The 144,179-nt window shown below is 45.6% G+C and overlaps 2 protein-coding genes and 1 long non-coding RNA gene across 10 annotated transcripts in view; 1 reads left to right on the forward strand and 2 right to left on the reverse strand.

The window, feature by feature from the left end:
- Nucleotides 1–28,693, forward strand: part of Tshz2 (teashirt zinc finger homeobox 2) — a 441,921-nt gene extending 413,228 nt beyond the window's left edge. The window contains exon 3 of one of the 2 annotated variants that reach the window (XM_034494876.2): nt 27,595–28,693. In XM_034494876.2, the coding sequence (XP_034350767.1) occupies nt 27,595–27,596 (2 nt within the window). In that variant the 3' untranslated portion in view covers nt 27,597–28,693. The remainder of the gene's footprint in view (nt 1–27,594) is intronic. The other variant, XM_034494875.2, reaches the window with a different exon arrangement.
- Nucleotides 28,694–65,440: 36,747 nt separating this feature from the next.
- Znf217 (zinc finger protein 217) lies at nt 65,441–108,785 on the reverse strand. 7 transcript variants are annotated; one of them, XM_076930300.1, is made up of 10 exons: nt 108,681–108,785; nt 106,723–107,006; nt 102,693–102,842; nt 97,957–98,079; nt 88,126–88,221; nt 75,925–77,661; nt 73,015–73,131; nt 70,937–72,439; nt 69,241–69,371; nt 65,441–67,425 (listed from the first exon to the last, which is right to left on the reverse strand). In XM_076930300.1, exons 6-9 carry the CDS (start codon nt 77,309–77,311, stop codon nt 69,262–69,264), a joined length of 3,117 nt encoding a protein of 1,038 aa, XP_076786415.1. In that variant the 5' UTR covers nt 77,312–77,661; nt 88,126–88,221; nt 97,957–98,079; nt 102,693–102,842; nt 106,723–107,006; nt 108,681–108,785; the 3' UTR covers nt 65,441–67,425; nt 69,241–69,261. The 7 variants fall into 7 exon arrangements, with proteins under 7 accessions (XP_076786415.1, XP_076786413.1, XP_076786416.1 ...); XM_076930298.1 differs by having other exon boundaries at nt 102,693–102,971; XM_076930301.1 differs by lacking the exon at nt 97,957–98,079 and having other exon boundaries at nt 102,693–102,971.
- A 3,794-nt stretch (nt 108,786–112,579) lies between these two features.
- On the reverse strand, nt 112,580–115,198 carry LOC143441219 (uncharacterized). Its single transcript, XR_013108447.1, has 3 exons — nt 114,588–115,198; nt 114,195–114,298; nt 112,580–114,064 (listed from the first exon to the last, which is right to left on the reverse strand). It is a non-coding gene; the product is annotated as an uncharacterized LOC143441219 (long non-coding RNA).
- Between the last annotated feature and the right edge of the window lie 28,981 nt (nt 115,199–144,179).

Here is a 144,179-nt window from a genome sequence, read left to right on the forward strand (position 1 = left end):
ATCCAGAGAACCTCAGTCGCCAGCACACTGATGTTAATGCACTGGGCAATGAAAGCCATCAGGCCCAGGGACCTGAAGAACAACTGGCATAGCTTTGGACCTAGAGAAAGTCACGGTATGGCACATACACGAACTGCACAGTACAGTTCAGTCCTCTGAGCTCTAGGGGCAGGCATTGCCCCACACTGGCTCCCACCCCTCCTCCAGTGGAGAGGAAGACTTCACAAAAGCCCCATCTTTGTGATCTATGTCCTCTAGCTTCTCACCAAAGTCTTCCTTCTGAGGCTAGGCTTGACCACGTGAGTTGCGTTGGCCAATCAGATGTAACCAACTGTGTCAGCAAGCTTCCTCAGAAAGTGTTGGTCCTCTGTGGTTGCAGTTAGAAGGCGCTCGGGCCTGGAGAGTGGCAGTGGGGTGCCCACTTCAATTCTACTGTCTCTATTGGCTATTCATGCTAATCAAGCCTCGGATTCACTTTGTATACTTCCTAAACCTCGGCGTTTGTTCTCTTGGGCTATTTTAAGAGGCATTGGTGGCTTTTCCGTTGCTTTGATAAAATACCATGACAAAAAGCAACGTAGATGTTTAAACTAAAGAGACCATTGTGGTCAGGAGGCATGGCACCAAGCAGCAGGCACGGTGGCAGGAGCAGGTGGCTGAGAAATTCCATTTTCAACCATATGCAGAAGGCTGAGAAGGGAGAACGGAAGTGGGACAAGACCATAAACTCTCAAAGCCGACCCCCCAGTGATGTGTGTCCTCCAGCAAAGCTCCATGTCCTAAAGCAGTGCCACCAACTGGAGACGGTGTGTTCAGATGCATGTGCCTCTACCACCATGGAAGATATCTGAAGATACCAGATGTAAGAGATCAGTCCAGCCCCATGCTGGACTGATGGCTCAGCAGTCAACAGCACTTGCTCTTGCCAAGAACCGAGAACCGAGATTCAGTCCGCAGCATCCACATCAGGGAGTTCACAACTATCTATAACTTAGTTCCTAGGGATCCAACGCCCTCTTATGGCCTCCATGGGCACTGCACACATGTGCACACACATACACACAGGCACATATGCACATATATAAAATAAGAGGACATGGGGGGGGGGGGTGAAACTACACCAGAGGTTTGCAGAGGGCCTTTGTAAATGCCACACAGAGTATCTACTGGAGAGTCCTAGTCTCCCAGTGCCAGGGGGCACTGTATAGATCAGTCTGTCCCATAATCAGTGCCTGAGGGAAACTCAGAAGCCAGTCCCCCATTTTGCTGAGGCCAGTCCCCAAGGTTTCTCTAGGCTTACACCCCGCTTTGGGCTTCCTGGGTCCCCCGTGTAAATTCTTCTGCATTCTTGGCCCATTTCCTAGGTAGGCTGACAAGAAGGAAGAGTGGCCCTTGGTGGTAGCCTCTCCTGTCACTTGGTGACTCTCCAGTGTCTCTAACAACGTTTCCCTTTCTTTTTAAAGTTTACATATTGAAATATTTGACTGGAAGAGGGGACAAGCAGACGCAAGCACACATGTACACACGCACCATGGAAAGTGCAAAAGAGAGGCAGCTGCCAACACAGTAGAGCGGCTTTGTCACTGCTGAGGGAGACCATCCTACCACAGTCTGATGGCCAAAGCCAAGAAATCAATGCTGACAGTCAAGGCCTCTCACAGAACCCAGGCAGCCAGCGAGCCCTGCAATCCTCCTGACTCCGTCCCCACGACCCTGGAGTTAGCAGGCGTCTGCAGCCATGTCGGCTTTTGACGTGGGGATCCCAACCTGGTCTCATGTGTGCACAGTCCACTGAGTCATCTCTTCAGCCTGTCTTTTGTGACACTGATTCTCTGACAAGCACTGACCAGTTACTGCGTGAGCTGTCTCTCACTTTGGGTTTGCCAGATGTCTTCTGATCCCTGGGTTGATGTTAGACGGTGTACAATGGAATGCTTGCTGTGTGACTATTACTAGGGACAGGACACCAGCAGAGCAAAGCAGCATTCCATCCGGGCCCCCGCGCTGAGACATAAACATCATTTTCTCTTTTCAATGCCAAGAGCTTTTATTACTTTTGTTTTACCTGTAATCAGCACCAGCTTATCCAACAAGTGCCCTAGGCACCATTGTGGACCCTCATCTGGAATCGAACCTGGGAACAGAATTCCCCTTTTCTTAGGAAGCTTACATTCCAGTTAGTAAGGCACACAGTAAAGAAGCAAAGACAGGGACTGCCACACAACTGCCAGTCAGTTGGGGGGTAACACCATGACAGTCACTGAAGGAAGCCAAGGTAGGAACCCAAGGGGAGGGAACCTGGAGGTGGGAGCTGATGCAGAGGCCATGAAGGGGTGTGGCTTACCGGTTTGCTCAGTTTATTTTCTTATAGAACCCAGGACCACCAGCCCAGGGATGGCACCACCCACAAAGGGCTGGGCTTTCCCCACCCACCCCACCTCAATCACTCATTTATAAAATGCCCTTCAGGCTTGCCTCCATCCAGATCTTGGAGGCATTTTCCTTAATTGAGTCTCCCTCCTCTCAGAAGGCTGTAGCTTGTGTCAAGCTAACACAAAAGTAGCAAATACACACCCTATGTAATTATTCCCTAAACAAGTCAATGTCTTGTCTTGTTTTGTTTTGTTTGCATTCAGACAGAATTTTACAAAGTAGCGCACACTGGCTCAGAACTCCAACTTCCAGCGGCTGGGTACCAGGATTACAAGCATGAGCAACCACACCCCGGTTAAGCCCTCACTGTTTTACTTGAATGTTCCTTCCATGAGAATGGAACCCTGCATGCTCCACCCTTCAGAGCATCCCTTTAGTGGTTTGCTGTCTACTTTCTCAATTAGACTGATTACTTCCTTGTGGAACCTGTTTCCCACATCCGTGCATAGAGTATTTACCATTTTGTGTGCCCATAAATAACTATCCCGTAGATTCTGAGGCTTAAAAACTTCCAAAACAGCCTTTGCCTCCCCTCAGCAACATTGGTCTACTTTAAAAAAAAAATTGCATTAATGTTTTGCCTGCATGTATGTCTGTGTGAGGGTGTCGGATCCCCTGGAACTGGACTTATAGACAATTGTGAGCTGCTGTGTAGATGCTGGGACTTGAACCAGGGTCTTCTGGAAGAGCAGCCAGTGCTCCTAACAGCTGAGCCATCTCTCCAGCCCCACACTGGTCTACTTTTATTATGTGTTCTCTTTGTTGACAAGAACAGAAACCACATTTGTAAATTAGTTGCCTAGAGAGACCTTCTTGTTGAGCCCAGACTACACTAGGAGGAATGATGGGCAAGTTTAAATATCAACTTGCCACAACCTAGAAAAACCTGGGAGAACCTAAATGGAGATTTCCTAGATCAAACCAGCCTGTGGGCATGTCTACATGGTGATTGTCTTGATTGTTAAATGATGTAAAAAGATCGAGCCCACTGTGGGTGGCGCCATTCCCTAGACAGGGAGTATTGAGCAATACAAGGCAGGAGAGAACTAAATGGAAGCAAGAGGCCATGGATGCACGCATTCTCTGTGCTCTTCAGTGTTGGTCTCATGGGACATGCAGACTTGATTTCTGCTCAGTGATGAAAATTGTGATCTAGAATTGTGAGCTAAATAAACCTTGCTTCCCCTATGTTGCCTCTGGTCATGGTATTTTATCACAGTGACAGAAAGAAAACTATGGCAAAGAGGTTCTCAAATGTATTTTGGTTAGACATGTCTTAACTCTGCTTTTGCTTAACTGTGATGTTGGGAGACAGTGGCTCTGCCTTTCTCACATCATATTGGCTAAAATGAAGCAAGACACAGTGATAGTGGACATATTTGACTGAGTCATTTCATCTATGCCCTGTGTCCCTTCCTTCATGTCCCATTTCCTCTATCATAAGTTCAGCCCTCCACCCGTAAAAGAAAGAATACATGGAAGGTATGAGTTGTTACTTTGGCAACAGAGAGCTTCAAAAAAAAACCACAGGGGTGGCTTCTTCTTGCCTGCATATAGTTCCCAACTCTTCATGAACTTTGACATGGCCCATGGTAAAAGGCTTACTACCCTTGGGAGTTTTGCAGGCATCTGCTTTTACTAATTTTACTGTTTTAAAAAGAATGAATTTTTAATTTTACTGAATGGAGAATTCTTAGATCATACCAGCCTATGGGTATGTCTACGTGGTGACTGTCTTGATTGTTAAATGATGTAGAAAAACCCAGTCCACTGTGGGTGGTGCTATTCCCTAGACACATGACGGGGTGTGTCAATGTCTCTAGCATAGTTTTGGGTATGTATTCAGGTGAGCTGCCAGCAAAAGGGCACACAAAAAGCACCAAGCTCTGGCTCAGAGTTTGCTCCCTCCCAACAATGCCCTTCTCCCTCCTTTTACACCTTGCTGTGACTCATATGCTCCCAGCCAGAAGAATATATTTTGCATGGCATTGGAAATCTTTCGGGGTGGGGGTGGGTGGGACATCAAGGGAAACTCCAAACCCACATCCTGTGGTGTGGAATTGATTTGTGAGGAATGTTCTAGAAGATGAGCAGCCTCAGCAGCGTGATTTGACACGGTGCACACAGTCACAGAGGCCTCAGTGACAGGGTAACAGGGGTCTTCTTTAGGATGGAGTATGATTTTTCTTGTTCTCCATTCATAATTGTCTAGAATTAAAATGCCCGGTTAAGGGCTGGCAAGAGGGATCCATGAGTACAGAAGCTTGCTGCCAAGCCCAACAACCTGAGTTCGAGCCCTGGGATTCACACAGTGAAAGAAGAGAACTGACTCCCAAAAGGTGTCCTCTGTTCCTGTTTGCTTTCCTGTTGCTGAGACAAAACACAAAGACCAAAAGCAAGTTGGGGAGGAAAGGGTTCCTCTGGCTTAGGTTTCCAGGTTATAATCGATTACAGAGAGAAGTCAGGGCAGGAAGTCAAGCAGGAGCAGAGGCAGGAAACGCTGAGAAGGAACCCTGCTTACAAGCTTGATTTCTTATACAACTCTGGACCTGCCTGCCGAATGGAGGGACCGCGCACCATGGGCAGGGCATCCTACGTTGGTTGGCAGTAAAGAAAATGCCCATGACACACCCTCAAGACACTGTAAACAGCTGAGGTTGTGTGAAACAGGAGGGCCCTCATCCAGGGTGAGCAGCTTCAGATGCAGCTCTCCTGGGGAGACAAATGACCTAGGTGCAGACTGCGGCATGCTGTTGGAGGGCAGGCGGGTGATGGAGCAAAGTTCCAACGAGCAGGCTCCAACAAGTTTATTTTTCTCCCACAGCTTAAATATCCCAACAAAATCTCTCAAGCAGTACAGAAATCACAATATGGTTACATTCTTTTTTTTTTTTTTTTTTAAGTGAATGGTTACAATGAGTATACATAAGGGGAGAAAAAAGTGTTTCCCAATACCCTCACATGAATAAGCATTATGTAGTACAGGTAAAACACACATACACACACACATTATTCCCAGGAACCCATATACACTCATAACTAAGCAACTTGTTATAGATTTTAACAAAATATAAGCAAGAAAGATAATTTTTCTCAGCCAGTTTCTCTATTGGCAGGTTGCAATTTGCAGTTACAAAGAAGGGATCAATTGTGTTATTGTTTATCTTTAAAAGTAATCTTATAAAAAGAATCTTAAAAGAATAAAAAATCTAAACTTTTATATATATAAAAAACCAATCAGTCGTTTGTACTCTAAATCGTACTCACTCATTAACAACTTTTATTAAGTCATATCAGGAAGCTGAGGGCAAAAATGGGTACAAGAAATTAATCAGCACCTTGATCACCAGCCCAGCTTCCGCAAGGAAGAGAGCATCCGCTGTTACTAGTGGGGCTGCCATTGTTCTTGTTCCTTGACCTTAAAAACATCTTCTCTCGGTAATCAAAAGCGTGCCTTTCTGAACTCTAAATTGTTCAAGATTTTCTACATCAAAGCCACTAGCAGAAACACTTTAACCTATCTTAACTGACAATCTATGTCTCCAAATTCTTTCTAAGGGTTATGGATGCTACTTACGATCTACACCTTTAAGTCCTTTCTGAGGGTGGGGTCATTCATCTGCCCTGGCAGCAAGGCTTGGAAAAGATCAGGCACTGTTATTTTAAGTGTGGAAGACTCTGCCTGGTGAGGGGCTGGCAGCACCCGTTTAGAGCTTTCATACAGCTCATAGATTAGGAGGGTCGCAACAGGAACAGACAGACCAAAACTCCACAACAGCATGAAGTTCTCAGGATGCGTGCTCCTCCGGGCTCTGCCTCTCCGTAGGGCCTGCTTGACATGGCCCAGGGATGAAACTCAGAGTTGAAAGGGGGTTGTGTCCTTCAAGCTCCCTGAACCACAGAACGCAGAGATCAATGCCCACGTCCGCCCACGTCCACAGCTAAAGCGTGCAGCACAAAGCAGCCTGTCATGGCTACATGAAGCTGCCTGTCTTGCTTCGTCCATATTCTTAACCTACATCTTCCAAGAAGACTTGACTCAGAAGCAAGCGCCGCCTCTTGCTGTTTTTTTTCTTTGGTTTTGTTGTTGTTTGGTTGGTTTGGGTTTTTTGTTGTTGTTGTTGTTGTTGTTGTTGTTGTTCTTTGTTTTATTTTGGGGCTTTGGGGTTTTTTTTGTTGTTGTTTGGTTGGTTTGGTTTTTGTTTTTTTTTTTTCTTTGTTTTATTTTGTTTTTTGTTTGTTTGTTGTTTTTTGTTTTTTGTTTTTTGAGACAGGGTCTCTCTACACAGCCCTGACTGTCTTGGAATTCACTATGTAAACAGGCTAGTCTTAACTCAGAAATCCTCCTGCCTCTGCCTCCTGAGCACTGGGATACAAGGTGTGTGCCGGCATGCCCAGCTATTGAGTTGTCTTCTAATGTGTGTTATTTAGTGACCCTGTTGACCCTAAGCATCTTGGAGGAAAGATTCACGTCTTCCAGTGAACCCAAATTGTCACATAGATTGAGTGTGGAGTTAAAAATGTCAGTCCTTCAAGGATCTGGTGCATGAATGGGGGTCGTGGATCATACCAGCTACAATACACATGATGTCCTTCCACAGGGTCACCTGCTTTGAATGCTAGCCGGCTTTATACGCAGATATGGCACAGAGTAATGCTTAGTGCCTGGGCAATGAATGAGCGATGCATTCAATGAATGGGTGAATGAATAGATGGGTGGATGAATGGATGGATGGATAAATGAATGGACCGATGAATGAATGGATGAGTGAATGAATGGGTGGGAGAAAAAATTTGCCTTTAGTTAAGTACAGCAATAGCAAGAAAGAGATCTTACTTTGTCATCTGGCTTTCAAATGCCTCTGCCAACAACGAAAACTCCCTTCCAGGGAGGGCAGATGGCGGCCTGTACAATGAACAATTTCATCTTTAGAAAACGGAACAGCCTTGCCAGCAAACTCCATTTTTCTCCACGAACACATTGTCAATAACATGCATTCTGAAATGCGTGGGAAAATTGATGGCCGGGCCCTGATGGATGGAAACAGCAACAAATTAAATGACTCCCTTTGTCCTGACTCACCTGGGGCCCCTCAGACCAGTCCCTCCTTGTAATTAGGAGATCTGGTTAAAATGCTTCCTGGTATGATGGCTAGGGAGGGAGGGAGGGAGGGAGGGAAGAAGGAGGGAGAGAGGGAGGGAGGGAAGGAGGGAGAGAGGAAGGGAGGGAAGAAGGAGGGAGAGAGGGAGGGAGGGAAGGAGGGAGAGAGGGAGGGAGGGAAGAAGGAGGGAGAGAGGGAGAGAGGGAGGGAGGGAGGGAGGGAGGGAGGGAGGGAGGGAGGGAAAAAGGAAGGAAGGAGGGAGGGAGGGAGGGAGGGAGGGAGAAAAATATGTCCAGAGACTCTTACTTAAAATCAGGATGAGAAGTATCACTCATTGGATAATGACCAGCTTAGGAAGTCGCCGGCTCTCCTTCCTCACATAAAAGCAGATATGGGGGCTGGAGAGATGGCTTGGTGGTTAAAGTATCAGCCGCTCTTCTGGAGGATCATGTTCCTAGTACCCACACAGAGTAAATCACAACTGCCTGTAACTCTAGCCCCTGGGGACCTGACTCCCTCTTCTGGCCTCCACAGGCACTTGGGCTCCTGTATACAGACACACACATTGGCAAACACATATACACATAATTAAGAATAAAATAAATATTTTTTTAAAAGAAAGAATCACATGGTTTAAAAGTGACCAGGCCACCAAAGTTCTTTATCCTTTCAGGCTGGGTCCTTGTGGCTCTCTGATGACTCCCACGAGGCCTCTCTCAAAACTAATGTTTTGAAAGACAGGAAATGAAATAGTTATTTTTTTTTAATCATTGCAGCACACTTATCAAATATTAAAGAATGCAATTTGCGAGTGTCGTGACATATGAAGCCATTCTGTGCATTAAGTAGTATGGCCATCACCACGGTTAATCCCTGGTGTAGTTACAACATAATGAGCATAGTTAATATCACAGAGGCTGCGTGGCCACCCGAATGTGACACGGGGTGTCTGTGACATTTCGGTTTGAAATGTTGGTGATAAAGATGACAACACGTTACCATTGTGGTCTGATGCCATTAAAGAAAGCACAGACTTTATCGGTTCTCAGCCTTTGGGCTGCGACCAAGTGAATGCGGCAGTAGATATAGTTTCCTTTCCCACCCATGTTCGTGGATCTTCTGAATTGGGTGCACGGGTGATGGGTGAAGTCTCTACTGAGGTTTCCTGTGGTATGCATACAACAGGATGCAACCCTAGTGGGGTGGTACCTGCTGGTAGCCCTGGCCAGTACTCAAATCAAGGCTGATTTACTGTGTATTTATTTTTTGATTGATTTTGTGTGTATGTAGGTGTGTCAGCATGTGTGTCAGCATGTGTGTCAGCATGTGTGTCAGCATGTGCTATGGCTTGCATGTGGAGATCAGAGGACAGCTCGCTGGAGTAGGTTCTTTTTCCAGCATGTGGATCCTAGCCCCACTAGGCTGGGCAGCAAACTCCTCCATCCACTGAGTCCTTCGGTGCCTTCTTTTCTCATGACTACTTATGAAAGCAGTTCCTGAGCCTGAGGCTTTGGTGTATAGATGTATACTCCACAGACTGCTCAGATCCTGTCACTCAAACATCTCCCATGCCACAGTACAGGCAGTTAAGCATGGAAAGGTCTGTCTGCTGAAGATAGGCTTAACTAGAAGATGCAGCCACCAGAAGACAAGGACCAAAGCTATTTTGTTTCTAACTGAACATCTGACGTACATATAACACAGTGCTGGGCCTGGGGATGGGGCTATCTCAACTCATATATATTCCATTTTAAGATGTATTATTTTAAGTGTGTGTGTGTGTGTGTGTGTGTGTGTGTGTGTGTGTGTGTGTATGTGTGTGTTGAGGCATAGAAGTGCAAGTGTCCACAGAGACATCAGGTTGTGAACTTTCTGATGTGGGTGCCAGGGACAGAACTTCCATCCTCTCTGAGAACAGTAAGCACTCTTAACCAATAAGCCATCTCCCCAAGCCCAACCTATAAGCATTCAACAAAAGAATGAATATCAGCAGCCATTTCTATCTGGAGCATCTGTCTCGAAGGCCAGGATTGTCTGTCTCTCTGTCTGTCTCTGCCAAGATACCAACCATCTCAGGAAATGGAACCCACTAACATCGAAAGAGAAGTCCCTGCCATGGGCATTCCATGGGTGCTCAGAGAGCTGTTTTCCAATGAGTGCAGGGTGAGAAACTCCCTCCACAGAAAGCAAATTACCAAATGTCTTAGTTAGAGTTTCTGTGAAGAGCCACCATGGCCACGGCTACTCTTAAGAAGGAAACATTTAATTGCGGCTAGCTTACAAGTTCAGATGTTTAGTCCATTATCGGCACTGCAGGAAGCATGGCAGCATGCAGACAGACACGGTGCTGAAGGAGGAGCTGAGAGTTCTACATGTTTCTCTAAAGGCAACAGAAGGAGACTGTCTATATGACCTCAAAGCCCTGCCTCTGAACAGTGACACACTCCAACAAGGCCATACCTCCTAAAAGGCCACGCCCCCTAATAGTGCCACTCCCTGTGGGTCAAGCTTTCAAACACATGAGTTTATGAGGGCCGTTCCTATTCAGACCACCACACCAAAGCCTGTACTCCACAGACCACAGAGCCTTGACCACAACTGCACAATTCAGCTCTGAGAGCAAGGAGCCCCAGACAACAGGCAAACCAGCACGCCGCACTCCGTGCCTGTAACACCTTATCAATAGATGCTGAATCTGGAATCTCGTGTATCACGAATCCATGTATTCTTATTTCTCAGTCTCTTTTTAAGATGTGGAGAGCATTCTCTGCTCTTAGGCCATATAAAAATAAGCAGGAAGTGGGATTTGATGCAGGGCCAGAGCTTGTCAAAGGGCAAAGGGCACATTACGGCTCTAGTTACTGTAGCTGGGTTTTGCCAGACTGCCTGAGCCTCCGTCCATATTGACCTTGAATCCCCTTCCTTCTTGTTCACCTGCTTCCTCACCTTTGGGGTTTGGTACCTGCAGATGCTCTGTTGGACATATGGTCCTTCACCTCCCTTCCCCCACAGAGCTGGCTCTCCCTTACTGGTCAAGTCTCCATCTGTGATGGTTTGGATATGCTTGGCCCAAGGTATGGCACTACTGGGTGTGGCCTTGTTGGAGTAGGTGTGGCCTTGTTGGAGGAAGTGCGTCACTTTGGGGATGGGCTTGGAGACTCTCCTCCTAGCTGCCATACCAGTCTTCTCTTGTTTGCCTTCAAAAGGAGATGTTGAACTCTCAGCTTCTCCAGCACCATGCCTGTCTAGATGCTGCCATGCTACCACCTTGAGAATGGACTGAACCTCTGAACCTGTAAGCCAGCCCCAATTAAATGGTGTCCTTTGTAAGAGTTGCCTTGGTCATGGTGTCTCTTCACAGCATCGGAAACCCTAAAACACCATCCAAATGTCACCACCTCGAGGAGACCTTTTTGTCCCCCTGCTCAGTGACTTATTGCTTCTCATACTTGCAGCCCCTCGGGTTCCCAGCACCTGCCTTGCTCCCCCATGACCTGAGCACTCTCCTTCTATGACAAGAACATGAGGACTTGGTGCCTCATTGACTTCCAAACTGAGAACAATCTAACTTCTTCCCAGCCGTGTCCTGCGTCAAAGTAGACACAGTCATAAAACAAATGCTTCCCAGTATTTGTTACATTCGCAGTGATAAAACAGGAGTCAAAACATACACAGTCGGGGGCTGGAGAGATGGCTCAGGGAATAAGGGGACATGCTGTTCTCTCAGAAGGCAAGAGTCCTGTTCCCATCAGCTCACGCACCTTAACTCCAGGTTCCAGTGTTCTGATGCCCTCTTCTGGCCTCTGAAGGCACTGCATCCTCATGACAACCATACACACATGATGGCAAACATTCCTACACATGAAATAAAAATAAATAAGTCTTTAAAAAAAATTTATCACCTCACCTGGTCTCTTCAGGCATCAGACGTTATTACCTCCAATATCACTACTGTGTCGATTTGTAATAATTTTAGCAGTGGCTGAAAGCTTTTCAAATAAATCCAGTAGGGAACCCAATCTAGAAAACAGATGAAAGTAAACTTCCTATGTTTGAAGTGAGGTGGAGCTCCCCAGAGTCTCTCGGGCTTGCTGCTTCTGGAGCATTCCATATCCCTTTAAGACCCTTCTCTTGGTCTAGAACCAACATCCAAGATTTCTCCACCATTCCTCTAAGGCTCCTAGGAGCTGGTTCTGACTCCCCATGGAAGCTGACAAGTTATGGGGTCGACAGTTTCTAAGAACTGTCCAGGAACTTTCTCTTGCAAACACATTTGTAACTCTCTGCAAAACTAAGTTCTTGGAGAGTACCACAGTGCATACTGGTCAGTGTGTGCTGGCTACTGCATGTTAGTCAGAGTCAGTGCGTTCTGGCCAGAGTCAGTGTGTGCTGGTCAGAGTCAGTGCATGCTGGTCAGAGTCAGTGCATGCTGGCCAGAGTCAGTGAGTGCTGGTCAGAGTCAGTGCGTGCTGGTCAGAGTCAGTGCATGCTGGTCAGAGTCCCCACATGCTGGTCAGTGCACAATGGTCATCATTTCATTTATTTATTTCAATGCCCTTAATAATAACCACCTATAACCTTTCCACCTCAATGACCAGGCAGGACAGTTGAGTAAGAACACACCTGAGCACATTCCCAGAATGTACAAGAGCAGGCTGCCCAGAGGTCCATGTGATCATTTCTAAACATTGGGTCCTCATTTTTTTCTTCCCTGCCTGCATCAACTCAGGCTACCACTAAATGCTACAGACTGGGGGGAGGGGAGACTTACACAGCAAATGGGTCAGCCTGTGTGTGCACACACTTGGAGCATTCACAGGGTCAGCCTGTGTGTGAATGCACTTGGAATGTGCACATTTCTTCTTTTCACTAACTACCCTTTGAAGGCTGCCTCATACTCTGAGGTTCTAGGTGTTTGTGGAAACTGAGGGTTCATCAACCAGTGATGTTGGTTTGCCAATTAAGCCCTTGTAATTTCTTTCCAGTCCCTGCCTGCTTCCAAGGACCACTGCCTGTCTTCTGATCCCCCCTCAGGAGAGGACACTTGAGACTATGGGTCCCCCATACCAACCTCCCTTTATCTCCTTTCCTATTGCTTCACACACAGTTCTGTTTGGAAGGGCTGAAAGGTTTTTCATAAATTCTATGTGGTTCTTTGGATACATATCATTGCTATCTCACAGCTGGTCTAGGGGAAGAAGAAAACCTACATTATTTTATTTAAGAAGGCAGTGCCAAGATCGGAAATCAGACTGTGATCCCGAAGATGCCCTCTAGGGGGCAGTGTAGGCCTGTGGTCCTGGTGGGCGGGGCGGTTGAGTGCAGAAGACACTTAAGAGCTAGACTCCACTTCTAAGAGTCATGGTGACCTCAATCCATTCATACCCCCAGGAGCCAGTGGGTCTTTCTGGAAAATGGCACCGCTGACCATTTTCACCTCAGCCCTGCTGTGGGAAGCTCCGTACCGATAAAGCTCCTCCCAGGGTGCCTGGTGTGGGCTCATTTCTGGGTAGAGCCCAGAACTCACCGTCTTGGACAAGACCCTGTGACCTGGGGCTGACAATGTGAGGGTGGGCTGCCTTTGGAAACCGTGATGTGTGCTTTTGATTTTGCTTGGGGGTGTTTGTGTGGTTTGCTATAAAAGAATGTTATGTGTTTTGTGTCTCTTAAAAAAAAAAAAAAAAAAAGAATTGAGTAGCCAGACCCATCACAAGGGAGGCTAAGACAGAGCTGAGACGTGTTTGAGACTGGTCTGCTGGTCTGGGTTACATAGCAAGGTCCTGGCCAACCTGAGCTACATAGTATGTATGTATCAAGGAAAGGGGGTTGGGGAGGGAGGGGGAGGAGGAGGAAGAGGAAAAGGAGGAAGAAGGGGTAAGGAGAATTAACTGGTTCAGTAGAAGAGATTAACCAGATAAGGTCTCAAACACTAAAGCAATGCCCCTCAATCTCAGTGCATTACAGTCTCCTGAGAATCAGTAAGCCCCAGAGAACTGCGGCCATACCTGAGACAGTCAGTCACAGAACCTCTGGGGGTTGGCTCCAGGGCTGGTGATTCTGTAGTCTGGAACCAGAATGGAGACGTGAGTCCATGTGAGTCACAGTCAGGTCACCTGTCGGCTGTCCCTGTCTGTCTTGTCAAAATTAACCTCACTGGGGCTGGACAGAGAGTCCTCTGCAGGTGAGACTCTTCTGGGGGACTCAAATTCAGTTCCTAGCACCCACATGGCTGCTCAGAACCTCTGTAACTCTGGTTCCAGGAGATCTAACCCCTTCCCCTGGTTTCTAAAAGGACACTGCAGACATGTGGTGCATGTTCCTACATGCAAACAAAACACCCATACACATATTTAAAAGTTAGAAAAAAAAAAAAAAGCCTTTTTGACTGTTAACCTGTATGCTTCCAGCAATAGAGAACTGAGACAATTACTTTTTAAAAGGTGGGTGTTTTGTTGGGGTTTGTTTGTTTGTTTGTTTTTGTTTTATTTGTTTGTTTTGAGACAGGGTTTCTCTGCATAGCCTTGGGTGTCTTGGAACTTGCTCAGTAGACCAGTCTGACCTTGAACTCAGAGATCTTCCTGCCTCTGCCTCTCCAATGCTGGGACTAAAGGTGTGTGCTGCTCCCCCTGGCTCCACCGGTATTTCTTATTATAATTATGAACAGCATCCAATGTCCAAGATGTCTGTGCCTCCATTTCACCAACAGCAGGAAGGTCAGGGGTCAGGGGTGGAGGCTGGCCCTGAGGCCATCCACTTCCGTTTCTGTGATACAAGCAGAGGAATGGACTTAGTGTGAAGCATTTGATCTACTATTTTCAAGATATACTCTTTACAACAGCGAGGGCTGACAGGGACGTTTGGAGGAGCCAATCTGGACTCTGAAATAAGGAAAGATTCTCTAGGGATGAGCTATGGATTGGCATGACTGGAACACAAGTCAATGAACTTTCATTTATTGATTCACAAGGGAAGGGTGGTTCTTGTGACCCACAGTGGGTGGGTGCGGGCATCAAAGGACAACTTTGCAGAAGATGTTACTCCCAAGACTGGGCTCAGGTCAGTAGGCTTCTGGATAGGAGGCTTGGTTTGCTGAGTCAGCTCACTGGTCATACAGAGCTGTCTTTTTTTTTTCAAAGACAGGATTTCACCATGCATCCTTGGCTGGCCTGGATGCCCCTATGTAGACCAGGCTGGCCTGGGTCTCAGACATCTCCCTGTTTCTGCCTCCCTAATGTTGGAATTAAAGGCGTGCCACTATGCCAGGCTTTGGGGTGTTTTGTTTTGTTTTGTTTTTTGGGGGGGGGGTGTTACCTTTGTTTTGGCTTTGTTTTGGCTTTTAGCATCTAAAGGAACCTGAGCTCTTGGGAGCAGTCTTCAGGAACTGCTGTTAACTGATCTGAGACTCAGACAAATCTTGATTTTTATCTCAGTGTCACTGGGGGAAAGTGCACCGCTACCTCTGGGTCCTCCCATGTAAAAAGGAAACAAGAACTCACCTTGCTTGTTGGTGATGTCTGTCTGTAATTGAAACCCATCCAGTTTGGGACTGTGGCAGTTAACAGAGCATGCTTTGGGCTGGAGAGATGGCTCAGGGATTAAGAGCACTGACTGCTCTTCCAGAGGTCCTGAGTTCAATTCCCAGCAACCACATGGTGGCTCACAACCATCTATAATGGGATCCAATGCCCTCTTCTGGTGTGTCTGAAGACAGCTACAGTGTACTCACATACATAAAATATAGGTTAAAAAAAAAAAAAAAACAGAGCATGCCCATCAGGGAGAGCGTCATACAAGTTTGTTCTCACTTTGCCACTTCCTGGCATGTGACATCATCCTGTCTCCTACGCCTCTATCTTTCTGTCTTGAGATCTCTAAACAGAGACCAGAAGAACTTTTTGGGAGATCAGTATAAGAATTAAAGGCTGGAAAGATGGCGGGCGCAGTGTTGAAGTGATTGCTGCCGTCCAGATTCCCACTACCCACAACCCTAGTTCATACCACACTCCAGCTCAGCTCCGAGGAATCTGGTGTTCTCTTCTGCCCTCTTTAGGCACCTGAATACACATGGCACACACACACACACACACACACACACACACACACACACACCAGTCACATAATTTTTTTATTAAATATTTTAAGAAATTAAAGCAGAGCTGCGTGTGGTAGCACATACCTGTAATCCCACTCAGGAGCTTAAGGTCAGCCTTGGCTACAGAACAAGATCAAGGGCCAACCTGGGCTACATGAAACTTGTTCTAAAAAAAAAAAATCACCTGACAACAGCAGCAGTCATGCCTTGGGCCAATGGTGAGCAAGCACCCAATAAAGGGAAAGACTTGTTAAAAACGAGAGAGAGCACTAAGAGAAGCAGGCTTTACTTGAATTGGCTATGATGTGGCCCAACACACCAGCCTTTTTGCCAGTGTAGATCCTGCCACAGACTGTACCCCAGAGGCTTTAGATCCATAATCACCGCGGTAAAGAAAAGTCTCCCCGTGTCTGTTTTTCATGTTCTGAAGGCAAACAGCGTTTTCCTAAATGCCAACAGCTCCCAGTTTCGGCTCCAATGAAGTCCCCCCGGCTGTGGCTACAGTGTGAACCTCATTTGGCCATAAGTCACTTGGAATAAATAACATTTGGCTCCGCGCCCCACGTAGAGAAGATGGGCGCCACAGTGAATCATGTCGTTGGCAGCTGACTTGAAGCTGTCTGTGTTGTTTTATGGTGATGCTTGCCAGCGTGTAGCCCTCTTTCAAACAGTTTAAGGGCTGTTTGGGAGTAGAGCGGCGTGGTTCTCTAAGAATGGGTGCAGAAAATCACTTGTTTTCTCTCTTCCCTGGCCGAGCCTCAAGAGCAACCACCTAGGAGCATCGTCAAACGTGAGATCTGCAGCCTCCAGATAGAAAGTTATACTTGCCATCAAAGGCGCCAGGGACATCGTCCTTTCCGTTCTCGGGACGATGCCCTGATATTTCTTCCCTTTTAATTTACATTTGGAAAGGCTGACAGGAGCTAGACAGTTTCAGTCCTTATCGTTCTTCTTCGTTATATAGTTTTCCTCCTCCAGGAAATTCTCTTAAACCCGGGCAACAGCAGCAAACACTGGCTAAGAAAAGGCTTGAGGGCAGAAACCCCCAGACCACCAAGCTGCCCCTTCCACCCCAGAATCCCCAGTGACCTCGAGACCTCGAATAGACCCTCCCCCTCCAAGACCACGCCCCTGAGAGTAAGGAGGCGACCCTCAGCTGGCTTTATCCAGTCCAGGGCCAGTACCAGGCTCTTGGTAAGATGGTGGGTGTGTGATTGGGAGTTACGTTCTCTTGCTTATCATCTCTGTCAAAGGTTTTATCTCCCTTTTGTGTGTGTGTGTGTTTGTATAAAAGGAGAGAAACTTTTCTTAGCTTCACATCTGAATTGACAAAGGATCTCTTTTCACCCTGTGTCGAGTACGGAGCAAAAGAGTCTCTCTTTCATTTTTAAATTTCTGAAAAGACTAATCCGTTTTCTGAGGCCTAATGACCTATTTCTCAGGCATAAACGAATTTCGTGTGTCTGTTTGAAAATGTAGTCTGCATCCCATTCCGCAGCATTTCCAAAGCACATTATTACATGCTACACGATAAAACCACAAGAGAAGCGAGAATCATTAAAGGCACTTTGGTTTTATATTTTATTTTACAAATTTTTTGAGATAGGGCTTCTCTATGTACAGCCCCGCCTGTACTGGAAATCATACCATAGGCCAGGCTGGCCTTGAATTCAACAATATCTAGCTTCTTATTTAAATCTTTATTTTATATCTATATTGTTTTGCCTGCATGTTTGTCTGGGCACTGAGTGCATGCAGTACCCACAGAGGCCAGCAGAGGGCATTAGAACCCCTGGAACTGGCGTTACAAATGTTTATGAGCTACCATGTGGTTGCTGGGAACTGTTCTCAGGTCCTCTTGAAAAGCAGCCAGTGCTCTTAACCACTGGGCCATCTCTCCAGATCCAGGAATATACATCTCATGGGGCAATTATGGTACACTAGGTGACGTGCACATGAAGGTGCTATAATATTTTATGAATAGAGAAACAGGAGAGGGAAACATCTTTCCCAAAAGTCATGAAGCCAATAAACAGCACAGCCATGCTACTAACAGCTAGACCAGAGGGGCATGAGAAAGCAAGTCGTGCTCTGTGGTAGAGCGCTTACCTCGGGTGCACAGGGCCTTGTGTGTGACCCCTGCCCTCCCCAGCTCCAGAAAAAAAAACAGGAAAAATAGTTTTCACAAGCTTCCTTTGGGGATTATAAGAACTAAATAGGGACCATTGGGGTGGCTCACACAGTAAGACGCTTGTCCACCTGAACACAAAGGAGAAAATAGACTGCAAGGTCATGTGATCTTCACACTTTTGGTGGTTCATGGGTATGCGTGTGTTTGCATGCACTCCATGGAGAGAGAGAGAGAGAGAGAGAGAGAGAGAGAGAGAGAGAGAAATACTTTCAAAGCATTAAATAAAACAGGAGACCGGACTTCAGATCCCCACAACCCACATAAAAACCTGGATGAGGCAAAACACAACTGTAATCTCAGCCTTGGGGAGGCAGAGACAGGCGGATTCCTGAAACTCAGTGAGAGTTCCAAGTTCAGTGAGAGACCCTGACTCAAAAACTAAATAAGGCAGAGCTAGAAACCAGACATAGTACTCTGGCTTCCACATGTATGTACACATGTACAGACACACACACACTCAAAGAATTAATAAGATAGCAGTAGTACCGCCATACTTTCGGTCAAAGATTGATACCCAGTGAAGAGTAGAGCCAAATATTTAAAACAAAAAGAAACTACCCCTTTCTGTCTTTAATAATGATAATAATTTTAACCATTCTTTATTGCAAAAAAAAAGTTACATTTTACTTAACACTGGGTTCCATTTTTTTTTTTTTTTTTGATAATTATTCAATCCAAGCCCTGACGAAGCACCATCCTGAGAACAGATTCGTGTTTAAAAGCTTGTGGGGAGTGGAGGGGAGTGGATAGCAGGGGCCGTCTCCCTGCCTTACTAGTTTTATTTAGATTGACATACCTTTGATTATAACTAGGGATAACCATTCAGCAGCTAAGACTTCATAATCCCAGCATTAGTCATCAGGAGGGTTTCGCTGGGCAAAGCTCTTTCTTTCCGGCTTCTTAACTGCTTGGGCAGCCCAAGGATGAAGAGTGTGGGCTAAGGAAAGATCTCTGCCACCGAGATCATCTAAGCCGACACACGAGTGAGGACGCAGGCGACACTCGGTGACAGCGTTGGCCCCATTCTCAGGAGGCCCCATGTCTTCTCGCCTGACTCTCTTGGTGTCCCTTCAACAGCCATTTTGCACAAAGAGATACAGAAGATCTTAAGCCATTTTGGGGTGCTAGCTCAGGGAGACCTTAATGCTAACTGGTCTGGAATAAAGAGTGCTTAGGAAATTACTGACACCTACCTCTGGGTGTGTCTGTGGCACGTGCCACCATGAGGCCAAAGCAAACGATGAATCTCTTAGTGAGTTTTGTGATGGCTTGAATATGCTTGGGCCAGGCAGTGGAACTATTAGGAGGTGTGGCCTTGTCGGAGTGGGTGTGGCCTTGTCGGAGAGGATGTGCCTCTGTGGGCGTGTGCTTTAATATCCTAGTCCTAGCTGCCTAGAAGTCAGTCTTATCTTAGAGGCCTGCAGATGGAGATATAGAACCCTCAGCTCCTTATGCACCATGCCTGGCCTGGATGCTGCCATGTTCCTGCCTTGATGATAATGAATTGAACCTCTGAACCTTTAAGCCAGCCGCAATTTAATGTTGCTCTTTATAAGAATTGCATTGGTCATGGTGTCTGTTCACAGCAGTAAAACCCTAACAAAGACAAATTCATGACTGGCACATTATTTTGTAGGAGAGTCATAGGAGGGAACAGGTCTCAAGGGCATGTCCTTGAGGGCCATAGCTTGTCCCCTTCCTGTCTCCCTTTTTCTCAGCATCCTCTCTGCTGCCATGATGGATTGAAATCTTCAGGACACTGAAGCTAAAGAAAGCTAACAAGGGCCCTATAAAACAGGCAACAAGCGGGTGTATTAAGCTGTACTCTCTACTTGACCACTGCACAGTCTGTTGAGACCAGTGACAGGAGAGAGAGGCCCCATGGAACCTGTTTGCTCTGGTGCCAACTGGAAAAGTCTCCAGCCTCAAGCCGTGGGCAGCTGCTTGCCTGTCTCTTGTCCTGATGTCATACATTTGACACACCTGGGAGACTATCCCAATAAATAACAGTAGCTCGTGCTCCTCCTCAAGGGTGGGCTAAAAATGCCCTTGACAACGCAGCTCTGGGCTCCCAGGTGCAGATCCTACTACGGAAGCCAGAAACAGCACAACCTGTGCCTTAGAGTAGAGGCTTTGAAGCCAAGAAAACATATATTTGTATTGAATTCTGAATATTAGAATAATCCATTTACTCATGATCATGTCACCTTGGTTAAGTCACTTCAGGGACCTAGGCCTCTGGAGGGGAAGAGCGGGTTAGCATCCAATCATGATGTGGTTGGTAAAATCACACCACTATTGGTCTTGGCAGCCACACAGCCGACTGCTACTGATGAGGCCAGTGGCTATAACTGACTGAGCCTTTTCGATGTTTGAGAAAAAAAAAGAAGTTCTTCCTCCCAGGACCCAGAAACTGGTGTGTGTGTGTGTGTGTGTGTGTGTGTGTGTGTGTGTGTAGACATTTGTGTTTATGTGTGTATATGTGCATGTGTGAGTGTATGAATGTGTGTCTGAGTGTGTACATGTTTGTGCACATGTATGTATTTGTGCATGTGTGGGTGTGTATGGATGTGTGTAAATGTATATATGTTTGTGCATATATATATGTATATATGCATGTGTGGGTATGTATGGATATAAGTGTATACATATTTGTGCGCATGTATGTATATGTGCATGTGTAGGCGTGTAGGGGTGAATGTGTATGCCTGTGTGTGTACACATTTGTTTATATGTGTGTGTATGTGCATGTGTGTATATGTGCATGTGTAGGTGTGTATGGGTATGTGTGTGTGCACGTGTGTGGATATGTACGGATGTGTGTGAGTGTATACATTTGTGTATGTGTGTATGTGTGTACATGTTTGTGCACGTTTCTATATGTGAGAGATAGAGACTTCCCTTTCCTAAAGCAGTTTATCTCAGTCTATTTTCAATGGTAGAAAAACTAAGCAGAAGAAAACCATTAGCAAGGGCCACCCGGGGATGAGGATGTAACTCACCAGATAGAAGGCTCACCTAACATGCATGAAAACCTGGGTTCCATTCCCAGCACTTCAGCAAGTGGCATGGTACCACATGCCTGGCATCCTAGAATTCTGGAAGTTCAAGGTCACAGTTCTGATTCATAGTGAGTTTAAGGCCAAGCGGAGCTCCAGGGCACTCTGTTGGGAGGAGGGGTGGGTGTGTAGAGCAGGGTACAGACCTGGTGGCACATCTGGGGGGGAGTTCAAATTTAAGGCCAGACTGGGGCACATAATAAAAATGAGAGCGATTTTTAAAACATTATCCGCCTACCCGCCTGAGATCAGACTATTACATGCGTTTAAGCAATTATTTTATCCTCTGTAAGAACTGAAGTTTGTCCACCAAAGTGTAAGGGTTTCTTCACAGAGAGATGATTTCTCTTAGGGAAGACTAAATGAAGTGTTGGCAGTGAGGCCGAGTGACGAGATGAGCCAATTCAAAATTTCAAATTGTAAATCAATTTGAAAAATATTAACTGCGGACTTCTCTGAGGACGGCACCATTAAAAGTCCCCAACTTCATTTTTACTCTGTCTCTTTGTCATAGTCTTCTTGTTTTTCATGATTTTCTTTTTTTAATTTCCAAGATGTTGTGTGTTTCATCTCCAACCAAACAGCTTTGAGGAGCCCCAAAATAGGAGTCACACCCTCCTTGCCTGCTCACCACAGGAGCAAGCCACCCAAACTCATCAGCTTCAGTCCGTTGGGGGGGGGGGGGGGGAAGGTGCCTGTGTGCATAACCAAAGTATGGATGTGCTTGAAACCAGGTGTTATGGGAACCTGTGTGGAGAGGCCGGGGAGTTGCTTGACAGCCCACTAGATTGGATAGAATACAGTCTTCAGATATGAGCATTGTTGCAGGTGGGAGGCCAAATGTGCACAGAGCTCCCCCAAATCTCTAAGCTGTGAGGGGCTGCACCACCTGCTGGTGGCCTCACCTCAGAAGGCACAGGCAGAATGGAGCAAGGGTTATGTCAAGGAGCCACTCACCCAAGCAATTAACCAGAGGATTTAAAAAGTCAGTGTGGCTCTCCTAACTAGGGTCACTTGTTGTGATGAAACACTGTGACCAAAGCAACGGGGAGGAAAGGGTTTATTTGGCTTACACTTCCACAGCACTGTTCATCACTGAAGGAAGTCAGGACAGGAACTCAAACAGGGCAGGAACCTGGAGGCAGGAGCTGATGCAGAGGCCATGGAGGGGTGCTGCTTATTGGCTTGTTCTCCATGGCTTGCTCAGCCTGCTTTCTTATAGAACCCAGGACCACCAGCCCAGAGATTGCCCACCCAAAATGGGCTGGGCCCTCCCCCATCAATCACTAATTAAGAAAATAGCCTACAGGCTTGCCTACACCCAGATGTTATGGAGGCATTTTCTAATTTCGGCTCCCTCCTTTGAGATGACCCTAGCTTATGTCAACTTGACATAAAACTAGCCAGCACAATGGCCAGATTAAAGTATAAATGATTCTAAATATCCGTTAGTGGCTCTTTAATGGATATGGAAATAACGCTATCATTCTTTTTCCGAGCTCTCCCTCCAAACTCCACTTAATGAACATAGCCACTGACTTCTTAGATATACATACAATTATTTTTTTTTACTTACTTCCATTTTTATTTTTCTCACAGTAGCACAACATACTAGGGGGCAGAGAAAGGCTTTTGAAGCAAGAAAGTTAGGGCTAAAACAGAGGTCTGAGGAGTCACCAGTATGTGATTTCTTTCTAGCTTAATCCAGTTCATGTAATCCATTGCAAGCAAAGAAACAGGACCGCTCTTGATGGCCTCCCTTAATTTTCTACCTAATTCTCTCCTAGAATCTTATTTTAAAATCTCACAGAGTGGGAAGGGAACTAGAAAAACTGGGGAGTGGTGTTGTTTTAAAAAATAAAACCCCACACATTCAACTTACCAAATGAAGACTCAGGCGTCAGATGCTGTGGTGAAAGCCTGCTAGCTCAGAAAGGCAGAGGAAGCACCCAGCTGACCTTCCTGTCCACTGACATCCAAGAAGGAAACAGCCCCTGCTCTTTCTCCTTCTCCACGCTGTCTTAAATACCCTTCAACTCAGAGGTGCCCTCCGTTCTCTTTCCTGGGTTTTCTTATGTTCACTCCCTGTCAACTGGTTGCTTACTCCGCCTCTTGACCTATTGTTGACTTTATTTAACTCTTGTTTACGGAAAGCTTTTGAGTCAAAGGCATGGACTAGGGCTGAGCCGCACCACAACAAGAAACAAGTTTTTCCAATTCACAGTCTCAGGGTTTACATGTGATCAAATACCCTGCCACAGAATTGCTCTTCTCCCTTCCTAAATTAAAGGAGTAGGGGAACACCATCAATTGTCTCAAAATGGCTTAAGATTCAGGTCGCCATCCAACGTCCCTCCAGTACACTGACCTTCCACAGACACCATGTCTTCACTCTCTCCATGGTGAGATACATGGGACTTCATTTTTGTTCTGTCAGTTTTGAGGGTCGCATGTAGTCCAGACTGACCTGGAACTCCTGACCTTCCTGCCTCTGTCTCTCAAATGCTGTGATTACAATCATGCAGCACCTTGCTTGGCTACTCTGAGGGCCTTGGCCAGTGGGGTTAGCCTCAGAGCCAGGTTGAAATGCAAGACTCTCCTGTATCTGAAAGTAACTGCACCAGATGTTCCTGGAGACCTGACTCTAAGTTACCCAGATGCTGATGTTGGCGATTTGCATCGTCACTTAACAGTAACAAGTGCATTCATTACTTTTCTGTCACTGCAACAACCTGGCAGAGACAACTGAAGGCATGCAAGAGTTATTTAGCTTACAGAGGGCTTCAGTTTATCCAGAGATGGAGGTGGGGCATGCTGAAGCAGCTATGTCACACTGGGACACCTAGGCAGAGGCTGATCCAGTCCCAGCAGAGAGCAGGGCAGAAACCAGGCCCAGGCAACTTTCAAGGGCCTGAACCTCATCCCTTGCCTCTATCAGCTAGGTCCTATCTCCAGCTAGGTTCCGGTGCTCCCTAGCTGGGACACCAGCGTTCAAACTGTGAGGGACATTTCAGGTTCAAACCATAACAACGGCTGGAAGGATAGCTGGGTCTGTGGACTGCTCTCCATGCGGTATGAGAACATTTGTTGGATCCCCAGAATCCATATCAGAAGCCAGGTGTGGTAGCACATGTTTGTAATCCCAGTCTGGGGAAGCAGAGACAGGCAGGTCCTTGGGCTTTCTCTGCTCAACCAGCTTCACGTACTTGATGAGATTCAGCCTAAGGAGGGACACTGCCTCAAAAAAACACAAGATCAACACACCTGAGGTACAACGCTTGTGGTTGACCCTCAGCCTCCACATCCACAGCACATATACAATAAATAAATGAATAGTAAAAATAAATCATTCATGACAGTTACGAGCACTTGCTGCAAGCTGCGTGTGGTGCCACACACCTTCAGTCCCAACTTTGGGAGGCAGGAGGATCTCTGTGAGTTCAAGACCAGCCTGGTCTACAAAGAGAGTTCCATGACAGCCAGGACTGCACAGAGAAACCTGGTGTCAGAAAGCAAAAATAAACAAACAAACAAACAAAAGGAGTGCTTGTTGTTGCTGCAGAGGACCCAGGTCCAGTTCCCAGCATCCACATCTGGGGGTTCAGAACCATCTGTGACTTTAGTTCCAGGGGATCCCACACCCCTATCTGGGCTCTGTACACACCTATACTTGTGTGCACATACCCCCACATAGACACGCAGACACATAAACTAAAATAAATAAATAAATAAATAATCCCCCCCCCCAAGGAATTTTTTAAAGCTCCTTTAAAGGGCCGTCATCACTACAAGGGGATTCTCCAGCCCTGAGGTCCCGAAGGTCAAAAAACCTGTGAAAATATTCATAGCAAGTTACAGAAATTAGGATTCATGTCTTAGGCTCCAGGAACTTTCTTCATGTTTTACATAAGACTTGTGGCTGCTTAACAGAGAGGAAACCACTAACAAGGGGCTGGGGAGAGGATGGCTCAGTGGTTAGGAGCACATGCTGAGGAGCTGGGGAGAGAATGGCTCAGTGGTTAGGAGCACACGCTGCTCTTGCAGAGGACCTGGACTCAGTTCCCAGCACCCACATGGCAGCTCACAGCCATCTGTAACTCCTGTTCAAAGAGAGCTGACACCCTGCTCTGCCCTCTTTGGGCACTGAACTTACAGAGTGTACATACCCACACACAGCCAAGCATATACACATAAATCAAGGGCAATTTGATCTAGTAAGTTCCAGGCCAGGCTCAGCCACAAATCCTGTCTCTAATTAATTATTAACTAGGGCTGGAGAGATGACTCAGTGTTAAGACTGCTCTTCCACAGGGTACAGTTCCAAAACCCAAAGGTGGCTCACAGCCATCTGTAACTCCTGTTCGAAGAGAGCTGACACCCTGCTCTGACCTCTTTGGGCACCAGGCATGCACATGATGGATGGACATACATGCAGGCAAACATGCATACACATAAAATAAAAATAAAGTCTTTAAATAAAAATAAGGTGCAGTGGCGCACCACTTTGATCTCAGCCCTTGGAAGTCAGAGGCAGGTGGATGGCTGTGAGCCCAGCCTGGTCTACAGAGTGAGTTTCAGTACAAGAGGAAGAAGAGAGAGCCCAACTCAAAAATAAATAAATTAATAAGAAGAATAACAATAAACGCAAACATGAGCACACAAACGCACTCCTACGGCGCTGAAGCAATGACAGTTTGCCCACAGTCAATGCAACAGAGAGCAAGCAAGAGCTGCTCGTTAGTCTTTCCTCTTTTTCTTTTCTTTCTGTTTTAGAATTTTTTTTATTAATTTATTTGTGTTGGAGCGGGTGCACAAGCCACAGCACGGATGCGGAGTCAGAGGACCAGGGTGCACACGCCACAGCACGGATGCGGAGTCAGAGGACCAGGGTGCACACGCCTCAGCATGGATGCGGAGTCAGAGGACCAGGGTACACACGCCACAGCACGGATGCGGAGTCAGAGGACCAGGGTGCACACGCCACAGCACGGATGCGGAGTCAGAGGACCAGGGTGCACACGCCTCAGCATGGATGTGAAGTCAGAGGACCAGGGTACACACGCCACAGCACGGATGTGGAGTCAGAGGACCATTCAGAAGAGCCGTTGCTCTCCTTCCTTTGTATAAGCTCCTGCTCGTCAAGCTCAGCAGCAAACACCCTTTCTTGCTGAGCCATCTCACTCACTTTTAGGGTCTTGAGACAGTCTCAGTACATAACCCAGGCTAGCCTCAAGCTCACAACTCAGCCATCCCAGTGCTGAGATCCTCAGTCATCAGGCCTGGCCTTCCAATACCACCACAATAAAAAAACATTCCCTTCTTTTGATTCAAGAACTAGACTTGGGCGGTTAAGCCTCCGAGAACATTCTAGCACACTGAAAGGCTCTAGACATAAAAACAGCCACCAGGGTACTCTATGCATTTGCATAAATCTGGAACCAAAGGTCATGTCTAAGAGGACGGGAATGCTGTAGGAAGCCACACTGGGCAGCATCAGACTCAAACTCTGGCAGTGTCACCAACAACTTCTTCCACGGGAAAAGTGAGCAAGTGACAGGCTATGTAGACCTCACAAAAACACACAGAAAACAAGAAGCATGTACAAGAAGGTACAGCTGACCTTGGACCTCTCTCTGCCTGGGAGAACAGAAGTCATGTTTCTCCAGAAATTCTTATTGTGAAAAAAAATAAGTTACATATTTTTAATTATATTAAAATAAACAATATAAAATTTACCATTTTGTTGTTAAGCATATGCCTTCGTGCTGGCCCAGCTATTCACAATATTGCACAACCAATAATGTCATCTCCAGAGTTAGCCATCTTCCAAAAACTGAAATTTTGTGGCCATTAAATGTATCAGGAAGATGGCTCAGTGGTTAAGAGCACTGACTGCTTTTCCAGAGGAACTGAGTCCAGTTCCACATGGTGGCTCACAACCATCTGTAATGGGATCTGATACCCTCTTCCAGTATGTCTGAAGAGAGCAACAATGTATTCACATATGTAAAGTAAATAAATCTTGGGGGGGGGAAATGTATCAGGTAGACACAGTATCTGACTTTTTGTCCTCATTGTGCATTCATGTAGTAGGAACAGTCCGATTGACCTTCCTTTTAAAGGCTGGGTAGGATCTCATTACATGTGTCTCTATATCCTATTACCCATTCCTCCACTGATGCTTCGATAGATAAATACTTTCTCTGAGACTGGGCATGTCTCTTCTGTATAGAAATGGTTTTTCTGACAGGGGCCTGCGAGAGGGCTCAGTAGGCACTAAGTCTGATGACTCGAGTTCAAACCCTGGAACTTACATAGCTGTGCTCTGGCCTCCACTGTAGGTGGTATCACCCCTGGGGGGGTGTGGTCCTGAGTTATATAAAGAAGCAGACTGAGCAAGCCACAAGGAAGACGCCATTACTGGCAGTGTTCCTCCACAGCCTCTGCCTCAGTTCCTGCCTCTAGGTTCCTGCCTTGAGTTCCTGCCCCAACTTTGCTCAGTGATGGAGTGTAATGTGGAATCGTAAGTCAACTAAACAAACTCTTTCTTCTCTAAGTTGCTTTTGGCTGTGGTGTTTCATCACAGCAATAGAGAGCAAACCGGGGCAGCCAGCCCGCCAGCCCGCCAGCCAGCCTGCCAGCCCGCCAGCCAGCAAGATATGCCCCATGCTATTCCTCCAGAAATAAGTCTGTTTTCTCTGTTCTGATTCCCTGCAGGACAATGCCTTAGCCTGGATCTTCCCTCCCAGATTGGATCTCCCTCGCTCAGCCCTTCTTCTTTGCATCTGACTTTGGACTCACTAATGACCTCCTCCTGACCCCTGGCTCTACAAAGACTGCCAGAAAGAAAAAGGAAAACGAAAAAAAAAAAAGAAGAAGAAGAAGAAGAAAAGGGAAAAAAGGAAAAGAAAAAGTCACACCAACCATTTCTCTTCATCCTCACTAACAATTTGGTAATGAAGTATTGATTTCTACTTCTCTCTTTATGGACGATATTAGATTTTCATTGATAAACTGCAACGGGACTGTCGCATCTCTGAGGGCCTCTTTCCACTGTCGGGAAGAAACAAAGTGCCACTGAGGGAAACTAATGACTGGGAGCGTCCAAGTCCTCCTCTTCTCCGTTTGTAAGAAGAAGGGGAGGGGGCTGATCATTCTTCCTAGTTTAATGTCTGAGCGAGCAGGCTGCTCTTGGGAGCGAGCTTCTCTTGGTAACGTCCATTTCCTATTTATAACCCCCCTGGGAAGGTTTGTCTAAAGGAAATGTTTCTGTTCAGTGTAACAATTAAGGTTGCACCTGGATTGCCTAGTCCTGCCCCTGCACCAGGGAACCATTCATCACGGCAGAGTGGAGGAGTTATTAAGTTAAACCAGAGTTTGAGCCAAGAAAACCTTCCGACCATGTTCATCTTCTGGGAAAGTTGTTGGGATAGGCGGGCTTAACCATGTGGTTGCCAAAGGCTTTGTCCTGTGTATGTGCTAGAACTCGCTTGCTCGGTAAGATCATCCTGCGTGGTTGGTAAGCTTAGTTCCCAGCATGCACCACTGTCAGATGAGCCTGGCCACTGGGAGGGGTACAGAGTAGAACCTGAGAGAAAGCTAGAACGAGTCCTCAGGGATGCAAGGGGAAGCAGCCACCTTCCACTGGCAACCTCTTCTTGCAGGACCTGTTGCCTCTCAAACACAACTTCTCCTCCGAACCGGCAGCATGCATGAAAACAGGGTGTCCGTTTTAAACGCGTTCCTGCAACTTTTTTCATTAAAACTTTAAGGGCCCAATTTTAATTTGTGGAATATTCCCGTTAATAATGAGATCTAATTAAGACATCCATTAAAAGCCCGTTAAAGTTAATTTAACGTAAAAATTCCAATAGAACTGTATTAGATTTTCTCCATTAAATTAACGTTATGGATTTTTAACGGATGTCTTAATTACACGTTATTATTAACGGGAATACTGTATTACACAGATTAAAATCAGGTCCTAAGTCAACTTGGAAAAGCTAAGAGCATGTTTTAATATTAAAGTCTCGCAGACCTAGTACACAGTTTGGAAGTGCAGGGGAAGATGGGTTTCTTCCAGCTGAGCATTTTCTGTACAATGAAGAGTAACCTATAATAGATAAATTCATCATTTCATTTAAACAATGAGTCTCTTTATTCTTGTAGGACAACAAAGTCTGGATTGTATTGTAAATTGCCACTCAGCTATATGTGAAATATTTAAACTATCTCAGCACAACGTTCTGAAACAAACGACTATTTTTTGTGTTGTTGCTTTAATTACCAAGGTTATCAAAAAAAAAAAAAAAAAAAAAGCTGAAAAAAATGAAGCCGAATACATCCTTGTTACCATTTATTACAGAGACTGCCTGTTGGAAATGTCTTGGAAATTTTGACATGATCCCTAAATTCAACCCTGGGATTTAAAATAAAATTTTAAGGAAAAAAAGAAAAAGAAAAAAAAAAAAACTTATTTACCTCCTAAGGAAAGTGTTACCCTTATGCCACATATAATAGCAAATTGCTTTTTTTTTATGGTATGCATAACCTAGATGGGGAAAAATATGGTGCTTCAGGGAAGGAGGGGAAAGTAAATGAAGTTCCAGGAATGTCATTCTGAAGTAATGAGGCATGGACGGAAAATATACCCCTCACATCATCGGATTGAGATGGCAGTTGAAATAGCTTCATTGACGTGTCAGCGCCCATCCATCCATCAATCACCCACAAGGAAAAATAACAACAGTACAACGGGACGGCTTTTATGGGATTTACTCACGGGCACAGGGAACAGCGGCTCAGATGTAGTTCTGACATGAAAAGCAAGGTGCTGATATTATTTTTTATGATGGGAGGATCGTAAAGTGAATTGAGAACAGAGAGGTCTGTCTTTGCTTAACCTGTTCAACCAGAAAGGAACGGAACTCAGCTGGAAAGGCACGGTCTTCAGATGGGTTAAGATTGAAGGGTGGACTCGACTGAGCACTGTCCTTCAACAGCGAGACTCTATTAAAACAGGGGGAGGGGATAATACATTAGCATGGGGATTCTTGAAGCTGATAGAAATCGCCTGTTCCAACCCGGGGTTATTAGGAAAGCTACATAATTCAGATCCTCTGAAACCAACCAAACGCAAACTCAGACCTCCCGGTCTGCCTGGGAGAATTCAATACGCTTTTGGACTCCTGGGTAATCATTTCCCTCCTCAGACAAAAATAAGAATAAATGCGCTGCTTCGCATATAATCTATACGGTTCTGCTAGTGCAATTTCTCTGGTGGGGTGAGGTGGGAGGCGAGAGACAAAAATATTGATAAATTTGGTTAGACTCCTGAATTGTCACTTGGCAACTGTGAATGTCACTGCTGAGAGACAGCTGTTAATGTTCTCTACAAAAAACAAGATCCGAGCCGGCACCACGGCGTGCACACGGCTCTTGGTATATTTCTAGACACCGGGCCTGTCTTCATTTGGCAAGCCTGTGAAGCTTCTAGAAACTTCTTCCTGGAGAGAAAAAATGAAATGACTTGAACTCCAGGAGAGCATTTTTATCTGCTTTCTTACCACTTCCTTCTTTAGGTAAGCTGAGACCACAGACAAGGAAGGAGAATGATATGCAAATTTCATGCAAATTACCTTTGAGTACCTCAGCTCTTCAGCCACCCTTTGGGATCAGAGACAATGAGAGGTGTCCTTTCCTTACTGTGCCTCCTTCCAGCTAAGGCCATCAACCAGCTGAAATGTAAAGAGGTCATTTTAAAAAAAAAAAAAAAAACTATATGCAAATGTTTAAATTTTATGTATTTCATAAATCACGGAATATACATCCTAAGTCCTGACAACACAAGGTGCAACAAGAAAAGCAATTTATTCAACAGCCTCACTCAATCGATCCTGTTGGGCATTTACTGTACGTGTACTTCACCTTGGCATATTGGCCCTCCTGTTTCAAAGTTGCCACTGCCCAGTTATCACGGTGTCCACCAAGGCTCAAAAGCCCTAGTATTTTCACACTAGTGTTTTTCTGTGAAAAACATACAGGGGTAAAAAAAAAAAAAAAAAAAAAAACTTCCAAATACATCAAGGCCTAAAGGCAATATAAGCACAAACTAAACTGGATAGCCCAGACAGGCCTTAAGGAATTTCATTCAGACCACAAAGACTTCCCAAAAATCTCAACCCCAAAATATGTCTGCTCAGTTGTTTGACTCTTACACAACTAATATCCATGTGGGCATGTGGGCGGCATGTGTTCACACCTGCATGGCTAGCGAGTGTGTGTGATCATGTGTGAGGCGTGTGTTCACACCTGCATAGACATGCATGACTTCCACAGACAGTCCCTAGTGTCTAAACAACATGGTAGAAAGAATCCCCTAAAATTTTCAGTTAACCTGAAGACACAGGTCGGACAAGATCCCCAGATTCTGTTCCTTCACCATCTGCCACTTTACCTGACTAGCCAGGTTATCTGACTAGCCTCAGACTTTTTCTTTTTTATTGGGTTTCAATTTTTAAGTGGGTTAAGTGTTAATGAGTGGAGGAGAAGAAGGTGGAGGAGATGGTGGAGGAGGGGGAAGATGTGGAGGAGGAGGGAAGAGGGAGGAAGAAGAGGGAAGGGAGGAGGGAGAAGAAGAAAAGAAAAAGAGGAAGCAGAAGAAGAAAAAGAAGAAGAAGAGGCAGCATCTTTAGGGGTAAAGAGATGGCTCAGTAGTTAAGCGCGCCGTCTACTCTTGCAATGGGCCTAGGCTCAGCTCCCAGCACCCTCATGGCCACTCACGACCATCTCTAAGTTCAGTTCTAACCTCTGCGGTCACCAGGCACACATGATGTACATGCATACATGCAGTCACTCACACATACACATAAAATATTTTATTCCCTGAATAAGGAGCGCTAATGTGGAAATCAATATAAAATAACAACAATAAGGAACTACGTTGGCGGCTAGAAGCTGCCTGCACATATGTATTCTAAAGAAAACTCAGTGTGGTCTGTTCTGAACATGCAAGAGGTAACAAAAAAAATTCAAAACTCAGCTTTTGGGTTATTTTGTTCCCTCTGTGAGATGTGAAAATGCTAATTTCATTTTCTCCCTTCCTCTGCATGGCACTTTCTCAAAATATCTATAAAATACGTCTAGACAAAGATTGAGGAGGAGGAAGAGATGCGATCTCCATTCCCCCTAGATGGAGACCGGCATGTCTATCGCAGGAAAACCTGCAAATCATCTCTAGGATTTCCAGGGCAGAATTTTACCTCTCCAACCAGAGTAAAAGCCACTAAGTTCTTCAGTTTCCCGTGATAGACCCTAGAAGTGCACACAGATAAACAAATCCCAGAGTAGTTAAAAATCTCCTTCCAATAGTTATGAACAATGGGCTAACAGACCTAGCTGTGTCTCCAAAAATTATTCATGCACAAGGCAGCCCAAAGCATGTGAGGGGTGTGGGGGGGAAATGTTTTATGGATTAGAAATGGCCTGTTTTAAAATGCTAGTACCAAGTGGGATGATATTTCTGCAAGTGAGACTGTCCGTTTCCTTTGGAAAAACACATTCGTAGTAAAATAGCTCTTCCAAGAAGTGACACCCTGACTTGACACTCTTCAGCATACCAGTGGCTGACAAGAGCCATACGGCTGCCGTTAGGGCTTTTACAATAAGGTGTGTTTGAAGAAGACAGATCAAATACAGCCCCATGAACTGTGTTTATTTGCTTAAAACAGCTTTTGGAAATAAAAGTAATAACTTTGGTTGGAGGCCCCAGGAGACATTTAAAAAAAGAAAGAAAGAAAGAAAGAAAGAAAGAAAGAAAGAAAGAAAATACATTGCTTTAAAAAGAGTTTCAACCCTTTCAGGAAATATATTTCAGTATGCTCTCTGAATGATTTTACACCTGAAACCTACATCTGACTGTCTGTCCCCAGGCAAAGGCTAATATTTATAGAACAAAGAATCATCGGATTATGTCTGACTGTGGAGTTGTGTCCGGTCATATTTTCACTTTCTAAATGACTTCTGGAACATTCCAGAGTTATAAATGTGTGTGCAGATATTAAAGACAGAAAGTTCTGCCAGTCTGCAATGAAACAATTAAAAAAAAAAAAAAAAAAAAAAAAAAAAACAACGGCATCCGTTCTGCCTGGGGAGAAAGCTGTAGAAATGAGAGCCTCAGGATGCACTCTTCCTCACACAGCCGATGCAACCCGAGTTACAAACACAAACTGTGGAACAGCCTCCTGTGGCTCAGGGTTCTTTGTGTCCTAAAATCCTGCAACATACTTTCAGGTCTCTGATGCAAACCTCGCTCCTTCAGATTTGCTTCCTGAGAGTTGGATCCCATGGGGTGACCCATGAACTTTCAAGCCCCTTGAATATCCAAGTTGACCTGTGGAGGCTAACTGGTTCTGGTTCTGCAGCACTCTCGTGTGACAAGCTAGGAAATGTCCCCTACATTTGTTCCAAATTTTGAGTTTATTTTAATTTAAAGAAAAAGGAGGAGGAGGAGGAGAAAGGGAAGGAGAAGAAGGAGAACAACCGAGTTTGCAGGGGGTGAGGGTTGAAGGGGTTCTGTCTGATCTTCAGGAACCAGATTTATCCTTGTTCTGGAGGGACAAATTTGCTTCCAAAAAAAGAGAGGCAAACATTTTCTACTCGGAGAGCAGATCAGTCGTTTGTAAAGACAATGGCGGCAGCCATGCCTAGCGAGTGCTCTGTGCCCGGTCACTACTGTCTCCTGCATGCTGAGTGGATGATGTTCACTGATGTGTTAGGAAGAGAGAACAAACAGGCTGTTCTGCTTGGTGTGCAGCAGCCTGAGAAGCTGGAAACACGATGTTGTACATATTTGTATATACTGACTATATCACCGCGTATGGACACAGATTGTCTTATATTTGGTTCTGTTTCCTGCCAGACTAGCCCACAATTTGGGATTGTTTTGCATTGGAAAAAAAAAAAAAACAAACAATATGCTTGTCATTTTTTCCCTGATCATTCTCCTTATGGAAGGAGTGGGGCTTGGTTTCCTAAGACAACCTAAGAACCCTGTGCGTCTGCCTGCATGAGCCCCATCCGGTCGCTGGATGCAAGACAGGACCGATGCCCTGACTGTTTTCCTCCAAAGGCGTGCTTTACCCATGGGAAAAGTACAAATTCATCCATGTAGAATCAGCCTCTTTGTATGTTATCTAATGGTGCCTGGAAAAAAAAAGATTTTCTTAATGTCTTCTTTACAGGAAGAATTCATAATTGTCAAAATTTGAAACATTAGCTTAATTTTGTTTTTATGACCTTGTGCTTCCACCCTTATTTATTCTGTTACTGTTGTAATGGGGCCCCAGGCCATTCCTGACATCAGCGTGTTCCTCCTCGGCATTAAGGATGTTTTTAAAATTACACAGATTATTGAGCCAACAGGCTGTTTTAATCAAAACCATGTTTCACTTGTTTAAGAGACTTATAAATTGTCCTTGCAATGAAGAAGACAGAAGAAAAAAAAAGAGAAAAAAAGAAAAAAAAAAAGAAGGAAAAGAATAAGAAAGGACAAACATAACAAAACCAAAAGTTTTCCACTAGGGAGACTATACCACCCTGTGGCCAAACAGATCATCACAGACAGGCGTGTGTTGCCCACTTCCCTGGGAATCCAGGAACTACTTCTCTTGGCTTCCCATCATTTTGAAATTCACTCTCAAGGCCAGCACTGTTTGCAAGTCTCCAGAGGCCTTTGCCACCTCATTTCCACTCAAAGGCAAATGCTCCAATTGGGAAATGATCTTCCAGGTGGGAAGGACGAAGGATATTTCAGAAAAGATGGACCTCTTTCTTTGGTCGCTGGGCGTCTGCAGCCCTATCACGACCCCTCCTCGCTACAAACAATCTGGTGTTGATGCCCCTCAGGAGTCAGGTCCTCAGCCTGACCTGATCAGCCCCTTGATAAATAAAAATGACTTACATGTGGACCCACTTCAAGCCTGGGCCTACCTATACTGCTTTTGCCTGGCAGTTATATGCAGAAAGAGACAGTTTTTAATATTACCACTAAAATAAATTCTGATAGCGGATACGAAGAAAGCCCTTGAGTTGTATCACAAAAGTCATTATTTTTTTACATCTGAAGAGTGGGCTTTTTTTCTAAAGGAAAATCATTCTGCTTTGGGGATGTAATTAAGACCCTCAGTAAACAATAGTACGCTTGGCTGCTATGAAAACAGAACAACGTACCTGTCGAGAGGTTGTATGGAGCCCCTTATTTCCATCAACAAGTTATCTATAAGTATATTGTTTACACTTTTTAACATGATCTTTCTTTTTTAAAAAGAAAAGTCTTTTTTCCCCCATTCAGCTGTTATTGAAAATTGACTATTCCTATTTGAAACCTCATGGTAATCTGCATAGGAAGTCTTAGCTTCTGATATAAGGACCTGGGTGTGTTCGCTGTCGGGTTTGCCTGAGGCTGTTTTCCATCATAAAGCTACAGACATGGACCCATGGTCAGGGAGCCTAGCGGTCCTGGTAGTAGTGGTGGCTTGCAGAGTCGCCTCCCAACCGCTAGCTTGTCAGATGTCCCTCATTTCAGACTCCTACTTTGGCCAATTGAAAAGGGGTGGGGGGGGTAAAGGAGCAGGAGGTTAAAGGAGCAGAGAGACAGAAGAGAGAAAACCACACAGATGCACTTAAAACATGAAAAGAATTATTTATATGATAAAAAATATATTTAGATTTTCAAAGCACAAAGACTGAATGGAAACGCTCTTTCTATGCTTCCTGGAGATGGCTCTGTTAAATGTCTTTCTACGTCAGGCTTTAGTAAATCTGTAATGACATTTGATGGATTGATTTCTGCCTGCGTGTGGTTTTTAAAGATGGCAAGAGAGGAGAAAGGCAAGGGAGAGGGTAAAGGGGTGGGGTAAAGGGTCCCCCCACCCCCATCAAGGATGCCAGGGAGGCAGGGTATTGGTAGGCCTCTCCTCGTAGACCCGGTGACCCACTTCCAGTGTCTGCTCTCATTCCCATCTGTCAGGGCTATTCACTTCTTCAGATGCCCACACTCCTTGCTTGTTATCTGGGCTAGCTCTACAGGCTTTCCCATCCCACCAGCTTATACCTGAGTGATTGATAAAGACATTTTAACAGAGACACAGGTGGCTGTCTGCCATGCTGCAGATGGCCCAGCTCTCCCTACCTTAGAGAGGTAGCGCTTCCAGGCACTCAGTTTCCCTCTGTGATGGATTCCCTGCATTTCCTTTAATGTCCTAGGAGTGTGGGACCCTGTGTCACACATGCTCCCCAAGCAGACACCAGTGCCCAAGCAGAAGTGATGTGTGGTCTGTGCACAGCTGGCTTGCAGCTTTCAGTAGCTCGACTGCACCGGACCTGAGCTTGTTAAATGACGATGACTGTGGAGCCACCTGTTAGCTCTAATTCTATTGCTGGGCTCTGTGTGTGGCTGTCACACAGGAGAGGCCAGGCTAGATACAGCACACCAGGGGAGCAGCGGAGGCACAGGGTTGGGGTGAACAATCTGGCACGAGTCAAAGAGGTTTTGGGTTTCATGGGGACCTTCTTTGTGCTGGGTCTGAGGGTGACTTTGACAAATGAGGATAGCAGTGGTTTGGGGGAAGACTTAACCTTTGAAATAAACCCCACTAAAACCTAGGCTCAGTCACATGCCATCTGTGTGAGGTGCCAGGAAGGCTGCTGAAGGAAGAAGACGCCATGCCAGAAGGAATATGGGGGTGACAGACACACAAAGGTGGCCCAACCAGCCTGAAGTCACAGGATTCCAAAAGGAAATGATGTTGAAGTTAAAATCAGCCCATCTGCTAGATTGTCTCAAAAGAGCACTAAAGGGGCCAGGCTCAGGGGTTAAGAATAAAACCCGAACTCGTGGAGGCTGCCATGCAGCTTGGTGGTAAAGTACTTGCCTCTCACACAGGAAGCCATCTCTGGGTTTGACCTCCAGTGCCATAAAAAGAGGGGAGAGAGGAGCAGCCAAAGAGGAGGGGGAGAAGGTGGAAGAGGAGGTCCATTGAGAGCTACAGAGACAGATCCACTGGCTCAAGCCTACAATCCCAGTTACCCAGGAAGCTGAGGTGGGATGAAGAGGGCTGGGGGTGAAAGCCAGAGGCAGAGCTCTTGCCCAACATGTGCGGAGCCGTGGATTCAACACCCAGTGCCAAAGCATCTGACAATAGACTGATCTGTGTTGTTGTGTTCATGTGCCCACCTGTCCACATTTATAGTTGTAGATAAACTAGCCAAAAAATAATAATAATAAAAGGATGAGGAAATGTCCCAACCAGTGTGAAAATACACTATAAAGCTATTATAATTTTAAAATGCAGGGACTGGAGGAGTCGAGAGATGACTCGGAGATTAAGAGCACTTGCTGCACTTGAAGGGGACCCTGGCTTGGTTCTTGACCCCCATGGAGCATCTCACAACTCCAGTTGTGTATCTATCAACCTAGTTCTAGGGGATTCAACACCTTCTTCTGGCTTCCAAAGGCCTTGTCCTACTCCCTCCCCTCAACACGGGGCATACGTACAAACAAATAGAAATAAAATAAACCTTAAAATTCAGGAACTGGTATAAGAGCAACCAGCCAACTCCATGAGGAAGTATATATACCACTTACTGAAAATATTTTAAAATGAATGTAATATAGTATTTTTTTTTTTACTTTATGAAGAAAAGATGCAGTAATGTTCATTAGAACACCACGTGTGTGGTTGGTAAACTTATCAGGACCTGAAGTACAGTGTCTATGTCTTGCTAGATATATATTTTAAGATTCATTAATTTAATCTAAAAGCAGAATTACAAAATCACTAGAGAACAGTAAAAGCAGGAAGCAGATTTCAGGTGGGAAGTTACTCGAGCCTTAAAGCTTTGATTCTCTGCCTTAAATCCCTTCTCCATTACACACAAAACACATAATGAAAACAAAGGAGGAAAGTGCCTCAAAAAATCATCAAAAACACTAAATACAATGAAAAGTCAGAAATTATGTGAAACCATATCAGCCTAAGATTTACTGATCTAACGGTATAGCATTACATTCTCTCCAAGAAATATAAATGCATATACACCTTTGCTGTTGTGAGACAGAGTCTCTTGTAATCTAGGCTGGCCAGGAGCTAGCTGAGGCTAGCCTTGAACTCCTGAAGTGTGTGCCACCACTTCAATTTATGAGATGCTGGGAATGGAATTGAGGGATTCCTGGGTGCTAGGCAAGTAATGTGCCAACTGAGCCCATGAATGCCTGCCTATCCAAATAGACTATTTGGGGTAAAACTTCATGAGCCAATGATACACAAATAAACGTAAATGGTCAATCAACACAAAAAGAAATATCAAGCAACAGTACTGACCAGACATGGAGGAAACTAAGAAGAAATCTATTTTACTTTGCAAACAGACAAAAATAAAATTAGATGTTGCCATTATTCGAGAAGGTTCAGAGAAGATTGCCAGGCTCCACACATACAGCTACTGGCAGCAAAACTGGACAGGAATCTTCCAGAAACATATTAACGAGCATTTATCAATTTACCTAAAGACTTTTTTTTTTAACACCTTTAACACCAGTACTCGGGAAGCAAAGGCAGATGAATCTCTGTGAGTTTGAGGCCAACCTGATTTAAATAGTGAGTTCCAGGCTAGCCAGAGTTGTGTATGAGACCTGTCTCAAAAACAAAGGATGAAGATAGAAGAAAAAGAAGAAGAAGAAGAAGAAGAGGAGGAGGAGGAGGAGGAGGAGGAGGAACAGGAGGAAGAAGAGGAGGAAGAAGAAGAGGGGGGAAGAAGAAGAGAGGAAGGAGGAAGAACAAAAATTTATGAAAAGAAGCAACAAGCTTATGAAAAAAATCTTCATCCAGCGGTTCTGCTGAGTGTGGAGTAGGGGCTTACCTGGTAAGGCATGACACTACGAGATATCCAAGATCTCACCAGAACCGATGAGGTCCTCAGTCACCTCAGCCACTTCACAGCTGAGACGCCCCCCAGCAACCGGTCTGTGGGATGAGAAACTCATGCACACTCAGTGCAGGCTTGGCACATGATGGGGCCTTTAAAAACAAAGGTTTCTTCACTCTACACAGATAACAATGGTCTAACATCTGTAAAGTTGTCAGTTGGTGTCCCAGGACTTGGACAGATCAACATCAAGGCAGTAAGGTGAGTGGCAGACAACATCCAGGAAGGCCAGTGTGACACTCGTGGATCTCTGCAGTGTGGACTGGAACCTCATCCCCTTCCCACCGTCATTTGGATCCCCTCCTGGGCTACTTCCCAGGCTCTAGAACAGAGCTTTTTCTCCAAGGGAGATGGAAAGACTGTGGGGAAACACCCGGTGTTCTGTGACGTGGGAACTTTTAGTTTCTTCAGAAAGTTATTTTAAATGATGGTTTGCTGGGGCACACAGGTGAAAGACTGTTTTCCTGAAGCAGACACAAGGGAAAGGATATTTGGATACAGCAAGCACATGAAAGGACCCATGATGAAGGAGTATAGCTGTGACCCCACAGACAGTGGGAGACAAGCATTGGTTGGGTTTGCTCTGCATCACTCTTCTTCTCTAACAGCACGTGTGCATTGGTTCACCTTACATAGCGTTATTGAGCTCAACTTGTGGTAACGCTGCCATTGAGAGAAGCTCACCAAAGAACGGCTCGTGAGGTTCCTGTGGCAGCTTGCCACTTCAGCAGCCTGTCCTTAGCTCGGTTGGTGAGCCTGGTGGTTACTTCAGGATTGAACTACAGCTGCTGGTTCGTGCCTGGTGTCTGCCTGCCTAGAGGACTGGTCTGCAGCTGCTAAGTCATGTTTGGTGTTTGCTATGAGCTGAACTGCTGACAAAGAAGATCGAGCTCACTCCCAAAGAACTATTGCTGAACAGGTCCACTTCCCCATATCCTAATAATCTTTCTCTTCCACTACCTCTGCTGGGTGGTGGGCTAGAGGAGAGGTTGAATCCTTATTAAAAGTAGATTGCAAAAAAAAAAAAAATCTATGCTTACAGTTCTGAGAGGGAAGAATGTGTTCTCTACATCTTGCTATTCACATCTGCCTGCACCCTTTTAAGGGTTCCCTGGAGCCTCAGGATGGGATGGCAAAGGCCTCAGCAGGCCTGAGAGAATGGGTCTCATCTGGTTGCTGCTATTCTAGCACATTCTGCTTCAGCAGACCTGGACCCCTTTACGTTCTGGTAGCCACCAGGCAATCTGCCTCAGGACCTTTGCAAATGGTGGCATCTTGCATCTTTGCTGTCATTCACCCACTCAGGGACAACTCTGACTCGTAAAGGCATCTCCCACCAGCAGAACTTCTCTTCAGCAAAGACCACTGCGATTGAGGTTACTTATGCTGCCTGCCTCTGGCAGAAGGCAGGACACCTGTCCCTCCAACTCTCAGCACTGTCATCTTCATGACGTCCGTACACCCCTCCTCCCCACAACATGCCAGCACCGAGACCACCCAAGGCCCCAGAGTGCTAGAAGCAAGGGGCTCATGCGTTTGAGCCTCACCATTAGAAAGGACATTTCCAGGCAGTGATACGTATATTCCAACTCAGCACTTAGGAGGTACAAACCGTAGGGGAAGGAATCTAGCATATAGCAAGTTCAAGGCCAGCCCAGGCTACGAGAGATCCCGTCTCATTGCAAAAGGACCTGGACACCCTTCCTCTGTGTGTCCTTGGATGTATTCCTCGAGGAGTCGTGGAGAAAATGTGAGGTGGCCACAAAAGAGATGAGGACATAACAGCCAAGGACGGCTGAAGAATGCACTGCGGGTCACATGCCAGCCCCACGCCTGCTTTCCAGCCCTACCCTATGGCAGAGAGCAGATAACTAGCTTAGTCTTGCCAGGCAGTGGTGGCGCACGCCTTTAATCCCAGCGCTTGGGAGGCAGAGGCAGGCGGATTTCTGAGTTCGAGGCCAGCCTGGTCTACAGAGTGAGTTCCAGGACAGCCAGGGCTACACAGAGAAACCCTGTCTCGAAAAACACCAAAAAAAAAAAAAAAAAAAAAAAAACCTAGCTTAGTCTTATTCCATCCTACACATGGGCTGTCTCACCCCCCTCCCCCCGCACCCCCTCCCCCCTCCCCCCCTCCCCCCTCCCCCCCTCCCCCCTCCCCCCTCCCCCCGCACCCCCCGTCCACACCTACACACAGGCAGCAGCCTGGGCAGAAAGAGTTGGACAGTCATTGCCTGGTAAACTAGTTTTCTAATATTAACTTTTTTAAATATTTTTTTTTAATATTAACTTTTGTTTTTGTTTTTGGTTTTTCGAGACAGGGTTTCTTTGTGTAGTCCTGGCTGTCCTGGAGCTCACTCTGTAGACCAGGCTGGCCTCGAACTCAGAAATCCACCTGCTTCTGCCTCCCAAGTGCTGGGATTAAAGGCGTTCACCACCACCGCCTGGCGTAATATTAACTTTCAACATTTTACACAGTACTTGTTAAAATATCACCAAGAACCTGCCGTGTATCAGGTTCTTGAGAGGAATTATCTGACTTGATCCTTTACAGCTGCCATAAAAGTATACTATCAGCGAGGACGTTGGAGCTCCGCACCCCTCCAAAGAGGCCACACCTGTGAGAAAGTGTCATGTATTCTGGTGGTGTTAAAATATTTGAGGAGGCCCTCAGGAGGCAGAAACAGGTGGATCTCTGTGGGTTTGAGACTGGCATGGTTGACATAGTGAGTTCCAGGACAACCAGAATGACATAGTGAGACCCTGTCTGGAAAACACAAAAATAAAAAACCAAGGGAGGTGGGGTGGGACTAGGGGTTGCTGGAGAGAAGACTCAGTACTTCAGAGTGCTGGCTGCTCTTCCAGAGGACCTGAGTTCCATCTGCAGCACCTGTATATTGGCTCACAATCATTGGTAACTGCAATTCCAGGGGAATCCAATTGCCCCCTTTTGGTCTTGCAGGTCACCATGGGCATGAGGTACACAGACATACATGTAAGCTAAACACTACATGTGCATGTGCATGTGTGTGTCCCTGTGTGTCCATGTGTGTGTGTGTGTGTCCGTGTGTGTGTGTGTGTGTGTGTCTGTGTGTGTGTGTGTCTGTGTGTGTGTGTGTGAGAGAGAGAGACTCTGTGTGTGTGTGTGTGTGTGTGTGTGTGTGTGTGTGTATGAAAATCAATATTTTAAAAAGCTAAAAAAATTATATATCATGGGATCATGGGGAAGCTGAGTTTGGTGACTTAGACCTGTGATCCCAACTAAGGCAACAAGTTCGTAAGTCCAAGTTTTATGTGGCTACAGAATGAGGCGTTCCAGGCTAGCTTGAGCAACTAGGTGAGATCCCATCTCAAAATAAAACGTAGGGCTGGGGATGCAGCTCAATGGCCCAGGGCTTCCTTAGCATGACAAAGCCCTGGGTTGAACCCCCCATACTCAAAATAAAAATCATATATAGAGAGAGAACTGGAAGGAAAACCCCTTAAGTTAAAACTAATAGTCAACAAGACGGCTCAGCGGGTACAGGTGCTTGCTGTCAAGCCTACTGACCTGATGGAAAAGAGACCAACTCCTGAAATTGTCCTCTGACCTTCATTTAGTGTGGCATGTATGCCCACACACATGTACAACATAAAATAAATAAAAATATTTTTATAAAAATTTATTTAAATTAATTAAAAATACTAACACTGTTCACAGAGAGGCCAGTTACCTTGGTGTGCCTCTGGCAATCTGTAAAACAAGACTTGAAGCCTAAACCCATTGAATGACCCTCAGTGGTTTCTCAGGCATCCCTGGACATGAGGCGGGCATCAGCATCAAAAAGATCATACAACCCCTGCCCCTCACATTGGTCCCTCAGAAGCCCCAGGAGCTGGTTTGAAATGAAGAGTTGCAGGCCCCAGCCCTGCCCAAGCATCTGCAATGTCCCCAGAGGTCACTGAGAGTCCAGTGGCCACAGATGAACCACCATCATGTACCCCAAGGAGCCAGCAGAGATGTCTGTGATTGTTCATGCATGTTAAGTCCCGGGGCCCCAATCAGAAACTCCCTTGTCAGACTAATTATACTTATGGGTGTTCTGTGACTTGCTGTATTCCCAGAGAAAGAAAGAAAACTGAAGTTCTCTTTCAGGTTTTCAGGGTAGATAATGTCAAATATTTACAGCGCAAATATCATTCTAGAGGCACACCATTCTCTTCCTGCTGATTAGGGGGCTGTCAGTCAAGCTGTGATGGGAGGCCTGTCAACCCTCTCAACACAAAGAAGCCTCCTGTCATCCTGGCTAAACCATGTGTGCTGCCATGCTAGGAATGCAAGGAGCAGGCTCCCAGGGCAGGACAGGCCACCCAAGGCAGGGCTCCTGAGAAGAGAAGGTCTGTTTCTGTGCAAGGGTATGGCTTGGGTTGCCTTCCCAGTTAAGATGCTATAGGAGGGGCAGGTCCTTTGTGGGAAGATGAGAAGCTCCAACAGTAACTAAAGGTTCTCAAACCCAAAGGTCCCCAGCATCCCCAACAGTACAGTGTGTAGGGCTGCCCTGACCTCAGACACGAGAGGTTGGGAATGAGGCCTGAGATGTCCATGTTGCTTCCCCTCCCTACTGCTCCTCCCCCCCCCTCCTCCTCCTCCTCTGAAGACCAGACTTGGAGAATCTGCCTGCCATGGTGGTACGCAGCACAAGCCTGTAATCCCAAGACCCAGAAAGCAGAGGTTAAGAGATAACTGAGAGTTTGAGGTCTGTGTGGTCTTTATAGTAAGTGTCAAGTCAAGAAGGGCTACTGAGAAAGAGCCCATCTCAGCACCAACAACTAGACATGAGAAGGGGGAGCAGAAAGAACGGAAAAGGAAACTGAAATAGAAAGATGAAAAAGAAAAGGATGAAGGAGGGAGAGAGAGAAAAAGAGGCAGGAAGGGAGGGAAGGAGAGAGAGAACGAAAGGAAGGGGAAAGAACGGTTGGAGGAAACAGGAGCCAGCTCTGAGCCTTTGCTACTCTGCGTGTGGACCTCCAAGCAGGAGCTTGGGAGTTCCCTGGGAACTTGGGTAAATGCAGCAGGTCAAAGGAATCCACCCCTGCTGCTGAGCAGACTGTAATTTCAGGAGGTGGCTCAGCACACAGAACTCAAGGCCCTGGTCTGCACCTAACAGTACATCAGTGTCACCTGGGGTAGCTGATGGAAGCAAGTCTCTAGGTCCACCTTAGTTAAATAATCGCATTCTCTGAAGAGCAGGAGCCAAGAAATGATGTATTTGTCCCAGCACTCAGGAGGCTGAGGCAGGAACTCTGGAAAGCTGAGATCAGTCTGGGCGTCAAGAGCAAGACTTCATCTCAGATTAAGACCTGGAGATGAAGGTCTGTGGTGGAGCCTTCGCCTGGGAAATGGAAACGCCTGTGTGTGTGTAGGCGTAAGGATCCCCCTGGGAAGACATTAAATATGTAAATAAATAGGCCAGGCAGAGTGCCACAGGACTTGCCCTTAATCACAATCCTTGGTAGACAGACAGATCTCCACATTCAAGGCCATCCTGACCTACATAGCAAGTTTCAGGCCAGCTAAGACTACATACTGAGACCCGGTGTTGCAGGAATTAAAAAAAAAAAAAAAAAAAGACCCTGCAGACTTCCCTCGACACTGTCCCGGTGCTATCCCACCAGGCTACTCTGCACAGTAACTCTCCAGCGGGGCGCAGCTCCCATGTTCTCTTCGCTGCCACGCCAGCCCGGCCCAACGACCGACCGTCCACCCCGCAGTCAGCCGCCACAACATCCATTTATCCAGTAGAAACAAAACTCTAGAAGCTTATAATTAACAAGTCAGATTTATATATCAATAAATTCTCAATTCACAAGATGCCCACACAATAATTTCTGGTCCAATTGATAATGATACAAACTGCCCAACTAGATTAGACAAGTTATCCCAATTATTCTAACCTTATAAGATATTCATAACTACCTGTGGCTATTTAAAGCCACGCTGGTTCTGAATCATTCTGTCCTTCCGTCTCCATCTTGGCTCCTCCTCCCTCTCCTGAGATGCTTGGTCTCTGTGACTCTTAGCTCCGCCTCCCTTTTCCCTGTCCGTCACAGGACTATTGCTACACTAACACTTTAATGTAATTGGACAGAGAAATTCCAGCCACAACCCTGTTTCCAAAAAAAAAAAAACAATAATAAAAAACAAAATAAGGAAGGCTGTGCTGGCAATGGCTCAGAGGTAAAGAAGACTTTTGGCTTTTGCAGAGATCACGGATTTGGTTCCCAGGACCCACATGGCAGCTCACAAACACTGTAACCCCAGTTCCAGAGGATCCTGTCCTGTTCTGACCTCCATAGGCTTCTGTACTCACGTGGTGTGGGCAGGTTCGCGGTCACACACACGCAGACAAATAAAGTCAATCTTTGTTTTCTTTTTTTAAAAAAAAAAGAAAAATGAAGGAGAATGAGAAATATCTCCTACAGCTTCACATATTTGAACACCGGTCTTCAGCTGGTGGCACTTTGGGGAAGCTTCAGGGACAACAGCCTTGTTGGAGGAAGTACATCCCTGGGGGTAGGCTGTAAGAGTTCAGAACCCCCTCCCACTTCAAGTGCGCTGTCTGCGTTATGTTTGTGGTTGAAGATGTAATCCTTCAGCTTCCTGCTCCTAAGTCTCCTCGTTACCAGCTCACCACGATGAATTCTTATCCCTTTGGCACCTTAAGCCAAAATAAGTGTTCTCTTCCCTACGTCACTTGGTCGTGGCATTTTGTCATAACAAGAGCAAAGTAACCAATACAGGGGAGGAAAGGGTCTCCCCAAATATGACTTCAGAAGCTGACCCTCCTCTAGCACGGTTCCATGAAAACGAAACAAAGTGAAAGTCACGTGTGTGTTATATTCAATTCTATAGAATGAAATTAACAACAGATGGAATGAAATGTAAATGTCCATTTCATTAACACAAAATATTAATTCAACATTGAATCAATACGGAAAAACATTGTGATGAAGCCTAACATTCAGGAGGCCCTGGATTCTATCCCAGTATAACACATGCCCAGCTTAGTGGCACATGCCTGTATTCCCAGCACCCAGAAGGTAGAGATAGGAGCATCAAGAGTTCAAGGTTATCCTCAGCTAGACAGCAAGTTGGAGGCCAGGCTGGAATATATGAAACCCTTTCTTTAAAACAATAAAGTTACTGTATTGTTTGTTTCTCTGTTCTAAGGCTTCAAATCCCTAGCTATGTTTACACGAACAGCAAATTGAGTCTAAACCAGTCTTGTTTCAAGCACTTGGCAGCCTCACCTGGCTGGTCACTACATTGGATGGCTGCTGGGAATGCAATGTCTGTCCTTGAGGAAACCCAGGAATGATGGCACATACCTAGAATCCCAACACTTTGTGGAGTGGAGGCTGGAAGATCGGGAGTTCAAAGTCATTCTCATAGCTGAGACCCTGTCTCAAAAAACAATAACAAAGCTGGTGGTGGTTGCCATAGTAACTCCATTGATGGATGGTACCTTTAAGGCAATAGGGGTGGGGGATGTGCTGGAGTGATGGCTCCCCCAATGGTTAAGACACTGGCTTTCAGAGGACCTGCATTTGATTCCCAGCACCCACACAGTGACACACACTAGACCCCAGGAATGCACAGAGGTCTGACTGTTTTGTTTGCATGCATGTATGGGTATCAGTCATGTGTGTGCCTCATGCCCAAAGAGGACAGAGGAGAATGTGAGATTTCTGAAAACTGGACCCACAGATGGTTATAAGCCACCATGTGGGTACAGAGAATTAAACACAGGTTCTCTGCAAGAGCAACCAATACTCTAAACCATGGAGACATCTCTCCAGTCCCAATAAAAGACATCTTTTTTTAAAAAGGCAATTCGATTTCTCCTGGGAATGAACGCTGTTACCGCCAGGGCAGGTTCATCATCTAAGGAATGGGTTCGCCTGGACCTTTTGGCTTTCTCCCCTGGGATTCTGAATTTACCCAGGCCTGTTAGAAGACCTTAGTAAATATTTGGCCATTAACCATCTTCCCAGAGCTGCTTCCTACGTTAACCACACCCCATAACCCCCCTTCAGTGCAAGGTTCATCTAACTGTCAGCCAGAAAAAAATGTTTTATTGAAAAGACTCATGACGTAGTGAACAAAAGCTTAGGAAATAAACTCTAATCCCCAAAGGAACACTCACTACAACTCTACTCACACTAAAATATTCAATTTATAGCCTATATTGAATCCTCTGTCTATAATTTATTACCCTAAGTACAGAGGAGGGTTTTTTAATACAAACCAATTTCGGTGTACTTTGCTATTTTTCTTGCCTCTGTTAAAGCAGAAATAGCAAATCCTGCAGAGAGATTAGGAGACACATGCAATGGAGATTCGCAGGAGAACCTCCTCCTGTGTCCTGGTTTCCTTCAGACACAAGCTGGGCCCCCAGGATTGGGCTGGGTGTCCTGGACATTGGATTGCTCCCTGGTCCCAGGTGGTTCTGATATACGCCGAGTACCGCAGTTCTTAACAAAACAGAAATGGGGCCAGTGGGATGGCTCAGCAAAGAAAAAGAGTTTGCTCTGCAAACCTAACGACCTGAGTTCCAGCCACAGAAGCCACAGTGGAGAAGAGACCCAAGCCCCAAAAGTTGTCCTCTGACACCACACACAATAACAATAACAATAACAATAACAATAACAATAATAATAATAATAATAATAGAATGAAACCATAGCCAGGAAGGAAAATGGGGACCTAACAGCATATAGACTAGACAACAACCTTGCCTTGTTGTTTGTAGCCAGACAGTGGGGGTGCACACCTTTAACTCCAGCACTCAGGAGGCAAGAGCAGGTGGATCTCTGTGAATTCAAGGCCAGCCTGGTCTACAGGACAGCCAGAGCTACACAAAAGGAAGGAAGGAAGGAAGGAAGGAAGGAAGGAAGGAAGGAAGGAAGGAAGGAAGGGAGGAAGGAAGATTGATTGGTTTGTCTGTACTTGCAAGTTTTATGTCAACTTGACACAAGCTAGTCATCTGAAAAGAGGGAACCCCAAAAAACACATCCAAAAGACTGGGTTGCAGACAAGCCTGTAAGGCATTTTTTTTTTTAGCTAGTGACTAATGTGGGAGGATCCAGGCCATTAGGGGTGGTGTCACCCCTGGGTTGGTAGAGTGGGTTCTATAAGAAAGCTGCCTGAGCAAGCCACAGGAAGCAAGCCAGTAAGCAACACCCCTCCATGCTCCTGCCTCCAGATTCTTGTCCTGCTTGAGTTCCTGTCCTGACTTCCTTCAGTGATGAACTGTTATATAAAAGTGTAGGCCAAATAAACCCTTTCCTCCTCAAGATGTATTTGGGCATTGTGTTTCATCACAGCAATACTAACTCTACGACTCTGACGTTCTGAAAATAAAAAAGAATATGAATATGTAAATTAAATAAAAACCAGTGAATGTCTAGGGAGCATATAAGGCTTCACCAAGAAGTGGTGACACTTCTTGGTGACAAGAAGAGTCACTTGGCTTCACCAAGAAGACTCAAGAAATGGAGGGAAAGGACAGTTCATATTTCCGAAGAAAAGTATTATAATGGAGTAGACATACTCTGGTTTATGGTGTTCTCTCTCTCTCTCTCTCTCTCTCTCTCTCTCTCTCTCTGTGTGTGTGTGTGTGTGTGTGTGTGCGTGTGTATTAGTGGGTGTATAGGTTTATGCAGGTGTGTGCACATATGCATGAAGACATGCATGCACATGTATGTACTTGCATGTGAAGGCCAGAGATTTATATCAAGTGTTTTCTTCAATCTCTAGCCACCATTTAGTCTATCAGACAGGGTCTCCTACCAATCCTGGATAAATTAGCTATCCAGAGAGCCCCTGGGATATCTGGGATATTCATATTCTCATTATTCTCATTCATTCTCTCTCTCTCTCTCTCTCTCTCTCTCTCTCTCTCTCTCTCTCTCTCCCTCCCTCCCTCCCTCCCTCCCTCCCTCCCTCCCCAAGGCTAGGCTGCAAACATGTGTTACCACAGCCCACTCATACATGGGTGCTGGGAATCTGAACTCAGGTCGTCATGCTTACCTAGCAAACACTACCAATGAAGCTATCTCCCCCACCCCACTTCGGGTCAACGTGTTTCAAAGGATGCCGCTGGATGCTATACTTAAAACTGACTCTCAGGAGAACCACCAAGAAAGGAAGATTGGGTAGATACCTGATGTAACATCCTGAGTACAGGATGCTAGGATGGACCAGGATGGTGGTGGCAACTAAAAATATAGGAAGACACAATTGAATTTTAAATACATTTTAAAATTAGAACCATGGCAATTAAGTTTATGACATATTTTGTGTTGTAAAGGCAAGATGAGCTCTGAGAATGACTTCAGGGTCTTAGCCTGAGATTAAAAATATTAAAAGACTGGTACAGTTGTTTCCTGAACACGCAGGAGTTTGTTTGCAAAGGGAAGATTAGAAATTCAGCTTTGACATGCCCCATTGAAAATGCTGTATTAATTAATACTACATAATAGATTTCCCCAAAACTCAGCACATAAAATGATATATATTTATTACTTCCCTATTAATGTGAGTCAGAAAATCAGAGGCAGTTCTCCCGAGGGCCTCTCAGGATGCAGAATCTCCAGGTCATATGAGGTAGCACCGTCTGAAGACTCCACTATGGGTAAAAGAACACCTTTCAAATGGCACCCAATCCCCTTCAAAATGGAACCCAATCCCCTTCAAAATGGCACCCAATCCCCTTCAAAATGGTCCTCAGTTCACTTCAAAACAGCACGTGACTCATTTCCAAAACAGTCCCCATACAACCACTGGGCGGGAACTTCAGTTCCTAGCTGCTCCCGAGCCACCCACAGGTCGAGGCAAGAATCACAGTATCTCAGTGGCTAGTCTCTGAAATCCGGCTCTGTCCGGCTCTGTCCGGCTCTGCCCGGCCAGGTCTGCTTGTGTCACATATAAGCACCGACAACCCCATCCAGGCGTGGGAGCTCACCTCCGCTCTCCACAGAACCTGGAAACATCTCTAAAACCAGCAGTTGCTTATTAGACCTTCGAGCAGGAAGGGGTGTGGCTTGGGGTGAGAAGTCCCAGAGGTCCTTGCGTGTGAACACTCGGTCCCTAGTGTGGTGGTGTCTGGGGTGTGGCACACATCAGAGATGGGGCCTCGCTGGGCAGAGTGGATTGCTGGGGACCATGTCTGTAGCCCCGTGCCACTTCCTGTTCCGGCTCTGCTTCCTGATGCTGAGAAGCAGCAAGTGACTTCCAGCTTCTGCCACCACCACCAAAGCCATCCTTCCCACCCTGATACCCTGTTCCCTCGGGGCGCCAAAATAAAACGCTTCCTCCCGTAAGTGGTTTGAATCGGGTATTTTGTTAAAATAATCAGAAGGGGAGGCAGCGAGCATGCAAAGGCTGGGTCACACAGCGAGATCCTGCCCCAAGAGAAACTAAAGGGATGGGGGTGGCAGGCGGGGCACCAGCATTCATCTCTGCTTCTCGGGTGTCGCTCCAGTGTGGCCAGCTCCGGTCAGCTCCGACCAGCTCCGGCCAGCTCCGGCCAGCTCCGGCCAGCTCCGGCCAGCTCCGGCCAGCTCCGGCCAGCTCCGGCCAGCTCCGGCATGTGACTGTCCCACGGCGAACACGGAACTGTGAGCCGAGACAAACTCACTCTCCCTTGGGTTGCTTTGGTCAGAGTATCACATAAACAGTAAAGACACTAAAGCAGACATGAAATATATACTTATGCATGTTACATATACACATATACATACATCATACATACATACACATCATATATACATGTGCATATATACATATTTAAATACAGAGCCTCAATATGCAAGCCCTGACTACCGACTAGCTGGGACTCACAGTGTGATCAGGCTGAGCTCTAACTTGTGTCGATCCTCCTGCCTCCACTCCTGACTCTGCTGAGTATGGATGACAGGTCTGTGTCACCACACCTGGTTCAGCATTCCGGGTTCAGCGTTCCGATCTTAATCTATAAGCATTGGCCAACCCAGCTGTTTGACCTCAACTCTAGTCGTGACATACGAGGCTCTTACCATCTCACCGTCTCCTTTTTTAAAATGGTGACTGACAGGGTAACTGCACAGAGCCTTGGTCCATCCAGAAGCTTGGGAGTGAGTGAGTCGGCTTGCTAAACACACGGCAAACTGTGGAGTCATTTTGAGGGAGGAAGGGAAGGGCTGAGCTAACTCACTGAGGCAACAGAAATGGCAGTCACACCCTTTAAGCTCTGTGTGTTTGCACACCCTTTACAGTTGACAACTGTACTCTCTCATAAGAAATGGCCAGCTAAGCCTTCAGGACCTAACTGGGCATCATCACTCACGCCTGTCATCTCAGCACTTTGGGAAGCTGAGGCAGGGGGTTCGCCACCTCTAAAACCAGCCTAAGCTAGTATGAGACCTTGTCTCACAAAAACTATGTTCCAAAATGGACCTCAGTACCTGTGTGCATATGTGTGTGTGTAAGTGCATGTCTGTGTGTTTATGTGTCCCTATGTGTGTATATATATCTGGGTGTGTGTGTGTCCCTGTGTGTATATGTCTGGGTGTGTGTTCCTATGTGTATGTCTTGTGTGTATGTGTATCTGCATGTGTGTGTGTGTGTGTGTCTGTATGTGTGTTCCTGCATGTATGTCTGTGTGTGTGCCTGTGTGTCTGTATGTGTTTATGTGTGTGCATCTCTGTGTGTGCATCTCTGTGTGTGCATGTCTGTGTATGTGTTCCTATGTGTGTGTCTGTGTGTACGTGCCTGAGTGTGTGTGTGTGTGTGTGTTACCTTATCTGTTTATATTCGAACTCGTGTACTGTGCAGGTGCACGTGTAGAGGTTTAGAGGTCAGAGGTCATCATATATTTTCCTCAGTCACCCTCCACCCTACTTTTTGAGACTGGGTCTCTCATTGACCTAGGGGCTCACTGACTCAGCTAGCCTGGGTGTTCACCTCCCCCGTACTGGGATTCCTGATGCTTGCCACCCCGCCAGCTTCTACCTGGGCGCTGAGGATCTGAACTCAGGTCCTAGGGCCTGCAGTACAAGCACTTTGCCTACTGAGCCAGTCCCAGAGCCACTGAGGGGATTTCTGAATAGTTGGAAAGCCTGTTTGGGGAAAATGGAGGTAAGAAAGATGGGGAAAGAAGAGTTCTAGGGGAAGAGACATCTTAAGTTCCCTTGAGAACACACAGGTATCTCTGAGAGTTTTAAAACTCTGTAGGCTTAGACATTAAAGCTGAAAAAAAGAAAAGAAAAGAAAAGACAGGGCCTCACTGTATAGCTCTGGCCGTTCTGGAACTTTCTATTTAGACCTGGCTGGCCTTGAACTTACAGAGAACCTCCTGCTTCTGCCTCCCAGGTACTGGGATGAAAGGCGTGCGCCACCACTCCCAGCTGAAACAGTTTAAAGACAGGTTTTCATTAAAGGGTCTGAGAGTTCTCTAGCTGACATAATTATAACATCAAATGAAGTGTTTCCACCACCCCACCTAGCAGAAATCAGGCAGTGGCCCCTGGTAAGCACCTATTTGCTTTTCAGAAATAAATAATTACATGTGATTTTTTTTAATGTTTTGGATTTTTTTATTAGGTTTATTTTTACGTATGTCTTGCCTGCACGTGTGTGCCACATGTGTGTTTGGTGCCCTCACAGGACAGAAGAGGGTAAAGGAACTGCAATTGCAGATCACTGCAAGCTGCTGCATAGGTGCCTGGAACCAAACCTGCATCCTCTGTAAAAACAACAAGCGATTGGCCTCAGGCCCACCGCTCCAGCCCCCTACATGTTTATTTTATCACATGTACATTTGGGGGAAGGACTTGTACATGCCATGCCTTGTGAATGGAGGACAGAGGACTCTTGTTGGAATCCATTCTCACTCTCTAAATGTAGGTCCTCGAAATGAAGCCAAGTCAGCAGACGGTGGGAAGCACCTTAACCCACGGGGCCAGCTCACTGATCCTGCTTCTGTTTAAATTTTAAAAGCCTCTGATCTGAACATACTTCCCTCCCTCTCCCAAGATGGGCATCATCCTGAATATGCACCTTTTAAAAAAGATTTATTTATTTATCTTATGTATATGAATACACTATAGTTATCTTCAGACACACCCAGATGAGGGCATCAAATTCCCTTACAGATGGAAAATGTATCTCCCTCTGCCTCTCTGCCCCTCTGCCCCTCTGCCTCCCAAGCGCTGGGACTAAAGGTGTGCACCACCACCTCCTGGCACACAAGTACATTTTTCTCAGGGTCTATACGTGGCTTTCTAAGCTTCACACTCAGCCCATCGCTCTGGATTGGTCATTTTGAAACTTACTCTTAGGGGAGGGGTGTGAGGAAGTGTTTGTACATCTGTCTCTGACACAACGGAAACATTTGCCAGAGCCAGGCACGGGGGCAGACATCTGTAAATCCAGTACTTAACAGGTAAAAGATGAAAAGCAAGATCTAGGCCAGCCAGGAGACACAGAGCATGCAAGACCGGTCTGGACTACATAGAGAAACTCTCATTCCATAACAGCCCAGTGTGATGGCCAGTGTCTTTAATCCCAGCACTTGAGAGGCAGAGGCAGGCAGCTCTCTGTGGGCTCAAGGCTAGCCTGGTCTACATAACAAGTTCTAAGTCAGCTAATGCGATACAGTAAGACCCTGTCTCAAAATACTTAGATACATAAGTTCTGACTACAAAATGAAGGGACTGGGCGGGTTATAGTAGATTTATATTTGTTTGTGATCATTTATAATAGGTTGAGATTTGAAGTCATTCAGCCTCGGGATGGGTAAGTGGAGAAGGCCTGAACTGCAGCTGAGACAAAGGAATCACAAGTTCAAGGCTCGCCTGGGCAAATTGATGGGATACTGTCTCAAAATAAAAAGCAAATACAGGATTGAAGCTACAGCCCAGTGGTCGGGAACACTTGCCTGACGCGTGAGCAGGGAAGACCTGCATTCAAATACCAACATCTCAGAAGGAAGGAAGACATACATAGACTCTAAAATATGAGTAACGCCATTTACAAAACCGTACACTCCGATGGTTACAATAGTGAATGTTATGTTCTTTACATATTTAACGGCCACCCAAATCTAAAGAGCCTGTGGGACTGAGGGGCTGCCCTCTGTACAATGGCTGCCCTTTTACATGCCTGAGGCCTGGGTGCTCGGTGTCACATAACTTACAGGCCTCCTCAGCCTCTTTCCACTTTGTGCCATGATGTCATCCGCATGCTGGTCTGTCTGTTGCACCCACAAGGCTCCAGGTATCCACCATACCTCCTTTGCATGACGTCACCTTGTTTCCTCCTACATTCCTCCCAGGAAGGGTTAGCAGGACAGAATCAGGCTGAAGCCTCAGAGGACTGCAGACCCTCGGCCCCCAAATCCTCTCTAATCACAGTGGCTGTTATGCTGGTGATTAGCCAGAGCGGCCGTGGGCATTAAACAGTCATTTATCAAACCCTGAAACCCTTTCTTCAATAGAAAATCATGACCCTGGTCCTGCACCCCAGCAAACAGGAGCCATTTAAGTCACCCCGTCAGCGGGGAGGCCAGGGTTCCCAGTCAGTTGAGGCATACTGACAGCAGACAGCAAGGCCCGTGTCACTATGCTGAGAAGGCCTGTCACTGGTGTGTGTGTGTGTGTGTGTGTGTGTGTGCGCAAGTCTGTGTTAATGAAGCTTAGGGTACAGATAAACTGAGGCTCTGATGGGCAGCCCACACAGAGCCCCAGCTGAGTCTCAAGCCACTTGAAGGAAGGGAAGGAAAAACCCTTCAAAAGTCTTTGTCCTTGTTTATTTATTTTTTTTCCCTCTGAGACAAGGTCTCACCACATGGCAATGTCTAACCTGGACCTCACTATGTCCACTGTGATATAGTGAGGCCTCAAACTCACAGTGATCCATCTGCTGCTGGGTCTGCCTTTTTTTGTAATTTTTGGAATTAAAGGTGTGCACCACCATACCTGCCTTAATGCCTCAGAATAAGTACCTCTGTATTTTTCTATAGCTAACAGGTTGCCACAGTGGTATTCTCTCAGGGCAGGAAAAATGACTCCGTGGTTAAAACCACCGTCCGCTCTTCCAGAGGACCTACATTTGGTTGCCAGCATCCACTGAGTGGCTTACAACCCTCTGAGCTTCCAATCTCAGGGATCTAACGCCCTCTTCTGCCCTCCATTGATACTGCACATATGTGGTAGGCATGCATACATTTGGGTGAAACACTCACACATATAAATTAAAATAAATCGTTTTTAAAAGGAATCTAATCCCAGAGTTTTTTGAAAGTTTGAAGTTCCAAGGCAAGGAATGGAGTATGTGTCTCCTCATCCTTCACAGAGCTCTGCCCCTCTTGGAGCTCATAGCACAGGCCTGGGGCATAAAGTACACAGGACAGGGAAGAGACTGTCTCCAGCCAGGCAAAACTAAAGGCTGTCCAAAGTTGTCGCTGGATGCTGGACCCTTCCATAGCAGAGAAAAACAAAGGGATGTTCTCGTGTTGTAGCACTGTACAACCTCAGGACCACGTTGTCCCAGAGAGCTGTAAAGGACACAGCTGCAGAGCCAGCTACAGGGAATCTGTCAGGGTTACAGCTAAGAACAAATAAGGTAGATTTAAAACTGCACTCAGGCACTTCTTAGCTGTGCAACTTAAGTGTGGCTACTTAACCTTCTGTGTACCAGCTCCTCACCTAAAAACCTAAGGATGGAAGATGGCAAGTGTGGCTTAGTCCATAAAATGCATGCCTAGGATGTGTACCCTGGTTTCCATCTCTGGCACTGTCTCACACTAGGTGTGGTGACAGACAGGAACGAATCTTTCTGAGTTTCAGACCAGCCTGTTCTACATGGGTCAGCACGCCTAGCTTCCATTTTCCCAACTTTCTGTGGACCGCTGTTTTGCCACTAACAGCATTTCCTTTTGAAAAGCTAAGGCGCCGCATTTTTCCCCCCCACTGAGAATCTCATACGTGTGTAAGATACATCTGATCAAATCTACCTTCTTCTCCTTCCAACTCCTCCCATCCTCCCCAAGCCTCCTTCCCCACTTCCTGTGCCCTTTGCTTTTCACATTCTCTTTTAAGCTGAGGCCCCCTCGGAAGAAAACTGAGGACAGTGCCTGACTCTGGCAGTATCCCTGAATGAGGGAGTGTCTGGTTTCTTTCTCTAGAGAGAGGCAATTGGACACTTGGAAGATGGCTGGTTCATTTGCTAGAACAAGAACAGACAAGGAGCGCTGTTTTCCAGGGGCCCCTCGTTTACTTATTCTATGTATTGTGGAGAAGGGCACTGCGCATGTGTGGAAGCCAGAGGACAGTGCGGGAGCCCATTCCCTTTCCTCCGTGTGGGTCCTATGGACCAAACTCAGGTCCCCAGGCTTTGAGACAAGCATCTTTTACCTGTCGGGCCATCTAGCCAGCTCTCTTTCTTTTTGTGCTTTTTATTTGCTCGTGTGTGTGCATGCATCTGTTAGTGTATGTGCAAGAGCATGCAGATGTCTGCAGAAGCCAGAAGCAAGCATCGGATGTCCCGGAGCTGTAGTTATTATATCCGAGCGGCTATGAGCTGCCTGACAGATGCTAGGAACTTGGTCTTCCACAGAAGCAGATAGTGTTCTTAGCCAATGAGACACTTCTCCTGCCTTCTCTGATCTTTTTGTAATAGCACTTTGGGATTTCCTTTGGGACCCACTCCTCCAAGTCCCAATAGGTATTAGTTTGAGGGTGGCTCATTTCCTGAGAATGATTAAAGATGAGCAAGCTGACCCAGCAAATAAGGGTATACCATCTTCCTGGATATCATGACTAGTTCAGCCAACAGCTTTGTAACCAAGACCAGCCCATGAGCTTTTTCTCTGGGACTTATAAAAGAAAAACCAGAAAGAAGGAAGTTAAGAGGCCTCCTCTCTTCTGCAGTCCCGTCTTCCCCTATGGCAGCCATTCTCAACCTGTGGGTCTCGACCCCTTTCGGGGGTGTTGAATGACCCTTTCAAGAGAGTTGCATAATAGCTAATTCTGCTTATCAAATATTCACCTTACAATTCATAGCACTAGCAAAATTACAGTTATGAAGTAGCAATGAAAATAGTTTTATGGTTGGGGGTCACCACATGAGAAATTGTATTAAAGGGTCAGTGCATTAGGAAGGTTGAGAACCACTACACTTGCTAGACGAGCAGTCAGCTGCTCCGGGGCAGAGTTAGTAGAGTCTGAAGCTAAGGCCAGGCCCAGTTTTAGTGGGCCATAGGTAAGAATCTCAGAGCTTTGGGTCAGATGTGACTTCTTGTAAATGGAGTTATATATTTACCGGCAACCGCTGCCTGATTTATTTATTTATTTTGGATTTATTTTTATTATTTTGAATCATATGTGTGAATATGTGCATGTGCACATGAGTTCGGGTGCTTTTGGAAGCCAAAAGCGGGTGTCAGGTCGGCTGGAGCTGGAGTTATCCGCAGCTGTGGGCTTCCCAAGATGAGCGGAACTGATCTCAGGTCCTCTGCAATAGCTACGTAATTTCTCCCTTTAAACCGCCTCTCCGGTATTTTCCTTTTTTACCTTTCACTGTTTAACGACGTTTGGTGACATTTTCCAGGCTGCCTTGTTCCCCTTTTGTGAAGAGTATAGTTAGGTAGCACTAATTTAATTTTGTTGCTATATTTTTTAATAACCTTCCTCCTCTGGCAAAATCAAAATACAGTATCCTGCAATGACACTGACTGTTCAGTGCCATTGGTCGACGAATTACGGAAATCTGTGAAGAACTGCCCCGACACAAAATTAAGACTTTCATTCTCTTTGAAATAATTACACCAGAGCAAAAAGCATTCTCTGCCTATGACAGGGTTTTCAGGACATCCCGTGCAGTCTCCCCCAAAGTGAGGGTCTGCTGTGAACCCTGTCTCCATAGCTTCACAGATCAGAACCTTCCATTTGATAGTCTCAGCCGAGACCTGGTCCGGATCTGTTTCCCCACAGCCCAGGAATGCTGATTAATTTCCTGCACCTGGTCGGAATCCCAGGGACAGCTCATCCAGGCTGCTCTTCCGGCCTTTGTTTCCAACTTGCAACCAGTTGCTCTCCTTAGCAAACGCTGCCCCCGTGTGGCCAAAAGCTGCACAACCTGCACGAGGAATGGGGTTTAAGATAAAGCTCTCCCACACCAAGTCAGGAAGTTACCCTCATCTGCTTCCTTTACAACCAAAACCTGACCTTCCGGGAAGAATCCAAAGAAGCTTTATTCCTGAGGTCAAACCGTGACCCTGGGCGTCAGTTTCCCAACACAAGGAGCAGAGGACCCCACACTCTGCGAGGTTCAGATATAAAAACTGAAAGCAAGGAGACAGCCAGATTGCTCGAAGGGTAAAAAGCGCCTGCCCCATGTGCCTGAACTGAGAGTGACTCCTCAGCGCCCACATAAAAGTGAAAAAGAGAACCAACTCCAAAGGTCCCTCTGACCTCCAGTGTACCATGTCACACGCACCTACACCCGAGGCACCCTATGCACACATACAGTAATAATAAGCAAAGAAACAAATGTTAAATGCACACGAGCACCCAAGGTTACTGAGCACAAATAAAGGTCCAGGAAACGTTTGTTATATTTGGGGGATGGTTCAAGATATTGATTTCATTATTTTTATTATATATAGGTGCGTGCCTGCATGTGGATATGCGCACATAGGTGCTTGTACCCAAGAGGCCACAGGGACCAGAAGCCCTGGAGTGGAACCCCAAACTCCAGGCTTCTGTTGAGCAGGAAGCTAACTGAAGTTTTTTGTTTGTTTGTTTTGGTTTTTTGTTTTTTGGGGGGTTTTTTGGTTTTGTTGTTGTTGTTGTTGTTGTTTTGTTGTTTTGGTTTTTTTTGTTTTTGTTTTTGGTTTTTTTTTTTTTTTTTTTTTTTTTTTTTTTTTTTTGGTTTTTTGGTTTTTTGGTTTTTTTGAGACAGGGTTTCTCTGTGTAGCCCTGGCTGTCCTGGAACTCACTCTGTAGACCAGGCTGGCCTCGAACTCAGAAATCTGCCTGCCTCTGCCTCCTAACTGAAGTTTTGTAGCTGGCTTAAGAACCACCTTGAATAGCCATTCAAGGTGAAATAGCCATTCAAGGTGAATAGCAGACAAGATAGATAGTTCAGTGATTCAGAGCACTAGCTTGAGGAGAGAACTACCCACAACAAAACTATAATTTAATTTTCTTTTTTAAAGAACTGCCTTAACAGAAAACAACTTAAGCAGTTTTTATATATAAAGTTGTTTTTGTTTTATACTTACGTGTTTTGCCTGCATGTGTCTGTCTGTGCACTGCTTGCTTGCCCAGTGCACACAAAGACAGAAGAGGGCATTGGGTTCCCTGGAACTGAAGCTAGAGGTGGTTGTGAGTCACCATGTGGGTGCTGGGAATCAAACCCAAGTCCTCTACAAGAGAATAGAGCACTCTTAACCTCTGAGCCAGTCAGTCCTCCAGCTCCCTCTTGTTTATGAGACAAAGGCTCAACTCTCTGTAGCCCAAGCTGACTCTGAAGGCTGGGGGTTACAGTCATGTGCCACCACACCTAGCCAAAGGCCATCACAACTAGGCTTGTTGACTGAAGACATTTCCTCTTGGAAGGATGGAGCAGGGAGGCTCACCATGACACCCACACCTGTATATCCATGCCACCCTGTGGAGGTGATGGCTTCCGGAATGAGGCTATGTAGCCCAGTGGTAGGATTCAAGAATGGGACTCAGTCTATGCAGCCCTTGGTAACCTTCATCCCTGCTGGGTACAGACCTTCCAGCGTGGCTGTTTAAGGTCACCTACACACCTGCTGGTCAATCCCTCACTCTCGGAGTGAACTTTGGTGGAATCACACCTTGATTTGTCATTGAATCCTCAGGAGTAGTGAAGGAGGAATTTTTCCAAAAGGAAGGAATTTTATCAGCACAGTGCATGCCTGTAACCCCAGCCTCCAGGAGGTAGAGGCATGTGTAATGTCTATGCAGTGGGTTTAAGGCCTAAAAATGAGAATTTTGTTGTGCTGAGCTGAACTCTTGAACAAGGCATCAATCTGGCTCAGAGGATAACTCTGTATACCTCCAAACCCAGAGAATGTGGTGCTGAGGATGGGACCCAGGGTTGGCCTTTTACCAAGTACTCACCAACTAAGCTACAGCTTTTGTGGTTGTTTGGTTTGGTTGGTTTGGGAGTGTAAGAATGAGGGTTGGTTTATGAGACAGGTAGCATTGTAGCTCTGACTGGTCTCAAAGATGCTCTGTAGTCAACTTTGACCTTGACTTCCTGATTCTCCTGCCTCCTTCTACCTCCATGCCAAGAGCTATCGACAAGACACAAGCTGAAGTTCTGCAAAAGTCACCACCACACACAGGCACACATACACAGACTCGCACACACACAATTGCACACTTGCACATTCATTCACTCTCCCATACATTTGTGCGCGCAAATAGCACACATACCACACACCACACACCACACACCACCCTAAACCCTAAAGGATAGAAAGATGGCTTTGTGGTCAATACTGTTTGGTGATTTCAACCATTTGCAGGCTATTTGACGTGGTAGATTATTTTATTGAGAGCAGTTTCATCAGGATGGCAAGGACTATAAAAAATACTCACCATTCAAGGTCAGCATCGGTGGCCAGAGCCACTGTGCATCTTCTGGAAAACCCAAAGCCCCAACATCACTCACTACAGTCACACAGAACACTGAGCTCCAGGAAGGAGCGGCCATACTGTCTTGTGCCTGGTGCCGGCGCCACCATGTGGCAAAGATGGGAAGTTCACTTGGACTGAAAGATTTTTGGCCAATTCCTAAGCTTATGACACTCATATATATATTACCAAAAATGTCAGACACATAAGGAAACTTAAATGCACCCCTATATCACAATTGTAAGATTCGAGTGTATCTAACTTGGACAGAATAAAACAGCAACTGAGCTACAACCTGGCAATTAAGGTGGAGGCTAGCAAAGACTATCCTCAGCTACATGGTGAGTCTGAGGCCGGACTAAGTTACACTAAGACTCTGCCCCCCACCCAAAAGGAGATTAAAAAATAAAAAAATAAAAAATTGGGGGGCAAGGGGGTGGATTGAGACAAGGTTTCTCTGTATAGACCTGGCTGTACTGGAACTAGATCTGTTGACCCAGGTAGCCTTGAACTCAGAGATCCACCTGCCTCTGCCTTCTGGATGCTGGAATTAAAGGCTTAAGCCACCATGGTTGCTCTTCCGGAGGAAGAGGACCATTCCCAGCACCCATATGCGGCAGCTCACAACCATCTGCGACTCCAGTCCCAAGGGATCTGACTCTCTTCTGGCCTCGTCAAGTACTAGGCACACAGGTGCACATGAATACACACATGCAGACAAAGCACTCATGCAGGCATGGTCCCTTGGTACTGGAGTAACAGGGTGTGAGCTGCAGTGTGCTCAGAACAGAATCCTGGAATCATCTTTTTAAATGACAGACGGGAGGAGGTGTGGTAGAACCAGAGAAGAGACAGGCTCAGCTCTCACACTGTTGCATGGAGGACCAGAGGTTCCTCTCAGGGTTAGAAAGTTTTCCCCTCCAGAATGATCTACTGGGGCTTTTGTTGGTGACTGGTATGTTTCTTTTTGAGACATAAACTTCCAGTCCTCCTGCCTCCACCTCCCCCAGGCCGGGATTCCGGGGATGAGCCACCTCAGGACACCATGCCTGTTTCCACTTGCAAGCCAGAAGGTGGAGGCATCCTAACAGGTGGGGAGCAGAAAGTGCCCTGACTGCATGAGGTCCTGTTGGAATGCCTGCTGTCAGGCATCAGGTGTCAAGGACACACCATCAGAGAGGTGGCAAAGCCTTCCTCCGTCTAATGACAAAGTACGCTGGACATGCCCACTACAGCTTTCTCTTCCAGGATGCTCACGGGCTCCTCCCTACAGCACCAGTCCTCCAGAGCTGAGCTAAACCTGTCTTCTTGACTCAGCTGTGTCGCCTAAAGCCCACCTTCTTCATCAGCCTTATGCTGAAACTTTACTTCTGTCCAACTCGAGATAATGAACATGCTGACTTCCCCTTAGGACAGTGGTGTGGTTTCTCTAACCAAGCCCAGACCACCCAACCCCAACTTACTGTGTGCATGTATCTCTCTTCACTCCCTCACTGCTCCATCAGGTCCATCCCTGGAGCCAGGCTGGACACGGCAACCACAGAGAAGACCATCCCCATCCTGATCTGGGTTGGGGAAGAAACCCCAAGGCATCCCGATGGCAAGCACTCTGGCAACCTTCTTGGCCTGGTTCAGTTTTTTTGTTTGTCTGGTTTGTTTTTATTTTTTATTTTTATTTTTTTAATTAAATTGGGTTTCTAGTGCCTCTGAGGAAAATACCAAAACAAGCACACTCTTCCCTTGAAGCTGTGAAGTGTTACCAGCAATGGCTCCAGTAGGGACAAACCACCATTTCCTTGTTCCCAACTTTGCTGTTCAACTGATAACCAAAGCAAGTTTTCAAAGATGTGTATGTTTGAATTAACTGCAGGATGACAGAGTTTACATGTTTATGATCTAGAGAGCTGCTCTCTCTTGGTTTGGAGTTCAGTCACCTCCCTGGCTCGATATTACATGGCTGTCCTTGGGAGGGACCCAACCCAGTCCCTGCCTGCAAAGGACCTGGGTGCTGCCCCGGCCACATGGTGCCTGACCCAGCAGGTCTGGTGAAACCTGACAATCCACATTTCTAACAATTTTGCTATTCTGGGGCAATAACTACAGAGCCCTGCTTCAGACAAACAACTTCAAAACAAAACAGAAAGGCCTCCATTTGAGATGCAGAGACTAGCACTGGCGTTACGTACAGTAGGCTGGTCATGGTGTTAATTATCACACAGAACCCAAGTGTTCAGACCAATGGGAAAAGTCAGACTAGACTGTGAACAGGCAAGAGCTGGAGATCAGGATAACCCAGTAAGGTGTGTGTATGCGCCACACCCTAAAAGATGAAAATAACAAGGGGGGAAAAAAAGCCCTAACCCTCTCCCTGCTCAAAGTGAGTTCTAATCTCCATTTCTCATGGCAGAGAGAGCGCTCAACCCTTCAGAGTGCCTCTGTGGCACCTGCAGTCACATGCATATAATTAAGGCTCGGTAGTTAAAAGCACTTACTGCTCTTCTAGAGGGCCTGCGGTTCAATTGCCAGCAACCACGTGGGGCAGATCCCAGCTGTCTCAAAGGATCCAATGCCCACAGCCCTCATGGGTAGAGTATATTCACATACACGTGACATAACTCTAAGTAAGTCTTTAAAATCAAAAAAGAGTGAGCTGGAGAGTCGTGGTCAGGAGCACTTGCACCCAATGGGGTAGCCAATAACCTCCAATGAGCCTGAAGTTCTTTTCTGTCTGGCCCCTGTGGGTGCTCACACACAGATACAGATACTTAAAACATTTAACTTTATAATATTACAAAAGAACCCAAGATGAAATCTGATCTATTCACACCAAAAGGGTGAGGCCACAAAACTTAGAGCAAACCCTGGGCCACCAGGAGACACTGCCACAGATCAGAGTCTCAGATTTGAGACTCTGGGCTTCAGAGTGGCCAGCTGCTTACATCATCACCCACAATAGTACATTCATCCCATGGTCACTCCTGATGGCCGAGGAGCTGCTAAGTCAGGAGGCAGTCAGAAACTTAGTTCAAACAGTATTTCAGAGTCACAGTGCAAGCTTAGGGTCCAGCTTGTTACTTTCAGACTGGCCTGGGACTCACAATCCTTCCTCCAGCCTGAGCTTCCAAGCCCCATTCACATGTTCTTTATAGTTTCAATAAATCAACAATGGACTCTTTGAAATGTTCTATTACATTTTATTAATTGTATTTATTTTATGTGAGTCTGTATGTATGAGTACCAGGAATTGAACTCAAGTCATCAGGTTTGGAGGGCAAATGTGTCATATCACCGGTCCTAACAAAGCTTTTTGAAAAATATTTGTGTGTGTGTGTGTGTGTGTGTAAGCCAGAGGAGTTGGTTCTCTCCACCACATGAGTACCACAGACCCAACTCAAGTTATATCAGCTTGGTAGGAACCGCCCGCCTTTATCCACTGACCCGTCTCACCATCCCATGAAACGTTTAAAATCTCTTTTCCATGTGCCTAGCTAGCTTTCACTTCCGGCCACTGAAAGCTTAAGCAGAAAGGTGGGGTAACTTTATATAATGTATCTTCCTGACTTGCCTTAACCCACTGTTAAGCTTGATACCCTCACAGCCACAGGCAGAGGAGGAACTCATTCAGCTCAATGGTATGGCTTAGAGATGAGGGCAATAAAACCCCAAACTGACAAGCTCAAACCTCATCCAGAACAAGGGCTCAGTGTCTACAATACTGTCTCAGTGTAGGGGAAGCTTAGGGGGAAAATGGCTCGGGAAACCCACCAGTTGATCTACTAGTGTCCCCGCTCCTTTGGCTCAAAAGCAATGGGCTTTATGTAAGAAGGTATTTTGAGGAAGCCACAAAATACATGGACTGGCAGAGATCAGTATGTAAGAAAGGCTGGCGCCAGCAGGGGCTGCAGAGGTAGATGGCCCTGCAGGAGGACCCAGGTTTGGTTCCCACATGCTAGCTCACAATGATTCACAACCCTAGTTCTGGGTATCCCTTGCCCTCTTCTGGCACACATGGGTACATACACATACATGCAGGCAACACACTCACATCAGACTTTATCTCTAAAGATTCACACTCACGTAGTTCAGAGATAAAATTAAATTCTTCCTGAGGTTTGCTTTTCAACAACCCAGGAAAAAAACAGGCATGCAACCCCAAGACCTGGGAAACAGATCCAAGATAGCAGAAGCCACATGCTGAGACTGATGGGAGCCTGGGCTATACAGTGTGCTACAGAACAGTCTCCAAATAAATCCTGGAAGGGAGCTGGAAAGCACTGAGTGCTTCCCAACTGCCATGAGAGTCAGAGGGAAGGGGGGAAGGGGGGAGGGGGGAAGGGGGGGGAGGGAGGGAGGGAGGGAGGGAGGGAGGGAGGGAGGGAGGGATGGATTCTATGCGTGATGTCTTCTATCCTCCACACTCATACCATGTTGCTTGTACCTAAACACAAAGTTCTTTAAAAGCTGAGGGGGGTGGAGGCGGGGGTGGGGCTGGCTCTGAGAGCTAAGAGCTCTTATGGAGGACAGGGTTCTGTACTCAGCACCACATAGTGGCTCACAACCACCTCCATGGGCACATACAAAAAATATTTTTAAAATAAACAAGCAAAAATAGAATTTACAACAGGAACCAGGGCCCAGGCAAGATACCTCAGTGGGTTAAGGATTTCTGCAGGCAAACCTAACAACCCGAGCTTGATTACCAGGACCCCCACGGAAGGAGAAAACTAACCCCTGAATGTTTTCACTCACACATACACACACACACTCACTCTTTTCTCTCTCTCTCTCTCTCTCTCTCTCTCTCTCTCTCTCTCTCTCACACACACACACACACACACACACACACACACACACATCAGGAACACAAAGAAAACCAGAACACCAGAACTGTAAAACACCAAATCTATATATTTACATCCACATATAATAACATAACTTTAAGCTGAAATATATCATAAATAAAGCGTGTCTACTGACAACTTAAGTATCAACAATTAAAATAAATCAAACTGGAATGAAATAAATACATTAACAAAAATCCAATGACTGTACCTCTTCTCACATGTACTGCTGCCTCACAGGGAAGGACACACAGAGCCAGTAGTATCCCAGAGTTAATACTGATGACAAAAAACACACTGAAGCACAAAGGGCTGCTTAAAGAAGAAAAAAAACCTGGAATTTTCATGCAGAGAATGTAGCTAGAGAAATCTGTAAGTCCCCAAAATTTCAGCATTACACACGTTGACTTGTTTTCTAATAGATTTGGTGATTTTTTTTTTAATATAGGTTTAATTTTAGGCCCCTATCCTATAATAATCCCCTCCAGATTTACATGTACTGCCTCCAAGAGCGAGCTTCCTATACACTCACTGCATTTAGACAACAATGGAGTCAATCACCTTCCAAATGTGTTAATCTTCAAAACCAGGCTATAAAAGTGCAGACCTAAGACAACAGTCTAGATTATGTGCATATGGCTCAGCCTGTGGACAGGAGCAGGACCTAGTGTACCTGTTCCTGACACAAAAGCACTTTCTACAAGAGCAAACACATCTCAGTCCAGGTCTCCATTCCACACAGGAGGTAAGACACCTTCCAAGGACCCCTCATGGTGCACAATGAGAGCAGGGGAGTCTCTGAGCTCTGCACCCTTTTGTCCAATCAAGAGGGGTGGGGCAAGAAAAATGAGCAGTGCAAATTTATTTTTGAAACAGTTTCTTAATAAAATATTTTGGGTTTACTAAACCCATGAACTGTTGAATAAACTCAGACATCAAAGAACTCAAGTTTAAAATGCTGAGTGAGCTAGCTGCTGGCTATCCTCCTTCCATCCCAAGCTGCCTGTGCACTGAGGAAATCACCTGTGAAACAATGGGGAGACACGGTTCTTCTCTCCCTACATCCCAAGAGGCTCAGCCAGCAGGTCCTCACCCTGACTCAAGGTGTCCACACCTCAAACACCAGACACATCAAGACCAAATACAAACTAAAATATTTCCCCAAACTTTCCACTCCCTTTAAAATTGCTTCCCAGCATGCAATTCACACAAGGAGATGTGGCATACCTATCTAGACTTAACTCAGGCAACTCTCCAAGAAACTGAAATCTTTCAAAAGAAAAGAAGAACTTAGATAGCTCCCCACGGAGCCTGGCTTGTCCGTGACATCAGCCACCCTACAGAGGCAGTTTCTCTGTAGGCAACACCTGCTCCAAAGCACCACACCATCCCCAGGGCAGCATGCTGGGGTTCCAGGACAACCTGTCCACACAGCTCTAACAACAGCTGTAGTAAAAGGTGCCAGGTTAGTGCCTGCTGACCTCAAGATGCACAGCCCAATTCCGAGCATCAATTCCTCCATCAACAACGTGAAGAAGACAAACAATAGACTCAGTGAGAATATGCTTTAAAACATGTTTTAAATGAAAAAGCATGAAGAAGCAGAAAATGCTCAAATCACTGAGCTCCATGAGACACACACAGTACTTAAGCAAGTTTATGACATCGTATTTACAGTTACCTGAGGTGCGAGCTTTACAACATTTCCCACCCCACCCCACCCCACCCCAAATGATTTCTTTTCAGCAGCGCTCAAGTATGGAAAAAAACTTATTTGGTCAATTCTTTAAAAAAATATTTAGGGACAAACTAGATTTCAGTCCCCTGGCGCACAGCCCAACTGCTCCCACTAGTTTTTATTGCTATTTGGTACAAAGGTTAACAGAACTTTAGAGAATGTAGTGTTCCTTCTCTGCTCCTCTCGGGTCTGTGTACAATTCAGTCACAGCTTGTTCAGTAGCTAATCATCATGTGCTCTCAGAAGATGAACCACCATGTGATCCGTGGAAAGTGTGTACTTGCATCCAGGGACCTAATGGGAAAGCATTGCAGGTGATTAGAAAAGCACACAGTCACTAAAGGATCAGAAGGAATAAGCTGGAGACAGACCCCCAGCAGCTACCACCCCATTCTCACAGAAAACCCAAGGTTGGATCCCAGCACCCATGTTGGACAGGGAGCCAACACCCTTTCTTTTGGTCTTCAAAGGCACCTTCACTCACAGATGCAGATGAACAGAATCATAGGATCTTACAGCATACATGAGTACAACCAGGGGGAGAAAGTGCAAAGGACTCCACCTACTCCAACCCACACAGCTACACCGAATCATGTGTTGATGACTACTCAGGAGAACGGGAGAATTACACCAGGAGCCAGAACCCAGTACTTGGTACATCCCATCTGGCAACTCCAGCTGCCACCAACTCAGAAGGGGACACAGGTATGCTGGCTCATTTCTGTAATACCAGTACTGAGGAAACTGAAGCAGGACTACCAGGTTCAAAACCAACCTTAGGCTTCAAAGCAAGACCCTGTCCCCTACTTCCTCCCTCCCAAAATTGCTGGAGACATAGGTCAGTGTTAAAAGCTCTTGGTTAGTGAGGATGAGGTACTTGGTCAGACGCTCACACAAGAATGCCAACATCCTTGTGACCCTTCTGTGACATGTAAAAGGACAGGCAGTGCCAGGCAGTGGTGGCACACGCCTTTAATCCCAGCACTTGGGAGGCAGAGGCAGGTGGATTTCTGAGTTCGAGGCCAGCCTGGTCTACAGAGTGAGTTCCAGGACAGCCAGGGCCACACAGAGAAACCCAGTCTTGAAAAACCAAAAAAAAAAAAAAAAAAAAAAAAAAAAAAAGGACAGGCAGACAGTGCTGACAGCGTCTTCCTGAGCTCAGGAAGCTCCTGTCCATCAAACCTGTAAGCCCTGAGTGAAAACACACCTCTGCCTGGACAGGCCAGGGCTTCACAGAGCTTTCAATCACCTCTGAACTAAGACAGAAGGCCCAGCCTCACCTCTGTAGACCCAGGCAGGCCTATGTCCTCACACTGGCTCCGAGTTTGTGCCTCCAGCCTAGGCTCAGCAGACCAATAATCCAATTTCACTACTGTGGCAGGAAAGCAGCTATGGACTCTATGTAAACAAATCTCTAGGAGAACAGTCAGTGCCCTTAGCCACTGAGCCACATCTCCAGCTCTTGTTTTGTTTTTAAAGACAGGGTTTCTCTGTGTAGTCCTTGCTATCCTGAAACTGGCACTGTAGACCAGGCTAGCCTCTAACTCAAGAGACTGGCCTGCCTCTGCCTCAAATGCTGGGATTAAAGGCATATGCCCACACCACCTAGCAAGTATTATAAATTTTCAAACATCTTTTTAAAAAACAAAAATGGGGGAAGGAGGGCTTTGAGAGATGGCCCAGTAGTTAAGAGCACTGGCTGCTCTTCCAGAGGACAGGGGTCATATTCCCAGCGCCCACATGGCAGCTCATAGCTGCTTGTTATTCCAGGTCTGGGGAAGCAGACACCCTCACATAGATATACATGTAAGTTAAAACACCAATGTACATCAAATAAAAAAATACATCATTAATGAATTTAAAAAACATGGGGCCAGTTAGATGGCACTTGCTGCTGAGCCTGAATATTGGAGGAATCTCACACTGTGGAAGAAGAAAAACAACTCTCTGAAAACACTGTACCCACCCACACTGAGCACAAGTCAATCAGTCCACAAGCAAATATAATTTTAAAACAATAATAATCACTTTTAGAAGTTCAAAAAGAAAATTAATTTGGTATTCTTCAAGTAAAGCCAATACAATGTATTCAAGGACAACAATGCTCACCTTTCCCCTAAGAATCAGAACTCAAGATTTTTTGTCATTTGGTCGATAATGTGTATTTCCAATAAAATTCTCATAGCTTCTCTTTTGCAGCATGCTGTTAGACAGGTGCTGATATGACACAGGCCTCTTTCCTAGTTGAAGAAAGAGAGAGAGAAAGAGAGAGGTGACTCAGAGTCCACTGCCAGGGTCTTCCATGCCTTGATGACGACACTCCCCAGCACAGCATCTGAGACTAAGAAAGGCCAACAGCACTGAGCACACCTCTAACCCCAGAGCTGAGGTGGAGGCAGGCAGGCAGCTATCTGCTGAGCTGAAGCCAGCCAAGGCTACACATCAGACCTTGTCTTTTATTTTAAATAAATAAATAAATAAATAAATGAATAAAAAGCAAACATATGCCAGGCCTGGTGACACTTGCCCTCAATCCCAGCACTTAAAGGGGATATCTAGAAATCTGAGGCTATCCTGGTTTACACAGTGAGTTCCTATCTTGAAATAAACAAACAAACAAACTTGGTGGCACACACACATGCACATACACTTAAACTGAGCACCAACAATGGCCCAGGCACTGGTCAGTAAGAGCCAAGTCCTGGGTGTGGAAGGGAACTGTGGCAGGTGTTCATCCACACACATCAGTCACAGGCACGTAAGTCTACACATGCATGCCCAACACTGGAAGAGGAAAGGGGGTAAAAGACTTACGCTGAAACAACCTATCCACTTAACCTGTGGGATATCGTGCACCTAAACCCACTGGCAGCAAACGCTCCACGGGGCTGATGTAGCTTAGTTGGCAGAGTACTTGCCAAAGACCCTTGGTTTGACACCAGCACCCATAAAGCCTAAGTTACTACTTCACGACAGCTGTGAGACAATTTACTGCAGTAGATGAACACATTTGTTTTTGTCCCTAGCAGGATGTACCCAGAATGCACTACACTGATAGCTCTTGGGGCTTTACAAGTGGTGTACTAACTTAGTGCTCTTTGGAGCACTCACTCAAGACAAATCTCCAAGAGAGCACCCTGGTCTACCTTCCTCTGTGCATAGGAAAGCAACAGAAACCTCCATGAAACACTGGAAAAGAAATGTTTCCCTATCAGAACTCCAAGTCATCCACAAGGTGACCACTACCTACAAGACAACCTGTCAGGAACACGCCAACAGCAACACCCAGTGTACCCGTGCCACTCACACACAGCTGGTGCAGTCTCTTCAGTCAGGAGATCCTACTCTCCCTCCACCCACCCATGTGTAGAAACGGGCACAGAAGAATCCCAAATTCCACCACAGTCTTAAGTGTTGGCCCTGAATGTGGGAAAGGAAGGGGGTGTGACGACCCTAAGTAAGGTGTCAGTGGCACTCATGTTTTCTTTTCCTGGAATGACCCATGTAGCCCAGGCTAATCTCAGACCCTATCCTACCAGTCCACCTGCCTCAGCTACCCAGTGCTGAGAAGACAGGTGTGCCCCACCATGACAGCTAGCACCTGGACAAGGAAAGGAACTACTTTTAGCTCATTTTCATTTTTGTTTTATTCTACATTTCCTCAAGACTTAATCTGTCAAGTTAAGCTCTGATGGCCCACAATCCATTGCTTCATACTAGATATGGAAGAATGGTTGCCTACACCTGAGAACTCAGTGTTCCTGTGGAATGTGTAGAAAAGCCAACCTAGTGCCTACAATAATACCTTCAAGGGCTGGGCTGGCTCCTGTATGTCCCACAGGTCCACAGGTATACAGCGGTCCAGAGGCACTGTAGGGTTTCTGCACAGTCAACACACTGGGCGACTCCACCTCCCCAGGGCTCAGGAAACGGGCTTTGGGGGGCAGCACAGGAGGTGGGCGCACACATTCTGGTGGTAACAGGGAAGTGATACTCCTGACCACATGGTACTTGGGGAGCTCAAAGCCCCTTCTGCCATTGGGCCCAGGATGCTCTGTGTCCAGGGACACCACGCTGGACTTGGGTCTTTTGGGATGTGGTTCACTGTACTCTGCTGGGGCACTGGCAGCATTCCGATGGCAGTAGTAGTCTCTCCCTTGCTGTGCCCATGGGCTATCAACTTTCATGGGATACTCAATAGAACCGTTGCTATTACTACTGCTGAGGGGGGACTGAGATGGAGGAGCTGGCAGGGTCTTCAGTTTTGGCTCAGGTCTTTTCGCCTTATCCATAGCAGTGGGGATGCCACCTTTGGGGACCAACTCTGACTGCTGCTGCCTGGTGGCACTGGGCTGTGACTTGTGTGACTTCAGGTTGCTTGGGGCTAAAGTGCTGCTGTCCGGTCCTGGAGTCTGGGGAGCTTTGCTTGGCCCTGAAGTCCCCTGCCGAACCTTCTCTGGGTGCAGAGACTTAGCCTGTGGTGAGAAGGCAGTCTTGGCCTTGGGCTTGTGCAGGCCGGACAAGGGAGGTACGTCCTTCCCCAGCAAAGCAGGAGGGCACCCTGTCCGCCTGCTCCTCAGCACAGACTTGCTGCTGTTCTTGTGTGTGTCAGGGTTGTACCTGTGCTCAAGTCTCTGGTGCATCATAAGGACTTCTGGATAAAAGGTCTTAAAAGTACAGAAGGGGCAGGCAATGCTGGGGATGAGACACTTGCTCAAAGAGATTGCAGGACAGGCATGGAGTGCCCCAAGGGATAGATTCAAAGGCCTGTCCTGGCAGTCAGCACCGGGCTTATGTTTGTAGTCAGACTCCCGATCCATCTTCTCCCTATGGCCAGCGTCCCGGGCTAAGGGTCCAACGCCCTCTAGTTTGCAGGCAGGGCTGCTGGCCTGAGGCTCCCCTGCTTTCTTTTTCGGCATGTCCAGATAAGCAAGGGCAGGACTCTTTCGCACTTTCTCAGCACCATCAGCTACATTTTTATGGAAATCCTGAGTATCGCTGTGTGCTGGTGAGAGGACAGTGCTGCCCAGAACACTCTGAAAGACAGAAGGCATCTCCTTAAGCTGCTTGGCAGGTGGGCTGCCCTTAACGTCTTTGGCACCATCAAGAAATCTCTTTATATTTTTGGTCTGCGCACTGTCAGCCGTTAGTAGGACATCCTGCGGCTCCTGGCTCCGGCATTCACTTTTGGACTCAGCAGCAGCATCCGCCAGCTGCTTGTCTTTGTGGTGTCTCTCCAAGTGGTACCTCAGAGATGTCTTCTGGGCTGCGGCATACTCACAGAATTCACATTTGTATGGTTTTTCACCTAAAACGAGATATGCCACTGTATCATGATGCTTAGGAAAGGTGCCAATACAACTCTGCAAGCTAAAGATGCTATGACACCAAACACTGGCTGTTCCCTCTCTACTAATCCTCATAGTTAGGCCACCAATGCCCCAGTGCAATGTAAACCTGATTCTTTAAAATGTAAACCTGATTCCTAGGAAGAGCACGCTTTAACTGACACTGTAACTTCATGGCTGCCCTCCCTCTGGCAGCATCTGCACACTTTTCCCGCACAGTGGACTAACCAGTGTGCCCAAGCCACAGAAGCCTTGCAACCTTCTCACCCGAGCTATCACTGCCCCTATATCCAAACACACCCTTGCTTTACTCCAAAATCATAAAGGGTTTTAAATGTGGCACTTAAAAATATTACAAGTGTGCCTTAAGATAGGGTAGCCATAAGCCAGCCTCAAAACAGGACCCAGTATTCAAGCTGCAGTGGGGTTGTTAGACACACAACAGCTGCAAACACCACACACTAAAGCCATCTGAACCACAGAACAGCACACAAGTGTTTTAGCTAACACATGCTTTAAAAACCCAGCCCTTTACCTGTATGCGTTCTGAGATGAATATTGAGGTAATAGTTTGAACGGAAAACCTTCCCACAGTAACCGCACTCTCTCGAAGACGGAAGGGGCTTTGCTTTTCCTCCGTCATCATTTTTATCTTAAAGCAGAAACAAAAATAATGGTGTCAGTCAGACCAAGTGCAGGACTTGGGAATTCGGACTCCAGGATTCCCAACACAAAACATTTGAGGGAAACCATTAAAGAAGTTTTTATTTCAGTTCTGGGTAGAAGTTTCAAAGGCTAAAATAACATACCAAATGCTATCAGGCAGTATTTCATGTCTTAGACTATCTGCTTTTGTTTTGTTTTGCAGATAAGGTATGTAGCCCTGAATGACTTGGAACACAGACAGACACACACACCCTACCCTGCCTCCATAGTGATGGGATTAAAGATGTGTCCCACCAGGCCCGGCACTACCCTGTGCATTCTGAATGCAGCGTAGTGCCCTATAGTAAAGATGAGGTTCATACTTTCATCAGAAGAATGACCATTTAATAGATGAAACTTGACAGGTACTTTTTGTTCTCGACAGTTGGCATACGCTACCCCTAGTTCATGCTTTAAGGTAGATGTGAGCCCACTGGCTAGAAAAACTGCCGGAACTCAGAACCAGTATTCGGAGGTGATATAAAACCTCCCAACCACCAGCAGAAAACAGCCTGAGATTACGGAAGCTACCACTAGAGGGCAGCAAGCACAAAAGAACCTCAGAAGCAACCCAGACTTGGCTTTGGGAAAGCACCTAGGAAAGCTGATCAAAATTTAGCCAAGTTTGGAAAGGTGGAGTCTATGGCTTCCAAGCAGTCTCCTACTCACTAGGCCTGGCTCGCTAGAATCTATTTCAAAGACAAGGCTGAAGTGCCTGATGAGGACTCAGTGAGGGCAGACTCTTAACTGGCTGGGGCTTTCCACTCTCAGCAGCCCATCAACTTGCAAGTGATATGCAACCATGAAGATGTCCCCACTAGTCTCCCTCCATCAGTTCTATCTGAGAGGCCTATCTCTCAACGTCTAGATCAGGGCCATGGTGCAACAGGGCAGTCAATCACAACTACACAAATATCCCATCTGGGGTCCAAAATGCACTCATTAAACTAAATCTTGCCTTACAAAACTTTATTTCCAATTACAGGCCTCTCCCCTTCTCTGCCAAATGGTGCATTCTTACTCCCACAAGGCAGTCGATCCACATAGCTGGGCAAAAGCAGGTGTAATGGATGGACTAGACCCCCTCCATCACACCAAACCCTCTTAGGGAAGGGGATCCATAAATCACAACTCCCTAAAATGGTATCCGAGACTTTGAAAATTTATCACAACCTCTCTTTTTGAATTTCTTGAAAGTAAGTCTAAAGCAGACTGGCGGACAGCACGGCAGGGACACCCTCAGTCCCACTGCGCACACAGCTATCTACGCTCACAGCTTACCCACAGCTCGCCCTGCCTCGAGCTGTCAGGGTAGAAACTTTGTTACATCACCTGCAAATGGCTACCTCTATAACCCAGGCCAGAGCCTTCTCAACATCTGGCACCTGCCTTCTAGCCTGTAACTTGGACTATGCTCTCTTCTGTACAGGGTTGTAATTAATGCTGAGCTCATTCTAGGAGTGCCAGAGGTGGATGATCCTAGTTTGCAAATAAGGAAATCTCAAGGAAAGATTGGACAATGTATAATGGGTCACAGGGAACAACAGTAGACCCCAGCTCTCCCACCTGTGACAAGCCAGTCCAAAAAGCCTACCGCAGGACCCACCAAGTGTCCACCATGTACAGCGGCTGGGAGATGCCTTTAGGGATCTGCAGTGCTGATGCTGCAGAAGTGCCCAGGTGCATGAGCTTCTCATGACACCATGGATACCATAGATCTTTACATTTCTGAGGATTAAGGAGTGAGATATGCTAAACTCTGAGTTTCCACTGTCCAGGAAAAAAAAAAAATCAACTGATTGAATTTGTCATGAAAGCAAAGTTCCTTAAGTGCATTCACAGAAAAAGAACTGGGTGCCGTTTCACATGCACACTGGCTGACAGATTTGACTGTTCAGACTCTCTCTGGTCTCATAGAGGACTTGCAACATACTACCCAGTGGCCACACATCTGAAAGTGTTAAAAGTAACACATCAGGGGTGTTAGTTACTTTAAGCACCAGAGCTTCCCATTCAGTGATATGAAATAATGGTTCAAGTGGGGGTGGTCAGCAAGGTGAGAAACAGGTAAATCTACTCCCAAGGCTCTAGGTTCATATCAATCAGGAGACTGTGGGCAGCAGCTCATTTCTATAAATACCATTAGAACACAACAAATTCGTGAAGCAGGCCTGAAGTGGGCCCTCACCCCTGGATTTCACCAAAAGACCATTTCATAAGCTCCCTCGTGAACACTGGTCTCATAAACATCAAGGTGATCAGAGTGCACCAGGCAAGTCCCACAGCACGACTAGTGGACTCTGAGGAAGCTTCCCCCAGGCTCTGGGAGCATTAGAACCCCAGGTAGGTGAAGGCATAAACACAGGCCCGTATAAGCAGTCCTGTCTAACAAGAATGGGAATGCCTGAGAACTGGTCAAGTCCATGGTCTCAGACCCATAATTCCTAGCATTCTGCACCAGGTCACAGCCTCCGTCCACTGCCTGAAGAAGCCAGCAGCATCCTTGGTCTCTACCCACTGGTACACTAGCTATAAAAACTAAACCCCTTAGGAGCAAAAGATACAGAGCCCTTTCATAATGAGGTTTGGATTGGCCTTTGAACTCACCTTAATAAGAAATGAGAAGGGCCTGAGATGTCTCTATAAGACTACACAGCGATACCACAAAGCACTGGGATGAGGACCTGACTCTCAGAGCCCCCTGAAGCAAACGCTACCTGGGAGGCAGCAGAGTACTCACCCAAATGGAGCCCTTCAGGGAGCCCATCCTCAGAGCCATCCTCAGAACCCCCTTCTCGGTCCCCGGCCCCACTGTCTTCCAGAGTGGTGCTGATGTCTGGGGAGCAGGTCCCAGGCTGCCTTGCATCCACAGCCATGGTGGGTGATGGGGCGTCAGCCCTCCTGTCCTTCCTGTGTACCCTGGAGTGCAGGACGAGCTGGTGGTATGTCCTGAAGGCTTTACTGCACTCAGAACAGTGTGTGGGCTTCTCCTTGCTGCTGGGCAACTTGGGATCACCATCCCCAGAAGGCACTTCACTATTAGCATGTCTAGGCTTCTCCTTGTCTTGTGAGAGACCTGGACAACTGCTTCTACTTGTTTTGGACTTTCCAGAACCTTCCGCCTTACCCCCAACCCATATTTCTCCTAGTTCCTCTTTCTCTGAACATGAATCATCATTGTCCGTGCTTCCTTCCTGGCCTGACTCTTTCACCTCTTCTTGGGCAATGGCCACTTTTCCTTTGGTAGCCAACTGCCATGCCTGGTAGGTGGTGAACGGGTCAAGCTGAGGTATAGAGGTCGTGGGCTTCACTGTACTATCTGCAGTTGATCTGGGTCTCAAGTTCAAAAACTGCAGCAGCTCTTCCCTCGGGGATGTGGGTTCCTCTTGGTGAGCATCTGGGGCTGTGTTGCTGGCACTGGGAACAGTTTCTTTGGCATGAACCTTGCTGTGCTCAATGAGGCTCTGTTTATTTGGGAAGAGGAAGCCACAGACCATGCAGATCTTGTAGGGAGTGGAGATGTTCCCAGGTGCATGTGCCTGGACCACATCATTGATGGTGACTGGACTCTCCATGCCTTGCTGTAGCTTGCTCCTGGGGCCAGACTTGCCATTGTGTGTCCGCATGTGGTTTTTCAGGAACCACGGCTCCTTGAATCTTCTCCCGCACAAGCTGCACCCATAAGTGAAAGAATCCTTATGCTTCTTCATGTGGCTCTCAACATCAAAAGCCACAGGGAATGCCTGCCCACACACATCGCAGCTCAGCTCTTCTGGTTCTTTGATAGTCTTCTCCTTCAATGGTTCTGTTGGTACCTGACCTTTCTCAAGGGGACTTAGGTACTCAGCCTCCACACGCAGAACAGCCGGCTCGCAGAGGGTGGGCCGGTGCTGCAGGAGCACATGCTGACTGAGATCCTCTGCATGAGAGAAGACCTGGCTGCAGAACATGCAATCCAGGGGCATGTGCCCCTCTGCTATGGCCATGCTCTTCTCTTGAGAAACTCGGAAGGGGGCTGCAGGCGGCCCTTTCACAGGCACAGCATCACCCACCTCCATCTGGGTACCTAGAGAGCTGCCAAGGACTTCTGGCCCATCCATGTACACGAGGAGAGATTGTGTCGGCATGCTGCCAGCCACTTCAGGGTCTGACAGGATGGACGATCCAGCTGTCTGCTGAGGATCTCTGGAGTTAGAATAAGGCCACTTGTGAGATATCACCACTCAAACCTCCAGGAGCTCTGGGCGTCAAAATTAGAGCAACTCTAAGTTCAGAGGGACGTGTATATTCCAGAGCTTGGGGGAAGCTCAGTGATAGAGATGGGTCTTTGCACAAACAAGGCATCCAGGCTGCACCGGGCTGTGATTCAGACGTGAGTCAGCTTGAGGGCAACAGTTCTGTCCATCTCCACTGGATGAGTGGCTCAGTTGAGCAAGACGCTGATCCCGGCAATGTGAAGACAAGGGACTTCCAAAATCTGAAAGGAGAAAAACAAGCCTCAGTGAGGAAAGCTCAGAAACAGGGTTTGGTCTGTGAGTCACATGATCTTTTCCACAAAAAGGGACTAGACTCAACTGCCTCACCTTTAACTAATCCATAATACATCCTGCTAAACATGTTTGTTAATTAAATCATTAGCATACTTCCCAGGGGATACACTTACTAAGTGAGTAAAATTTCAACCAGTCAGGAGACTTTTAAGTCATAGCTCTGCTCACTGAAATATAAATGCCAAGTTTAAACAGGGAGGGGCAATGATAGGCTGGCCAGCCTGGGCTACACAATGAGTTCAAAGCAAGCCTTGTCAACATAAAACAGTCCCAAAAACAAATAAGCCAAACTTTTAGGATAAATTGTTACAATTCTGCTGTCTAAGATGCCACTGAGGCCCACACGTGTGTCTCCTACAGTGACTGCAGGAATTACAGAAGCACAGCATGGCAGAGCACGCCTTCAATCCCAGCACTCAGGAAGAAGAGGCAGGTGGGTCTGAGATTTCAAAGCTAGCCTGGTCTACAGAGCCAGAGCTACACAGGGAGGTGTCCCTGTCTCAAAAGAAAGAAGTTATGAAAATGAGCTGACAAAATGAGACTGGTCCAAAGCCTCAGTAGACGATACAGAAACCTTTCCTTGCATTAAGCATAGCCTTGGCCCAGGACCCTGGTGTTTCGGGTACTGGGTGCTGCCAGGCAGGGTTGGGCTTCAAAGGGTCAATGACCTACCAGATGCAGAGGCCACTTACTTTCCAGTGTCCACATTTCTAACAGGCCTCCTCAAACCTGGTTCTGTGTGGTCATTCTTCCTTTAGAAAATACACTTCCTACCTGTCTCCGCCTTCCACTGAGCCACAGGCCAGAGAGAGGGGAGTGGCTTGAGTTAACACTCCATGAACTCTGATTTTCACTCTTGAAGATTTAATCCCTAAAAGTCACTGTCCTTCACAGCACAGAGAGGGTTTGTTTTTTAAAAGCCCTGCTCTTCTCCTAAGAAGTTTGTGAATTCGGCCCAAGAAAACAAAAAGGCCCAAGACCACCTGCCACAGCACTCTGCCTCCTCTCTGCGTCCCAGCCCACAGCAGTCATGAAGCTGGCTCTTCCCTTCTACCCAGGAAGCAGCTGTGAGACTCCAGAACACAGACTGTCAAGGAACAAACTGCTGGCAGAGCTTTATCTGAGTTTCTGCCTTTGTTGTTAGCACAATGCTCTATCACAATGGAGGACAAGTACCTGGAGTAGTTACCATCCTATGACATCACAAGAGACCAGAGAAGTGAGTTCCAGCCTAAGTCAGGACATTCAAGGTGTCATGGCAAAGTGAACTCAGCCCAGGGTGCACTTTCTGTGGTTACAACTACAGCACGGTACAACTACAGCACTACACCCTGTCTATGGCTCAGGACAGTTCCATACAACCAAAGCACTGGCAGCATTCTCAGCTCAGGCCAAGGGATTCAGATTTCTACACGTTCACTAAACAGACGCCCACAACCCAGGCAGATGTTCACTGAAGAATTAGGCACATAAGTCTGGAAAGGCGGGACCACACCCTGCTGACGGATCCTGTTCCATTCGTGCCAGAGGGTTTACTGCACCTGGAACACAAGTCAGTGACCAGGTGTCCTTTCTTCTTTGAAGCTCTACAATAACTATTTCAAAATGGCAGAAGAAAAACAGTAGCAATATCCAATACTGAGTTCCAGGCCAGCCAGGAACTAACGTGAAACCCTATCTCACCCTATCTCAAAAAAACTAAAAGCAAACTTACTTGAGTTAGGGCAAAGGAGACAGGAGGGGAGGACACCACTGATCCAATCCATTAAGCCTCAGCTTTTAAAAGAACACCACTCCTCTACAAGGTCCCTTTCCAAAAGGTTACCAAGCCCTGGCTCAAACCATGACCAACCTGGGGGAAGGATAACTTATAGCAGCAGGAAGTATCTGTCTGTCCCCCGAAGTCAGATGGAGAAGAGCAAAGCTGGAAGCACTTCCTCCTCCTGAGGTTTCCATAACAGTTTGATAATCTAACTGTGCTCAACTGAAGTCCTACCCGGTTTCAGTCCCAGCATCTGAAGACTCAAATACAAGCCTTTCCCCACACATGCCCTGCTCACCGTCTACCATGGTTCTGCTGTGACATGCTCAAGACTACAATCCATATCTAAAACCAACCTATAAGGAAATACAAACTTAAAGATAAGACAAAATTTAAATTCCCATTTGCTTCAAATTATCTTTTTCTACCATGATTTTAAAGATCTTAAAAAGGTTTACAAATATATATATATATATATATATATATATATATATATATATATATATATATATATATATATATATAAATATAAATAAATAAAAACATCTTCAAGATCCAAAGGACAGAGTTGCTGGCTGCCCACTGCTTTCTCTGGGACCTGGCACCAGACTAAAAGACACCCAGAACTTTGACAGAAACCAGGAACTGAAGCAGAACACATCTCCCAGGCTGTAGTCCCTGCCGCCTCTGTTGATACTAAAATGAACCCTAAGTCAGAGGTTACACCCCATGACAGACCAGTCTCTGCAACCAAGCTCTAACAGTATTTTAAGATACATTTTTATTCTTTTATTTATAAGTGTGTGTGCAAAAATCTCAACAGATGAAGTTCCAGAACCTACCAACAGCTGTGCCACTTACTGTGATCACTACCTAACAAGTGGTCCCTCCGCCTCAAGTGTGCAAGCACATGCAGCTTTCCCAAACTGTTCTAGCCTTCCTCCTGAAGTGCAGGAGGCACCAGGACTGCCAGGGTGTGCTTCAAGGACTGCTTCTTAACAGAACTGAAGAACAACACTGCAATCTAAGTTTGTTTGGATGCCAGGAAGTCAAGGATTCTAACCACAAAAGCTTGTTAAAAAGTACTTTTGGGGAAGGGACCTGAGACTGGAGAGATGGCTCAGTGGTTAAGAGTACTGGCTGCTCTTCCAGAAGGTACTGAATTCAATTCCCAACAACCACATGGTGGCTCATAACCACCTGTAATGGGATCCAATGCCTCTTCTGGTGTGTCTGAAGAAAGCTACAGTATACTCGATATATATATAAAATAAATAAAATCTTTTTTTTTTTTTTTTAAGTTTTTTTTTTTGGGGGGGGGTCGGGCGGTGGCAGCACACACCTTTAATCCCAGCACTTGGGAGGCAGAAGCAGGTGGATTTCTGAGTTCGAGGCCAGCCTGGTCTACAGAGTGAGCTCCAGGACAGCCAGGGCTACACAGAGAAAACCCTGTCTCGAAAAACCAAAATAAAAGTTTTTTTTTTTTTTTTCAACCTTTGTTCCTGAAAAGGAAGCACTGAGCCTTCAGTCCCACAGCTCTGAAGCTGGCCAGCGCCTCACTCAGAATACCTTTACATTCTGAGAGCATGCTGGGGCTTAATGCCCATGAAGACTACTCAGTTACTCTTTTATATACAACAACCTTTGAAACTCAGTAAGTAGCATATGGCTTTAACTGCTCAAGTATGTCTGATATTCTCAAAGTCACTAACTAGACACTGATGTGTGACTAAAGTAACACTGAATTCTACCAGAACCTGACTGAAAATTTATCATTTATACAAGATACTGCAAAGCCCAATAAACTGCTCAAAACAGCTAACCGGGGGAACCGGCACTTGTGACAACTGTACTTGGACTGAGAAACACCACTGTATACAAATATGCTCACAGCTAGCTAACCACAGCCTTCAGACAGCATATCTGTGCTCTTCCCAGGAGTATGCTGGCTCATTCTCGGTAAAGGCTATCCCACCCAAAGTGAAGAGAGTGCAGTAACTGTCTGCTGCAACAACATTTAGGACTCTAACAGGCAGCAATCTGCCATGGCCTCCAACCCCTTCACTCAGGTAAGAGGTATTCTTATAAACAAACGCCTTAAAGCACTCAAATCACAGAACTCTACCCTAGCCAATTTCTTTCTTTCTTTTGTTGTTGTTTTGGTTTGATTTTTCAAGACACGGTTTCTCCATGTAGCCTGGGCTATCCTGAAACAGGCTCTGTAGACCAGTTTGTCCTGAAAATCATAGAGATCCACCTCTGCCCCCACCCAACTCCCCAGTGCTGAGATTAAAAGCATGTGCCGCCACAACCACCCCCAATCCCCAGTTATTTTTATCTTTAAAACTACAAAATTAGGGCTGGAGACATGGCTCAATGGTTAAAAGCACTACTGATTACTCTTCTAGAGAACTGAGGTTCAATTCCCAGCATTCATATAGCAGCTCACAAGCATCTGTAACTCCAGGTACAGGGGACACACCACCCTCTTCTGGCCTCTAAAGGCACACACACAGTGCTCCGAAGTCCACACAGGCCAAACACCTACACAAATAAAGCTGTGATAGATGGGAGGGGTGCTTAAGATGTAACTTAAGAGTTCTGCCTGAGTGCACGTTTGCAACACCTGCATGCAGTGCAGGATCCCCTGCAACTTGGGTAAGAATGGCTATGAGCCACAGATGTGGGTGCTGGGAACCAAACTCTGGGCCTCTGCAAAGCAGCAAGGGTTGGGTTTTTTTTGTTTTGTTTTGTTGGTTGGTTGGTTGGTTTTTCAAGATAGAGCTTCTCTGTATAGCCCTGGCTGTCCTGGAACTCACTCTGTAGACCAGGCTGGCCTCGAACTCAGAAATCCGCCTGCCTCTGCCTCCCAAGTACTAGGATAGGCATGCACCACCACTGCCCAACGCAGCAAGGGTTCTTAACCTACTCTTTTTTCTGAACCCTATAAAAGGACTAACTTCTACGCCAGTTTGTAACAATCAAAACCTACCACTTTTTTTTTTTTAAAAAAAACCTTTATTAATTTGTGTGTGTGTGGGAGAATGCATGTGGAGATCACAGGGCAGAGAATTTTAGGAAGTCAGTTCTCTCCTTCCAACATGTTCTATCCCAAAAATCAAAACGCAGGTCCATCAGGCTTGGTGGCAAGTGCCCTGGCCTTTTGGGCCATCTCCATGGTCCCTAAACCTTGAACTTTTTTGATCTTTCCACAATATGCCAAGGAAAAAGTAGCCAGGCCAACTTTCCTGGGGGGGGGGGGGCAGGGGGGAGGGATAGTTACAATTCTCAGCATCATAACCTGATCAATCACAGGCCAAAGACCACTTTAAGGCAAGGTGAGAAGATCCTGGGCAAAGCAGCCCAATTTCTTCAAAGTCCTACAGAAACACCCAACTCTAACAGAGTGAGGCCAGGACTGCCAGACATAAACTCCAACCCTTTCTTATAAACTGCAAACTACCTGACTCACCCCACTCAGTTCAGGTGTGCTCAAGGACCCAGTTTTACTTTCAGTATTATCAACCTAAAGATTCTATCTTTAAACCGCCTTTCAAATGCCCTGTGTTCGTCTGCTTTAAAACAGCTTATGGGGCAAATGACATTCTTGACCATTTTCAATTAGGCAAAATAGAACATTGGTGTCCCAAGTTTCTCACAATAACTTCTGCCTGTTTGGGGCAACCTTACATGTCATGTGCTTTGAGATCTGACAGAACCAACTGCACAAAGGAAAGGGGTTCCAGGAAACTAAAGCAGCAAACCCCAAATTTACCTGGGCTCATCAACTCTAGAGACTACAATGACTCAGTGGCTGTGTTCATGGCACATCTGTACACAAAAATAAATGCACACACACACCAGCAACAAATTGTATGCCCATTATGTGGCATCAAGAATTACACACTATGCCACTTTTTTCCAGAAGGTTAAATGGGCAGAGTCTAAATTAGAGCTAATTTAACTGACTTCAAGTAGGATACTAGCTCAGGAATCTCCTTAAAGCCCGGGCGCTGTCCTCAATCTCATAGACCACCCCTTCCTACATTTACTAAAGTTGAATAAATGCTATAGTTACCTGTTTGCATCTCGAATTAAATAAAAATAAAACCTCTTTTCAATAAATAAGACCATTCATTGCTGGAAAGATTTTTATATTAAGTTAAATCATCAGCTACTAGGAAATAAAAACTGCCACCAAAACTGACTTGTGTCCTGTTGAGTACTGGACCATCCAGTGTCAAACCACTTCTTTACATGAGAAACTGTTTTACAGCCAACCGGCCATTCAGCACTCTTAAATCTGAACCATCATCCCAATCACCCAGGAAGACCCAGCCTGACTTGGGGGTAGGGTAGGCCAGAGTCAACTGGTCAAGCTGAAGAACAAAACCCAGAAGGACTCACTCCTGCACACACCTTTGCTCAGCTACCTCTCCAGGCTCACTGAATTTATTTCTCACCTTTATCATAAATATTACCAAACTGGCCCCAAATTTCTAGTAGCTCGGTAATGTTGCTAGCCTGGGCAGGAAGCAATGGACTGTTTAGAAAGCTGCAGTCAACAAATGTTCAAATGGAAGTTCTCTAGGCAGTTCAGCATAAAGGGGTAATTTTTGGTAGCAGCTGGCTAACAGGGACTTCCCCCACACACACAAAACCCCCCATTTCTTTGGAAGCTAGACATTTCCAAGAGCTGAGGCTGCTCATGAGGAGAGGAAGGCTTTAGGAGAAGATGGCGATGTATCCCCCTCCACCCCCCACCAACTTCCTTCAAGGCAAGATTTCTATCTGCCCTCGTGATCTGAATTCAAAACCCTTTGGCCCACATACCATTGCAAATTTGCCTGGCTATATTACTGGCTAGCCAAGAACCTTAATCCAGATCACCTAACTTAAAGGCAGCTTCTCAGCTCCTTCTATAGAACCCCCACAAGAAGGTCATTAAGTGATACTCCACCAGACTTGCCCTACACTGCAAGGTAAAAGGCATTTCCCCAAGTCTTTGTGTAATACTATGTCTTCTTCCATGAGCATTTAAACTAGTTAACACCATCCCATGAAACCCAGAGGTGTGTGAGCAGAGGCTCCTCTATGACAGCTCCCTTACGTGCCTGTTGCTAAGCCTTTCCTGGTTCAGAATATATATTAGGACAAGGATCGTTTAATTCAATTTTGGTAGCTGTTCTACACATGTCTTCCAGGTTTTTACTTTTTAATAAGTTCTTTATTTAAAGAATTATCCCATGTGCTCAGCTGTGATCAGTTAACTACATTTCGATACTAAAATACTCAACAGTTTACCCAAACTGCCTCAAGTTGTTCCTTCTACTTCTTGATGTCTCAGCTTCCACTTCCAGATTATTAATTATACACATAGCCACGAGATTAAACTTCAATGAGGAATCAGGAACCAGCCATTTAAAACACATTATAGCTAGTGACCTCAAAAATCCAAAATGCAAGCCACACAGTATATATGAGACAGGACATTCTCAGAATAACTATTTTCTAGCCGACTGGAAACCTAGCTTCCTATGCAGTACTGTAAGGCCGTCATCTGTATTCACAGCAGTCAGAAAGCAGATCTTTTATGGCGTCCTGTGTTTTTTATACAGTCAAGGGTCATTAAAACTACTCCAAAGTTCTTGTCAACCAATATCATGTTTGATACTGGTGAGAAAAAGAATGTCATCTGATAAAGTGACAAGGGAGCTCCTCTTCTGGAACCCCCAAGGCTCTAATCAGGCAGCTCAGAATGAAGAGGGCTCCTGGCTGGGGATGGCAGCCCTGCTGTGGCAAAACAGCATTTCGTACTTTAGTGATGTTAAGGGAGAAAAGTGATTAGCACTTATCTGCCAGAAGACAGAGCCTGAGTCACCGAGGACCACTGTAGGCCTCCATTATTTCATCAGTTTATAAGAGACTTGATGATTAAGTCTTATCTTCAGATTTCCTCCAAAACAAGCACACTGGAAAAGAATTAGGGGCTCCTATCCACCCCAAGTTTTTCTGCCAAAAAATGGAAGCTAACAAAGAGAATGCAAATCTCACTCACACACCCCACCTTTAAGAAGCCAGAGTCAGAACTTTCTCTCCCCCTCTTCCTCCCCTACCACCTGGGGGGAGAAGAAAGAGAGAGAGCTATTATTAAAATAGATTCTTCAGCATAAAGGGGAAAAATTTTCTAAGCGGTATCTTAGTTCCTTTTTTAAAGTAAGAAGTGAAAGGGAATAATATGAAGCCAAGACAATCAGAGCACCAATTTCCTCAGCCTCACCAGTTAGTCCACTAAAAGAGATCAGACTGCAATGTGTGGAGGTGTTATGAGGATCAAAGGAGCTGGAGACTAAAGAAACGTGTCCTTCCCCAGTTAGGTCTTCCCTTGCTTCCTTCTCCTGCATACAGAGCAAAGGAGAGTCTGAAGAGCCAAAATACGTAAATTCCCAGGGATGACTAACGCTAACTATTCACAACTTAGTCTTCAGAGGTCACTGCCTCTTGGATTTTATACTTACATAACTGGAAAGCTGGCAGCATGGTGGAGGGACACATAGGGGTGACTCAAATCACCAGGATTCAAAATTAAAATCAAAATAACCAAAAAGCCTAAATATACCGCCAGACTCCAGAAGTTTGAAAAAACAGTATCTAAAATAAATACGACTTTTCTGGCAGGAGGGGGAAAAAGTCATCTACCATTAAGGACACACCTTAAAAGTTCTCAGCACATTAACTGAGCACAAACTAGTGGTTTGATAGATATATTCTCTAGACAGAAAGCAATTAGGTTAGTTCTCTGCACTTGTCACTACAGAGAATTTTTTTTTTTAACTAAACCTTCTCGAAGCAAAAACTTAGCATCTGAAATCTAATTTGGTACCAATGAAGGTGGTCGTCGATTCACTTTGGGAAAAGTAGTCAAGAAGGCTCTGAACGTCCTTCACTTACAAAGAAAGGTGAAAAGCCCCCTGAGGCCCCTACCTAGTTGCCAGTCATGGCCAGCAGCTGTGGCTACCCTGCCTCTTCTTTTGTTGGCCTTAATCTCATGTCAAGTTATTCAACCAACTCAAAAGCGATGAAGACATAATTGAATCAACCTGAACTAAATCAGACCTAGGCCTCTTAAAACATACAACTTAATGGCTCCAACCCATCCAAACCAGGAAACTGGCCACAGGATCCTGTGGTACACATGGTGCCCTACAGCCCGGACCCCAGGCTGGCGCCCCCTTATCAACGCGTGCTCAGAAATGCCTGTTTCTCAGAAAGAGAAACTAAGGTTCACAGGACAAAATCCTTGAGGCTGGGAAGGACCACCACCCCCGCGCCCCCGACCCAAACAATAAAAAGTTTAAGTTTCTACTTCAGCGTGAGTGCGGACTTGGCCCCCACTGGGGGTCCCAGAAGTGGGCCCCCGGGACTTCGGCTCACTTCAGGAAGCAAACCTTTCGGGAAAAATCCCCGCCCGCTGTCCCCACCCCCCACCCTCCCCGCCCAAGAATGCGCTTCCCGTGCGCCGAGGGTCTGAGGCGGGGGGCGCCCTTCACTGTGCGCCCGCTCGCCCGCTCGCGTCGAGGCTAAACTGAGGCGCACGGGGCGGCGCCCTCGGATGTGCGGTTCCGCCTCCCGCCGCCCCGCACGAACTTCCCACGGGAGTTTGCGGGACCTTCTAAGTTTGGGAGTGAAACCGAACACCTTCCCCGCTGGCAGGACGCAGCTCCGACGAGAGCCCGGACCCCCGACGGCCACGCCGCGCTGGGTGGACCATTGTCTCGGCCGTCCCTCCCAGCCCCACGCGCGGCCACGGCCGTGGGGACGCGGCCCCGGCGCCCCTTTACCTGCGGCCGTCCGGCTGCACCGCCCAGCCGCGGGCTGAAGGAGCGGCAGAGGCGGTGCGGCCTTTGTGCGTCTGCCGCTAGCCCCGACGGCGCGGGGACCCGGACGGGGCCGCGCCATGCCCGCCTCCCACGGCCGCGGGCGCCGGGACCCCCACCCCCACAGTGGCTCCGGGGGGCCGGGCTCACCTCCGGCGCGGGGCGAGGGAGCGGCGCGGGCGCCCCCTACTCGTCCGCGCGGGGACAGTGCAGGCGCGGGGTCCCTGCGCGGGCGGCCGGCGTCCGGCGGGGGGACTGTTGGGGCAGAAAGTGCTCGCAGCAGCTGTTGCGCCCTCCCCCCCGGCCTCCTGACGCCCCGCCCCCAGCCGCGCCGGCCACGCCCCCTCGGTGCCCGCGCGTGTGCGCAAGCGCATCCCTAACCCGCCCACCGCTGCGGCCACGCCCCCCACGGACCCCCGAGGCGCGAGCCCCGCGGAGCGGCGCGCGCACCCCACTCCCACCCCGTGGGCTCCCGCGCACGCGCGCCCCGCGCCGCGTCCCGCCATCCGGCCTAACGTGGCGCGCTCGCGCCCGGGCGGTTCCAGTGACAGGTATCCTGGGGGGTGGGGGGGCTGCAAACACAGCGCGCAGGCGCACAGCCAGTCCTCCCTCGCCGCCTCCCCCTCCCTTGCAAGGTGCGCCCGGGGAGGGGAGGGGAGGGGAGGGAAGGGGAGGGGAGGGGCCGGTTGCCCAACTCCCGGGTCGCCCAGAATCACGAACAAAAAAATAATAAAAATAAAAAATAAACCAACCTTGCCACTGGCTTCGGGAGCTCTCACGATAGCGGTGTTCTGAGGTGTTCTGAAGGTAAATACTTTGAAAGAGTCAATGTGAGGAAGGTCCGGGACCTAAAAGGAATAAATTTCCCTAAATTAGTATCTTCTAAAAGCTTTTTTTTTTCCCCTTAACACCCTGGGCTTGTGTTTCTATTATAGTTTCGTATCTGAATTTGGACTTGGTACCTAATAAATCTTAGTTTGCAGAGAAATTCACTTGGGTGAAACTAGGCTTAAAAAGTGTGGTCAAAACAAAAACAAAAAAACACACACACTCCGCAACTCAAAGCGTTTCCCCACTGTTTTGTTCCTGACTCAAATTAAAGACGAAAGAAGACAAGACAGGAAAAGGTTTGACTCCAGAGGCCTGGGACTGATGCCCCGTTTTAAGCAAGCCCCAGGGAGGAACTATGGCGGCCACAATCACATCCAATAATTTTTCTGCTCCAAAATGCAAATGAATTCAACTGTAAAATAGATTTATTGCTTAACACCAAACGGCCAACTTGTTTGTTTCTTTTTCAAGCTGGCCCTCGGTTTATCAAAAAGTGGGAAAACATCAAGAAGAGCATTCATACCCATTTCCTAAATCAAAAGAAGGGTGGGGGTTGGGGGGGAACGGGACAAAAAAGAACCGACCGGAACTGGTAAGCAACGCAATCCTTAATAAATAGGAAGAAGAATTCAAGAAGACAGCTTAGCAAGGGGCAAAAATATGCCTTGTAGAATGTTTTTGCTGTCATTTTACATATAACTACCAACCCACATATGGTCTCGTTAGTCTTTTTTTTTTTAAGGAAGTGAATCAATTACTTACAATTAATTAGCATCGCTGGAAGTAGATCCTTAAGCCAGCCCTGATTCTCATTCAAGCACAGAAGATATTGATCATTTTTACTACTAGGGTTCCTTTTCTCACCACAGATTAATATCTTTCTCTAAAGTACTGGTTTAAGACTTATTAATATTCACGATCAGAACGCAACAGCTCAGCAAACATTCATAAGCAGGAGACTTGATTTAACTTGGTTTCCCCCTACCCCCCCCCCAAAAAAAAACGATGGGGGGGGAAGCTTTGATACAAAACAAAGAAAACTATGACCAAGTAAAGTGGATGGAGGTTGAGGCTCAGTCTACATGTTAATGGATAACCTTTGCACTCTGAAGCCTTGAATACTGTAAACACAATAGCGCTGATAGTTAAATATCCTAGTATAGAGATGGAACATAAAGGAAAGTCAGCCTTCTCAGCAGCAATAGGGAAACAATCAAATGTTTTGACAAACAATCATTTGGCTAAGTAAGAACAATGAGACTCAGGCTCTCAGACCTTGTAGCTACTGAGTTATTTTCAGAGCAAAGGAAGAAGGGGGGCGGGGGGGGGGTCCTCCATGCCCTCACAAAGCCATACTCTGTTAAGCCATTTTGGCATCAGATGGTCTGTTACTGTTTCTCATCCCTCTCCTCCCACCACCACAAATAAAGGGGAGGGGGGACTTACTATGATGTAGCTTTTAAAATTGAAAGAGATTTGCCTTCCCCTGGTCTATCTGCTAAGAGATTTGTATGAGATCCTGATGTCTGAGCAAAGAATTACAAAGAACCTTCCCTCCTGGAGATGTGCCAACAAAACTGGGAAATCGTTGCAAAATTCTGCCAGTGACGGCTGAGCTTGCAAACACACCGTGTTTTCCAAGGGCCATGGAGGCATCGGAATTCCTGCCTTAGAATACGGAGGCTCGTGCCTCCGGTTGGTTTGGGAAGCGTGGGTCCTTAGACACAATTAAAAGTCGGAAAGTCACAGAAGAACCCGAGGGACGTTTGGTTTCGTAATAAGCAGCTAAGAACTCCCCACTCCTGAGTGAAGTGGAAACTGAAAAATCGAACGTTGGTCTCCACGGCCTTGGCCCCGCCCTCGCGGAGCCCAGCTTCGCCATCACTCACTTCCCGGGCTGCGCTTCCTCTAAAGGAATCAGGTGCTGGAGGACGCAGCCACGCAGAGTGGGACCCGGCTTTTCCGTCCCTGCTGCTGGAATCTGCACGTGTAGCCAAACTCAGGTCCCAATCCACCTCCTGAACCCGACAAACCTCAGCCACCTCTCCTCTTTTTCACAGTTCCTAAACAGCACCCACACACACACACACACACACACACAAACACACAAGACACATTTCCCAAAGTGCGCTTATAAACTCACTCGCCATTATCTCTGATTTCATCTAGTGCTAGCAGGCCGCTTCCTTAAACTAACATCTGATTTTTCTATCCAGCTCATTGCTTGTATTCGAAAATCTAACAAAAACAAGAGCAAGCCTGGTTTTCTACATATACAAGAATTATCTTTTTGAGACTAAGTCCTAATTGGAAGTGCAGATGAAATATGTAGTCTTTCCCAAGTATTTCTTTCACTGTGGAACAGATTACAGAGAAACAGCTTGGAAACGAAATCCCCGAAGCTGCAGCAGAAACAGCGTAGATGCTCAAAGAATTCAGTGTAGAGGGCAGGAAAACCAGAAAAACTGCAGCAGCAGGAAACAGAAAAAGTTAGTCGGAACCTGCATTTACAAACTACAAAGGACATCTGAGAGGGAGGCAGGGGCAGCACTCTTCCCGAGACTGAAAGCACTAAGTTAAGGAGAGATAACAAACAAAGCCGAGGGAGGGCACTCCACTTTCTCTTCCTAAATTTCAACCCCATGGAAGTCATCCGTTTGCAAAGTACCCAGTAAGGTGGAGAGAAAAGTAGATGGCAGAAATTACCTTTGAGAAGGGAAGGCAGTGCTGGGACCTGGAAATCCTAGGAGCCAGCTAGTCCACCTGGCCCGGAACAATACAGGAGGAGATGTGATTGCTGGTTTTTACAAGCAAACCAAGAAGGGAGGGGCTAAGCGCAAAGCTCAATTTAAATAGAGGTTGAGATATAATCCGACTTGATTGACTAAATCAAGCTTGATTAGGTTGAGAAGACCATTTGATTCTAAGCACATCTGCCCTTCTACAAGTTTGTTTACCCCTTACAGACACATCTGCCTCTTCCTCTAACTGCTGGTTCCCAAGGTTGCCTTCTCTCAGAATGTTCGTGGAAAATGCCTTAAAGATTTATACATGGAACATTCCCAGGGACGCCCCTCTCAAAACTTCCTTGACCCAACAGGTTTTCCCAATGGGACAAAGGAAGACAGAGAAAAGTAACAATCACTGAAACCATCTCAATGAAGAAAACCATTTTCTGTTCACACTCTCAAACCAAAACATTTTGGAGGCAGGAAGACATTCAAGACTAGTCTGACTGCATGAGATCCTGCCTCAGAAGAGACAAAAACAGGAGGGAACAGTTCAGGCTCTGATTGCCTGTATGCAGGAGCCCTGGGTTCCATCTCCAGCTCTGCATGGCAGCCATGCTGGAATGTCAGCACTAGGGAGGTGGAGGCAGAAAGATCAAAGTTCAAAGTCACACTTAGCCAAACAGTGAGTCTGAGCCCAGCCTGGGCTAATTCATAATATAGCCTCAGAATAATAACAACTGCAACAGGCCATGGCAGTGCATGCCTTCAATCCCAGCACCCTGCAGGCAATCACAGAAGCAAGCAGACCTGAGACTTTGAGGCCAGCCTAGCCTACATAGTGAGTTCTAGGACTTCCAAAGCTATAGAGACCCTGTCTCAAAGAACCGATTAATGATGAAGATGATTTATTTAGTCAGTTAGTTTAATTATGTATTATATAAATAATTGTTATTAATATAATAAATTTATTGTTGTTATCATTTAAAGCTATAGGAGTACTCTAGTTACTGCCAAGTATATACGGTGCCACCTTGTATTATAATCAATAAGCTTTTCTTTCCCACAAATTATTCTATTAAATTATATACACACATGTATCTATCAGCAAATTCTGTATTTTCAGCTTTGGAGCTGGGGATGTAGCTATGTGATAAAGCACTCACCTACCAGGCCCAGGGCCCCAGAATCAATCCCAAGCACCTCAAAAACATTTCTTTTTTTGTTGTTGTTGTTGTTGTTTGTTTTTTTGGTTTTTTTACAGGGTTTCTCTGTGTAGTCCTGGCTGTCCTGGAACTCACTTTATAGACCAGGCTGGCCTTGAACTCAGAAATCCGCCTGCCTCTGCCTCCCAAGTGCTGGGATTAAAGGCGTGCACCACCACCGCCCGGCCTCAAAAACATTTCAAACCTCAACTCGACTTCTGTCTCTAGCCCTAGCCAGGCATAGGGAGCCCTATCCCTTGCTCCAGTCACACACAATGACCCTGGACCTTCCTCAGCTTCTATGTAGCTTGGCCTTCATGCTTTCTCCTTCCATAACAAAAGACACAGTTCACAGTAGAGAGCAGAGTCTATCACTGCCTGCTCAGTGGCTTCCCACTGCCTGGAGGAGAGAGAACAGCTTCCAGAGCTGGCCTGGCTAGGCTCTGGGTCTGGCCATTACCTAGCTCTGGTAGCCTCATGTCTCGGCAGGATCCTCACTTGAAATCCTGCATATATCAGCCAGCAATCTTCTTAGACCAGGCTTCCCACCAGTCCTGCCTCAGCCACCATTGTTTCTCACACTCACAAAAAACCTACCTACCTTCCCTTCTCTCCCACGGCATCTGACATGGCAGCCTGGACAGGCATACCCCCTACCTCCCACACACACACCCCACACCTCCCACCCCCGGGGGCATTTGACATGACTATGACATGACAGCCCAAACAGGCATACCCACCTTCACTGTAGCTCAAATCCTCAGGCTTCACCACTTAAGAGCAAATCGTAAATATTATCCTAAATAATCCTAAACTATTATTTAATCTCTCTCCTGGCTCAATTTCCTCACCTAGAAAAGGGTATAGTTAAGCTTCACCTGGTGGCTCAGGGCAGTAACTCTGGCTGCTCAGAAGGCTGAGGCAGGAAGATTACAAGTTCAAGACCAGACTGGCCAACCTGAGACTCTGTCTCCAGATAATAAAGGCTAAATAAAGGATGTGAAGGAACAAGCCTTTAAGGACCAGAGGTGGGTGAATCTAAACAAGTGTGAGGCCACTCTGGTTTATAGTGAGACTGTCCCAATCAATTAATTAATAATTATTATATAAATTAATAATTAAAAGTGTGACAGTGCATTGAAGAGATAGAAGCAGAGGGATCAAGAGTTCTAAGCTAGCCTGGTCTCCATAAGATGCTGTCTCAAAAATAGTGACAAAATTAATTATGATGCTGCATGTGAGAAATCCTAAACAGGAGGCTGAAGCAGTTTGTTGTCTCAAAGCAAAACAGGGCTGGGGATGTAGCTCAATGGTATCGAACTTCCCTAGCGTGTAAGAGGCCCTCGCTTCCATTCCCAGAGCTGCAAAAAGAAAAGTAAAGATGTTAAGGGAGATAAGCATGCTAAGAAATAACAGTAATGCAATTATCCAGATTATCTGCAGAAATGATATGTATTTCCATAACTCTAGAGGCTTCATGGCCCACCTCCTGGCCCAGGCATCTGGGTACCCTAAGCTGGCTGTAAGCACAGGAGACAGAGTGGTAGGTAAAACAATGAGTTCTTGTCCCTTCTGGGCTTATCTCCCTGAGACAGACAGATGGGAACTGGAGAGCAGAAGTAAAGATTCCCTTCTCAGAAATCAGGCCTTAGGTGTTACAGGCAGGTATGGTGGTATACCTCTGTAATCATGGAATAGGGATCGATAAACCAGAATAAGGAATTCCCCACCAGCCTATGCTACCCACACCAAGAGATGCTGCCTCATTAGACATATTAAAAATAAAAACAGCTTCTGGAGCTGTCACTAAGTTGGGAAGGTGCTTGCCTAGCATGCACAGGCCCAGGGTCTGGTCTTTGGCATGGAACTGACTATAATCCTAGCTCTTGAGATCAAGTATTTAAAGGCAAGTTATACTACTACTCCCAAATACCTGGGGGTGGGGGGATACGGGAGTAGACAACAAAGAATCAAAAATAAATATATTAATGAGTTAACAAGACCATGGGGGGGGGTAAGCCTGGTTGCAGTAGGATATCAAAGGTCAATCTCTTCATCTGTGGTTTGGTCCCCACACCCTTCTGACTCCCCTCAAGCTTTCATACCAGTGTCCACATGTCCCTGGTGCCCCTTTTCTGTCAGGTCATCTCCCCATTCAAACAGCTCATAAAAGAAGGCACTGTGTAGAAGATCAGCGAGTGCTGACTGTCTGGAGGTCCAGTCTAAGGTCTCCAAGTTTCCTATGCCACCTCGCTGACCGCACACACCACCTCCAATTGGTTCAATAGTCAAGCCTCTCACTATAACAGCCCTGCCTCATATCCCCAGTGTCTCTTAGAATAAAAGTAAAATCTACAACAGAAATCCACCTGCCTCTGCCTCCCAAGTGCTGGGATTAAAGGTGTGTGCCACCACTGCCCGGCTATCCTATCATTCTTGATCCCTCTGTGTCACCTCCTGACCCTTTCTCCTCCCAACCACACAATAACCATAGGCCTTCTGTCCTATATGAAAAGCTCCTTTTTCACCAGAACATGACTCAGTTCACTCTCTGGACACCAGGATGCAAAACTATACTGTGGCCACAGCCAACCTTCCAGCCTGATTCACTTAGTAAATATTTACAGTCCATTTCTTTCTCTGAAGCAACTAGAGTGGAGAGTAATTACAGAGCAAGGCTAAGAGCAACTGAGAACACTGCCCTCCTGAAGCTTCTATTTTAACAGAAGCAGATGTTCATCACATTTAAACACAAGTAAGCAGAATGCTATATAATCGTGGTATCTCCCCGGCAGAGTTCATCACTTCAGTGTAAGAGAGGTAAACACAAAGTTGTCCAAAGCTTCACTGTAACAGGGAAAATCTTAAAACTTTGAACAACCAAACTGCAGAGTATAAATAGCATTAACAACGTAAGAGTCTAGAGATCCCATGCAGCTGGATCATCTAGACAAGAATTAACACAATAATCTAAGTCTGCCAAGTTTGCTTACAGAAAGTTCTATGTACGTATGGATGTAAAACAGGTACCCCTTCTAAAGTAAGAAAACCACAAGACCATAGACATACCCTTGTGAATACAGAAAATCTGGAAAGACCCCCACAAAAGTCACTAAGTCTTGAACGAGAAAGAGAAAGAAAAAAATCAGAACACTTTTAGTGGTAAATGTTTTCAACTTTTTTATATAATTAAGGTAAGTAAGATAGCTATGTAATTAAAAATTAGTGGCCTGTAAACATATAATTAAGCAAAATACTCTTTCCTGGAAATGTAGCAGCTGAAAAATTAAACTCAGAACAGAATACAAGTTTAAAAAAAATCACGTGAGCTGGGGCACACCCATAATGCCTGAATTTGAGGCCGAGGCCAGAGGACCAGAAGTCCAAGGTCATCCTAGGCTATAGAAAGGGTCTCATTATGCAGCCATTGACTAGCTTGAAACTCAAAGAGATCCACCTGCCTCTGCCTCTCTAGTGCTGCAAATAAAGATGTGTGCCACCACACCTGGCCTTAAATATTTATATTAAATAGAGAGTTTGCATACGTGGAGGAAAATCCAGGGGTATACTTACATAATTAAATAAAAGATCTAAAAGTTGAGACCCTTCTCCCCACAACATGGAGAAAAAGATCCACCTCCCCTTCAAGGACCTGGCTCCTATTCAGGGACAAGATGCCATTCCAGACTTTGGGACCAAATGATCAAGGAACAAGAAGACCAACCTGGCATGGAAACCAGTTGAAAATTGACCTAAGGCAATGTCTATCATCTGCCTGGAGCCTTCTGGAACCTTTTGGCAATGGTTACAGCAGAGTAACAAACTGGCTCAGTTATTAAGTGAACCATTCCCTCAGACAGTGACATAGATCATCTCTGTCTGCCGCAACTACTCAGATATGTAAGCATGTCCAATTCTCAGGTTCCATTTACAACAACTACCAGGATAACTAGTACTAAACAAAATGGCCGGCTGTGTTCCAATACACCTTCAATCTCAGCAGCAGAGGCAGGCAGCTTCTCTGAGTTCTAGGGGAAAAAAAAAAACCTAAAAAAAAAACTAAAAAGGAAAAAACAAGAAAACATGCACTGGGGCCATGGTCTATGCCAGTGTGAACTCCACACGGTGACTTGGGGACACTTGAAATCCCAGATGCCCAAGAGACTGTGATGGGGGGGATGGAAAGTTTCTCACTTGCCTGGGCTACACAATTAGTTCTCTGATTAACTCATGTATGTAAATCCTCTTACATCCAAGCAAGGTGACACACACCTGTAATTTCAGCACTTGGGAGGTAGAGACAGGAGGTATTAGGAGTTCTTGGTCACCCTAGGCTACACAGCAAGTGAACACCATGAAATTTTGTCTTTTTTGTTTTTGTTTTTGTTTTGTTTTGAGACAGGGTTTCTCTGTGTAGCCCTGGCTGTCCTGGAACTCACTCTGTAGACCAGTCTGGCCTCGAACTCAGAAATCCACCTGCCTCTGCCTCCCAAGTGCTGGGATTAAAGGCGTGTGCCACTATTGCCCGTCAAAACTTTGTCTTAAAAAAATAAGTATTCACCTTCAGAACCTCTCCCACTCTAGGAGTCCCTTCTCTGTTTTCCTTAGTAAAGTCTATGTTCTCTCTCAAAAAAAAAAAAAAAAAAAAAAAAAGCCAAGTATCCCATTAATGCCTATAATTCTAACAGGACTAGGAATGCAGAGGCAGGAGGATAGAGTTCAAGGCAAGTCTAGGTAAGATGAGATGAGACCTGGTCTCAAATATAGATAACAAAATAAATAACCAGCCTTGTAAAGAAAAGAAAATAGGCGATAAAAATCACCACACTTTCTGGTTGACTAACTTCTCTTATTTGGGGCTCTCTGGCAGGAATGAAGCCCTGTGACATTTCACTTCACCAACAGTACTTATTATGAAGGGCTTGGGCCTCAAGACCATAGAAAATAACAATCAGCAACCAATCACTTCCTGAATAGGTCCCAGGTCAAATCATATACTCTTCGAAGTGAACTAAGTATGGGGTCACTCCTATTAGAACAGCTATTTGCCCTTGACACTGAGTTAAATTTCTGGGTTCTAAACCGAGGTCTCACTGTCTTCTTGCCAACCTTCACCATTAGATATAAATCCCCCTTCCTGTTTTCTCCCATTTCACAGATGAAGAAGGAAAGGGTACCTGGAGACAAAGTCTATACTAGGGGGGTTTTGGCGCCATAAAGACCACTGGTTCTAGCCTGGTGGTGGAGGTATGTAATCCTAGTCACTCGGAACAGAGGCAGGGAGGTTACAAATTCAGGGCCTGCCTGGACTACAGAACGAGTTCAAGCCTGTCTTAAAATAAAATAAAAATAAAAATTAAAAAAAAAAAAAAAAAAAGCACAGGGTTGGGGAGGCCTTGGGTTTAATGCCCCAATACTCAAAATGACACAAAATACCAGTGACCACGGTCACAGACTCCCACCAAGATATATCAAACCCAGTAAAGCCCATCCGCAGGTTCTTACTGGGGGCAGGAGGGAGACGAGGACGACAACTCGGTGTCACATCTAAGTCTTGATTTGCCTAATCTAGACATTCGCCCCTCGGCTAGCGGTCCTGGTATGAACGACGCAGGTGGAATTATCCGAAGCCTGTACCTTAATGTGGGTAATCCTCGGGGAGCAATCCTCCCGCGCGCTCGCAGACACCTCCTCAGCGCCTCGGGCTCACAAGGGAGCCAGCACAGCCTTAAATACCAACAGGTGGGCGGGCCAGCAAAGATCCTACCAATGGGCTTGCAAGGAAGCGAGATTAGGGCGGGGCCCCGCACACACGCACCTGCTATGGCCCGGCAACCGGAAATGGGCACAACAGTTCTGTGTGGACTTCCGGAACTCGGTCTTGCCTTTGCTGCTCGGCCTTGGCCTTTGCTCTGGTTAGACTAGAGTGAAGGCGGCAACCCTGAGGAGAAAAACTCAGTCACTGAACCCTTGGTGGTTGGTTGGTTGGTTGGTTGAGACAGCATCTTATGTAGCCCAGGCTGGCCTCCAAGGCACTGTACAATTGATACTGGCTTTAAACTCCTGATATTCCTTCCCCCCCCCCCCCCCAACAAGGTTTTTCTGTGTGGCCCGGGCTGTCCTGGAACTCACTCTGTAGACCAGGCTGGCCTTGAACTCAGAAATCCGCCTGCCTCTGCCTCCCAAGTGCTGGGATTAAAGGCGTGCGCCACCACCGCCCGGCTCTTTTTCTTTTCTTTTCTTTTCTTTTCTTTTCTTTTCTTTTCTTTTCTTTTCTTTCTTTCTTTCTTTTTTTCTCCTGATATTCCTGGCTCCATTCTTGAGGTGCCAAGGTGGCAGGCTTGTGCCAATACCTCAGCTTCTCTAATACTGGGCAGGAGAGGGGGTTGAATTCAGGACCTTAGGAATGCTAGGCAAGTGCTCTTACCACTGAGCCACACTCCCAGCAGAACTTGCAAGCTTAAGGTAAGGCCTGCAATGGCGACGGGCAAAATAATAGCAGCCAAGAATCTCTCCGTTTTCCGGTATCCAAAAAGCCTTCCGGTTTAATCTCTCTGCCCCTCTGACAATTTTTTTTTTTTTTTTTAAATTGTTGACACACTTTTACAAAGACCTAGGCAGGGCGTCCTCTTGAGAAACATTTTTAAAGACTGAGTTTTATTGTACTTCCTTGGAGGCGTTTCTTTGGCATCATGGAATGGTCAAAACACCTGATACCGGGACCAACTTTCCTGAACTGTTAGACTAAGCTAGTGTCAAACTCAGATTCACCTGCTTCTGCCTCTCCTGGGGTTAAAGGTGTGCACCACCACTGCGTGTCTAAGAAAACACAATTAAAATTCAGATACTGGTCATTTGAGAACCGGGAATGATTCGTAGGTAGGAAAATGTCAAAGGGAAAAAAGAAAATTTTTAAAAAGAACTCCCCGGGTCAGTTCTTATCATTGCTCCCTCCCCAACCCCTTACATAAACACAACACTAATGAGTTTTCTTTCTTCCTCAAAGGAGTGGGGGAGGGGTGCTCCGTCGGAAACCTCCAAACCAAGAGAATTGGGTTTTCTGCCGATTGTAACCCCGGACGTATATCTATCCCTTAAAGGAAACAAAATTTGTTGGAACAGAATACACAATATGAGTGGAAGTCCGAAAATAAAAACAGCATCCCCAAGAAAACTAAATAGAATCTGGCTAACTGGCTCCTGCTTCGTCCTCTCCTCCCTAACACAGTGGGGCTGGAGAGGAAACCCCCTTCCAGAAGGCTGCCAAAAGTATTCTACAGTGTTGCCTCAAGAACTCGGCCATATGGAAATAAAATATTCACTGTGAAAAGATTTTTTTAAAAGGGGGGGAGTCAATAGAAAGGGTTCTCGACCATGCCTTGCAGACCTGGTCACCCTGCAAAGTGACCTGGGGACCAATTGCAGGGTCATCTCCCCTCCCAGGCAGGGGTGGAAACTATTTCAATGACCACATTTTTAACATTTCCTCCAGTTTCCCCTTTTAATCCAAGTCACTTGGTCGTTTGATGGTACGTAAAGCCAGTGTTTTTACAGCTATAGAAAACTTGTATTTACTTTCAGAAGAGCACAGCCTCGTGACAAACACAAGCCAGCCTTCCACCTAGTGATTCATAAGGACTTTGTAAAGCACCCACTTTGAGCAACTTCCCAGGGCTTCTATCGGCCTCTGTAAATGGATGTGTAAATTGGTACAGTCCTTTTGCACACATGGCAATAAGACAGGCAAGGGACTTACAGATATTCAGACATCTGAATTCAGCAGTAACAGTCCTGGGATGGAGCCTAAGAACATAGGCCCCAAGGAGGAAGAATTCTTAAGAGAGAAGATATTCCCAGCAACAGTGGCCTGGAAGAAAATTCACATTCTTCCTTAAATCAAAGGATTACCTCGCACTAGTATACACAAACATCTTTCAGTCAAAACTTGGATCCTACAGGCTCAGCCATTAAGAAGCTTGATGCTTTTGCAGAGGACCAGAGTTCAGATGCCCAAACCCACCAACAGCTGCACACAACCTGGCTGTAATTCTAGCAACTTGGGGTCCCACACTCTCCTGGCCTCATCTGGCATCTGCACTCCTGTGCACACACCCAGAGAAATACTGGCACCCATAAATAAAAATGAGGTAAATAAAAGATAAAATCAGAGCCGGGAGCCAGGCATAGGTGCACGCTTTTAATCCCAGCATTTGGGAGGCAGACAGGTAGATCTCTGTGAATTCAAGGCCAGTCTGGTCTATAGAACAAGTTCCAGGACAGGCAGGGCTACACAGAGAAACTCTGTCTTGAAAAGCCAAACCAACCGCTAGATAGATAGATAGATAGGTAGATAGATAGATAGATAGATAGATAGATAGATAGATAGATAGACAGACAGACAGATAAAATCAGAATATATGTAATCTCAATACTTGCAATATAGAGGCAAAAGGATCAGGAGATTCAGGTCATCCTTGGCTACCAGAAAGGTCCAGGACAGTTTAAGCTATAGGAGATTTTTTTTCCCAAACTAATTAATTAATTAACTTAACTAGAACTTTATTTTAATTTTTAATAGCCCACTGAGAAAGGTTTGATAGCAAATAGAAAATCCAAGATGCAATCACACTATTTAAAAAATACAAATCGCAGGGCAGTGGTGGCACACGCCTTTGATCTCAGCACTTGGGAGGCAGAGGCAAGTAGATTTCTGAGTTTGAGGCCAGCCTGGTCTACAGAGTGAGTTCCGGGACAGCCAGGGCTACACAGAGAAACCCTGTCTCGAAAAACAAAAAACAAATAAATACAAATCAAAGTGAACTTACTAGTGCTTGCTTTTAATCGCAGTACTTGGGAGGCAGAGGCAATCTGAGTCTCAAAACAATATCGTATAGGTCTTTTTTTTTTTTTTTTTTTTAATGTGCACTGGTGTTCTGCCTCCATGTATGAGGGTATCAGATCCCCTAGAACTGTAATTATAGAGAGTTGTGGACTGCCATCTGGGTGCTGGGAATTGAACCCTGGTCCTTTGTAAGAGCAGCCAGGGCTTTTAACCACTGAGCCATGTCTCCAGTCCTACAAATTTTTTTAGAAAGAAAAAAAAAATAGTAAGAATATCGGTACACATGAAAATATTTAAATTCACCATGGAGGTGATCCAAGTCTGAAATCCCCCTGAGCCATTGAGAAACTGAAGCAAGAGAACCAGCCTAGGCTTCCTAACAAGACTATCTCAATGAGAAAACAAAAATAAACAAGAATTTAAATCCACAAGGTAGTGGTGGCAGACACCCTTTAATCCCAGCAGAGACAGGTGGATCTTTGTGAGTTCTGGGCCAGCCTGGTCTAAATAGCTAGATAGAAGGGCAGGCAGGGCTACACAGAGAAACCCTGTCTCCACAAAACAAAACAAACACCCCTCAAAAAAAAAAAAAAAAAAAAAAAACAGAATTTAAATTAGACAAGGGAAATAGCTCAGCTGGTAAAGACATTGGGTGCCAAGCCAGATGACCTGTGTTCAATTCCCAGGACTTACAAGGTAGAAAAAACTCATTCCCAAAAGTTGTCCTTTGATCTCCATATGTGTTCTGTAGTGTGTGCATATACACATATAAATAAACAGGAAAAAACTGAAGGGATTTTTTTTTTTTTTTTTTTTTTTTTTTTTTTTTTTTTTTTTTTTTTTTTGGTTTTTTGAGACAGGGTTTCTCTGTGTAGCCATCCATGGCTGTCCTGGCACTCACTCTGTAGACCAGGCTGGCCTCGAACTCAGAAATCCGCCTGCCTCTGCCTCCCAAGTGCTGGGATTAAAGGCGTGCGCCACCACCTATCTGTAAAATGTATAGCATATACATAATTATTTAATAATTCATATGAAGCTATATGTGCTTAGAGCTGTATGCAGAAACCTATAGAAAACTGACATGATAAATTAGAATTTATAATACTTTACCAGATTACAAGAGAATTGAAACAGTTGTGGTTAACACATTGAAATTATAGAACTGGGTACTGGGTTACAGGAGAATCAGTTTACTATTTTTGCTATTTTATTTATATGCACTTCAAATTTGTTCAGACAACTTCTGAATAGTCATTTTTTTTTCAATAATGGGATTCGAATGACCTTTTCTCCACTTCCTGTTTTTCTCTATTTTCCATAAACCTACCGGTTTTAAAAAAAAAACCAAACTTTGAAATCAAAGATGCCTTTGACAAAAAAGAAACTTAAAACTAGGATCTAACAACCTATTAAGATGTTTCCCTTGCTGTGAAACTTAAGCGGCTGAAAACCCCCAGCTTGATACGGGTGCGTGCAGTGTTCTTTTGGGACAGCACTGTGTCATTTCAACCTATGTTGTAAATATGATAAAAGGGCTAGCTGCCATAAAGGCTTTCAAAGATCAGGAATCATTTAAACAAGCGTGCGTGCGCACGCGCACACACACACACGGCTCCTCTTTACTGTTTCTTAAATGTTAAATGACAAGACGCTCTGGTTTAATTTCTAAACTTCCATGCAGTAAGCAGAGAGCAGGGCAGAGTTCTACATACCTCGGTGCTGACTCAGAAAGGAAGGGTTCCACATTCCTTAATTAGCAGTATCAGAAGCTCTCCACTTCCGGCAATGCAGTTCCCATTTCGCCCGACACACAATGTGCACAACACCCCACAAGTCCACGAACAGGACGATGGTGGGAAAGCCTGGAGTGTAGACGGCGCCGCTTAATTTAACGTGTTCTCCTCTATTCTGTTACACACATCCTCTTGTCTTAATGTTTACCAGACAAAGATATCTGATGAGCTTCGAGACTTCAGACATACGCTATGTATCTGGGGATCACATTAAGGGATAGATAAACACTAAATTTAAAAATATAGCTGGCTTGGCAGGGCGTGTCTTTAATCCCAGCACTCCAGAAGCAGAGGCATGGGGATTTCTGTGAATTTGAGACCAGTCTAGTCTATAGAGTGAATTCCAGGCCAACCAGTGCCACATAGTGAGACCCTGTCAAAAAAAAAAGTAATAATAAAAAAAAAAAAAAACAAAAAAAAACAAAAACAGCTTTCTCAGCTATTCACAGGCAAATAATTCTAAGCCTGGTGGCCAGCCCTTGTCCTTTTAATACTACTTACTGGAATTGTTATGATCTGTCCTCTAGAGTCAAAGCCTTGAGGAAGATTTCCAAGCTAGATTACACAGCCGTTCAAGGTGGCATATTTGATCAAGTTTGAAGAGTAGGTGGCAAAACTATAGCAGCATAAAGGAAATGTAAATTCTTGCAGAACATTTTTTTCCTTTGTGAATACTGGATTTGAATACAGCCACAATTACATCAGGTAAAGTACAGAGAGTTTTGCTATTGTTGTGGTTGTCTTTTGTTGTTTGTTTAAAAAAAAAAAAAAAAAAAAAAAAAAAAAAACAGGGTCTCACTGTGTAGCCTGGTAAAACTCATGGCAATTCACCTGTTTCAGCCCCCTAAGACGGAATCACATTCAACCTCGTAAGTGCTGGTATTACACAGAAAAGACCCCCATTCCTTGCCAGAGGGTTTTAATAGAGAATAACCCTAAGGAGACAGTCAGCTGATTCAATAGGGTTTTATTAGCAAACTATTTTGAAAAGTATCATTTTGTACATTGGGGAAGCCCAAGTCTGTTCCCCAACATACTGTATTCCATGATCTTTCCATGTTTGTTTGCCTCTTTATGTAGACACAGGGTTTCCCTCTGACTGGTCTGAAACTCGTGATCCCCTGCCTCCCAGGTGTGTGCTTCCTCAAACTGCCTCTAGTTCTTCTGGTAGGTTTCTATTTGTTTTAACTGTAAATAAGACAGAATGACTGGTGCCTGTAGTCTCCACACTTAAAAGACAGAGGCAGGAGAGAAGGCCAGCCAGGAGTACATAGCAAGACCATGTCTCAAAAGGTAAACACACACACACACACACACTTAAGCCGGGCAGTGAAACACATGCCCATTTGTGAGAAGGATCACAAGATTGAATAAAGCCAACCATTTGGGAAATATTCAAAAATCTTTCCTCAGAACAAGAAAATTTCAGGCTGGGCATAGTGGCTCACACCTTTAATCCCTGCAGTGGCAGTGAATCTTCTGTGTTCCAGTCTAGAGCCAGGAAGTGAGGCTAAGTCTCACAAAGTAAAAGGTAAAACACCGATGCCAGGCAGCGGTTGTGCACGCCTTTAATCCCAGCACTTGAGAGGCAAAGGCCGGTGGATCTCTGAGTTCCAGGCCAGTCTGATTTAGAGTGAGTTCCAAGACAGCCAGGGACATAGAGAGAAACCCCGTCTCAAAAACAAACATACAAACAAAGGAGAAAAAAATACGTGTGTGTGTGTGTGTGTGTGTGTGTGTGTGTGTGTGTGTGTGTGTGTGTGTGTGTTTTATATAGGTATATTTTACATACAAACTTGAAATACATTTCATTTATTTTCATTTTATCTGCTTTTTTAATTCATAGAGTTTCACACTGTAACCCAGGTTGGCCTGGAACTCAACAATTGTCCTGCCTCTGCCTCCTGGCCAGAGGTGCTGAGATTATAGACACGAGATTCCATATCCCCCCAAAATACATTTAGTTAAAATAAGACTCATGTGAGGTTTAACAGACAAATTGTGGAGAGTCAAGGGCCTTGGTGAGTTGAATAGATCTTGAATCAAAGATGTGTATTAGGTAATTCAATGCCAGTTTAGGGTTTTCAAGGTCCTGGTTCAGTCTTAAGCACCTAAATAAATAAATAAATATGTATATAGACAGATAGATGTATGGATGGATGGATCTTGGAATTTTTATACTAGGGAATCATATAAAACAGATTTTGCCCTGATTCAGTTTCCCTTGTAAGATACAATCATAGGCCAAATACAGTGGCTCCTTCCCATATTCCCAAATTCTGACGAACTCAAAAAATATGCCCCCACTAAATTATGACCCATAGAGAAGGGTAAGTCACAGACTTGGGGTTTTCTCCATCATTTATTGGTTTGGTAATCAGACTTGCTTGGAACAGACCTTGGGTACTTAATACAGTGCAGATGCTGGGGAGGTGGCTCAGGGCAGAGCGCTCATCTGACACGGGAAGGGCCCTGAGTTAAAAACGCCAAAGAGAAAAAAGGCAAACAAAGCCCGATACTGGACATGGTCCATAGGCAGAGACCTGAACTAGTCTTTTGATTCGAAAGAAACTCGAAGTGAAGTGAAATTGATCTTATCAATCTTCGGAGGGCAATACTCACATCTAACAGAAGGTTAGGATGCTGGAGAGATAGTTCAAAGGTGAAGGGTAGATACCAGTCTTGCAGAGGACTAAGGTTCAGTCCCCATCACCCACAACCTTCAACTCACAACCCCCTGTGACTCCAGTCTCAGGGGATCCGATACCCTCTGGACTTTTTGGGTACCTGAACGCACATACTCACTTATAAACACATATACACAATCAAAACCAAAAATAAGCCCTTTAAACAACAACAAAAAGATAGGATCTAAATTAACTCTCAGAGCTTGACTCCTTCCAAGGTCTGTGAGTTAAAAAACATTTTTTTTTCCCCAGACCCGGTTTCTTTTGTGTAGCCCTGACTGTCTTGGAACTTGCTCTGCAGATCACTTAGTCCTCAAACTCAGAGATCCACCTACCTCTGCCTTCTGAGTGCTGGGGTCAAAGGCGTGTGCCACCACTGCCTGGCATCACTTTTTTTAATCTTTTAGTTTTTGAGACTTAGCCTCACCTCCTGGCTCTAGCTTGAAACCTGCTATGCTACGAGACATTTTTTTAATGAAGCGAAGTTGGGGGTTTTATTGAAATTATTTTAACTACATCTAAATGTGAAGGTTGAAAAGGGGGTGCTCCAAAGTGTGGGTGTAAGTTCCTTAAGGGAGAGGAACCAGGAAACAATTTTTACCTCTCTCTCTCTCTCTCTCTTTCTCTCTCTCTCTCTCTCTCTTTAAGTATTTTAAAATGTTCAGGCCTCTCTTCATTTCTAAGCCACGAAGCAGAACACGTTAACCCATCAGGGAGACACCATAATCTGGATCTACAGTGAGTCAAAGCTCATTGGTTTGCTTGTTTTGAGACAGGGTTTCTCTGTCTAACCTGTCCTGGAACTCACTTTGTAGACCAAGCTAATCTTGAACTCACAAAGATCATCCTCTGACTCCTAGGGACGGATTAAAGAGGTACATACACCAGCAGGTCTGTTAGGATTCAAAGTTTTGAGATTTTCATGTCCTGAAGTTCCATCTGAATAATAATAATACTGCAAAATAATAACAATAATAATAATAATAATAATAATAATAATAATAATAATAATATACAGTTGGGAACTTGAGATTGTTGCCAATCATGCTCAAAACCCTGTGTTCCACCCTCAGCACCATGTAAACCTGTCATGGTAATCCAAGCCCAAGCCTGTAATCCCACTGATGTGGAATTGGAAGCAAGAGATTCAGAAATTCACTGTCACTCTCTCCTTTATAGAGTATGTGAAGCCAGCCTGGGCTACATGAGATCCTGCCCCTGAAGTGAATTAATTCTAAGCTTTGGGACACAGAGACACTCACCAGGGCTGGTAGATTTGTTCTGTTCGTAAAGAATGGGTGGAAACGGTGTTCATCTGTGGTTAGTCGTGGACTGAAGCCCTCTTAGTAACTTTGCAAAGGATTGGGTTCAAGCACTGCTCCCTTGCCTGCCAGCGATGCCTGCAGAAGCTGCAGATGTTGTCCTGACAGTTAGATAGCAACCTCTGGCCTCCTGGCGCTCCTGATATTTCTCCACCTATCTTCATTGGTTGGAGTTATTTCCTTAGTCACAGACTGGCCGTTTATTGAGAGGCTGTCAATAGAAACTATGAAGATAACAAATTATTTAAACAAGAACACAATGTGTGTGTATGTGTGTGTATGTGTGTGTGTGTGTGTGTATGTATATGTATGTATGTATGTATATTCACTCATATACTCTTTCTTTTTTGGAAGGAGCCATGATTTTTCTGTTCCTTAAATTGCAGGTGGTTTTCAGAAGAGCAGTCTGGTGTTTGTGTCTTTCCTAGGACATCTGAAGGTTTAAGCCTTCTGCAAACATTTACATTCTGACCAGCCAGCAGCACTTAATATCTTCGACACTTCCTAAGATTAGAAAAAGGAGGAGGGAGCTTAGAGAGAGATTTGGAAAACAAGCCTGTCCCAGTCTGGCAAGGAAGCGCTGCAGCAGTGCTAGCTGGCTCTGAATTTATTGGGACATTTGAAAGCAATTAAAATATCTCCTCTCCCAACTTATTTTTGTACATTTTAAAGCATACGCACACAGGCTTAGAATTGAAAGCTTCCATTACAATGGAAATGAATTATCAAGCTGATTAGAGATGTTTCTACCAGACTTTCTGATTGTCCCAGTAAGAATATAGTAAATGTGCCAAGCCAGGTGCCCCCCCCCCCCCCCCCCCCCCCGCCTTTCATCCCAGCAGAGGTAGGCAGATCTTTGTGAGTTCAAAGCCAGACTGGTCTATATAATAAGTTCCAGGATAGCCAGGGAGATCGAGAAGAGACCCTGTCTCAAACAAAATAAAAACAAAAAAAAACAAACAAAAAACAACCCCACCCCACCCCCCCAAAAAAACCCACAAGGATGGTGGTGGTGAAGGTATGTAATCCTAGCACTCTGAAGTTGAAGACAGGAGAATCAGAAGTTCAAAGCAATCCTCTGTTACATAATAAGTTGGAGACCATCCTGGGCTACATCAAACCCTGTCTCAAAAATAATAGGGCTAGGGTTATAGCCCAGTGGTTAGAGTTCTTGCCCACCATGAATGAAGTCCTTGGTTCAATCCCTAACACAGAAAGAATTAAAATATGAATAAGTCCTTGAGTATTATGTATGAGCTTGCATGTGTGTGTGTGTGTGTGTGTGTGTGTGTGTGTGTGTGTGTGCGCGCGCGCGCGCGCGCGCGCCCGTGCATGTGGACTCATGTGCCACAGCCTACATATGGTGGAGGGTCAGAGGTCCAATTCATCTGTCCCCTCAGGAAGCCCCATTACTCACTGAACCCTAAGACCAGCCCCACCCTTGCTTAACTTAAGTCCTCTGTTCCCTGGCAGAGTTAACCCACCTGTACTGTCGATTTGCTTTTAAATAAAGTTTTGTTCCTTCTTTCTTTCATTTGTGACACAGTCTGACTATGTAGCCCTGGGCTGGCTTATAACTCTCTTTGTGGACCAGAATGGCCTCAAACTGACCAAGTTCCTCCTGCCTCTGCTTTGAATAAAGTTTATCACTTTGCAAAAACAGAAAAAAAAAAAAAACAAATAAATGTATTGAACTAAAAATGCTTTCATAATTAAATCCACGTCTTCCCAACAAGTATGGCTCTTCTTGCTCATTCTGGTGTGTTCTTGAACTATTTCCAACTCACACATGACAATTTCAGTCCCTCTCCTCCCCCCCCCTCCCCGCCCCCAACTACCGGCGATTCCGGTTTCCCTTCCCTGGATTAAGGCAGCACTAGGTGTAAAGCGAAACGCACCGGGGAGGGCTCCCAGGCATCCCGGCTCCTGAGAGTCCATCTGTCCCTGTGTGGCTTGCAGAAAGATCCGAGGACCCTCTGCGACCTTGGCCCCACGCAGGGACAAAGTCCACTTCTGAACCCCGAGTGGGAACAGAATTAGTCCCGACCCAACCCGGCAGTCCCTATGGACATAAAGTACGGTTGTGCAATTTTCTCAGTAAGATGACCCGAGGCCAGCGGCATGGTGGCTGCCTACACGGAGACGGTTTCAGTGCATTTGGTTCTTTACAGTCAGCACTCAGGCCTGCGACCCGGTGTCGTCTTAGGCGACTATATTTTGAGAACATGTGGTGAAAATTGGGATTTTTTTTTCCTTCTTCCTCCTCCCCTCCCCACCCTTCTTCTGCCCAAAAAACAAGATAAGCCTGTATGCAAATAGATTCCGGGTAACCTCAGATGCGCTCTCAATTTTAACTTTATTGGCCGAATTTCGAATTACAGAGTCTGACTGCGACCCTACCAATTTCTATTTGCATACCTACAACATTACCAATATTCCACGTCTGAATCACTGGGTTTATCTCGCCGAGGCTGCTTTCAACCACATTAACAGGGACAATGGGCGTCGTCTGTGTCAGCTTTGGGACTGTTTATGTAGGATTGTTTATAGGAAGAGACACAAAAGGGGCAGGATTTTTTTAATATTTTTTTTTTTTTTTTTTTTTTTTACATTTTTAAGATTAATCTTTCTGGATTTACAAAAATAGTAATGGGTCGCCTTAAGGTTTTTTCTTAGCCCTATGCCGTGACACTGCCTTCTCATTGGTTCAGGGATATTTAAGGAAGTTTTAAAGTTGAAGTGAGGGCGGGGGATGTGACTCAGCCACGCGGTGCTCAGCCTCGTTTGCCACAAAAATAAAGTTATTAAATTAAAAAAAAAAGATAAATTGGTATCGTGGCCAAACGATTTCGAGGTAACATTTGAAATAGTTTTATTTATGTAGTTCATACGCTAAAGAAACATACAGCGTGCCATTCCAATGAAAACAACTACCCACTCTCCTTTAGAGGTTAAAAATACTTAGTTTCTTGAAGAAAAAGTAGACCTTTATATGTTGAATAGTTTAAGATGGTCAAACACCTCCCACCTATACTTCTGAAAACAACCCAAATTAAACTCATTGGGTAATGCACAAAATAGAATGACCATTTTAAAAGGTAAAAAGGGGGCACCTCCTCATGCCTTTAATCCCAGCATTTGGGTGGCAGAGACAGGCAACCAGCCTGGTCTACAAAGTGCCACAACACCCAGGAATACACACACACACACACACACACACACACACACACACACACAAAACTTAAAAGAAAAAAATAAAGTAAAAGGGGGGGGGGCAGGGACAGCAAGGAGTGTAGTACCAAATTCATTATATACATGTCCAAAAGGCCACAGTGCAGCTCATTATGAACAATTCATATATGCCAACCGAAAAGACAGCTTAGCGAATAACTCTACAAGAAAACCAAATAAATACAATGGAAAAGCCAAACAGGAAGCAGAAGCAAAGCGAGGAGGACAACCTCGAGGCGTTTGCCAGAGAGAGCAGGAAGTCAGAAGGAGCGTGTGTGACAGTTTATTTTCTGCGAGCCTTGTTATCAGGTGAATGAACTCCCTCTGGAGGATGTAAACAGGCAGACCAGGACGCCTGGCTGCTCCACGAGCTCCTGGGTATTCAGAAAGCTTCCCAAAGCCAGTTCTCCAACGCCTGTTGCGGCGCTTTTCTGAAAGGAAACACTGACTGGTTCGTGAAATCATCAAGATTTCGAAACCTGATTACACCATTTCTCTCTCTCTCTCTCTCTCTCTCTCTCTCTCTCTCTCTCTCTCTCTCTCTCTTTCCTACCTCTGCCAAAAAAGCAGTCGGTGGGGTGACCTAAACCCAGAGAGGCTGTCCCAGATTGCTGAGGACTGGGGAGTTTGGGCAGAGTGGCCATGGCAGAGGGGCTTGGGGTGTCAGAGCAAGACAGAAGCTCAGAACCTCTTCATACCCTACTGGTTCCTGTGGAGGAGATTATCGCTATCTCCCCCGGGGCCTGTGATTAACTAATTCTGGTGCAGTCACTATTTGGCCATACCCCTGGCCAGCCTCCAGGTTTCAAGTGGAACTGTAAATGGGCGTGGTCCCCAGATAGGCTGGTCAGTGTTCCTAGGAAACCTTCCATACAGCCCCAGCCCTGCAGAATTTGGCCAGATATGGGATGGGTTACAGATGAGAGAGTGTTTGGCTAGGGAATACTGACTTCTTGATCCTTTTCTCAGTACTGAGCTCAGGCTAGCTCAGTAACTAAAAGACAGTCAACAAATGTTCTTTTGGCCGTGTGTGTGTGTGTGTATTCATATTCAAAACACACACACACATATATACATATATATATATATACACACACATATATAGTGGGTATATACATAAAACAAATATGTCAATATTTATATAACACACACATATATTCAAAAACATATATATATGTACATATATATCAAGTGTTTACATAAATAAAACATATATTTGAGACAAGCTATTATGGAAGTCCAGGCTACCAGCTATAATTTGCTTTGTAGCTGAGGCAGGCTTTGAACTCCTGACTCTTCTGCCTTCACCTCTTGAATTAGAAGCGCATCACCACTGGAGGTTTATGTAGTACTGGGGAGTGGAGGCCAGGGTTTCATACATGGTGAGCAATCACCCTACCAAGTAAGGTACATCCCTAACATTATTTATGCATGTATTTATTTATTTTGCTTTTTGAGACAGGGTGCCTCTATGTAGTCCTGGCTGCCCAGAACTCGTGGACTAGCAACTCACAGAGATCCTCCTGGCTCTGCTCCGGTGTGCTGAGATTAGAAGTGTACACCATCACACTCAGTCCTTAATATGCATTCTTTAAAAGATTATTTTATTTTATTTATGTGGGTGTTTTGCCTTCCTGCACCATGAACATTTTTGTTGCTTGGGGTGGAGGTCAAAAGGCATCAGAACCCTGGAACTGGGATTATAGTTGTGAGCAGACACATGGGTGTGGGGAGTTTTAGGCTACATATGATGGCATGGCCCTCTAATCCCAGCAGTGGGTGGGCAGAGGTAGATGGATCTCCGAAAGTTCCAGGACAGTCAGGGCTACATACTGAGATTTTGTATAAGACAAAACAAAATAAAACCTTATAAAATTTTATAAAGGTTTAAAATGTATAAAATTATAAATTTCGAGGTAAAAATCAGTGCGTTGGGGTAAAAAGTCAGTAAAGATGAGCTTCTCAACCCTTGGTGCGGGAAGCGCCCCACACCTCGTCTTTATCTGGGACTGTAGAATCCCTCCCTCAAATGGCGCCTTCCGTTTGCATTGCAGTGTTAAGAGGATTTCACAGGTGACTTCAAGGCACAGAAGAAAGGAGAATGTCCCGTTTGATAGGTTGAGAATCAGTGACTCAGACAAGAAAAAAAAAAAAATCGGTCATGTAAGATTCCAGTACTCGGTTCAATTCCCCCACCCCCACCACAGAATTTACACATTCTTATCTTGAACGAGAGATGGGAGAAACCGCGAGTTTGTGTGTCCTGCTTTTCAATGGAACCTGTGTTTGTAACTTCTAGAATCCACAAAGGTTTCTGCCAGTTTCCTCTCTCTGCCTGGAAGCTTCCTGTTCTCCTTCTGCCTTCTCTCTCTTTCTCTCTCTTTCCCTCCCTTTCTCTCTCTCCCCTCTTACAACACACAGATTACCTGTAAGAGAAGGAAGTGGTCTAAAGTATGGGTTTTCTGTGAAATGGCTTCCTCTTTCTTTTTTCTCCCAGAGTGCCTTCTGGTATCACTTTATCCCAGCCCCTCTCCCCTCCCCCTCTCCCTCCCTCGACCCACCTTTGTCTATCCACTAACATCTTATTAATGATCCCCACTGAGTTTTAACTTCCTTTGTGTGGCTAATTGTGTGTTTGATTTCACAATTTTAACAATGATGTAAGAGTATGGACTTTTTTTTCCCTATCATTGGGAAAGAAAATTATTATTTTTTAAAATCTTATCATTTTTCTAGTAATTCACCCAGTGGGTGGTTATACTGGGCACCATGAAAAATACGTTGTGGAGTTTGGTGACAAACTCAGGCTGGTCTTAGTGGGACAATCGGGACAGGGAAGCCTTCTCAAGTGGGTCAATAAAACACCTGGGAGACGGGCCATTTCTGTAGGGGAAGGAGGCGGAAGGCCGTGTGGGGAAGAAGTCTGCCGTATTACTCAGCTAAAAGTCCCTGTGCCCTGCCCTCCTGCTGGGCTGGGCTGCGCTGGGCGGAGTCAGTCTTTTCCCCTGCCTTTGGCATTCTTTCAGGCTGTCTTCTGACCCAATTTCATTTCAAACCCGGTAAAAGAAACCCCTGTTCTCTGGTGCGTGATGCTCTCCTCCGAGGTGGCAAACCCCTCTCTCCCGTGCTGGTTTCTCTGGGTGCCATTTGCAGAACGCTAGGCATTTCGGGGGCGGAGAGGAGAAGAGGATTGTCACCCACCACTGCGTAAGGAGGCACCACTTCATTCCTGGCAACACCTTCTGAGCGTCACCTGTATTCTTTTCTTTAATCCGAACTGCAAGCTCCACAGTGGGACAGAATCTATGAATGTCCTCACTCACAGATGGGGAAAATCCGAGGCACAGAGATGGCAACCGGCATGCCCAGAATCACACAGCTAAGCTTTGCATCATGGAGAAGGGAACACACTCAATGATGTCTCCAGGCTGGGTTTGCCAAGGTTTGCCACTCAAACCTTGTCCCAGAGGCACAATCGGTCTATATCTTTCTCCCTCTCCTCTCTTTTCCTTCCTACCTTCCCGAAATCTCACAGGAAAGCGTAAGGAAGTCAGGAGGAGTCCACTCTAAAATAGACTGACCAGGGAACTGGAACCTACCCGGAGGGAATCTCTCTTTTTCTTTTTTAATCTGATAATGTTGAACCCATGTGTCGGTTGTATCACATGTGCACAGTGTCTCTCTACCAAGCTCAGGTCAGCTGGAAGAGAAGCTGTGGTTCCAATATTAAGAAATGGCAGAGAGGGCCAGCAAGATGCCTGAGGCAATGGGACTGGACGGTGATTGGACACTTGCCTGACCACTTAAGTTTCATACCCAGAACCCACACAATGGAAGGCACTGACTCCCCAAGTGATGCCCTGACCTACAGACTTGACCCACAGCACATGTGTCCACTCACTTGCACAGTAAATAAGTTTTTAAAGTGTTAAGTATGTGTTTGTTTGAGACGGGGGTCTCTACATTGTCCTGGAGCGCACACTCTGTAAGTCAGGCTGGCCTTGAACTCACAAAGGCCATTCCTCTGCCTCCAAAGTGCCACCACACTTGGCTGAAAAAAAAAAAAATTATAAAGCAGCAATGAACAAACAAAATAGAGACAAAAAACAACCAGAACAAACTTAAAATAATAAATAAATACATAAATACATAAAAAAATAAAATAAATAAATAAAACCAACCTCAACTCTAACCTTAAGGTTTGGAGGGATATTTCTTTTAGTTGCAAATTCGATTCACTTGGTCACAAATATGTTTTTCTTTGAGGTGAGGAGAGGCTAGGGGGCTGCAGAGATGAAGGACACCGTGGTTAAGAACACCGGCTGCTCAGAACACCGGCTGCTCTCGTAGAAGACCCAAGTTTCATTCCTAACAACCACTTGGTGGCTCACACCACCTGTAACCCCAGTCCCAAGGGATGAAACCCCCTTCTCAGACACCAGGCATGTGGAGCTGAGACATCCATCCATCCATCCAGGCAAAATACAAATACAGAAAAATAAATAAGTAATTCTCAAAATTTTCATTTTGTATTTTATACATTTTTAAATATATTAAAGTCTATTCACACTCACGTGCGCATGTAAGCATCTCTCATTTGCTTTCAACATACGAGAGATGCTTTTCAGTCTTTAACCATCCACAATATGGTGAATATGCTGTTTGTTTGGAGGTAAGGCTGGAGGCTAACCAAGTAAGCTGCCACCAGATCGGCATCTCGTTTCTCGTGGAGACTTTACAAGCCTCCAGTGTTCTCGTTCTGAATCCACATAATTGTTCCTGGTGGACACAGAACAGGCGGAAGCCCAGCTTCATACACACCGACTTGATAATGTTCCGGAAACTTCTTATTCTAGACCAAATCCTCCTATCACTTCTCTGGTGATTCATCCCTAACGCCTTCTGAAGAGGAAGTGAGTAGCCCCGTGCACACACAGATTTTCCTGTTCTTTTAAATCTTTTGTTTATTTTGTTTGTGTCGTTCTGGGGCTTATACCCACGCCTTGGTTGTTATTAGCACTCTGTCGCTAAGCCACACCCCCAGCTTTCTTTGTCTGGAATTCCCTCACATTTTTTTTTCCCCTTTCCTTAAGACAGGGTCTCCCCGTGTAGCCTGGCTGGCTTCGAATTCACCAGGCTCACCCTCTGTCTCTGCCTCCTAGAACTATGGTTAAGGATATGCACGCTCCTACACACATTTTAAAAAGCAAAGCACCCGCTCCGAGAAATAACACTGCAGAGGATAATTAATTTTTCCCCTCAGATTAATTTATTTTATGTTTATGTGTGTGACTGCTTTTCCTGCATATATGTACACTGTATGCGTGCCTGGTGTCCTGGAAGTTGGAAGACAGCATCGGATTTCCTGGAAGTGTAGTCAAAAATGGCTGAATCCTGAAAATTGAACCCAGGTCTTTTTCCAAGAACAAGTACTCTTAACCACTGAACTGTCTTGCCAGCCCAGCCGTATGATAATTTAAAATAATCAATTAATTATTGTGAATGGGAATGCAAGTGCCATGGGGTCTTTTTTGGGGGGGCAGGGGGGGATGTGAAGGTCAGAAGTTAACTTTGTGGTGTTGGTTCTCTCTGTTCATCTTTATGTAATTTCCAAGGATTAACTCAGGTCTTTTAGCTTGCAGGATATTACAGTACTGCTAAGTTTTTGGTTGCTGGTTGGTTGGTTGGTTGGTTGGGCCAAGCATGGTGGCTCATACCTTTAATCCCAGAGGCAGGGGAGAGATGGGCAGGTTTCTGTGAATTCCAGGCCAGTCTGGTCTACATAGTAAGAAAAAGAAGAGGAGGAGGAGGAGGGAATAAGGAAGAAGGAGGAGCAGGAGGAGGAAGAGGGGGAAGAGGATCAGGAGGGGGGAAAGAAAAAGGAGGAAGAAGAGAGAAGACATCAGAGCTTTTTTGGAGAGTCGTCAGGTCAGGATGTACACCTACATACACATATAAATAAATTCATAAATATAATTTTAAAAAATGTAATCTTTCATGTGTGTGATTGCTTTGCCTGGGTGTCTATGTACTACGTGTGCCCCTGATGCTGGAGTAGGTCAGAGGAGGAAGTTGGATTCCCTGGAACTGGATGAGATGGCTGTGAGCTACTCTGTAGGTGCTGGGCACCAAACTCCCATCCTCTGGGAGAGCAACCAGTGCTTTTAACTGCTGAGCTTTCTCCGGCCTCTTTTTCTTTTTGGGAAAGTGAGCCTCGTGTAACTTAGATTGGCCTTGAACTCACTACGTAGCTGAGGAGAGTCTTGAACTCCTGAACCTGTTGAATCCCAAATACTGAAATTAGAGACATGCACCAGCACGTCTGATTTAAAATCTTTAATATCTTGCTCTGAAGGAAAGAGCTCACAAAAAGGAAAATGTGTGTCCTTTGGAGCTGTTAACTTTTGCTAAATGGCCTTCCAGACCCTGGAAGTTTAAATAGAGGTCGGAAGCCCATAGGTGATGCTCAGTTTGTAGCATGCTTGCCTACAGTGGAATGCTTGCCTAGAATTTCAGATCTAGGCCTAAAATTCCAGCATTTGAAGGAGAGGCAGGAGGATGAACGGCTTCGAGGGCATTATTCTCTATAGAAACAGCTGTAGGGCGGCCTGACTACACTGGACCCTGCAGAGGGTGGGAGGTAGTGTTTTCTGACTACACTGGCAGTAGAAAGGGATGTTTTCTGCCAGGATTAATTAATTTATACTATGTAGATTATTACACAGAAAACCAACAAACACGCAAGCAAACAAACCAACAAAAAAACCAGGGTGTCAGGATGGAGCTAAGTCCTCACAGGAGACTAGAAGCCAAACTGTACTAAAGACAGGGCAGAGAGGAACAATCAGAGAGGAGACAGAGAAAGAAAGAGTTCTCTAAGGAAGGGGAACAGAATATGCAAAGTCCCTGGACTAAGAAGGAGCAGATTTTGGAGAACTAAATGGAGACAGGAAAGATCTGAAAATAAATAAATAAATAAATAAATAAATAAAAACAGCAAGGGAGGCAGATGAGGAGAAAGAGAAGAAACCTGCAGCAGACGGAAAGAAAGAGGTTTGGTTCTGCTTTTTTTGGGAGGTAGGTAGGTGGAGTTGTTTGCTTTTTATTTTTGTTTTTTTATTTTCCTGACTTTATTCCAGAAGGGCCATTAATCTTTCAGTTGTTACCTACTGCAAAAAGTGTGCTATTTTTAGACAGTTTCTACTACTAATTATTATTCTATTTTATTCTCTTCTTGAGTGTATGTATGCAGATGTATTTGTGTATGTGTGTGTGTACAAGTGTGAATGCATGTGTGGCTTTATAAGTATGTATGTGTATGCCCGTGTGTGTGTGGAGGCCAAAGGTCGACCTTGGTTGGGTATTTATCTTTCTTTAGGAACTGTGTGCCTCATTTTTTGAGACAGGGTCTCTCATTGGCTTGAAGCTCACTGAGTAGGCCAGACTGGTTGGTGTGTGGGTGTGTGTGGGTGTGTGGGGGGGTAGGGCTGTCTGTCCGTCTGACTGTCTGTGCTCTGGGGGTCTGAACTCAGCTCCCCATGCTTGCAAGGCCAACATCTTACCAACAGAGCATTCTCCCTGGCCATGTTGGCTTCTTGTCTGTTTAGTGACAGTGTGTCAAACTAGAGGCAATCCTTTTGCTTCAGCCTCCTGAGTATGAGGATTAGGTATGAGGCACCTTGTTGGTCTGTCTTCTCCTTCCTTCCTTCCTTCCTTCCTTCCTTCCTTCCTTCCTTCCCTCCCTCCCTCCCTCCCTCCCTTCCTTCTTTCCTTCCTTCTTTCCTTCCTTCCTTTTTTCTTTCTGTATCTGAGGTAGATTTTCATTCTGTAGCTCAGGCTTGCCTCAGGGTTTCTGTCACCACCTTGCCTCAATGCTGGGATTTCAGGGTTGCCCTATTGAACTCAACTCTCATCTGTCTGTTTCTCTGTCTGTCTGTCTGTCTGTCTGTCTATGTATCTATATATCTAAGTGTCTATCTATCTATCTATCTATCTATCTATCTATCTATCCATCTATCTATCAGGTCTCACTACGTAACCTTGACTGTCCTGGAATTTATTATATAGAAAGGGTTGGCCTCAAACTCAAGGAGATCTGCCTGCCTGTCTCTTGAGTTCTGGGATTAAATGTGTTTATCACCACATCTGGCCTGTTAATTATTTTTTAAATATTTGTAATCATTTTCTTCTTTGCTCACTAATTTGTTAGGTTTTAGGAATGACCTCGGAAAAAGAACAAAATGTTCAGTATGTTTCTGCATGTGGCCCAGCGTAGCTTCTGTGGTCTCTTTTTTGTTTTTGTTTTTTTTTTTTAAAGACAGGATCTCAGACATCCCAGCTTGACCTCTGCCTCACTACAAACCCAGCTGAGTTTCCAGCCTTCACCCCTCAAGTAACTGAGTTGCAGACATGGGCCACACCTAATTTATGGGGTGCTGGGATGAAACCCAGGGCCTCCTGAACGCTCGCCACACACACACACACACAGACACACACACACACACACACACACTGCCAGCTGAGCCGCATCTCCAGCCCCCTCTTGGTCTTCTTTGACCCCTAGCCTTGGCGTGCGACTGAACGTTTGTATAGTTTAGTCTTGGCTGTCACCCTGACTGGATTGAGAAATACCAAGAAGATTGTTAGTACATCACACCTCCCCGGTGTGACGCTGAGTGCTGAGTCCACAGACCCTTTAATCCTCGGGCAGATTCATCTGAAACGGTTACTGGGAGGCAGCAGCAACGCCTCCCTGGCTGTAGCAAGCCCTGGTCCTTCCTGTCTCCATGATGGGAAGTCCTTGGCTCCACCCCCATGCCCCACCCCATCCCACCCATGCCCCACGAAACTGCTAGAAGCGGAGCCAACACATGCTTCCTCCCTTAAGATGTTTCTGTTAAGCACTTTGTCATAATGTGGAAAAATAGGAATTAATACAATCATGTTGTCGCCGCTGGTAATTTGGAAGATTCTCAAAAGCCTTCTAAAAGACATTTACTTGTTTAGCGTGTGTATTGGGGGGAGGGGAAAAGAGAGCGTGGGGAGGTCGGAGGACAATTTTTGGGAGTCTGTTTTTTCCCCTTCACTTGTATGGGCTCTGGGGATCAAATTAAGCATAGCAGGAAGCACCTTTACCAACTGAGCCATCTCACTGGCTTCAGACTTCCAAGTGATGCTAAATATATAAAACGGGTTTTATTTTATTTTATTTTATTTTATTTTATTTTATTTTATTGAGATCATGTTTCCCACCGTGTAGTAGTTCTATCTTTACTACTTCCTGAGTGCTGAAAACTAAAAGTGTGCACCGTCATATAATTCTTGTTTATTTATTTTGCGTTTGTGGGTATTTTGCTTGAATGTACGTTTTTTATACCCTGTGGGATCCTGGTGTCTGCAGAGGCCAGAAGAAAGAATCAGGGCCCTGAATCTGGTGTGTCAGTGGATTGTAAGCCGCCATGTGGGTGCTGGGATCCGAACCCAGCTCTTCTGGAAGATCTCCCAGGGCTCTTACCCTCAGAGCCATCTCTCCAGCTGGGATTCTTTCCTCAGAGAAATCCGTATCTTGGTTTCTTTTCCTGGTGCTGTGATTAAAATATCCTGGCAAAGGTAACTGGAGGGACCAAGGGTTTATTTCAGCTCACAATTCAGTATACAATTCTTAGAGGGGAGGGTCCGGGAGGCAGGAGCTTAAGGCCTGCTGGCTATGGTGTATCCCCAGAGAGCAAAGAACCCACACTGATTTCTCTAAACAGTCCTGGACCCCTGCAGAGGGAATGGTGCCACCCACTGTTGAGTAGCTGAGCTAGGTCTTCCCATATCAATCAACCTAACGGAAACAGTCCTTCCCTACAGATCTCACTCAAGACAAGCCTAAATTACACAATCTCTTCCACGTTTGCCTAGATGTTGTCTCTCCTTTGAATCCAGCTGAAGGTAATACCAAACATCATGTTGGCAAAGCAGACCCTGGCATGAGCTTTGTGAAAGCCCTCTCCTCTTGAGCCATTGTGGTGGCTGGTATTGACAGTCATCTGGGAGACAAACCTCTGGGCACGCCAGCCAGTGAGGCGGTTGCTATTCGTGACAATTGATGGAAGCCGATCCTCACATAGGGGTGTCATCTTCCCTCGGACTGAGATGCAGGACTGGATAAAGAGAAGGAACAAAGTCGAGAGTCAGCATTGGCCTTTCTCTGGTTCCTGACTCTTGAAGATGCAGTACAACTGGCCACCATGACTTCTGTGTGGAGACGGACTGTGTCCCTCAAACTGTGAGCCAAAAATATACCTTTTCTAATTTAAGTTTCTTGTGTCCAATTAGCCATGTATTTCCCATGCCAGGCTGGGAAATACAGCTTATGGTGAAAGCTGGGGTCTATAGATCAATCGTTAGGGTACTTACCTGTTGTGCACAGAGTCCTGAGCACGAACTGGTGGTCTCAGTAGAACATTTCTGTAATCCCAGGACTCTGGAATGGGGGCATCCTGAGCTACAGTGCACTGTAGTGAGTTCAGGACCATCCTGAGTTAGGCGGCTAGAGACTCCAAAAGCAAGTGGGGATTAAAGGCTGCACCACCGCCTCCCAGCCATAAAACCATTCTTAGCAGAGGTATAGAAAATAGCTGTGGGGCCGGGGTATATAGATCAGCGAGTAGAGTGCTTGTCTAGCATGCAAGGAGGGCCCGGATTCCATCCTGAGCACCAGTATAAATGGAGCATGGTGGTTGGTACCTGACTCCTGAACCCAGAAGCCAGAGGAAGAAGAATTGTTCTCAAATTCTGTTTTGCTTTTTAAAGGTTATTTTTATTTGTGTGTGTGTGTGTGTGTGTGTGTCCCGCACTGGGGGTGGGTCTGGGGAGGCAGAGGTAGGTAAATCTCTGTGAATTCCTGGCCAGCCTGGTCTACAGAGTGAGTTCCAGGCCAGCCAGGGCTACACAGAGAAACCCTGCCTCGGAAAAATCTAAATAAATAAATAATTAATTAAAAAAGGACCGGCTTTATGTTTTTTGTAATTGAGAAAAAAAAAAATCAAAGGAAAAGTCATTTTACCTTATGTAAGTTTCCATTTGGTATCCAAACATTACATTACATCAGAGCAGCTCCGTGGGTGCCACAGCAGTTATTTTCTCTACATGATTTTGCCATCACAGAGCTGGGTAGGTGCCACAAGAAATCTAGAATATTAATGGAAGATACTTGCCGACTACTGTCCTCAGGGTCATTTGAAGAGAGATTTGGTTTGCGTGAGTGAGGTTAGCATTTAGCTTGAGGTGCAGTCAAGTGAAGCCACAGCAGATTTGAGAGCTTTCAGGTAGGATTGCATCCCTGCTCCTAGTAAGACGAGGGAGGGAGATCGCTGTGACCTCAGTGGAGCAGGGAAGGAAAGCAGAAGGGGGTTAGATCACAGTGAGAACATCAGCTCCACACCCTCCCCGAGGGAGCAGCAGCAGCTTTGAGATGAAAGATGGCACATGTGTGGTAACTGGGCTTATTTAAACAGGATGTCTGTGTTTAAGAATAAGCTGGCCAAAGATGGAGACACACTCCTGTCCCAGCCCTTGAGAAGCTGAGGAGGGAAGATTGAGAGTTCGAGACCAGCTTGGGCTGGGCTACATAGTAAGATACTGTCTGGGCTTGAGAGATGGCTCAGTGGTTAAGAGCCCTGACTGCTCTTGAAGAATACTCAAATTTGCTTCCCACCAAATGGCAGCTCACAACTGTCTGTAACTCCAGCTGCAGGGGATTCAATACCTTCATCTGGCCTTTACAAGCATTACACACTTGGCCGGGCGGTGGTGGCACACACCTTTAATCCCAGCACTTGGGAGGCAGAGGCAGGCAGAGGCAGGCGGATTTCTGAGTTCGAGGCCAGCCTGGTCTACAGAGTGAGTTCCAGGACAGCCAGGACTACACAGAGAAACCCTGTCTCGAAAAACAAAACAAAACAACAACAACAAAAAAGCATTACACACACGTGTGCATGTATATGAGTATGTGCATGTGTGCCCATGTATGATATGTATGTGTGCATGTGTGTGAGTGTGTGTATGTGTGTGCATGCCTGTGTGAGTGTATGTGTGCATCCATGAGCTTGAGTGTGTGTGCCTGTGTTTGAGAGAGAGTGCATGTGTGTGAGTGTGGATGTATGTGCATACATGTGTATATGCAACCATGAGCTCGAATATGTATGTGTGTGTGGTATGTATGTGTGCATATATGTGTGCATACATCCACGTGTGTGTATGTACATGCTTGTGTGAGTATATGTTCATGTGTGCCCATGTGTGGTATGTATGTGTGCATGTGTGTGTATGCATATGTGTGTGTGCCTGTGTGAGTACATGTGTTCATGTGTGTGCATGCTCCTGTGTGTGTGTGAGAGAGAGAGAGAGACAGAGACAGAGAGACAGAGAGCACATGTGAGCTAGCTGCCCTTATTCTTGATTTCTACCTTGTTTGAGACAGTCTCTTTTAGGGGTTCTCCTGTTTTTCTTACCCCCTATCAATCCCTATCACAGGGATTACAAACAAATACTATTTTTTCCCTGGGCCCTAGGGATTCAAACTCAATGCTTCATACTTCTGCAGCAACCTCTTTGCCCCCTGAGCCATATCCCCTGCCTCCAACTTTGTACTATTTAAATACAAAACTTGGGAGGAAAATAACCATTCACAGCTGAAAGCCTTGAAAATAGACTGAATTTCTTGAGTGAGCTAGAGAACAAAGCTAGCCCCTTCCTTTAATCAGAAACTTCTCCACTCTAGGATTTAAACAACGTGGTGCTTTACTAGGGGGATTTTTGGGGAAAGGGCAGGATCTCTTGTCCTAGGCTAACCTGCTAAGTTGTAGAGGATGGCCTTGAACTCCTAACCCTCCTGCCTCTATTCCCAAGCACTGGATTACAAGCATGCACCACCACTGCAGGCCTTTATGTGCTGGAGATAGAATCCAGGGTTCCCTGCATTTAAAGCAAATACTCCTCCATCTGAGTTGACTTCCAGCCCTGGTTTGGGTCTTTTGATTTTGTTTCTGCAGTGTTGGAGGTAAACCAAGGGCCTTGTACATTCTAGGCAAAGCACTCTACCATGGAGCCATACCTCTGAATCCTACATTGCTTTTTGCACTTTTATTTATTGCGATTTTCTTGTTTGTTTTTCAGACAGGGTATCCAAAGGAAGTCTGTGCTGGCTGCCAAGTTGTTTCCCATCTTCTGCCTCGGCGTTAGGATTAGAGGTGTGTGTGTGTGTGTGTGTGTGTGTGTGTGTGTGTGTGTGTGTGTATTTTGAGACAGGGTCTAGCTATGTTACTATGTATTTGCCATTCTCCTGCCTTTCCATGCTCCTGCCTCCAACCCTTGACTGCTGTTGCTTTTTAACGCCAGCTAGCATTTTGTTATCCCAAAGGAAACTCTCAGATCACACAGACACTTAGAACACAAGAAACGCTTCAACAACTGACAAACCTCAGACTTCCTGTCTTTCTGTAACTTGCCCTTCCTCTTTCCCCTTCTTTCATTTGCTAATGCTTTCTGGGGCCAAGGCTGTGTCTGCCACAGTTTCTAGGTAGATCAGTCCAAAAGGACAGTCTTTACTGTGGTCCATATAAGTTTCAATGGTGGGCGCACCAGGCTATTCAAAATAGACCTGCAGGGTTTTGCAAAGACACCAGCATTTTAATATGTCATCAGAACACCCCAAGGATGCAATCTATTATACACTAGGGCCAGCATTTCCAGCTTCTCTACAGTCCTTGCTCAATCATTGTCTCACTTGCTTCTCTATTGTTGTGATAAAACAACATGACTAAAAGCAACCAGGGAGGAAATAGGTTAGTTCATTTGACAACTCTCAGGTGACACTCCATCACTCAGGGAAGTCAGGGCAGGAAGTCACACAGGGCAGGAACCAGAGGCAGGAGCTGGTGCAGAGGCCATGGAAGGGTACTGTTAACTGGCTTGCTCTTTTTATGGCTTACTCAGACTGTTTTCTTATAAAGCCCAGGACCGCCAGCCCAGGGATGGCACTGTCTGCAGTTCATCAATCACTAGTTAAGAAAGATTTGCCACAGGGTATCTTGTCTGCACATATGTTTGTGTCTCATGTTTGTGCCTGGTGTTCATGGAGGACTGAAGATGGCATAGGATTCCCTGGCTCTGGTATTAATATGGTTGAGTTGCCATGTGGGTGCTGGGAATTGAACCCCAGTCCTTGGCAAGAACAACAGGTTCTCTTTACTGCTGAACCAGCTCTCCAGCTGCCAAACATATATTTCTTTGAAATGAAGTATTTTAGCATTGTCTTTTCCCTGTGTATGATGCCCCACCCCTGTCATAGCCTTAGGAATCCCGAGGAATCCTTTGACCCCTTGTGTGGACAGTGTTAAAGTCCAGCCTGGTCCCAGGCCTTGAGATACTCCTCCAGAGTGGAGAAGGAAGTCGCTCACTATTGTCCCGCAACTGAAAATGTTCTTCACTGAGTCTCCTGCACACAGCGACTTGCAGGGACCTCTCCCACTGGATGCCACTAGCCCCTGTGTCCTCATCCAGGGTATCTGTGATGCTCTCTCTAAACAAGTAACTGGGAACTCCATTTTTAAAAAGATTTATTTATTCATTTTATGTATGTATGTGAGTACACTGTAGCTGTCTTCAGACACACCAGAAGAGGACATCAGATCCCATTACAGATGGTTGTGAGCCACCATGTGGTTGCTGGAAATTGAACTCAGGACCTCTGGAAGAGCAGTCAGTGCTCTTAACCACTGAGCCCTCTCTCCAGCCTGGAAACTCCATTTCTATTTTGTATGTATGCATGCATGTATGGTGCATGCATGTGTGTATGATTGTGTGTGTGTATATATGTATACATGTGTGTATATATGTATATATATATATACCTGGTGCATACATGTGTTATATATGTATGTATGTATATATGTATGGTGCATGTATGTGTGTATATATGTGTATGTATGTATATGTGTTTGTGTGTATATATGTATGGTGCATGCATGTGTGTGAGTGTATTATGTATTTGTATGTGTGTGTATGTATATATGTATGGTGCATGCATGTGTGTATGTATATATGTATATATGTATGGTGCATGCATGTGTGTATGTGTATATATATATGTGTGTATGTATATATGTATGGTGCATGCATGTATATATGTGTGTATATATATGTATGTATGTATGAATGATATATGCATGCATGTGTACATGCATGTGTATGTTGTGTGTGCACATGCCACAGCTGGTCAGTTGGGCATTAAAGTCAGCCTGCATCAAACCCTGTCTCAGTTAGAGAATGTTTATTGGCTAAAATGTCAGCCAGGCAGGCCTTACCACCCAAGTATGATCCCCTAAACCCCAAAAAGGCAGATGTATCCGTAATTTCGACACCATTTATAGGAGACTCTTGGTGGAGATGTTTGTGTATTTTTAATCTTGCTCATTTCAGTGTCTGTGTTGAACGTGTAAGACACATCTGCCCAGGGGTGGGCGAAGCCCACCCCAAATACAACCGCAGACAGCTACTTTCCTCGTCCCTACTTTAACCTGAACAAATCACGTCTTTGACAAAATGGAAAGTTTACAGGATTGTAGTGAGTGTTCTCGGTGTGACTCATCAGAACCCCAGGCCTCTTTGGATGTGTATAATTTTCACAATGTATGTATTTGTTCACTGTAGTTTTAAAAACAGGCTCTCATGTAGCTGTAGATGGTCTTGAATACACTCTATGGCTGAAGCTGACCTAAACTTGCGATCTTCCTGCTTCCCCCTGTACATGCTGGGAGGACAGGCCTGTGCCAACTCATCTGGTTTGGTGGGGTCATTTGAACCAATGTAGTCTATATAAGGTATTCCAGACCATTCCGGGCTGTGAGGGCAAAGAGACAAAACAAACAAACAAACAAACAGCTGGTTTGGGTGACACAGTACCTTTAATCCCAGCACTTGGAAGGTGGCACAGAGAGTGTTAGATCCCTGGATTCCAGGCCAGTCTGCTCTACAGAGTGAGTTCCAGGATAGCCAGGGCTACACAGAGAAACCCTGTCCTGAGGAGCTCTGGGAGGGGTGGCAGAGAAGATGGAAGGAAAAGATTAGGTGGTTTGGGGTTTCATTTGTTTGTTTGTTACTTGTTTTTGTTTTTAAATGGGGGTCTTACTATGTATCCCACCATAACTGGTAAAAATGTTAGGTCTGTGGTCCACTGATGTTCATAATATTTAACTTCAAAAAAACTGGGCCAGAGGCTAGGAAGACAGCTCAGCAGGTAAGAGCGTCTGCTGCTTTTTCAGAGGACTTGGGTTTGATTCTCAGAAACAGCATTAACTCACAAACATCCATAACTCTACTTCCAGGGGATCCAATACCTTCTTCTGACCTCCTCAGGCATGCAGGTGTGCAGGTGGTGTGGTATGGTGTGTGTGTGTGTGTGTGTGTGTGTGTGTGTGTGTGTGTGTGTGTGTGTGTGTATTCGAGCAAAACACCCATGCACATAAAATAAAATTTGAAAATCTAAAGAAAAAAAAAAAGCAAGATTTGAAAGTCTTTAAAAAACAAACAGAGCTGAGCCAGTGGGCTTGCTGCTCCTCAGGTAAACTCACAAAAGCCAGGACTTCCGGCTCTGTGTAAGGATGGAAGGGAGAGGGACTCCGAAATTATCTTCTGATTTCTACATGCGTGCTGTGGCATGCACACCTCCCCTGCATTTTCACACAATAATAATTTTTTTTAATCAATAAAAGAACTGTTTATTTAAAAAGGAAACATTGTTTCCAGGAGTCTTCTAAGGGGGAGGCTTGAGCAGGCACAAACTATTTCCCGGCTCCCATGGAGTTAACTTTGTTCTTTCTCTTTTCTTTGGAGTTAATTTTTTACAGTCACCATCTTTAGTTATGCGAGCTAGTTTGTCCCCTGGTGTTAGTTTTGGGGGTAGGGGGGGAGATCACTATCTAAATCACCTCGAAATCTATGCACATAGATGGGCTCAGAGAACTGTGTGCCCATCGTCTACAGCATTTGTTAATCACTCCTCACAGCCTCCCAGCTAAGTTCTTTTGAAAAAAGAAGGGCGGGGGAAGGTTGAATGAAGAGTGTATCTCTCCTTTTTTTTTTTTTTTTTTTTTTTTTTAAATGCTGTTAGTCTTGAGCTCATTCACCAAGTGAGAGAGAACACACCCTTAAATCTCCTGTTTGTTCAGAGCAGAAAACTGTCAGGGCTCAGCCAAACAGAAGAAAGAGTTCTTTCTAAATATAGCAATGTCATCTGACCCTCACTGGTCTTTGTACTCAGAGGACTAAGGTATTAGGCACATGGCTTCTAGGCTGGAGCGTGTAATTCCTCTAAGGGAGAGGAGACAGTTGGTCACAGCAGATCTAAATGCTGGGCTTGTGTCTGTCCTTTTTGATCTGAGGAAACAGGCTAGAATGTTGTTAAGATCATCCCACATGATCACTTGTCATTCTGGTCAACTTTCCCACTGAGCACAGGAAATGGTTCTTCCAATCCTTTGAGTTCCTGTGTGTATCTGTGTGTGCAAGTGTGTGTATATATGTGTATGTGTGTATATATGTGTGTTTGTGTGTGTGCAAGTATGTGTATGTGTGAGTGTTTGTGTATGTGTATATGTGTGTGCTAATGTGTATATGTATGTGTGTATGTATGTATATATATATATGTGTGTGTGTGTTTGTATCTGTGAGTGTGGGTATATATATGTGTGTGTGTGTGTGCATGTGTATGTGTGCATATGTGTTTGTGTGTGTATATATAAATGTGAATATGTGTGCATATGTGTGTTTGTGTGTGTGCAAGTATATGTATATAAGTGTGAGTATGTGTATATATGTGCATGTTTGTGGGTGTGAGTGTGGGTGTGTGTGTATGTGTGTGTGTTTGTGTGTAGAGTCCAAGGCAAGTGCTCAATGGTTGAACCCAGGTTTATTTTTATATCCTGTTAGATAGCAGTCAATATTTAAGGCTCTCCAGATTTTTTTCATGATCTTCTTGTTTTTGTTTTCTTTTCTTTCTCTTCTCTTCTCTTCTCTTCTCTTCTTCTTCTTCTTCTTCTTCTTCTTCTTCTTCTTCTTCTTCTTCTTCTTCTTCTTCTTCCTCTCTCTCTCTCTCTCTCTCTCTCTCTCTCTCTCTCTCTCTCTCTCTCTCTCTCTTTCTTTTTCTGAGACAAGGTTTCTCTGTGCAGCCCTGGCTGTCCTGGAACTCAATCTGTAGACCAGGCTGGCTTCAATTCAAAGATTCACCTGGCTCTGCCTCCTTAGTGCTGAGATTAAAGGCGTGCACCATCATTACCCGGCTTCTTTTTAAGACAGTCTCTCCACACAGCCCTGGCTGTCCTGAAACTCACTGTGGAGATCTGCCTGCCTCTGCCATCATGCCCAGCATGCTTTCTTCTACTTTAAAATTAGAGTATATGTGCATGTCTCTGTGTGTGAACATGAGTACAGCGCCCTCCGAGGCCAGAAGCAATGGAGACACTGGAGCTGGGCTTACAGGAGGCTGGGAGTGGGTGTTAGGAACCAAACTCCAGCCCTCTAGAAGAGCAATCCTCCTGCCTCATCTTCTCAAACGCTGGGATCACAAGCTGTGTGTCACCACTTTCTGTTTTACACATTGGTGGAGCTGGAGCCCAGGACACTCGGGGCAAGCCCTCCGTCAACTGAGATCCCACCCCCACCCCCACCCCCGCCTTCCTGGCTGCCGGCTTCTTTAGCTGGGAGGCCTCGCACAGGGGCTCATTCAGTTTCCTCTCTTATGGTTATCAGGCGCATGTCCTACACAGCCTCGTTTTCATCCTCTGTGATGAACCTGCGTTCACGTAGTGTTTTGGTTGGTATGTTTTTTTTAGAAGACTCTTTAGAGAGGTCGGGCAGATGGCTCTGCAGGTAAAGGTACCTGCCTCCAGGTCTGAGCATCTGAGTTCAATCCCTGGGAGCCACATGTGTACGGAGACAATCAACTGACTCCTGTAAACTGTCCTCTGACCTCCACACTTGCATCATGGCACATGCAATAAATAAGTAAATGGGTTGTTTTTTTGTTTTTGTTTTTTGTTGTTGGTGTTGTTTGTTTTTTTGTTTTTAAGAGGAAAGGCTCTTCACAGGAAAACATGCATACATGTCCTGAAAGTTTACTGTTTCAACTTTTTCGTGTTTGTTTTTAAAGAGCGTTTTGAGGTTTCAGTGTTTTTGTTATTTATTTATTGATTGACAAATAAAAGATGACGCAAACAGAAATCTTATAAGAGGTTTTTTTTTTTTTTTTTTTTTTTTTTTGCCAGAGGTAGATCTTTCCAGCCAAGTAGGGGTTTGCCAAACCTGGCTAGGATCTAAGGCTCCAGTGTAGGGGGGTGGGGTGGATGAGAAGTATGGGGAGGGGGGAGGGGAGGGGGCAGCTGATGCTATTGAAAATGAGGGAAGGCCTGCCCAGGCTGTGTTCCCAGCCTTGCTCACAGTACTACACATTCATCTGGGGAAATTTTTACATTTGCCCTCTGAGCCCTGGCGGAGGGGGAGGAAGAAGAGAAGGGGGAGGGGGTTAGGAAGGGAAAACGGGAATGTCACACACTTCACAGAAGAAAGCAGAGGCATCAGCTGGCCACCGCAGCATCAATTTAAGAGCATCAATAAATAATGGAGCCAAGCTTGCAGCAGACTGGGCACCAGAACCAGCTCTGGTTTTGGGATTTGGATGCTGTTGCTAGGAACTTGCCCGGCAGCATCTCTGGCCTGTCTCTGGGCAAGGCCCGACCGTGAATGGTGTCTGTCGATTAGTTTTAAACACTCTTTCCAAAATCTCTTCTTTTTCCCCAGAAAAGATTTTAATATGTTCTGAATTTCTTTTTACAGTTCTAATGCATTCTAAAATTAGGATTATTCCTAAACTACGTATTCTTTCTTTGTCTATTGATTTACTTACAGATTTCTCACGGTATTAGGATGGGACCCCATGTTTTACACATGCTAAGCAAGTGTTCCACCCCAGAACTACATTCTGAGCTCCCAAACTATGCTTTTGTGGTTGTCGTTTGTTGCTTTAGTTTTGTTTTGAATCAGGGTCTCTGTTGTTACTCAGGGTAGCTTCTTAACTCTTGATATTTCTGCCTCAGTGCTGGGACTGGGACGGTGTGTTACAAAAACATAATGTTTTCCCAGAAAGTTTCGTGTACCCCCTCTTTAAAACTACCCTTCTGAGGCTGAATTTATTTATTTTTTATTTTTTGGTTTTTCGAGACAGGGTTTCTCTGTGTAGCTCTGGCTGTCCTGGAACTCACTCTGTAGACCAGGCTAGCCTCAAACTCAAAAATCCGCCTGCCTCTGCCTCCCAAATGCTGGGATTAAAGGCATGTGCCACCACCGCTGAGGCTGAATTTAAAACTGGAGCTGGTCCCTGTGACCTTCGCTTTAGCTGTTTCCTGAGTGTCCCTTGCCAAATGATAAACCATAACTCGATCAACCTCCCCAGGGGCTTCAACACAAAGAGCATAGTCCACTAGAGTTCCAGGCTCTGTAAAGCCACTAAAGGGGCGTGCTCCCCAAAACATTTCTCAGAGTGGTGAAAACTCCTCCCAGAAAGGTGGTGTCTTCCCCTGGGAGGATGTCAGGCCAAGGCAGCCTTGGGCAGACACGGGTCACAATCGCAGGGGTTACCTGCCTGGCTTCTTCAAAGGGGTTTACCGCCCTTAATTGTAGAACTGAGGCATTCAGTGCTGAGTGACCAAGAAGCAGTCAGCGTTTCAAAGCGGCAGAAGCAGGGCAGCCCTTTCTTTTTTTTTTTTTTTTTTTTCTTTTTTGTTTTTTGGTTTTTCGAGACAGGGTTTATCCGTGTAGCCCTGGCTGTCCTGGAACTCACTCTGTAGACCAGGCTGGCCTCGAACTCAGAAATCCACCTGCCTCTGCCTCCCGAGTGCTGAGATTAAAGGCGTGCGCCACCACCACCCGGCAGGGCATCTGCTAAGATAGATGGCACCGTCCTCCTCTAAGATCTGTCTCAAGAGAATTTTACGTTTTACTTTATAAAACATATAGTACATCAAAAAGGCAAATGGTCCCCAAACAACAGGGCTAGGACCTCACTCTTGTAGGTCAGGCTAGCTTGGAAATCCCTATGTAGCCCAGGCTGGCCTTAACCCCAGATTCGCCGACCTTAGTTTCCCGAGAACTGGGATTACAAGCATTAGCTCCATCTCCGTCCATTATGAAACAGGCTCTCTCTACAGACAGACCCTTAAACTCAGTCCTGCCTCTGCCTCCAGGAGGCCGCACCCTCTAGCTTCTCCCCACTTTTTGGAAACTCCATGGATACCGGGGCTCACAGGTAGCTCAGGAGTACAGCTCTCCACAGTGCACTGTATTTACGAGAATATTTCAACCAAATTTCATGTTTTCCAAGATTGGGGCTTGCCCCTTCCTCTGTATTTCTATCCTTCCACAAGTAAATCTTTCAGGAGACATGTGGAAGGGTGTTTTTTTTTTTTTTTTTTTTTTTCTTCTTCTTCTTCTTCTTCTTCTTCTTCTTCTTCTTCTTCTTCTTCTTCTTCTTCTTCCCTCTCACTAATTTCCTAGGAATTTAGTAATTTTCATTTTATCTTCGGTATATAGAATTTTATTTATTTGTTTATTTATTTATTTATTTATTTATTTTTTCGAGACAGGGTTTCTCTGTGTAGCCCTGGTTGTCCTGGAACTCACTCTGTAGACCAGGCTGGCTTCCAACTCAGAAATCCGCCTGCCTCTGCCTCCCAAGTGCTGGGATTAAAGGCGTGCACCACCACCGCCCAGCAGTATGTAGAATTTTAAATGTTCAGAAAAATTTAGCTCCTTTTGTCTTTATGTAGTCAATGGGAAGAAGAAGGAGGAGGAAGAGGACAAGGAGAAGACAGAGGAGGAGAAGAAGGAGGAAGAGGGGGAAGAGGGGGAATAAGAGGAGGAAGCAGAGGAAGAAGAGGAAGAAGAAGAAAAGGAAGAGGAGGAGGGGAGGAGGAGGAGGAGGAAGGGGAGGAGGAAGGGGAGGAGAATTCACACATACATATGCACACACACAATGCTTATAAAATTTATATGTTTAAATAGACACACTCAAGGAAGTTACTAAGAAAGCTGACTTAGAATCTAACACACTAAAAGCATCACCATTTTGAGTGGGAAACCATACAATTTTGTTGATTCCAGCTCTTTAATTACGTAAGAAGATCATTGGGGCCTGGAGAAGCTGCATGGCTTACCCTGGGATCTTTGAGACTTCCTCTCTGGACATGTCATTTAATTCCGCACTTAACCTAAAGGGCTTCTGTGTCCTTATCAGTAAAACAGACTCCCAGGGATCAGGGATCCAAAATCAGTGAAATGTGCAGGCTTTTGAAAGAGTAAGGTTTGGAGCAAAGAGAAGGAATATTTCAAAGTACAAATGGCTGGAGGAGACTCAAACTTGTGACCAGTGGATCACTGTGCTTGGGGCTCTGGACAACTTTTAAGTGTCTGTCATCAAAAGGCTAAACTAGGGGGGGTGGGGTTTCCTTCCCCATGGGCTCTGCACATTTTCCACCAGCCCCCAATCTCAGAGAAATCTACATGAATGGCTTCCTTCCACCCAACATCCCGAAGTGCGAGCATCCTGCCTCCTGCCTCCTCTCGGGCTCCACTTCACACAACTTTGCCAGAGTGTGGCTGTTGTACTTTTTGGAATTTCCTCTCCACTACTTATCATTTCAGGCTGTGCTTGAGTTAATGATTTATCCAGCAAGGGTTATTAAAATTGACTTCAGTCTCTAAAGAAAGGAGAGTTTGTCAAACCTACATCTTAAGACTAATTGGATACATTTTGCATGAATTGTGACTAATGCAAGGTAACTTCGGAGGATGGTTTCTGCTAATTAATAAATCAATCACATTTGTCTCCCCTCAGAAGAGAGAACTCTACAAGAGTGTTACAGACTTGCTCAGAGCCGGGTCAGTGGTTTAAGGTAGATCTTATGGAAACAGACAGCTTGAGCAATAAACATTGTAATTCAGAAACAGTTGCCTACGGCAGGTCCTCTAAAAACACAAGAAGGGAAACCAAAACACAGGCTGCCGTTCTAATGTACTCTTGCTTCTTGGTTGACTTTCCATGTACAACAGAGCTCTTATTCCTAGGCAGGCTTGGGAAAGGTTGGAGAGCTTCGTGCCATCGACAGAAACAAGGGAACAGATGAAAGCTACAGATCACTTGAAACAAAAAATGAAAACCTGAGCCAAGGGATGGCAGGATGGCTCAGAAGGTGAAAGTGGTTGGTGCCAAGTCTGAAGACCTGAGTTTGATCTTCAGGACCCACATGGTAGAAGACCAAGCTGACTCCTCCGTCCTCCCCACACACAGGGACACACAAAGTGCCCTTACACACATATCACATGTACACATACTACTAATAAATAAAAAATTAAAAACACAGCGGATACAACTGATCTGAGAGGTTGCAAATTGCATCAAAGTTCCAGAATGCTTAGGACCCAAATGCAGGTGAAACATGATCCTCCCTCAGCCAAGTTCTAAGTCAAAGGCCACCCCACCCCACCGTAACTACAGCTTCTACAAAGTACACTGGCTCATGCCTTTCCTGTCGGGCCAGCAGGGACACAGGCCATTCAACAGAAAGCAATCAGCTGTCACTCAGAGAATCTTGTTCCGTGGTAAATGGTGGGGTAGTCTAACTCAGGAAATACACACTTACAAACTACCAGGACCAAGATGAGCACAGCAGAGAGTACCTCACTGAAATCATGAGCAGATTAATTAAACAGGTCTGGTTAAATAAGGACTGCTTTCTGTTTTCTGCTCTGCATAAGAGGAAAGGTTCTTTGAGGAGAAACATTTTTATTGTCGTATTTTGTATCCAAAATACAAAAGAAAGTGCAGCCTGGAGCCTGGTCCTCCCAGGCCTTTAGAACTCACAGAACAATAGGAGAAGAATCATCCCTTTTAGAATGTACAGAGATGTCAGACCCAGGACCTTGTCCACAAATGCCTTCCTTCCTTCAGTTAAAATACGACAGGGAAGGAAAGCTGAGTGTTTCCTGTGGTTGGGAGCGGTGGAAGAGAGAATCAGAGGAAGAGTGAGGAGGGAGAGGGTGGGCAGACACTCAGCAGGACCTGGAGCCTCACTCCCTCTCCCTCAGTTTCTCTTTACAATATTCATAGCCAATCAGGTGTGTGAGTGAACTGAGGTTTAGTTAAATCATTTGGTGGTGGGGGCTCCACTTTCTTTTGTATTTTGGCCACCACTGCCCAGGCACTTGCTACTTTTACAAAGGTCCTGGGTTCAATTCCGTCTGTAACTTCAGTTCCGGTGAATCAGGCGCCCCCTTCTGGCCTCTGTGGACACTGCATGAGTGCACTGCATGAGTCTATACAAGCACATACACAAGCAGACAAAACACATACATAGAATCTGAAATATTTAATGAAAAGTTTACCCACCCCTAGCATCCCTTTCTGCTTTTATTTGTAAGCTTTATATTATTCTTGTTATTTATTGTTAATGCTATTAGTTGTATGTATGCCAGAGAGAGAGAGAGAGAGAGAGAGAGAGAGAGAGAGAGAGAGAGAGAGAGTCATATTACATAGCTCTGATTGTGAGCTTTTTGATATGGACCAGCCTTGAGTAAGGGAATACTGTGTGGTACCTTCATGATGTTCTGGGAGTATGGTTAAGGTTAATATATACACCACATTGAGCAAGAAGGTAAAAAGATGGTTTTTTTTTTGTTTTGTGTTTGAGACAGGGTCTCTGTAGATAGCCCTGGCTGGCTTATAATTCTCTATCAAGACCAGCCTGGATTTGAACTCACTGAGCTCCCTCTGCCTATGCCTCCTGTGTGCTGGGATTAAAAGCATGTGCCCCCCCCCCCCCCGTTTTTCTTTTGAAATTAAATTGATTGATTGACTGTATGTGTATGTATGTGTGTGAAAGTATGTGTGTGACTGTATGTGGAGCTCGTGTGAAAACCAAAGGATAGCTTATAGGAGTCTCCTTCCACCGTGTGGGATCCAGGGATCGAACTCGGATCTTCCCTCTTGGCAGTTTGTACCTTCAGGCGCGGAGCCATTCTCACGGGCATCTGTTACTGTTTTTAGTCTTGCCAACCATCTTTCTTAATTTCATAGGACTTCTCAAAAACCAGTGATTGCTTTTCTCGGTCAAAAGTATAGGCTGACTATGTCACAATCTTTAGATTTCAAGCCTTTCCTCCTATGTCTACTTCTATATAATGGGCGTATCTCGATAGCTTGGACGCCTACCAAACGGAACACCCATTGGGGTGAGGGGGCGGGGAGGGGAGAAGAGGGGAGGGTGGGGATGGTGTAGAGGTGTGTGTGTGGGGGGGAGGAACAATACTAGCTAGAAGTTACTTTACAATCGCCTTCACAAGCGTCCTGCTCGTTTACACGAGGAACATCTCTAGGTCCAATCTGAATAATTAAAAATATGAAGAAACGTCTCAAGGTCCCCCGGTGCGCTCGGCTCGCGGTCCTTACAGGGGTCCAGGGTGCAGGATCTGGAACGCAGAGGAGGAAGGAGGAGTCTAAGGTTGCGGGTGCGGCAGGGAGAAATGTAAAACCTACGTTGGGCGGTCCAGTTCTTAATTTTTTTTCCTGCACTTTTTGGTCCCACACCCAAGGAGTGTGCAAGGTTGTCACGCTGCAATGCGCAGCCGCAGCACAGCGTGCAAACGGTGTGGAGGGAGGGGAGGGCTGGGAGAGTTGTGAGGGAGGTGGGGGAGGGAGGCGCCACGTGATTTTCTGGAAGGCAGCCTCCTGGCTTCTTTATTTCGATATGGTAGTAAACTAATTTCCTCTCTCCAGAACAAGCTGGGTGAGTGGAGGAACTAAGTCGGTTTCCTCCTGAAAGGACTGCTTTTGAATTTCGTGATGGAATTTAAGCCTTTGATTCCCTTCCTTGCTCTGAAGATTCGCTCCCCGTTCAAATCAAAAGATTTGTTTCTTTCTATGTCTGAGAAACGCTTTCTAGGCGGGATTTCCCTTTCGAAAGAAAGGCTTCAAAGTTTTTGTTTTTGTTGTTTCTTTTTCTTTTCTTCCTTTCTTTCTTTCTTTTTTTATTTATTTTATTTATTTTTTGGTTGTCCAGCAAAACTTTTCTGAATGGTGTAGGGACCAGAGTAGGGACCCGAGAGCTGAAACATCACTTTATGCCCTCTTTCCCTATAGGGTGTGGAGTGATAGCCAGACCACAGTAGAATCCCGGAACTGGGAGACATCCTGAGCTACATAACAGAGGTTGAAGACAGCCTGGGCTATCTGAGACCCGATCGTAGACAAGCAAGTGTTCAATGGTCTAGAACGGAGATAGCCTTAGCTCCTGATGTCCAACACACTTCTAGGCTCATTCATAGAAACAAAGTCCCTCTAGGGGACTGAGGACAACTGATATATATATATATATATATATATATATATATATATATATATATATATATTTAACTTAATATATTATATATTAACTTATATATATCTGTATAACTTAATCTTATCTGTATAACATATATATATATATATATATATATATATATATATATATATATATATATTTAACTTATACAGAGCCAATTGTGGTAGCCTAAGCCTGTCATCCTAACACTTGAGAGGTTGAGGCAGGAAGATCAGAAGTTCAAGGTCAGTCATGCAGAGATATGAGCCCTTAATCTTAGAACCTGGGAGGGGGAGGCTGGAGGATCGGAAGTTCAAGGTCATCCTCAGCTACCTAGCAAGTTTGAAGCCAGTTTGGGCTACATGAGACATTATCTCAGTAAGTAAGTAAATACATGTGTATCACATAATACATACAAGCATGGAAGCCGGTGATGTAGTTCCTGGTTTGTCTGGCCTGGACTCTCTTGCTTCATGAAATGTAACTATATTTCCAATTTGCAACAGGGATGTAGGTTTGTGGTGGGCAGTGCACCTGCCCCACAATGGCTCAAGATATCAACAACTCAGGGTCCCCAGTGCCACCTGTGGTGTTTGACCGGATACTTAGCTTATATGACAGAAGTGATTACACTTCAAACTGTGTTATCTTAGTTCTCAGGGTTTTAGGGCAAGATTTTTAATTTCAAATGTTAAATGTGGATTAAAGAAGAGGGGCTCTGCCCGCCCTCACAATTCTGTTATTCTATTAGATCTTTTTGCTTTTTCAAGTGACGTCATCAAAGACAGGTTTCTTTCTTTGGACAGGATATCTTATTAAATCAAGAGCCAGGATTGTTTGGTCTAAAGGTATCTTATTTAAATGATTTTGAAAGGAAGGGAAAGATTTTAATGAGTGACAAGAATCTCATATTTTATATCATTTTCACTCATAAGAGATTTGGATGGGAGGGAACAGTTTGATGGCCTTTTCTTTTTTCTCTTTTCTTTTGTCTTCTCTCTCTCTCTCTCTGTGTCTCTCTCTCTCTCTCTCTCTCTCTCTCTCTCTCTCCCCCCCTCTCTCTCTTTTTCTCTGAGTAGTCTTGGCTGTCCTGAAACTCACTCTGCAGACCAGGCTGTCCTGGAATTCAGAGATCTGTCTCTGAAGTGATAGAATTAAAGGTATATGCTGCCACCATGCCTGTCTGGGGTATTTTTTTTTTAATTATTATTTTTTTACTACTAAAATTTAATTTCTGGCTAGGTGGTGGTAGTGCATGCCTTTAATCCCAGTACTTGGAAGGCAGAGGAGAGGACTCAGATCATCAGGTCTAGCTGCAAGCCCCCTATATCAGCTGACCCATCTTACTGGACCTCAGTATTCTTAAAATTTTTTAAGTCTTTGGTGTTGTGTGTTTGAGGTATATGTGTCACAGTGCACATGTAGATGTCAGAGGACAACCTTCTGGATTTGATCTTCTCTTCCCAAGAATCCAACTCACCTGAGCTATCCCTTCCAGAAGAGTCCCTCGGGCTGAGTGTCATGTTGGCTGTGCAGGCAACCTGTGAGAAGTTTCCCTCACACTCAGGATCCAGCGACATCAGAGAACAGGGTGTCGTCCTTCATGTCCTTCCTGCCCTTTTGGCATTTTGGCTCCTGTCTCAGATGAACTTGTATACCTCAGGAGGTGATGTTCTCATTTCTAGAGGGTCTCTGAGTTTCCATGGCAACTTGCAGCTGTCTTTGTTGAGGGCCTGCTTATTCTGTCGTGATGATATATGATGCTGACTCGGTGCTTCTCTTTCATATGTGTGTGAATATATATGTATATGTGCATACGTGTATATATTTATTACTTAATTGATTAATTAATTTACTATTTTACCCTCAGAGTCTCATGTAGCACAGGCTGGCCTTGAACTTACTATATAGCTGCTGATATCCTGCCTCGATCTCCCGAACACTGGAATTACAGATGTGCTCTACTGTGTCTGGTTTATATGGCACTGGGAATGGACCCAGGCATGCCACTATTCAACAACATCCCCAGCCCAAGAAGGGAAATATATTATATCTTGCTTTTTGTTGCTTCAGACTGTCTGGAGAGGCAGGAGGACATGCCTCACTTGCCCAGTGCTGTAGCTCAGCATCTGGTCCATAGGAAGGACAAAGGCACAACTGGGTCTGTATTTCATGGCTAGGAAAGATGATAAGGTCATTCAGGAAGAAAGCAGGATCCGTAAATGAAACCTGCAAAGCATTTTATCTGGGTGTGGTGGCACACGCCTAGATCCTGACACTGGGAAGGCTTAGCCTGGTCTCTGTTAGTTTAAGGCCAACCTGGACTATACATACTGTTCAGGACAGTCAGGGCTCGCTAGCAGTGAGGCCTTATCTAAACCAGCCTGCCAATCAACCAACCTACCAACCAAACATCTTACTCAGTATATGGATGTAACTAGACTATGATTCTTCTTATTATTTTGCTTTTGAGACAGGGTTTCTCTGTGTAACCTTGATTGTCCTGGAACTCTCTCTATAGACCAGGCTGGCCTTGTACTCACAGAGATCTGTCTGCCCTTCCCTCCCCCAACGGTGTGAACAAAGGATTTTTATCTTCACTCCTATGTTTAGAACCACATTAGAAATAGTTGTGCTGGGCCGGGCGGTGGTGGCGCACGCCTTTAATCCCAGCACTTAGGAAGCAGAGGCAGGCGGATTTCTGAGTTCGAGGCCAGCCTGGTCTACAGAGTGAGTTTCAGGACAGCCAGGACTACACAGAGAAACCCTGTCTCAAAAAAAAACAAAAAAAAAAAAAAAGTTGTGCTATTGCACACGTGTAGTCCCAACGCTCAGGAGGCAAAGCAGGAGGACCAGCAGTTCTAGGCCAGCTTCAGCTTAATAGAAAGTTAGAAGCTTTCCTGGGCTATAGGAGATCCCATCTGAAAGGCAAGCAAGCAAGCAAGCAAGCAAACAAGCAAGCAAGCAAGCAAACAAACAAACAAACCTCAAAAAAAAAAATATGCCAACAGGGAGCTGGAGAGATGGCTCATCAATCAGGAGTTCTTCCTGCTTTTGCAGAGGACTCAGGTTCGGTTCCCAGCAACCACAGTGAGCTGGCCTCATGACCTTTTGTAACTCCAGTTCCAGGGAATCCAATGCCCTTTTCTGAACTCTGTGGGTATTAGGCACACAGATGGGGCATGTACACATGTACACTCACACACAAAGTAGTCATGTACATAGAATAAAGACTAACAACTCCTTAAAATACATATGCAAACAGTGGCTGGAAATGTACCTTACTGGTCGAATACTCCTATGGTGTATTCGAGGTGTTCAATCCTCAACACAACAAAAACCCACCCAAGCTAGAAAAACAGTGTTTGAGTCAGAATAGTAATCTTAACATTTCTTTTTGAGGGCCAGTAAGATGCCTCAGCAGACTAAGTTTGCCTCATGAATCTGACAATCCCCAGAAGTTACATAAAAAGGCAAGGCAGGCTGGCATAGGCATGGGGGTGGGGGTAGGAGGATAGACCCACGAGGTTGACCTCTTACTCCCACATCTGGGCTGTGGCTTGTTTCTTATACAAGCACATACACTAAGAATACATTGTTAAAAATGCTTGGGGAATGAGTGACATAGGCCACATCACCTACCTCCTTTGTAGTCATGATCCGGGGAGAAACTGAGACAGCTGAATAATTCAGACTTAAGATCACTTTCTTGGATGCTGTGTATCCATGGGACAGCAGCCTGGCTTCGTTTGCCAGTGTCCTCAAGCAGCTTTGGACAGCATTTGGCCTTAGGCGTCCCTGAAGTGTGGCATGTAGTTGGTATCTCTCCAAAGTCCCAAACAATATCTTCTCTATCCATCCAAGAGATCGGGGTAATTTCTTGAAAAGCTGGGGCATGCGTTCTTTGCTGTCATGAATTGTTCAAACAACATTTTAAAGTCCCTCTAGGTCTGGGGCGTGTAGCAGTGAGCTGCTTGCCTAGTGTGGTTGAGACCCTGGCTTGGCTTCCACGCACTGATAAGATAGAAACACAGATTTTAACATGGATTTGAGCATGGGGGTTAGTGACAACTGATCTGTGTTTTGGGGCTGAACAGACAGCTGCACTGAGCCAGGCGTGGTGGCAGGCATCTGGGAACCCAGCACGGAGGAGCTGGACTCTGGAGGAGCAAGAGTTGATTGACTACCTGAAACCCTCTCTCAAAAACCAAACCGGACTAAATAAAACAGCGGGGGCTAACAGTGCTGCCAGGGAGGTAGCCAAGAATATAGAACAAATGAATGCAAGGTGTGGGGGGCGGGGCGTGCGGAGGAAGTGGGTGTGGCCTCGTCTGAGCAGGTGCTCACTGATCACATCCAAGGTTCTGTTGAGGGTTGTCGTAAAGCAGGCCCTACTGCCCTTCATCTCGGAGACTGAAGTCCACTTTAGCACAGAGAACCGCACTCTGAAGTAGGACATGATAATAGCTGCCCAGACCTTTGCTCTCTACCTCCCCGGAACTACCTTCATTAAAGTTTTTAAGATTTAGAGTCTGAACCCTTGAGTCTCAGAAACTGGCCCTTATCTTCTTGCCACCACTGTGTGACTTTGAACAGCTTTCTTGACTACTCAGGGCTTTCATTTTTCTTATCTGTAAAACAAAGAAGCTCATGGGGCTTTAGGAATGTTGATGTTTTAAAATTTAATTTAATTTTTTCTCTCTGGGTGTTTTGTCTGCATTCATGTATGTATGTGTGCCTGCTGCTCACAGATCAGAAGAGGGCAGGGGATCTCCTGTAATCAGAGTTATGAATGGTTATAAACTACCATGTACATGTTGGGATTTGAACCTGGGACCCCTGAAGGAACAACAAATGCCAATTTTTGTTTTGTTTAAGACAGGTGCCCTCATGCCTGGCTGTAATGAGTGATTTATTTATTTTTATTTATCTGTCTATTTATTTGTAACAAGTGTTTTTAACCACGCAGTCATCCCTCCAGCTCAGTTCTTATAATATTTTTTTTTAATTATTTTATTTTTATGTGTATATGGGGGTGGGCATGTGCACATGAAGGCAGTGCCCTCAGAGGCCAGGAGAGAGAGTGAGATCCCTTGGACTTATTTCTACTTTATTCCATTAAGATAGAGAGTCTCGTGGACCTGGAGCTAGGCTGGTGGTCCTCCTGTCTACTCTCCCCACAACACTGGGGTTGAAGTGCAGAAGCCACATCTGACTTTTTAACGTGGGTACTGGGGATTTGAACTCAGGTCCTCAGGCTTGCATTTGCTCACCAAGACCTCTCTCCAGCTTGCTGCTATTGGGCTTTTTGAGATAGGGTTTGCCGGGCGGTGGTGGTGCATGCCTTTAATCCCAGCACTTGGGAGGCAGAGGCAGGCGGATTTCTGAGTTGGAGGCCAGCCTGGTCTACAGAGCGAGTTCCAGGACAGCCAGGGCTACACAGAGAAACCCTGTCTCGAAAAACAAACAAACAAACAAACAAACAAACAAACAAAGAGATAGGGTTTAGCTGGGTAGACCAGGCTGGCCTCATCTTGTGTCTCCAGAGTGCTAGGATTATGGGCAGGTGCTGCCACACCCAACCTGCCCTGGGGCTATCTTAATCCAGTCTAGTCTAATCAAGATTGCATTACCAGAAATAAGAGTAGTGTTATTTGTGTAGTACTGGTTATTTCAGGTTATGGACTTTGGACCCAAAATGTGTCTGTTGAAATCTCCCCTCCAATGTGGTGGAATTTGTAAGTCGGGCCTTTGGAAGGCAATAGGTCATAAGAGTGGGGTCCTCCTGAAAGGGTTTAATGCCTCCTTATAAGAAGACAGAGTGCTTGTGCGGACATTTTCCTGCAGTTCCAGCTCTTGGGGAGGTAGAGGCGGAAGAACCAGGAGTGTAACTATACTTGGCTATATAGTGAGTCTGAGGCCAGCCTGGGTTACAAGAGACCCTATCTCAAGTAGACAAGGATGGTGAGGGGAAGGAGGCAGAGGGAGGGGGGAAAGAGGGAGAGTAGGCCAACAGAGCTAGCTTGCTTTCTACCCTGTGGAGACATAAGATATCAGCTGGCTGCAACCCGGAAGAGGGTCCTCAAAAGCCCTCTCATGTGACCTTGTGTTTCTAGCCTTCATGGTAGCTTGTTAACAGGGTTCCCATGGCTATGGTAAAATATCTGTTTGAGCCAAGGCAGGACATTTTATGTCTCAGAAACGTCCCCACTTTCATGGTCACTCCCAGTGCTAGTCAAGGTGAATTCAGGGAAATAGACCCTGCCCAAGGTAATAAAGCAAGATGACTTTGAAAGACAATATACACCCTTGTGAGCTTCCCTGGCCCTTCCCCACTCCTCCCTTCCTCTTCCCTCCCCTCAGTCCAGACCTTTCTTTAAGCAACAACCCTTATATACTCCCACCCAGGAGTCAATGGGAAATGAATAAGACGGTGGCTGCAGATTAGTGGGGATATTAAAAATATATATAAGGGGTGGGAGAGAGGCTTGAGTCACTAGTTAAGAGCACTGGATGCAAGCTGGAGAGATGGCTCAGTGGTTAAGAGGGCTGACTGTTCTTCCAGAGGTCTTGAGTTCAATTCCCAGCAACCACAACCAATGGGTGATGGTGGCTCACAACCATCTGTAATGAGATCCAATGCCCTCTTCTGGTGTGTCTGAAGACAGCTACAGTGTACTCATATACATTAAATAAATAAATCTTTAAAAAAAAAAAAAAAAAAAAAGTATTGGATGTAGAAGATCCAGGTTAGGCTCCCAGCACCCATACGGAAGCTCACGTCGATCTGTAATGCTAGTTCCAGGGGATCTAACGTCTCATCTGGCCTCTCTTATTTGAGGGTCTCCTGAAGCCAAGGCTAGCCTACAACTCCCTGTGTACCTGGGGAGTGTACCTTGAGCTCCTGACCTTCCTCCTTTTGGTGGGGGTAGTGCTGGAGATGGAACCAGGGCCTCATGCATGCAAGCTGATTACTCTACTCACTGAGCTACACTCCCCAGCCCCTAGATTACTGTGACTCAGGAAGGAGAAGGCCGACAATACCACAGACTGGTTAGCTTTCCATTCTGTGCATATTACCCCAGAAGGGAAATGCAGACACAGGTTTCAGGGAGATTAAGTTTGGTGTGAGGAAAGGTAAGATCTGCACTCAGGGCTAGTGTATGAAGCCTTTCTCTTCCTTCTCATAGGAAGTCCTCCCGAGGCGCCTGAGGAGGAGATACACATGGGTCTAGAGGATCTAAGACCTAAGTAGTATGTGCCCCATAATAAACAGTTGCTCCCCCCCCCCCCCAGAGAACAGTGCCTTTTAAATTCTTCTCTTTCAAATATCTGGATTTCTTCACAAAGCTAAACCAATGGGGTTCAGGGGTGTTTTCTTTATAGACAAGAACATGCTAAACAATCCCGATTCTCAGAAAACAGTAGACATTTAGTTAAAACAAACAAGCAAAAACAAACAAACAAACAAACAAACAGTTGCTAGGTGTGGTGGCTCATGCTTTAAAAAAAAAAAAAAAAAAAGTTGTGGATCAGCAGTGGCTCCAGAGACAGCTCAGGGAGGGCAGGCACTGTGCTACCATGTGCCTGGTGACCTGACCTGACGTGAGTGTGATCCCCAGGACCCATAGGGTAGGAGAGGACAGATTACTGAAAGTTGTCCTATGACTGACATCACTCCTAACACACACACACACACACACACACAAACAC

Source organism: Arvicanthis niloticus, chromosome 2 (assembly GCF_011762505.2).
Source record: "Arvicanthis niloticus isolate mArvNil1 chromosome 2, mArvNil1.pat.X, whole genome shotgun sequence".
Taxonomy (NCBI): Eukaryota; Metazoa; Chordata; class Mammalia; order Rodentia; family Muridae; genus Arvicanthis; species Arvicanthis niloticus.

Coding starts and splice junctions, on each gene's coding strand:
- Znf217 (XM_076930300.1), bottom strand. CDS start 77,311: ATGCCGACACAATCTCTCCTCGTGTACATGGATGGGCCAGAAGTCCTT. Junction 73,132..75,924: donor CCCTGAAGGGCTCCATTTGG/GTGAGTACTCTG, acceptor TTCTGCTTTAAG/ATAAAAATGATGACGGAGGA. Junction 72,440..73,014: donor TCATCTCAGAACGCATACAG/GTAAAGGGCTGG, acceptor ATCTCGTTTTAG/GTGAAAAACCATACAAATGT.